Below are 121,896 nucleotides of genomic sequence, written 5' to 3'. Positions count from 1 at the left end.
ATGACTACTGAGGCCTGGTTTAGATGTGGCAGACTGCACCATTTTCCCATATGCTTAACTGGGTTAGATCTTTTTCTTCTTCTTTCCGCCTTTGATGTTCTTCTTTCTTTTGTCAGTTATGCAGATTTCCATAAAAGAAGCGCAAACAATAAGGTTTTTTCCTTCTGTGCTTTTTTTTTTCTTTTCTTTTTTGGTCACTATATTCTTGTTTCCAGGTTATTGTAAGGCTTTTGTGCTAAAAAAGAAAATAAAAGAGGGAACCCCCACCCTCACAAAAGAAAACACAGTTTACTCAGGAGGAGTGGGTCACACGGTGGGAGGGGGGAATTTGGAGTAAGGGGAGATATGGCAGTTACAGGTGGGGAATTGGCAATACTTATATATGGTAGGGCTGAGGTGACATTTAACAAACGTGGGACTGCAAGGTTTGTGCGTGGGGAGATTGGTAGGCTGATGCGGTTTCCTGGAAATACCCCAACATGCAAACGCTCTTGTAAAACCGTTCTGACAAGCAGGCAAGAAGTGTTTCACTTGAGGTTTCTCATGAGTGTGGTGCAGCAGACCTTTCTATTCATACGCAGTATGAATAAATATAGTGAAGCAAATTTAGTTGCAGATTACAAATAGCCTATTTTTATTGCCAGACTTCATTGAATAGCTTATCCTGACAGAGAGATGACTTAGGCAAAAAGTATATTAACAAGTTTGCAATTAGGAAAATGTATGCAAGTGCATACACAAATACATAAATTAATCAAATGTTACATACCAGACCCAGTAAATTCTTAAAATTCTTATTTAGATAAGGACTAACACATGACTAAATGCTATACAGCTCCAGTCTGCTAGGCTTGATTAACCTGTCAAGTTGGCCTTGTTAGGTGAGGCTGTGTGCAGTCAGGAATAGGACCCAAGGTGCAGACTCCGGAGACAGACGTGAACTCAAAAAGGCTTTAATGCTGAACGCAACATGACATAACTAGAAAGACTCAAAATAAACTTACACCGGTGGCCAGGCAAAACACACAGCAAAATAAACATTAGATCACGACACAGACACAAAGAAACACTGGGCTTAAATACACAGAGGGAGCAATCAGGGAATGGGTAACAGAAGGGAAACACAGCTGGGGCAAATCAGGCCTAACGAGACAAGAGGAAGCAAAACCAGACACATTAACATCAGACATGGACTTTCAAAGTAAAACAGGAAACACATAACACAGACTGAACAAAGACACAGACTCATATGCAGGCACTACAAAGGGAACAGAGACGTGGGAACAAGGCAGACACAAACACTGACTGAACACGGGGATATAGGAACTTAGGATACACAGACGCGAACTAGACAAGGGGATGCAGGTGATAGGGGAGACATAAGCCATAAGACGGAACTCAAAGAAACCAAAAACTAGAAAGTATAAATAATAACATAAACTCAAACACCCTGGGTCAACGACCCAGGCATCCTAACAGGCCTGGGGCAAAAATGTGCTGTTGTGTACCTTTTAATGCTGCAGCAACAACATCGTCTTCAGTTTAATTAAATTCAGTTTTATTTAAGGCATTACATTTATTAATTTAGGGCTGCATGGTGGTTAGCAGTGTTGCTTCATAGCAAGAACGTCCTGAGTTTGACTCCACCATTTGGCCGAGGCCCTGCTGTGTCAGTCTGGCGACTTGTCCAGGGTGGACCCTGCCTCTCGCCCTAAGGTAGCTGGGACCAGTAAGACGAGCAGACCAGGGATATGGCTCTTCAGAACCAGAGGCATCTCCACTCAGTGGTCAGCAGACTGCAAACACAATCTCCGAGAGCCCTTCTCATAATATCAGGGGACTTCAATCATGCCTCTTTGGACTCCACACTGCCCACCTTCACCCAGTATGTGACCTGCTCAACCAGAGACAATAAAACACTGGACTTACTGTATGCCAATGCTGAAGAGGCATACAGTTCATCACCTCTCCCTCCACTGGGCAAATCTGACCACAACCTGGTGCACCTTGTCCCTGTGTATGAGCCCTTAGTGCGCAGGGTGCCACCAGCCACCCGCACAGTGCAGAGATGGTCAGAGGAGAGCGAGGAGGCTCTTAAGGACTGTTTTGAGTCGACTGTGTGGGAGGTGATCTGTGACGACCATGGAGAGGACATCGACAGCCTTACTACATGCATTACTGACTATATTAATTTCTGTGTGGATAACACCGTACCTACCAGGACTGTACGGTGTTTCTCCAACAACAAACCTTGGATTACCCCAGAAATTAAAGCTGTCCTCAAGCAGAAGAGGAGGGCCTTCAAATCCAAAGACAAAGAGGAGTTGAAAAGGGTGCAGAGAGAGTTGAGGGGACTGATAAGGAATGGGAAGGACAGCTACAGGCAGAAGATGGAGAACCAGCTTCAGCAAAACAACGTTGGTGAAGTCTGGAGAGGCCTCAGAACCATCTCAGGCCACAAACAGCAGAACTCTCTGCCTGGGAGGGATGTGAGGTGGGCAAATGAACTGAATCATTTCTTCAACAGATTTGATTCAACCATGAGACAGTCTACAACATCGGCTGCAGACTCACCCACCCCCACTGCTGCTGTTCCACCTCTGACACCTCAGACACTTCACACCTCCTCTATTCACCCTGCTCACTCCCCCCCACCCCCAACAACAGCATCCAATACACACTCAACACAAGGCTCCAGCCTGTCTCTCTCAACCACCCAGGTTAGGAGGGAACTGAGGAGGATTAATGGCAAGAAGGCAGCGGGCCCAGATGGCATCAGCTCGAGGGTCGTCAGGTCCTGCGCGGACCAACTGTGTGGGGTGATGGAGCACCTCTTCAACCTGAGCCTGAGGTTGGGAAGAGTCCCACAGCTCTGGAAAACCTCCTGTGTTGTACCAGTGCCAAAGACTTCACGCCCCAAGGACCTCAACAGCTACAGGCCGGTGGCTCTGACATCCCACCTGATGAAGACCCTGGAGCGGTTGGTCCTGGCTCAGCTTCGGCGCCTAACAAGCTCATCACTGGACCCACTTCAGTTTGCCTACCAGCCTGGCATTGGAGCAGATGATGCCGTCATTCACCTCCTACATCGTTCCCTCGCTCACCTGGAGACCGCTGGAAGCACTGTGAGAATCATGTTCTTTGATTTCTCCAGTGCCTTCAACACTATTCTTCCCTCGGTTCTGAAGGACAAGCTGGAGAACTCTGGAGTGGACCATCACCTCACTACCTGGATTTTGGACTACCTCACCGACCGACCACAGTATGTGAGGACTCAGGGCTGTGTGTCGGACAGGGTCGTCTGCAGTACGGGGGCCCCACAGGGAACGGTTCTGGCTCCGTTCCTCTTCACCATCTACACTGCAGACTTCTCCCACAATTCCACCCAGTGCTTCCTGCAGAAGTTCTCTGATGACTCTGCAATAGTCGGCCTCATCACTGATGGGGACGACAAGGAGTACAGAGGACTGACTCAAGACTTTGTGGACTGGTGCCAGCTGAACTACCTCCAGATCAACGCCAGTAAAACCAAGGAGCTGGTGGTAGACTTCCGCAGGCACAAGCATTCTCCACTGCAATCACTGAACATCCAGGGTATGGACATTGAGGCTGTGGACAGCTACAGGTACCTTGGTGTTCATCTGAACAACAGACTGGACTGGACTCATAACTCAGACGCCCTCTACAGGAAAGGGCAGAGCAGGCTGTACCTGCTGCGGAGACTCAGGTCGTTTGGGGTGGAGGGCCCACTCCTGAAGACCTTCTATGACTCTGTGGTGGCTTCTGCTATCTTTTATGGTGTGGTCTGCTGGGGCGGCAGCATCTCTGCTGGGGACAGGAAGAGACTGAACAGGGTGATCCGAAGGGCCAGCTCTGTTCTAGGATGCCCTCTGGACCCAGTGGAGGTGGTGAGTGACAGGAGAATGGCGGCTAAGCTGTCATCCCTGTTGGACAACATCTCCCACCCCATGCAGCAGACTGTGACAGCACTGAGCAGCTCCTTCAGTGGGAGACTGCGGCACCCACGGTGTGGGACGGAGAGATTTCGCAGGTCTTTCCTCCCCACTGCTGTCAGACTCCATAATAAAGACTTTAACTGAACAAACACACACATCCACACATGTGCAATAACACTAAGTGCAATAATCTTTTCTGGCATCGTTGTATTTTTACTCAGTTGTATATAGCATTCGTATTCTATTTTTATCTTATTGTATATTTTTATTCTATTTTATTCTACTGTATATAGTATATTATTTTATTCTATTCTGTACAGCTGTGTACTGTATTTATTCTTATTGTATTCTAATTTTTGCGTCATAACTTTTGCACTGTCCACTTCCTGCTGTGACAAAACAAATTTCCCACGTGTGGGACTAATAAAGGTTATCTTATCTTATCTTATCTTATCTTAAAGAGGTGTGAATTTATGTCATTCCGAATAACTGGTCACTGGTTATGTGTCTAAAACCCGCAGTGCTAAAATAGACAAGCATTCAAATTTGTACTTTTTTAATCTATCCACCAGTGGATAGATTAATCTATAAGAAAGCACCACTTTTTTATAAGGTAATCATACCTGTAGAACGAAATGATCCTAATCAGCCAAGTAACTTGTAACTACAACTATCCAATATAGATAGTGGAACGAAATGGTTACAGTAGCACTCTGTGCAGTAGTGAAAAAGGTGAGTCATTACCAGAACTTCCTTAAAAAGGCAGTGAAAGAGGAGCTTTGGTGCACTTGGAAGTTTGGTGACCTTCTAGTTGTAGCCTCTTTATCAAGCCGTTACAAACTCTGAAATATGTAACTACAAGGATTATACAAGAAAAGTTTTCATCTTGACGTTTGTGGTATTTCGCAAGACTGCAAAACGCCCTGATTTACACAGGAAAAAAACAGCTGCCCAAACTCTGTGTTTAAGCTGTCATCAATAAAATAAGAATGAAAATGTCAAACCAAGATCGCTGCACAATGTCTGTTCATGAATGAATCTGACTCACTGCCTCTTCTTTTGAAAAGTGACATGTCGCAAAACTCAAAAGTACAGCTGAAGCTCATTCGACAGGAAGTTATCTGCTGTTGTGCAATAGGAAGAGGGTGTATCCATGGTTACCTTTGTCTGACCCTTTTGTAACAGCAGCAAACAAAACACGCCCATTCACCCTAACAGTATCACATAAACACCCACCAACTGAGGTTTTTTTTTTTTTGGCCCATTTAAAACTCTCAAGTACTGTAACATTCCTGGAAACTGAGGCGGGATTCAGATTCGGGTTATAGAGTGAGGTGAAATACTCAGAACACAGTTTGTTTGACTGATTATCAATGCCATTCTCAGGCTCTTCACATAAACCATTAAAATTATTATTTAAGTAGTATATAAAGTACAATTTGTACATGCCACATGAAGTATGATCTAACCCTGTTTATTTGGCATTCATAAGCTGAAAAAAAAAGCCACAGATAAGGGAACACTTAAAGTGTTTGCTCATTCACTTGTTAACTATGTATGGTATTTAACCCTGGAGAACCCATGGGGTCAAATTTGACCCCATGGTTTCCCTAGTAAACCAATGGGGTCGGATCTGACCCCATGGGTTCTCCAGGGTTAAAAGTAAATTAATAAGTTACCAATAAAATATCACAGGTGTAAAATTCACAGTATATACAGAGAGGTGTCAGTATCAGAATTGTCCTTCATATAAATGTGCTTTGTCCTAACCAGCCTGATTAATGGTAGCTTAAAATAAATGTTTCTAACTGAAAGCTAGATTTGCTCATTCAGATTTCCTCTGTGCTTTCAGCCACATCTCATGACTGTCATTCGTGAACAGACTTAAACATGTTACTGTAAATATTCAAGTAAGTTTTGATTACCAGTAAAAATATAAAACAAACACATACATGTGCTGTATTTACATTTCCTGTTATTAAAATGCTTAATGTGATATAGCTGTGTTACATTTCACCCCCAATTACCTCATACGTGACAAATGCAGTAAAGGATATCTAAAAATGATCTCATTTTGGTTTACAGCTATATTAGAGTCCTTCATAAGCTACTTATTTTCATATAGGAAGTAAAAGTGTTACAGATGTACATCTGTGAAATTTCCACAGTTTCATAACCCAAAGTCCTGTGTTATAAAAGTAATTCTGAGTAATCCAACAGGCGGTCTCACAGTTATTAATCTTTCTAATCTAGGATCTCTAATCCTATCATTGTGTGTAAGTATGTGTATGCTTGTAGGAGTGCTCAACAGTGCGTCACTGGACTGTCTAGATGCCAATGATAAAAGAAGTGAAACCGATGGGCTACAGATCACAGCAAAACACCATGCAGCAGGTCATTAACCTTGCCGTTTCAGGTCTCTTAACTTTCCCTAAGGTGATTTTAGCTGAACAAAATAAACTGCATTTAACTATTTTGGTTGTTTATATTTTCATCTACATCATAGTCTCCACTGCAGCAGTAATTTCCCCCACAGAGATGATTAAACGTTTTATTTTATGACATCTAACAAGGGAGTTGTCTTAACATCACAACATATACTTAGTCACGTTTATATTTCTTTCTAAAAGAGCAATAAGGGATTTTTGCACTGATAGACAGCTCTAAAATGTTTGCATAACTGAGGCAGTTGTCGTTCAGGAGACAGAGTCGGTCGTCTGTCAACTGGAATATCATATGTGTAAACTGGTTTGAGTCTCAGCCTCCAGTCTACATATTCAGTATCCTGGGCAAGATAGTGAACCCTAAGTTACCCCTAGTGCATCCACTAAATTGCGAGTGTGCCAATGTTGTGTTAAAAGTCCTTAGGTGTAGAAAAAAAGGAACTTATATGAATATGTGTGTGAATGAGGCTTCTAGTAAGAAAGTGCTATAAAGATACCAAACCATTTAAAACAAAACTCCCTATAATTACTGAGAAAATACATGAATGGACAATAAGAAATAAAGGTATACTACTTTAAAATATGGAGTATTTGGTGTTTATAAATACCAAGGAAGGTAGTTTAACATTAAGTGTTGCCTACTGGCGTCGATTAAAACATTTCTGTAATCTCACAACTGGGTTTAGGGAATTAAAAAAACAAAAAACAAAAAACGTTTCGTCTTTAAGCGCTCGCATTTGTATCATGACTACAAAAAACAACTACAATTCCCATCAGCTACGTGTGTTTACGGAAGCCTGACCCGTAAGCTAATGGTTGCCTCGTTTTGTTTTTAGGGTACAAGCTGATGTGATTTCTCGCAGGGGCGGTGACGTAAAATCTAAAATTCACTACTTAAAGGGAACTGTTCTCGGGCGATACTGGTTAATGAACTAAGCACAGCTCCATTGGGATTTGACGACCGTTACGTCGTGCTCGATGTGATGGTTGTTGCTTTGATTGTTGTACGTAGCCTAGCATGTTTCCTTAGTTAACAGTGCGATTTAACGACGATTAAACATCCATGAAACCGACAGACTCGGATGAAGATGAAGCAGAGCACCCAAGCTCCATGCAGAAGGAGCTGAGGCGTATGTTAATGTTTTGTCGTGCTACGTTTGCTAACCTGTTTGAATGGGCAGCTCAAGAGAGCGTCGTTGGATGGTTAGTTAGCACATAGTAAGATGAAACCGACTTGGTGTATTAAATTTATGCCGCCAGAGCCCAATAGAGCATTATCTCTATAGGTATGTTACCGAAAAGAACTATTATTGGTGGAAAAGTACAGGTGACAGGCACATGACTGCCACCTGTTGCTGCTGGGGCAGCAGATGAGGACACTTCACAGAACATAAGTGTCAATGCAATCTTAAACCAAAAGAAAACACAAGCTGACAATAAAATGAAGCTTCAGATTCTGAATCCAGGCGCTCAAAGTGCAGCTAAAAAGGAGACATGATCTCATGTGAACCGGACCAGGGAAACTGCCCTTTCTGCCAGTGTACAGAAGTTTAACTACATATTTAATCCCCGAGATTTGTTAGCATGACTCTTTGGGCTGAAAGTCAAAGAACTAAATGTGTAAAATTGCAGAAATCTAAATTTTAATTACTTTGGTGTAGTATGAATGACCATGGAGGAGGTCTTTATCAGTATGAAAACTTGTGAAAATACAATTAAAAGTCCAAGATTTCTGTTCTCCTTCTCCTTTCCAAAGCCATTTAGTGGGCCAGTTTGAAGCCTTTGCTGGGCCGATTCTGGACCCCGGGCCTTATGATTGGCACCACTGCTCTAAAGCTTTCATTTTAGGATGCATTGCCTGCCCTAAGCAAAATAAAAGCTTTGCATTATTTGGCTTCTGATTGGCTAAAATAAATAGGTGAAATTGAGATTGTACAGCTTAGTTTTTGTGCAAGTGCCACCTGCTTACCTTCGTGAACACAACACTGGTGGTGTATTTGTTTGCTGTATAGACATGACTTCTTTGGTTGTCTGTGCATTTCATCAAATAAATGATATACTATGTTACACTGGCATCTATGTGTATGCTGAATTCAGAGCGGGCCAACCAAAGCATCCAGCATCTGAGCAGTGCTCCGCTGCAGCTGGACCCTGATGGAGATGAGGTGGAGGAGGTCAGAGGTGGTGATGAAGACCATTATACAACCATGGCCGAAGAGGACAAGGCTGCATGGAACCAAAAGTCACAGAGTGAAGCAGGTGACTGATTGAATACATAGAAAGTTGATTCTGTTCACTTGTAAACTGACCTTACACCAACCAAGTAACTTTTTCTGCAGACTGCAGGCTTTCTCAACCTTATAAACAGTATAGTTGCATAATGACAGAAATTGGCGCAACTGACTAACAATGTGCAATGAGCTCAGTCCCGTGATTGTTAATATGCCAACTGTCATGACCACTGATCAGTGAGGAGTGGCTAAAGCATTGCAAGATTGTGAAAGATGTACTCTTAGGCCTCCTCCAGTGTTAAAAAATGGTCACCTCTCTTTTTACTTCCTACCAGCCTGGGATGCAAACTTCCTCAACATTGAAAGATTGGGCAGTACCCTGTAGGTATAATTACATGCAGTCTTGGCTTGACAAACTGAATATTCTGTGTTGTCCCGTCTGCCAGTGGTTGTTTGGGTTCTCTGATAATGTATAATTTACTGCAGTCGTCTTGGCAGCTGCATGTACTGTATTACTGTGTCTGTTCTGGGGCACCCGATCATTGAGGTGGACCACTTTTTGATGGATCATCTTTTGGTGTTTCAAACCACAGAAACATGGTGTTTTGAAAAAAGAAAAATGCATCTCAGCTGTTCTGATACTCCCGAAACATAAGAGATCAGATTGTTTCCTTAGGCAGCAGTTGTCCTTCTTCTCTCCTGGATCGCTCATAGCATTCTTCCCATCTTTGACTAACCAACCTGTGATAACCACATTTTAATAAGGAGCTCTTTGATATGACGTTCTTTTGCTTCCCTAGCTGCTGTGTATGTGGGGATGGTGTTTGCTCTAAAAAGAACCACAATGGTGCTAAATTATGCACTTGTACTGCTTATAAGGCTGGGAAACGTGCAGTCAGCTGAGACCGAAGAAGTTACTTGGATGAGTGATGAAATGTTTCTGATTAGTTGTAAGTCAGTTATGTGATAAAACTCAGCCCTTACAGTGGGGTATCGTGAGATTTCCCCTCTCAGTCTTTTTACACAAAGTTTAAATAAAGTGTTTATGTGTTTGTGTACATACTTATTTCTTATGTCTTTTGTAGTTAATCAGCTGAAGAGCCTTCTGCTGAAGCAGGGCAGAGAAATTCCCACACCTGTCTCCCCTTCCAAGAAACAGTCTCCATCCAAGGTAGAATGAGCAGTTGTGCATGGTTTAACATTTAAATGCGTTAGATCTGACGAAGGCCTGTTACAGAACTGATACTCAGATTAGGAGCAATTCTCCATACTTGAATGTACCATGGTTTTATAGTTCACTAAAATGAAAGAAAAAACTAAAAGTAGGTGTGAAAACTAAGTGAAATAAACTAAAAATAAACAGGAAAGGCCCTCAGTTTTAGTTTTTGTCATTCTAGCAAGCATCAGGAAGCCTTGTAAATTTGTTAAAATTTGTCACAGACTCACTTTCTAATAATAAAAAAGTAAAATTAAAAAAAATGTGCTAAAAGTGAAATGTGCAAAGCCGCTTTGAAAACAAATGAAAGCTAAACTGAAATAAAATGGAATTAAAACTGACTTCACTTGCGGCTCTTCTGTGCTTTGGCTTTTATTTTTTACTCTTCTTTCCCTTTTGCATGGCAGGAGGGGATGTCCAGTTTACCTGCCTTTCAGGATTTGGTTCCTGTATTTCACAAGTCAGAATACATCCAACATCTGGAAGCTGAGGTTAAATTCTGTAAGGTCTGTGTGCACAAATGTACGTGTGTGGGCGCGTCCTTCATTCCCAGTGTGCTAATGTGAACGGATGTTAATCGGCTTCTCTGTTTGTGTGACTTCAGGAGGAGCTGCAGGGAATGAAACAGCGGATCAGAGTAGTGGTGGTGGAAAATGAGAAGTTACGTTCAGAACTGAAAGCCGAAGCTGTGGATGAATCCCTAAAAGATTACACGATCCGAAACTCCACGGTAATTTGTGCGTGTGTGAAAATCATTGGTTTGATTTTTGTGTGTGTGAAAATGGTAATGCATGTAACAATGAAGGCACCTATAGTACAAACATAATAATGAGAGGAATAAAAAAGACTGAGGTTACCTTATGGCTCAGTCACACTTAAATAAAAATAGGACGGTCATTTCTTTGCAGCTTTGACACTCCAGCTTTGACAACAGCGACTGAGGCTTGCATTAATCGTAGTCATGCTATGGTCTCCAAACGCTGTTTTCTTATTATATTGTGACTGTTGCATTAGTCATTTTTCTCTGGACACTTTCAGTAGAGAGACACTAGAATATAAAGTTAACGTAGCAAAGTTTTTATAGTTCAACAGGCTGAATTTAAGCATCATAAAAGCATCTTTCAAATTAAAGATTTGGTCACCCGTTCCAATTTTTTTCCTCAGATGAATGAAGTCATCGACAACAGCCACCTAGCCTCCATTCGAGACCACAGTGTGCTACAGAAAGAAGAACACAACACATGGAAAAATGAGCTGGTAGGAAAGATGAGTCTCTACTGGTTGCCGTTCGGTTCTCTTTTACCTCAGTGTTCATCAGATTTTATGCGTCACAATAATGCACAATGGTCCCAGATTGTATTTTAAGATTGGTCTTTTTGCTAATTTCCTCCAATAAAACTTTAACAGTAGAAACATGAATTCTGTTTTTTAGTACATTTATATAGGAAGCTGTTGCAATAAATTTAATTTCATCCAGTTAGATTCAGATGTTTGTGCTCATCAGGAAAAACTGAAGGTGATCTACCAGGCCCAGATGGAAAGCTTGGAGGCCCAGGTCATCTCTCTCAGGTTAGTTCTTTGCGGCATCAAACGAGCAGAAACTCATCTGGGTCATTCCTTGAAGAAAAGGTCAGTTCCTCCCACTGACGCCCTCAGAGTCTGCAGATTGTTTTTTGTTTAGTCACTTTAGTATTTTAATGATACCCTGGAAAAAATGTTTATTTTGTACTAAATATTTTCCAAGTTAAAAGTGCAGAGGAGTTGGTTAAAAACAAAATGCTCATTTTTTCAAGTTATTGTCTTCTTGTTTTTTTTTGAGCTCAACATAAAATGTTCAGGGCTGAGAAAGACATTTATGCTCTATTTAAAACTGCAACCAGATCAAGTGGACACCCACTCAGTGTCACAGTGCAAAACACAAAACGTTTTTGTTCAGCATGAGTTTTTCAATAACCAACTTTGAGCATCAACATATAGTTTCAATAACCAAACTATTATTTGCTGTCAATGACGCGGTGTCACAGAAACATTCTGACCTGAATTTTTTTTTATCTGTCTTCTGGTAATTCACTGGAGAAAAATGTAAAAAGTCCATTTCTTGTAGGCTGGTCAAAATAAGTCATAGCTTACCTACATTTTTATACCAAGCCCATCTCTGATCCCCTCCGTTTCAAAACCTTAGTCATTTTTAACCCTAGCAAATGTACCTTATGTCTGTAAAAATCAGTTATCTTTAATTCTTTTTAGAACACTTTTCCTTCTCTGATATTTTCAGAAAGGATCTGTCAGTCAGTCAGAAGGAGTGTGAGGAGGTGAAGCTTCGCCTGAGACACAGGGAGAAGCAGGCCGCAGATGCACTGAAGGCTGATGGAGCTCCTCGTGTGGCAGGATTGTGCCTGAAGTGTGCACAGCACGAAGCTGTGTTGGCTGGGACTCACACAAACCTGCATGTCCAGGCTATTGACAGGCTCACAAAGTCAGTGGTAACAAATGCTTCCTGCAGAATCAATCAGACGTTAGCAGCAGCATACTGACTGCGTAAACCATAGCATTAGTTTAGACTTAGTTAAGTGTACCATCCAGATTCTGCTTTTAATTCCTTTTTGTCTGATTTTTCTCAGAGAGCGTGATGAGTTACTGGTGGCTCTGCGTGCTGTGAGGACCAGTCAGCAAGAGACACAACAGAGGGAGTGGTCAGCCTGTCTCCAGGTCAAACAGGCTGTGGAGATGGCGGAGGAAGCAAACCTGCAGAAAGCTAGGGTCAGAGAAACATCCTCACACACAACTTTCCAGCTGACCGCCATCTTTGCTTAATACAGTTAATATTTAGAATGCATTGCATTTGTTAATGCTCAGATTTACCTATTTATAAGCTACACACACTGTATACATATACAGTACAAGCTTATGGGAATACCACTATCATATACATCCACTAGAGGGTGCTCAAACATTGCCTTGAAATTAAGGACATATTCAGCTTTCATATGTTCTTCAACCTCGGTGTTGACTCACAACATCATTTTTTGTTTTCTTTACAGCTGGTTATTACTCTGTTAACCCTTCTGTTTTTGTACACATGCAGGTGGAGGTGCAGTGCGAGCAGTTGTCCAGGGAGCTGGCTCGACAGAGAGAACAGCTCGACCGAGACGCACACGGTTTGCAGCAGAGACTGGCTGAGGCCAGAGAGGAGGGCCGAGCAGAGGCCCGCAAACAAAAAGAGGAGCTGACGAATATAGTTAGTCTTACTTTTCATGTACATGATTATTAGTCGCAGAATTGGGAAATTCACAGAAGAAGTGGATTACAGAAGAATGAGTCTGTTCATTTGCCTGTAAAATACTGTAAATAACTATATTAACAGACAAATTTAAAAAAATGCTCTTTTAATGAAACATTAAGTAGCTATTGTATATTTCTTGTACTTAGAGTTTATGTCTGGTATGTTTTGTACGGTAATGATACCCTAAAAAAAATGTTTGTATTTGCAGGACATTTTACTTGAATTCTGAGTGACGCTGCAGTGAAATGGCCACTGAAATGGTGTACTGTGTTTGTCTGTCAGGTGTCTGGCCTTTCCCAGCGTGTCGCTGAGTTGGAAGGACAGCTAGACAGAGCTCTCAGAGACAAGAGTTCACTGACCAGTCAGCTGGAGGACACTCTCCGCACACTTACCAGCCAGGAACAAGAAAACACAAAGGTATCGGATGCTGTTTGCGCAAGAAAACTTTGTGTCAGTATGTCTTCTATTGATGGCATGATGAGCATTTCAAATAAGCATGAGCCAGCGTTTGTCTTTAGAAGTGTGGGATTGAAAAAGCAAAAAGCTCTTTTGTTGTTGTTTAAAAAAGTAGAACTATTAATTTTAAGGACCCACATGCTTCACTATCTGCTTGCATTTAATTTCTAAATCCACTGGATGGCAGCAAAAGATAATCTATTCCAACTTTATATTCAGTTTTTGAACACGTAAATGCAAGAGCATATTTTTCTTTCATTAATATTTGTATTTATTTTGAACAATTCAAGAACACAAACAAAAACAAAAATAAACCAAGTGAATCGAAAGAAAAAGCGAACAGCAATCTGCTCCTCTCAATCGACACATGGCAACCCACAGGCTGAAAAAGACTTCAGAAAAAGACAAACAAAGTGTGTGGGTTCACACAAAATTCAACCCTCATATCATTTTACAAATCTTAAAAAAATAAAACTTAGTTTACAACAAACAGCCAGATTCAAATCTTTCTAATAATTCAAAGAGATTCTCAAAACTTTTCAAATGCGTCTTATTTGTGTTTGTTTCTTAATCCTTCTAGGGGAGGATTGGAGATTAAACATCACAGTGCTTTTATATTTTTGGTGAAAGACTGAATTAGTAGGTGCTTTTAGGGATGATGAAATGTGAAACTAGTCAAATACACGAGTGTAAAAACATTGAGCCTGGGAACGAGACAGTCTGATGATTTAGATGGGTGATTTTCAAAGTAAGGACATGATAGGATAATAAAAAGAAAATCAATAAATGATGAAGGATTGAATGTGACATACTTGTTAATTAAAAGACCGCCTTTGTTTAATGAGGACTGTTCATCTATAGGTATGTGTGGATCTGAGATATCAGCTCAGCCAGGCCGCGCTGAAGAAACAGGAGGCTGAACGAGAGCTCAGAGAGCTCAACGCCAAGACCAGCAGACGGATGGAAAAGGCAGCACAGGTATGTGCCGATGTATTGATTAGTTAGGATTTATTTGATATTTGTTTAAGTCGGCTACAGACCCAGTATTTTGTAGAGTTGATTGTTTCATAAATAGTCTTTATTTTTCTTTTTTTGAGGGTCTGCAATGAAGCATAGCAAGCAAAATGAGTATTAAAACTCAAATTTTCCAAATTATTCTCAAGTTATTTGCACAAGCATCAATTATCCAAACTGTTAAAGGAACAGTTCACACCAAAATCAAATTTGCATACTTTTCCTTCAGCCTTTAGTGATATTAAGTGATAGAGATTGTTTTGGTGTGAACCTTTCCACTGTAGAAATGACAGCCTTCTTTTGAATATAATACAGCTAAATGACATTTTCCTTGTGGTGCTGAAAGCCCCACGGCATTGGCATTAACTTCTCTTTACAGAAGTCATGACCTGGCTACTAAAAGAAAGCTGACAGATGCACCACTCTACATGAGGAAATATTGGTAGTAGTTTGGGATAACTCTGTCATGATTTCTAGAAATATATTTTATGTCTTTTAAGTGTATTTCGTGTGCTTTGAGCACCACAAGGCAAATGCCATAAAGAAGTCAGACATTGCTACACACCTCAAAAACTGGACAAGACGCACCAAAACAATCTATATGACTAAATGGCATTAAAGGTTCTGATTGATTTTGGGGTGAACTGTCCCTTTAAATTTAAATAATGAATGCAGGATATTCTGTGTTTCCATTTTGAGGTTCAGAAGATCAAACCTGACGTCCTTTTTTTGTCCTGCTCAGTTTTTACATGTTATTGTAACCAGGCTTTAATGTTTTGTTCATCTGAGGGCACAGGGTGGGTTGTTGTGAAAGATTTCCTCACCTCCTCTCTTCTTCCATCTCTGCGGGACAGGAAGTGGAAAGGCTGAGCTCAGAGCTGGTTGGCTGTCGGCAGCATCTGGAGGCGGTCCAAAAGGATGGGAGCCAATGGCAGGCCGAAGCCCTGAGCCTAGCAGAACAGCTGGCAAATGCCCAGCGCCAACTGCACCTCACCAGGTAGTACCTAATCCTATTATACATGCCACCACACTCACACACACACAGTGCTCCCCTCTGTCCAGCTCCTGCCCAGCTCAGCCCAGTCCAGTCCAGTTCAGATCAGCACACCAACTGTACCGCACCAGGTAACAGCTAATCCTATTATACAAACCACACACACATAAACACACATGCGCGCCGCTGTGCCATGGTCCCGATACCAACTGGACCTCACTAGGTCACCTCTAATCCTGTTAAGCATGCCACAACATAATGCAACACAACACACACACACACACACTGCCCACTCTGTGCCACCAGGCCAGTGCCCAACCCAGCAACAGCTCCAACAGAGCCAAAATGGCGCCTGAGCCTTTCTTCTGTCCCTGGCGCACACACACACACACACACACACACAACAGTGCGGCTGATGGTCACTGGACAGCCTGGCCTCAGTGCCACCTGCCAGTGCCCTGCACCCGTCCTCACAACGGGCACTACCGGCACCCCTCCATTATCTTTCTATCTATTTTTGCACCATTCTGTCCTGCTTTTTCCAGCATCTCTATATCAAGACCTCTGATATTCTTTATGATTTCATCCCACCTATTTGGGCATAGATTCATATTTACTGCCACCTGCTCTTTTGTCCTTATCTGGCCTTTCTGTCTCCTCTTTAATTGAAACTAATCTCCCCTGTAACGTTATCCTATCGCCGTCCTCCCTTTGACGTTATTCTTTCTTTCCTTTCTTACTACGATCTTGTCTTTTTCTTCCCTCTGTCCCTCCTGTCATCCTCTGGCTGCTTTTTCCTTCCACACCATTCACCGCCAAGGCCACGCCAGCCAATGCCAGCCGCTCAGGGCACTCTCTCACCCCCGCTGCCCAAAGCCGAGGTGTTTGAGATGGGCACAGATGTGGTGGCGGTGTCCCGTGGTGCTGGAGGCTGCGGGATGCAAGTTTGTGCAATCTAAGTGTGTATATGTGTGTCTGGTTTAAGTGTGTGTGTCCACTGCTGCTTCTGGCTCTGATCTGTGTTTAAGTGTGTTTGTCTGTCAGCTGGCCAGCATTTACACACTGGTTTCATGACTGGCTGCTGTGTGTTTTTTGTTTTTTTTAAAAAGATGATGTAATGAGCGTGTGTGCGTGCGTGCACACGTGTGTGCATTTTGCAGCCAGCTGTGGAGAATGACATGCATATTAATGTGGCTACATGATGACTTTGACCTGTACTAGAGGAGCTACTGGACGAAACCATTTTACTGCCATGTGTGCGCCTGTATGTGCATGAGAGAGTTTATAGTTTTATCTGTCCTCAGTTGCATACTAGATGTTTGACAGCTGTTGACTTGGCTAAGCATGTAGCTATTCAGATTCAATTTTGGTCATTAGCAGTGAAAACCACTTCTGATAGAGATTTAATATGGCTGCTTCTTTTTTTTAAACAGTTTTAGATGAGAAGAAGTCTTAAGTCTTTGCACACAGTAACACCTTTAGTCACATTTAAAGGCAAAAGAGTATAAGAGTATAAAAATGATTAATACCCATAACCGCCCCTGGTTTTAAGCTTGGATGGTTCCATAATAGTGCGGTGGTTTGCACATTTTTCTGACAGCTGAAAGATTCCTGGTTTGACGCTGAAAGGAGACACAATGAAACCTGTGGAGCTACCTGCTATGACGACTCTCCCGTGAATAAGGCAGCAGCTGAAAGTTGCTTTTTATAGCAGTTGGCTGACAGTTGATTTCCACTTCTGCTGTAAATCTTTGTTGATTCTACAATGTAACCAATGCAAGTGGCCTTCTGCAATGTGTTTATTATCTTGTGGTTGTGGCTCAGTGTTTTAAATGCAGTGCTACCCAAAAATCCTGGGAGATTTTCCCCCTTTTTTGTACATTCCCACTCCCAATAGTTTGGCAGTCTCCCCTCAAGAATTTGACCACATCTGTAAGTACTAATATTAAGGCTATGATTGTAATTTCTCATGTTTAGATGATAATTCTTATTCTTTCTCTGATTCATTCAGAAACTGCAGTGAAAAATAGCACACACACACAGGAGGAACACACCTAATAGGCCAATCACAATAGCTGCAGGCTGGGTCGATGTGACGTCTAGTTATAGTTCCATGGAGGTGCATGTCAGGTTAAGGCGTAGTTTAAATGGTAGTTTTTCAGATGTTTCTGCAGTTACAGTTTCCTAACACAGAGGTATCAATCCACCACGAGTTGTTGTGCTGTTACAGTAAATGTTGAACACCGTTTGACTGTACAGACTAAAGGTTTGTCCGTCTGAGATGCACTTTAAAGCAGTTTCAACTCATTACTTTTGATATTTGGTTAATCATTACTCTGAGCTCTGAAGGAAAAAGTCTGCCGAGGACACAGAAAGCTGTCCAGCAGGCCTGTTTCCAAAAAGCAGTTTTCTTAGAAGTGTGCAAAGTCTTAACATCCATACATGGATATGGGATCTCTGTTGATTTAACTGCTTTAGAGAATGGTATATTTCACTCACATCTTAAAGATTCATCAAATTTGTGATGGTAAAAACCAAGTCTTAGCGGTGCAATGGCTCTGCACAAAAATGTATCCATGCAAAGATGGTAGCATACATGCATCGTACACACCTGTTGAAGTTTGGTCAAAGCCTTTGTCCCTCCTCAGCACTGCATTATGTTTGTTTTTTTCTCTCCCCCCCCCCCCCCCCTTTACTTGTCATGTCCTCATCGCTTTTTTCTTTTGCCATTTCGAAATGAAACAAATAAACCTCAAGCGATTGTGTCTCTCTGCTCTTTCACTAGCTCTGTGTCATTCTCTTTCTGTCCATCTGTGGGCCTTCAGGGGTTATGCAGAGCTACATGTATTTCATTCATAGTCATGCCCTCTGCTGTTGTTCGCTACAGAGCCATCCAAGAGTCTTTGTAGCTTTACTGGGCTGTATTTTTGTTGGTGTGTGTGTGTGTGTGTGTGTGTTGTTGGAGAGTAAGAGGAGAGGGTGAGATTCACGGTAGCAAGGCTGGAAGGCATTTATATGGCCAGCCTTCGAAGGCAGCTCTTTGATTTTTCTCTTTGCAACTTGCTCGCTCCTCTCTTTCATTCGGTCCACCTCTCGTGGCGCAAATGATCACAGCTCGCCTTCAAACAGGGGGGACATGAAGCGCAGACAGCTTCTGTTTGATTTCTGATAGCCCTACCTTCCTTCCTGATAAACACATACATATAATATGGACACACACACTCACACACATATTTGTTTGTACAACGGCATCTTTGCAAACGTGCACGCCGATATTCACATCAGTCTAACCCACATGCCTGTACACAAAGACGCAAACACACGCGCTCACACACAGATGCAAGCACGCATCCGGGGGTCCCATGGCGGCTGGTGCGCTGCGCTGTGCTCCAGGATTGGATCATCAGCCAGCTGTGAGTTGGACAGCCCAGGATCTGTCCTAATCCCCGCCACTCTGTTCACATCGCCTCACATGCGCACACACACTCTCCAGTCCCGGCCCCAACCCAGCAGAGGGCTTTACTAAGTTTGTTTTGTTTGTTTGCTCCCGCCTTTCTTCACTTTCTTTCTTTTCTTCTTTCCATGTCTCCATCCGGCCTCATCTCTCCCCGTGTTGTGATCACACATCCCAAAGGCCATAGTGAAAACTGCCCAGCATAACTTCTCTTTCAACACATGCCAGATAGGACTGAGATGTGTGTTTGCATGCGTTAGTGTATCCATGGTTAGTTGAGACCTGTGGGCCTGCATTGTGTTTGAGCCGAGATGAATGTCTGAGGCTCCAGATCTTCCACCGGTTTTGTTATCCCCATGAAATCAAGCATCCATGTTCATTAGGGTGCTTGCTTAGAGATGTAGATGGACCTGGAGCTTCAAACTGCTTCTGTGAATAAGTTTACTTGCGCTCAGTTTTTCCACCTAAAACTTCTGTGTGGAGTCTTCAGCCAGGAAATATCTGAACATGCTGGTCCATATAATCTGTGCCTGTATGTGACAAACACCTGAAGAACGAGTCTTCAGTTGAAATTGTCCTGGCAGCAAATTTGCCGAGGAGGCTGAATAAACCTCTTATGAGAAAATCTGCAGTGATGATTATCTGTGAATATCTGGTTAAAAATCCTATCAGCAAATGTTCATCTTTATGCATTTGGGGTCACAGTTTCCAAAGGTTGATACTGGATAATGCAGAGCGGGCTGTGAGATGGGGAAGGTCTTTTGGGTTTGGATCAGCGTGTCCTGATCTGTTCTTTGGCAGTTGTGCTAAGTGCACCCACTGCAGCAGTATTGCATGCTAACAGTCCTATTTGAAAGAGTCAAATGTTTATGACCCAGGAGGCCACAGTTTGCCTTCCATTAGGACCTTTGTGCTTGGCGCTATGTCTTGTCTTCTCTTCAGTGTGTGAATGTCTGTGTGAATGGGTGGATGACTGGATATGTAAAGCGCTTTGGGGTCTTTAGGGACTAGTAAAGCGCTATATAAATACAGGCCATTTACCATTTTTACCATTCTCTTAAACTTGCTCCTTCATTTGCTTGTGAGGTTTAGGCCCTTAAAAAGTATTAGATTAGGATTAGCTAGAAATATTGGTTTGGGTTAAAACATCCCTCTTCAAAATGATGATAAAATGACGCTTATCCCACAAGTCAAGGGATAAGCATGCAGGTGGAATTGAGAGCTAAGTTTTGTACAGTTAGGTCCATATATATTGGGACACAGTTTAGTTTGGTTTTATTTGTTTGATAAAACATATTACAATTATAGTTATATAATGTACATGGATATAATGTGTAGACTCTAAGCTTTCATTTGAGGGTGTCCACATTCAAATTGGATGGAGGGTTTAGGAGTTTCAGCCTCTTAACCTGTGCCACCTTCGTTTTAAAGAGAACAAAAGTAATAGGACAATTGACTCTGTTGTTTCATGGGCACGTGTGGGCAATTCGTTGATTATGTCATTTTAAATTGAGCAGATAAAAAGCCTGGAGTTGATTTCAAGTGTGGTGCTTGCATGTGGAAGAGTTTGCTGTGAACAGACAACGTGCGGTCAAAGAAGCTTCCCATGCAGGTGAACAAGCCATTCTTAAACTGGGAAAACAGGAAAAAAAACACATCAGAGAAATTCCTACAATATTAGGAGTGGCAGAATCTACAGTTTGGTACAGCGGTCCCCAACCCACGGGCCTTGGACCGGTACCAGTCCGTGAGTCGTTTGGTACCGGGCCGCGAGAGTTGAGGCGAAGGTGTGAAATGTATGGTTTTCAGGGTTTTTATCGGTTTTCAGTGTTATTTTGTTATCGTTTTTATCATTAACTCGGTGTCCCTGTCCCGTGGCGCAAAAAAGGTTGGGGACCGCTGGTTTAGTACATCCTGAGAAAGAAAGAAAGCACTGGTGAAAACAAAAAGACCTGGGCGTCCATGGATGACAACAGTGGTGGATGATCGCAGAATCATTTCTATGGTGAAGAGAACAACCAAGAACAACCAGCCAAGTGAACAACACTCTCCAGGAAGTAGGCGTATTAAAGTCTACCATAAAGAGAAGACTGCATGAAAGTAAATACAGAGGATTCACTGCAAGGTGCAAGCCACTCATAAGTCTTCGTAATAAAAAAGCTAGATTGGAAAAACATCTAATATAACTGAACACAGTTTTCAGATCAACCTCTACCAGAATAATGACAAGAAAAAACTATGGAGAAGGTGTGGAACAGCTCATGATCGAAAGCATACCACATCATCTGTAACACACGGCGGAGGCAGTGCAATGGGTTTGGTGTGCATGGCTGCCAGTGGCACTGGGACACTAGTGTTTATTGATGCTGTGACACAGCACAGAAGCAGCTGAGTGAATTCGGAGGTGTTCAGAGACATACTGTCTGCTCAAATCCAGGTAAATGCAGTCAAATTGGTTGGATGACGTTTCATAATACAGATGGATGATGACCCAAAACATACAGCCAAAGCAATCCAGGAGTTTATTAAGGCAAGTAAGTGGATTATTCTTGAATGGCCAAGTCAGTCACCTGGGGCCTGTTCTTCGTACCGCGCTAAGTGAGTTAGCTGGATTAGATTGTTGACGATTTCGCGTGATCCTGGATCGTTCGGTTCCCCGAAGCCCATCCGGGACTTGCTGTCATAGCAACAGAGCCGTAAGCGTAAACCTGCTGGGGAGCAGGTTTACTTTATGTAAACAGGATTAGATCGCGGCCACGCAGGTATGTTCGCGTCATTCATACGAAAGCAACAGCGATATTCCACCACTGTTTCACCATAAATAAATAACATCAATGTAACTAAAGATAATGCAGCACTTGATCCTTTTATTGATGTCACACAGATACATACAGGTCATTCCCTAAAAAAGGGAAATGTACTATTAACATTCTATTACATGTATGTGATTATTACAGATGTAATTCATATTTCAGAGTAGTAATTGTAAATTACTTCGTGTAATCAAGATGAGAGACCACGGCTATAAAAGCGAAGGTGGATTTGGGAAGTCTGTCGCAGTCATATCCTGTCCGTTTACGCGAGCAACCCATTGCGGAAGGTGCAAGATTGATAAGGAGAGTCCTCAGAATTCAGCGTATATTGCGGGACAGACAGGATCCTTTAGCTCAGCGCGACAGTGTGCTCATAGAGAGATATCGATTTTCCCGTGAGGGTATTATTCACTTAACCAACTTGTTGACGAGGGGGTGCAGGACCACCACCTGTCTTTTTTTTTGCTCTGCCCTTTTCTTGGTTGCTGTTATGAACAAACAAACAGATTATTCCAGGGTCTCTTTCCAAGAGACGACAAGCAATATAAGTGATAAATATTACCATTCTGTAGAATATTCTTATATTTCACTTTTACTTGTTCCCATGTTCTAGTGGGTCCTGTTGTGGCTCTAATGTGAAAGGGGATATAATATAACATATTATAATATAATATAATGTAATATAATATTGGATAATATGGTGTGATATGATAAATCTACCCTACCGCCTACTGGTGTTGGCCAGAGGGGCCGATGGCGCAATATGGCAGCCTGGCTTCTGTCAGTCTGCCCCAGGGCAGCTGTGGCTACAACCGTAGCTGCCTCCACCAGTGTGTGAATGTGAGAGTGAATGAATAGTGGCATTGTAAAGCGCTTTGGGTGCCTTGAAAAGCGCTATATAAATCCACTCCATTATTATTGTTATTATTGAATTACTTACGAGTTTGATTTGTCAGCAACTTTCTGCCAGCCCTCTCTCCTTGCTTTTGCAGCCTTTGCAGTGTTCCCTTGCGTTTTAATTAAACTCTGAAACTCCTGAAATCCCTCACTCAAGAGTTCTTGCTCTGCTGCCGAAAAATACCGAGCGCGCTCCTTCGACATTTTCGCCGACCAATCAAAGGGTTGCCGATCAATGTTTCTACTATCGATGCGTAGCCCCTGTTGGGCCACCCAGTGATCTCACATTACTTCATCCAGCTATAGTAATCGTCAACAACAGGTGTGTTCGGGGAACCGGAATAGCGAGCTCAGAGTTAGCGCGATGATTTGGTCTTGGATGTTTCATTTGATCTTGGATGTAGTAAGCGACGTACGAAGCACAGGGCCCTGGTCTTAACCCAACTGAGCATGCATTTCATTTGCTGAAGACTAAACTTAGGCCCACAAACAAACAGCAACTGAAAGCTGCTGCAGTAAAGGTCTTTGTGTTCAACCCACTGAATCAAAGCTGAAAGTCAACTGCATCTGAGTTGTTTCATTTAAAAAAATTTGTGGTAATGTACAGAACCAAAATTAGGAAAAAGGTTGTCTCTGTTCTGATTAGAGATGGACCGATCCGATATTACGTATCGGTATCGGTCCGATACTGACCTAAATTACTGGATTGGATATCGGAGAGAAATAAAAAATTTAATCCGATCCATTAAATATCACAAAAGCAGCTCACAAAACTTGCGAAATGGCATAACTCGGCTCTTAACTGTAGCACGTCGGAGCAGTATGCGTCACACGATAGAGCGGCTGTGGCGTGTGTTGTGGAAGTTTTCCATTAAATAAAGCCTGCAGACGAGCGGTGAGCGGTAGCTAACATTCTTTAATCCAAACACACAAAGAACAGAAAACCAAGTTGGTGGAGAGCCTGCATGACCACGGGGAGACAGTCAGCAGAGTCTCCCTGAGCCTAGCATGGCTCTCAGTTAAATATCAAAAGGCAGTGCACAGCTGTTTCACACATTAAGGTTCACACTCCCTTGCTACCTCCCAGAGTTCTGGAAGAGACAAAAGACTCTTCTTGTGGAGTGGTCTGCTTCCCCCAACTTCCTTACTACCCCTCCACCATTTGTCTTAATGAATGAGTGTGGAACATGTTTAAATCCAGTGGCACCAAGGCATTGTACAATAAAATAATGTGATTAATACATAAATAAAACAAATTCCTATAACATTGCAAGACCTGTCAGCTGTCTGGTTGAGCATTTGGAGCCTTGCTACCAAACCGGCATTTTATCTCCGAGGAAGTTATCCCAGAGAGAAGTAAAGCAAGTGTGTAAGTTCATCTCTGAATGTTTGTAAAGCATTCCAGCTTTATGCTTAACACCCGATATATGGAGCGACTGCCTCTTCTCTCCCCCTCCCTCTCCTGCTGCTACTTAAATCATGAAACTGATTAATGATCAGCTGATCGGCTTTTCTGTCGCGAGTCCATCTCTCTTGTTTGTTTATCGCCCACTTCGCGCCAGAAAGAGGAAACCAGCGGCTGAACAACAGCTTGATAATCTGTTGTTAGAATTTATTTAATATTACTTTCTACACCAGAATCCTTTTCTACGCAGCTGACGGCTGGTAACTGTGCAGGGGCGGATCTAGCAAAGTTTAGCCAGGGGGGCCATAGGGCATGAACAGGGAAAAGGGGGCACAAAGACATACTTTTCTTTCTTATTCTCATTTAAAATATCTAGCTTTTAATAAACAATTATCTGCATCTTACACCCAAAGTTTTAATCCGATGTAAAATGCATAGAAGTTCATTACTGTATATAGTAACTATTAAGTCTAATACACCCTAGTAAGCTAGTTTTGCTGGGAGTTTGCAACCCTATTAGTTAGGTTGCTTACTCTTTAAAATACCAGAATAGGGAGGATGGAGTAGGTTTACGTTTATTAGATTGATCAGTATTGCTGAACTATGAAATATTTTGGGTGCACTGTATTTTTTTGCATACAAGTATAACAGAATAGCTTTAGTGTTAGTTTGTTTTTAAACTTGAGTATGAACTTATACAAAATGCAGCAAGATATTACAAAAACAGTTTTATTGATTAAAAAACACACTATATCAGATTCATATCGGTATCGGCCGATATCCAAATTTATGATATCGGTATCGGACATAAAAAAAGTGGTATCGTGCCATCTCTAGTCCAGATATTTATGAACCTAACTATGTAAGCCATGAGGCTGAAGCTTCTGTTGGCACTTTACACAAAGCCTTAGGTTTGGAAATAATCTTATTAAGAGGCCTTGGAAAAACACTTCCATTAGTGGGGGCTATACAGAGGTGCATATTCACTGATGTATTCAGAGCATATCCAACAGCGAGGTGAAGACACCATTGTTGATCTGCCATGTATTCTTGCTTTAACCAACAAATAGTTGCAGTAAATAGAAAAGATTTGGTAGACTTTGTACTGCATGAACTAACATCTTTCCTGCCTTTTGGCATCACTTTATATTTTCACAAATAGAAAGAAAAGTGAAAGGGCTGATTAATATTTTCTGATTGTGTAGTTGTTTATTGAAGTCTTTCTTGTGTTTCTTGTAGCTATGTTATGCATGCCATCACTGCATTGCTTTCTGCAGAAAACTTATATATATTTGGTACTAGACCAGGTCTGGTTAGGGCATAAGAGATGATGTATTAGAGATGCAAAAATGTGAGACATTTAAGGCACTTGTGAAATGATGGAATGCACCAAATTGGTAGTGTGGGAAATACAAAAGCAACCATATAGGCCAGGCAAGGAGAGAAGCATACATTGTGTATTTTAAGGCCACAGTCTCCTTTCTGTGACCCTGAAATCAGAAGATGGGTGCAAAGAGACACAGAGCGAGAGGGTTAGGCAGACAAAACTCTGGACCAACCGCTGTGACTCTTATACATGAAGTTCCCCAAACTCTATTAAACATGTCACGCTGCTGCGTTCCCTCTGTACCTCTACGTCGTTCTATTTTTTTCTCCCCTCTGTTGTACATCGTGATAGCAAGGTCTGGAAAGGCGGTGAACAGAACTGTGTGTGTGTGTGTGCGAGGGCGGAGAAGTGTAAATGAGGAAGGTGAGGCAGCAGATGCCGCGTCCCGCCAGAGGCTCGCTTTGAGCAGCGAGTGAAATCTGGGCGCGACAAAACTGCTGCAAACCAACTCGGCGGGAGGCCCTTGTCCAATCACGGCCCGGAATAAAAGGGCCGGGGCGCCACGCGGGCTGCAGTTGCTCAGGAGAGGCGGGGGCCATAATGAACCTTCAAGCGCTGCCAGCGAGCACACACACACACACACACACACACACACACACACACACACACACACACCACTTGAGCACAGCATCACTCTTTCTACCTGGCATTAAGAGTGTCTAACCACTGTCACCACGAACATGAATGCACTCTGCCTCTAAGGCAACTGTGTGCATGTATTCTTGTGTGTGCGCACATGCTTGGAGTATTCTTGTTTCGTGAACTGTATTGACTTGTTTGCGAGCGTGCAATTAGACGAGCGTGCGTGCACGTCTGTGTGTGAATGTTATGTGTTGATACCTTTGGGCTACACCTGTGTCTGTGAAGTTTGATGTGTGTGTCTCTGTGTGACAGCAGCAGTGCAGTGCCAGGTATGAGACTCGCTGTGTGTTTCTGTGTGTGTGTGTTTGTGTGTGTGTGTGTGCTTGTCTGGTCGGCGGCCATGTTGTTGGGTAGCAGATGGCACCATGGTTGGCAGGGGAGGGGCTGCTTAGCACAACTAATCAGACAGTTACGGATAGGGCAGCTGGGAGGGCCGTCGGCCAGCCGTGTGTGCGTGTGTGTGTTTGTGTGTGTACCACAGAGTGCCATGATGTTGACAGTGGTGGGCCCGTTGGCCCGGTGACGAGACCTTGCCGTGTTCTTCTCTCCTCGCTGTCGGAGTGCCCTCTCTGCCATCGTGCCTCCTCGCCTCTCTCTCTTGCACTCTTCCTGCCTCTCTCGCTCAATCTGTTGAGACCTACTTGTTTGTGTCTTCGTTTTAGCTTTTTTAACTGTCTCCTTTGATCTTCCTGTCACTGCTGTATTTCTTTGGTTAACTGTTCAAAGGTTATGTTAATTTGCCATGAAACAGTTATTAAAATACTAGCAAATTTATACTGAAACCATTTTTGTACAGTTTTAATGGAATTGGCACTATACGTATAAAAATGTGACCCCTTGAGCAGGAACATGTCTGTTATGTTGATGTTTATTGACTTCGTGAAGTAGGTCAGTGTCTGAATGCCTTTTGAAATCATGCATAAAGTCACTAACATATTTCGTTTTCACCCGTGATCTTAATAAATGTATCTTCCTTCTATATTGGTGGTTCTTATGCTCTGCTTATGAGTCTTTTCCCTTTATTCTACCTGAGTGTGGATAACATTAAAGGAAATTTACCAGACTTGAGGCATCTGACTATCAGGTAATAGATCTAAGATGGTTCTTAGAACAGCATTACTACTGCATTAGTACATATGACTTTATGGCTTTGGCCTTACCAGGTACTCCCTGATCTCTTAAACATGTGTTTCATGTGCTGCGATTGTATTCTGCAGTGATTTTATACGATTAAATACTATTATTTTCATCATGCATGTAGGTTTAAAACAGTTTTCCAGTTAGGTGCAAGTGTGGATAGTTTATGTGGGGAAACACAGTAGTTTGAGCATTACAGAATTGCAATACAGAGAGAACTCATTCTTGTTAGGTTCTCAGCCAGTGCACACATTTCTCACTAGTATTCACAACCTAAGTATTATATATAAACATGTTATATGTTATGGCTGATAACTGATAATGTGCAGCCATGGTATACTGTCCTTCTCACTCTTAACTCAGGAGCTTATTTATGTCTTTCGCAGTTAAAATGTAGATGCTATAAATTCACCAGAGAATATTCACACTCATTACTGTAAGTATGAAGATTGTTAAGCAGGACTGTAATCTATCCATCCGGCGAGGCTGAGAATGGATAGAAAAGACAGATCGCTGACTGTGAGACCTCAGGCAAGATGGAGGCAAATCTGTCGGCTACAACTGTTGCCACCCCAGCCAAGTGTGCCCTGGGACACTGGCCTACATACACACACTACTGCTAGAGGACAAAACGAAAGGGAGTACCAGCCCCCTGCCATCCATCCACCATCCACCCTTCACCTCATTCTGTACTCATCTTTTGCATATCTTTCTAAATAGGTATGGTGAGAAGGGTTTACCAGTAGCTCTATACGTTTTAGAGGATTGTGCTGAAGATCCAGTGCAGGTCGATTTTGAAATCTGTGTTTAAAAGTGTGTGTTGTTTTCGTGTGACCGTGTCATCTGTTCAACTTTTGTGCCTTTGCACACCCCTGCTGTGAGGGTGGCAGGATCAGTGGCGCTACCCAGTGCCCACTACCCAGTAGGCCCAGCTTTCATCCAACATGACAGAACCTCTCTCTGCCCCCCCCCCCCCCCCCCCCCCCCATTTCTCTTTTACCTCTCTCATTCTCTTTTACCTGATTGATCTATCCTTTTGTCGTTTCATCCTCTTTTTTTCCTGCATAGCTGCTTTTTGTTCAGTTTTTTTCCCCTTCTTTTGCCTTCGTTCCATCAGCTTCTCTCTGTTACCCTGGGTGGACACAGCAGTGCCAACCGGTGCCACATAGGTAGTGGGCCAGTGCTGCCCTCAGCAGATTGTACTGGGAGTTGATCACAAAGAGCAGTAAGGAACAGAAGGATGAAAGATAAGATTGGAGCAAGGTAGCAGCTAAGTGGAGATGGAAGATACAGCAGGACAAATACTGAAAGGGGAGAGTGTCAAAGAGTTCAGACGGCATAGGAAAGTAATAATAATTATATACTGGGAGAAGACAGAAGGATCTACTCCTGCAAGCTAGATCTGAGAGATCAAATCAGGCAAAGCTGATAAAACCCCAAAACAAAATAAGAAATGTGATCAGTGTGGCTATAAGCACTAATAGGAGAAGCCCATGAAGGAGTGCTGTCCACTTTGGTGTCTATACATGACACCAGCAGCAGAACTAGCAGAAAAAACATGAAGAAGGACGATTTCTCCCCTTCCTGAGGTAATATAAAAAATTGCATTATTTGACCACTTTGGCCATTTTAATGAGTGAAAAAGCTTTTTGCTATTGGTACTTACAGCCATACTTTTAACATGATCCAATCAACTCTCCATGGTGACAACTCTGTAACTGCTAGGCCTCTTCATTGGCACTTGCAGCTACATTTCAAGTGAATTAATATAATTTCCCTGCAGTGTATGTTGATGTGCTGCTCGTTCCAAACAAAGTGCCGTGCGAGCCAGGTTAAAGACGCCTTGACCTGATCCTGACAAACAAAGTGATCTAGTTGAGACCATAGACTGTGACATCACGCATAGTTTTCTGATTTCTGTATTCTGAAGCCTCAAGATTTGCTGTCTTTGGCAGCACATTATTTATTTAATTAGTTTTATTTTATTTTATTTTTTATTTTTTTTACCATAAAACCATATCTGGACAAGTTGGAAGCTTGTTTTGCAAGCTGTATTAATAAACTGAACAGGTGCAATGTACCGACAAACATCTGCTAATTAGTACTAAGTACGTAATGACTAATGATAAGGTACTAATAATTTTCACTCACCAAAGCACAACTTCTTGGATAGTCTGTACACAGCAAGCTGTATTATTTGTCAGATAATTGCATTAAGGATTGCATCAGCAGCAATCAGTGATACCAGTTAGCAGAGGTGAAGCCTAGCAAATCCTGCCCGGCTACAGCTCCCTGTGGCGGGACAGTTAATCAATGCAACCACTCCAGATGCAAAATGTATGAAAATTTAAACTTGTAAAGTCGTTCTGAATAATTCAAAAAGGAAAAAAAAAAAATAACTGTAAAGTATTTTAAGAAGAGGGGGCTCTGGGAATTTGTTCGACTTTCTTAGGCAGCCTCAAGTGGCCACCAGGGGAACTGCAGTTTCTGGCAACTCTAGTGGTTGCTACTTGGTAAAGACACATCTGATTATAAAGCCCAGGGGAGAGGAGAGACGTTGTCAGAGACACGAGGTATGAAAGTAAGGAGATGATTGAATTCACTGACGATGATTTGGGTGCATAAGGAGAGAAAGGTGGTGCATAGTCCTTTGAGCCTGTTACCTCCAAGCACACGACCCACTGTGAAGGCTGGTGGGTGTTTTAAATAACATCATGCATGTCTCCAGTAAGAAGTGAATTCCGTCACAGGTAGACGGTGCTCACGCCAGCAGAGATAAATTTGCTGTAGTACACAAGATTTGGACTTATAGTATAAGTACCTTTCTCACTCTTTCCTCTCTCTTTCCTCTCTCTCTTTTTTTTGTTGCATTGCATGTAAGTTAAGCATTTAACAGTAAGACAGTTGTAATCACAGATTTCTTTCTGTTTATTTGGGTAATTAACCAGAACCTTTTCTTATTATATTTGTCCCATAAAATTCACACAACAGGTATTAGACATACACTTTAAAAGATGCCTAATGAGAGGTAGCCTGGTTGAAATAATTAATTTTAAGCAGTCGTTTACCTTTTCTGCTAAAATAGATTTGACCTCGAGCACTGCCACATATGCTACCCACAACTATTTCTGCGGGGCACAGATTTGACACTGACGTTAGGTCTTTGGTTTCTGGATTGGGTCAATATGAGAGCATATTGTACGTATGCTGTGTGTTTATTTTTAAAAATCACAGATGCCTGCGCTGCCAGGCCGCTTTTCTTGTGTTAAGACCATCAGTCATCTGTGCCAATTAAGATTTTTAAACTTCTCTCGCTCTGTTTTGTGAGCAGATAGATGATGACAGAGGCCAATCAGCCACTAATTGCTTCAATCTAGAGCTGGGTTTTTTCTCTGAGGGAATGTGTGCTGTAACAGCAAATGTTTGTTTCTGCAGGGTCGTGTCTATTTGTAGCCGTCTGTGTGTATATGCATACATTTATTCATATGCATGGGAGATTAAACAGCTTTTCAGATGAGCGAAATTGCACACTTTTTTTTGTGCATACTTTTGCATATGTGTGTTACGGTTTGGGAGGCGAGGGGGTATATAAATTTTTTATTTATTTTTTTTTGCGCTACTTTTAACAGTTGCAGCTTTCTGCTTTTCGGGCACGATTTGCTAACCACTGACCTTGGTGTCGGCGGGGGGGCTTTAGTGTTCCTTGAAGAAGAAAAGAGGCTTGGGCCGCCCGCTGTAAACAAAGTTGACTTGCCGACAGATGGATTGAATGACAGAGAGGCTAACTGAGCCAGGAATGGGCCTGGCAGCATCGCACCGAGCGGAGAGAGAGGGAGTGAGGGAGAGAGAAAGAGAAAAAGAGAGAGATAAAGGGGGGGGAGGGGGGAGAGAGAGGGGAGAAGAGAGAAGAGGTGGCCAACAGGAGAGGAGGTGTGAACAGGTGCAGGGCCGCTGAAGGAAGAACCAGCAGATGGAGAGAGACACAGCCAGTTTAGTTACAGGAAAAAAAGGGTGGGAGGGAAAAGAGGAAGGAGGAGGGAGAGATGGGAACGGGAGAAAAAAAAGGATCGGAGCAGAGATGAGAATGCTCTGGACAGATAGATGGACGGATATCTATATATATGTACGTGTATGTACATGTATGTGTATGTACGTGTATGTACATGTATGTGTATGTACATGTATGTACATGTATGTGTATATATATATATATAAATAAATAAGGCTGGGTGCAGAGTAAAGAAGCAGTGAGGCTGCATCAGGCCGCCTCTGTGTTGGATGTGCTTGCTTCACGGAGTCGGACAGCAAGATGAAGGGAGGGGTGCCGCAAGGAAAAATGTGGGAGCAGAGTGATTGACTTGCATCACCCAGAGGTTTAATAAAAATGTGCTAAAACACATTGAGGTGCGTGTGACAGGAAATCGTGTGACAGGAAATCGTGTGACACTCTGCGTGGTCTGCCACACGGAACAATTCAGATGTTTATTGTGTGCGACATCACCGATACGCAGCGCTGCAAATGTTCAATATGTCACATTATTTTCTCTGTATCGCGCTCATCGATTGTTGGCAGTTACCAGTTAGACGGGCCTACACGAGGCCGCTCGCTCACCGTCTCTCTGTCGCACACATAAACATCGCACTCGCACATAAGCAGAAATCATCTTTGTAGTCTTGCGTATCAAACTGTTGAATATTAATATAGTCTGATTGATGCAGTCTATCATAAATAACCGTGTATCTACTGGAATTCCTCCACCAGAGTGAATCATCACGAGTGTCACCGTTTTGAGCAGTTGGAGAGCAAATAATTAACAGTTGTCATTTTATAGTATACTATGAGTTTATTTCAGTAAAATCTTACTGACTCGATAAATGGGGTGGAAATTAACTGTGGGTTTTTTATAGCTATGTTCATATAAGAGGCAAAATAAAGGGAAAAACCTGACCTAGATCTGGTATGCTGTGTTTTGCTAGGGTGATTTGACTTCATTTGTGGCCTTAAAATGAAAGAAACTATCTCCTAAATGTAACATTTCTATTCTGGTGAGGGAGGTCTCTTCAAAGATGGCAGTGCTCCCTATCCAAGGGTCACTGTACAGGCTGTAAATTAGAAAAAAAGGTGTTAGGACCACCTCAGTTAAGCCTTTTGAGGACCTGTGAGAGATTGCATCATAAAGAGATGATAATTGGAGGGACCCAGAAGAGTTAAAGAGACTCGATGAATCAGTGGCAGGGTGTGCCAACATTTTCCTTTAATTAATGTTATAGGTGCTTAAAAATCCAATTCAGAAATCAGTGTGTTTTATTGTTTATTCTATAATGACATCCTAGTTACATGTGAATTACGTAAATCTGTAATTCTTCAATTAAAATGTTACATTGAACCGCTAATTCCATAATTGATAGCATCTTCTGGTTCTGGGCTCTCGTAGGTATTTTACCTGCGCAGTAGAAATGCTATTATTTGTCTTTGTCTTGATTCTTCAACTCTTTGCAGAGATCATCAGTACCTGCAACATTCAGTCCTTTTTGTTGCAAACAAAGCCTGCGTCTTCACATGTTTTTTGCTATAGGCTCAGTTCGCAGTCTGTTCACCTGTATGTTAATTTCACACCTGTTATTTTGCACCACATAACTATTGCAGAGCATAAATCTGAATATTCATTCATTTGAGGAATTGTTCTTTTTAGCTTATCGCTTGTTTTTATGTAGATAATTAATATACGATACACGTCAATATTTTACACTTTCTTTACGTCGCAGTGCGTTGAATAAGTTGCTCCAGTTTTTCCTTCATCAATCTTGTGACTGCTTTTTAAGGATTTGAAATTACAGCAAAATATAAACTAAATGATTGTTTTCCCCATTATCTCCGTGTGTGTGTGTGTTCGTATTTTTATGCTTTAAATATGCATGTATATGTATGTGAGTTATATAGTGGAGAGTTGATTCTGTTTTTACTTTAGTCAGAACAGCGGTCAGTTGTGTCTGGCGTTGGCGAATGTCTCCAATTCCTCCAAGTCCACCGTCTGACTCCAATTTGTGCTCGTTCTGTGATAAACCACGGCATTTGGTGGTTCTGGCGTGGGATGCCGGCTGCACCATGGGGTGCTGCAAACTCCGCGCTTGGTCAGGCCCTGGCACCCCACATCTAATGGGCAACAGCTTGAATAGTGCCCACTTAAGCAGGCAGTGTGGACTGGGCTCCCTCTTCTTCCTCACCACTCCAGCCAGCTAGTCAGCCAGCCACCGCCTCTGCCACCTCCCACTTACCCAGCAGCCACTGTACCTGGACGCAGCCCCAGAGCCATTCCAGCCTACCTTAGGCCCCTGGCCCATGCAGCTCTCGCCATACTTATCAAGCTGTCCTACTGTGCATCAGGCCAGGCATATACAAACAGGCCCAGCTATCTGCTAACTGAACAGTCAGTCTATTGCCTCCTAGGCCCAAACAAGAGTTCCTGCCACAGGCAGCATCCCAGAGCCCATTCACCAATTAACTGGAAGGCAGATTAATGCCCAAGGAGAATTCTACAGCTCCAGCCCCACATATTCAGCCTCTGCTCTACCCGTCACTCCTTATGCTTGCTCCAGGGCTTGGCTTTTCGCTGATACCTCGCCTTCGCTTTCTCTTTTTTATGCTTTAATTTGATAGTGCTCAACAGCAGCCATTTTGTGACAGCATTTTGCAAGTAAACATGTTGCACTGGATTAGAGGTACAAAATGGCGCAGGGGAGAAACAACCGCAAAAGTTTGATCTGGCAGCTCCAGTTTGATCTTTGGTGAGGCATTCAGGCTCTTGTCACAGAGATACAAGTGCTCGCACCCAACTTATCGAACCGAAACCTAAACTCAGCACACTTCTTTGGGGTTTCTTCACCCAGGAATGAAAGCTTCCAGTCCGTTTGTTCAATTCTCTGTCCTTAACTAGGTCGTACTTCTGAGGTTTGGTTCTGTAATTCAGCACGACCAAGCAGATGCCAAATGTGAAGCTCTCTGTCTTTTGATTTCCTCTCCTCAGTTTTTATCACCCTCCTCTTCCTCACCACCACTCTATTGCTGACTGCTGGAACTTTCTGGCGATCTGTCTGATGCTAATTGGTGGGTAAACAGGTCTGGTGTGAGCCCCCTCCACCACCACCCCCCATCCCAATCGCACACAAACGCACACTCATAGAAATACACAAATACACACGGCCCCCTGGAACCTCTTGCAGGACCAAATGGCTGGCAACGCCTGCCCGCCATCTCCCGCTGAGCCCTGGTGTGCGCTTTGGTGGCTCAGGCTGCTGTTCAAGCCCAGCGGGGGTTCATTCACTCACACACACACTCATACGCGTACAGACACACACAGTCTCCTTGTGTCCCCTGCACACCCGCCACCCGCTTTCACACCCCAGACAGCAGGACAGCAGGAGAACACACACACACACGAAGGAACAGACAGACGCGGTCACTTTAGAGATGCAGGCCAAGCGCTGTAGGGGAGAAAAGTTTTCACTTAAACTGGAGAATTCTCTCTTCATTAGCGCCTTTGGACTTCAGGAAGAGTTCTGTTTATTTGTTCGTTTTTTTCCGCTCTTTGTAGTTTTTCTTTTCTTTCCTTCTTTGTCTGTCTCTCTGTTGTTTGGGTACGTTTGGACTTAGTTGAGATAGAAAGTTTGGTTCAGACAGGAACAAAATGTGCCGCTGTTCAAAGCCAGAAGTACCTCAGCTTGAATCGTACCTGTTCTATTCTATTCTGATACTGACACAAATCTGAATGCAGTTTAAAGTTATTTGACTCCTTCACGTACTTACAGAGATGACAGATCAGCTGACTCACTGTTGTGTGTCCTCAGCATTAGTGTAGCATATATCACAGTGATTTACCTTGTATCAAAATGCGCGGGATGGCAGTTTATTCGAGTGTTGTGTGAATGAGACAGCTGCTGTATCACTCAGGGGTCTCTAAGCTGACAGTGGCCTGACACATTTACCCTTCGACCCCCTCCAAGTCTTTTCTGTCATCGTCCTTTCTGCCCTTCCTTTCTTTCTCATGTTGTACAGTATGTGCTCTCCTTCTGCTCCCTCTCTCACCTTGGTTTTAGCAAAAAGCCTGTCTGACATCATTCACACACACACACAGACGCATAACGTTTTCTTTTTATAGAAACGGCTGCAGATACGACCTGGTGGATTCTTGTCAGGTTGCTGGGATTCACTTGATAAATGACCCCGATTACATCGTAAGCCTTTGTGCATTTGTTACTGGACGCGTGGGAAGTCTGAAACATCAACAGTAATGAAGATGATCTGACATTTAACTTAACGCCTAGTTTCCACGTCTCAGTTTGAGTGCAGTTATTTAACGTACTCCTTCCAGAGCAGATTGCACGCAAGAAATTTGTTTCTCGGTGTGTCAACAAACTAATCTCCTTAGTAACCAGAAGCCACTTAAATGCACTGATTGACATGTCTGTTAATGCACAGACTTGAACTTGATCTAAGTGTACAAATTGTCGTCTGCATTATGTTGCAGGAGTAAAACATTAGACCCATTATTTCTGCAGTTTTTAGCCACAAAACACAAATTCCTACCTAAAAACAAAGATTGTGCTTGAAATGCTTCAGAGTGAAACCTTTTTCATGCACCATCACCCGCAGAGTGTGATGAGTAAGATGCCACAGAATGTCAGCGAGTGGCTGTGGAGACTTTTCACATTATTTTCCTTTTCACATGCGATGCTGTGCATGTGTACACAGCAGCTATGGAGGAATCAGAACACTGTCATCTAGTCTTTAGGGTTCTACCAATGGGCCGCTGTGCGTGTATTTTTTGCAGTGCACTTTTATATGATGTGCCAGAAACTAGAAAGTGTGTAGAAATAGTGAAAACACATTTTCTTTCACTGATTCTTCTTCTTTTTCTTTAACTTCTTGTTTTTTCTCCTCAGACAGGACAGAGAGGGTGCAGATCGGGCTCACGAAGAGGAAATGGCCTCGGTGACTCTTTCAGCTCGGGAAAGGGAGCGAGAGCTAACTGTGATGCTGCAGCAAGCAGAAGCCGAACACCTGCAGAGAGGTCAGTGCTTCAATCCACAGCAGTGACAACGGGTTTGTCTTCGTGCTTTTGACTTGTGGCGTAGGTCACAATGTCCTCTTTTCACCTCTCTGACTTAGTCAGCCATTTTGGCTCACATCAGGACAGGTCAGTTCTTCAAAAGAAAAAGCCCCTCCTTTCTTCCCCATCGGCATTTTAGTCACCACAGAACCTGTCGTTCAGAGTCATGCTGTCGTAATACTTACAGACTGCACCACAGCTCGATGCCGCAGTTTAAATGCTTTCTGGAAAACTTGGACGAGCAAAGCATGATAAAGCTTCTTAAAGCAATTTATATTGTAACGTAAAAACCATTGAACATTATAAAGCTTACAACAAACTGTTTTACAACAGTTTTTTTAATGCAATTTGTATTTATAATTTTTAAAACATTTAAAAAAAATATTAGCAGAAGGAATCTTGTAATGTTTCTTATTCTGTTTTATGCTTCAGAGTAGGGAGACCGAAAAGAAAAGACAGTGTCAGGATCTAATGAATCTTTAAATGTTATATGTACAACATGTGAATAAAGAAATCCGAGTTTGTGGATGCTGATAGAGCAGGTTCATCGTTTAAAAAGTTTTCAGCGAAGGCCTGCACACACTTGTTAAAACTGTACATGGCTACGCAGCCGTCTGTTCTCCGATTTGGTCGCAGCTAGGTTTACTGCAGTACCCCGCAGTACACAGGCACGTCAGTTCTAACACAGAGGAGAGGTCGGTGTACGGTCGAGACAAACAAGACTACAGAACGCAGCAGGACTGAATGGGACAGAGCAATTAGAGTCAAATATCCAGAACAACAAGAGGCAAAACGGCAGAGATGACCAGGGTCAGCTACACATTCACATCCATTGAGCTGGATGATTTTCACTCTCCTCCTCAAGGGCGATTCAGCATGGCGGATCTTTGTTCAAACAAGGTCTTGAACTTGCATCATCCAGTTGAAGGGTGTCTTTCTTCTTTCTGTGCCCCCTCGTCCCCGCCATGACGGCACAGACAGGAGAGCAATTCATCTGAACTGTACAAAACATGGCTGAAGTGACCTCAGAAGTGCAGAAGAGAGCAGAAAGAGCCAAACAGAAGCCTTAAGAGGAGAATAGAGAGAAGAGGGGCAGAGCAGAGGGAAGGTGATGGGAGCAGAGCAGGGAGACCCAGCTCAGAGCTCCCTGTCTGTCTGCACAGCAGAGCTGCTGCTGCTAGCACATCTGTTGCACCATCTGGATATTCCCCCCCCCCCATAACCCACCACCCGCCCTCAGCCACTCTCCCTCCCCTCCCTCCCTTCCCCTATCTTTTTATTTACCTGTGGTTCCCTTCAACAACCCGGGAGCCTGCTGGTACGCAGAACAAAGATGGAGGGTATAGAGAGAGGGAGGGGTGGTGGCGGTGTAGGTGGGGGGGTAAACAAAGAGTTTTTTTGCTGGCGCGTGTCGACAGCACACATGTTGTCTAAAGAGAGCTGACATCAGAGCACAGCAGGAAACTGTGGATGGGGAGGGGATAGAGGGGTGGACGTCCTTTAGTAGCTCGCATCACTTCCTCTCCCCGTGCAACTCAACAGACGAGCTGGATAATTAGCTTTCTTGCTCTCCAAATCCCGCCTCTCTGTCCATCCGTTTGTCCTTCCATCCATCCGTTCCCCCCCTCTCTCACTTCTTCTCCGCTCCCTCCCACCTTTTTTTCTTTTTTCTGAATTTTTTTTTCATGTTTCTTTTTTGAGTAAATGTGTACAGAGCAGCCTCTAGATGATATCAGATATTTGTTTCTCTCTGTCCCTCCCTCCCTGCCACGCTTCTTCCCTCCATCCCTCCCTCCCTCATTTTTCCTCTGTTTGTTTCCAGTGCCAGTTCTGCTGTGTTTCTGTGTCCCAGGGTTCTTTTTGGCCTACGCATGGCCAGACGCATTCAAAGCCTGTTCAGCTAATTAGCATTCTTCATACAACTTTTCCAGCACTGACCAAACTTTGTAGAGTGTATGTGTGTGTGCACGGCTGTGAGTTTGTGTAGTTTAGTTTAATAGTTTAATGCTCAGTAGCATCCAATTTCTGCTCGACTTACATTGTCTGTGGTAGTGATTTGAAGAAGGCGGCTGTGGACAGTGGAATAAAATAGGTTAGAGGTTCCTTTGGAGTCACGGTCAATGGATGAGGTGCTCATCATCCTAAGCATTACCCTTTAAATTTCTCCCAATCAAGACTTGTATAACTTTCCGTTTTAATAGCTAATCTGTAGCTCGGAGAGAGCGAAGATGTCTAAAGGGGAGAGTCCAGTTTCTGTCTGCAGAGATCTTTATTTTCTCCACAATATTTGCTGTATGAAAAGGAAAAAAGTCTGAGTTACTTTTCAAAGACTGCGAGTCCTTGGTGTTTTTTGGTTTTTGGTCGACTGTAACAGAATGCCGGAGCAGGTGGATCATTCCCTCAATCCAACCGGCAGCCATTGTTATTTTAAAAGAGCAGACATATGCTGGAGAGCTGAACGTGGACCATTTCAAAGGAACGATGAAAGCCCAGTGTTGGATTGTTCAGAAAGAGGCCCCCATGAGCGGATGAGGAGGTGGCAGGAAGGGTGGAAAGGAGAAAGAAAGCGCTTTCAAACAACTATCCGCTCTTTTTCTCCACCTTGTTTTACCCTTCTCACTTTATATTTAAATTCTCTCTTCTGTGCATGGCTGCTTTTTTTTCCTGTACATTTATTTGTGTCGATTGAACAGTTTTTATTTTAATAGGATTGTTGACTAAAGCATTTTTTGCAGATTCAAAGAGACATATGTACCTATATGTGACTTTAGTTTCATTGTTCTGTGCTGTCCATAAGGTAGACGTTATCCTCTGACGTGAGGCCACTTGGGGTTTTTTATGTGCCCACAGAAGTTGGGAAATGTCTTTTAACTAACTTTTCATAACAACATATGTTTCGTTTATTGTATTTTATTTAGTCAGTCGCGGTGTAATTTTTATTCTGCACAGGAACCAAGTAGCACATATAGACACACCATTTAAACATTGATTTTTCTTTCTAAAACATGATGAGATCTCACATGATGACTCCAGTTTACAAGTCACAGTGACCATCCTCTAGTGCAGAGTCCTTTAGTACAGCTCACTTCGAATCTTTTTTTGTTGATATTATTGGCCCTGACTAGGGCTGTGCGATATGAACAAAATCTCATATCCCGATATAAGAATTCTATCGTCCGATAACGATATAAATCACAAAAATGTAACATTAATTCTGTGAATCTCGGGCAGCTCAACTTGCGGGAAGTGTTTCCAGCTGCGCGTCATGTACCTGAAGTCGAGTGTTTTAACCGATGCATGAAACTATACATTTTTAGACATAAGTTGTAAAGGCCGCCGTTTTCTTTGTATTTATTACGCGGCGTGCTGCGGGGAAAAGCCTGTTCCAACGTTTGAGTCTAAGGGAGTCTAAGGTTTATTTTTTAGCACCTGTCGGCTCTTTTTTAATTCTCATCCGTAAATAATCTGCTCTTTCACGTGATTCAGTTTATTTTGAAAAGTCTCAACAGGATCTTGAGCTTTATTGTGAAAGGTTTACGTGAAACATAAACAAGCGGACACGGGATTGTGTTACCATCGTTGTTGCTAATGACAACGCATAAAACAGGCGCTTGTCCGTCCGTAGAGAAAGAAGATATAGCCATTAATTAATATAGCCACTACAGTGACCATCAAAAGGATGAAAAAATATTGCTGTAAACAGTTTATTTTGCGACACCACGAAACAAACGATAGCATAAAATGAAACGATAGACGTTTTTATATCGTCATCCGATATATATCGTTATATCGAACAGCCCTGGCCCTGACCCACTTTTTTTTTTACTTATTTAATTATAATTTTAATCTTCTTTATGTTTTCCTTTGTACTTTTAATGACATGAGCATGCAAAACTGCTAATTAGAATAAAAGGGGCATCTCAGGGTTTTCCAAAATATGGAGGCCTTTTATAGGGTTCTGTAAATGTCTTTCAATAATTTCTCCAGATTGGGAATCAGATCTCTGTCTGTTAATTATATCAATAATATTGAGGCGGGCATGCAGGTGTACTTGAATTTATTCCACTGAAGGATGGATGCTTTACTCTCCTCATGTTCTCCTCATGCTCAGTTTTATGAGCTGTGGCATTATAGTAAAAACATACTTGGATGATAGCTTAATGATTACGACATTAAGATATCGTCCTCACCTGTGAAAACTAGTCGCCCAAATCTTTTTTTTGACCTTTAGTATTTTATGTTCTCAGAGGTGAAACTGACAGATACAATCTTCAAATTAAGCCCCTCGCTGTTCCTTGTGTTTAAAACCTGCATACGCATAAAACATTTATTATGCTGTCAATTTTTTTGATTTGGCTCCACAGCTTAAAAATGTAACCATCATGTCCTTGTTACTGAGATTGTCCTTTTTACATATAGCAGCAGTTAATTAAAGGGAGTGTAACCGCTGTTAGGTAAACAACAGCTGCTACACTGTCAGAGCAACTTATTCAGTTGTGTTTAAGTATTAGATTGGAAATGGTCTAGTTAGGCTCAGTTTTGTTTTGGTCAGATTGGAGATTTATTTTGAAAGGACCTGAATACACATCTGTATCTCTATAACCTATGTGTAATTTATCATTCAGAAAAAGGTGTCTAATTCTTCTCTGTGTTTAGCTGGCACGTGTTGATATCATCATTAAAGCCAGTCAGCTACAGAATCACTGATGGCATTAAACTATGTTTGCATCCAAAATAAATAACATTTAATTTTTCAAGAGAAAGGTAGGTAGGTGAGGACTTTCACCTGTTCTGGAGGAACGTCACCTGTGGTGGTTAAACCTAAAGTGACTGCCAGCTTTCCCATCATTGATTACAGTTGGAGAGTTGGATGGTCTCCTGAGTTCCCAGAATTCCCTCATTGGGAGGCTGAAGGAGGAGTGCTGCAACCTGGGGACCAAACTGGAAGAGCTGGCTGAAAAAAGCAGGTGAGTGTTTCCTCTGTGTTTGAACATTTATTCGCTCAGTTATGCCTCGATTTTTTTTAAATTTGCCGTTTGCTTCCTAGCTCAGTGGCTTTTTTCTCTCTACATGAAACAGTTGTTTGCTCTGCCACTCTGTTGTTTATTCCCTCTATCTGCTGGACATCCATGTCATCATTTCACAAAGCATCATCTATCCAGGCTGTTTGAACAGAGCACATCAACATACTACATACTGCTTTCCAGTCTGACCTGTTTTCTTGTTAACCTGATGCTACAGTAGTCACAGCAGGCCTGCCCAGCTCTCCATCTGGGCTGAATGCGTGTGTGTCTGTGTGTGATTGTCTTCTGGGTGTGTGTGTATGACAGTGACCCTGGGCTCAGTGTCCTGTCAGCTGTTGGAGCTGTGCTGCACATTAGTCACATGACAGCCTCCAATCTGGCCCTGCCAGACCGCACTGGCCTCACCAACCACAGGACACATGCACACAACACACACACCAAAGTACACTGTGTATTTTGTTTGTTTGGAAGGACGTGAGTACCAGGTACACGTATAGAGTTTTTGTAGGTACAGAGTCATGCAGACACACTGGCCTGAAGGCTCATTGTGTACATCTTCTGGATGTGTGCGTTATGTAGTTTAGCAGCAGCGTGGTGGTGTGTTTGGTGCCTCGGGCTGTTTGAGTTCCTGGAGTCTAAGCCCAACGTAGCGGTTAAAGTCCTGCTGGACTGCCTCACTCGGGCGAAGTGAGGTTACAGTGAGACAGTTGCAGGAAGATGGAAAAGAAAAATGATCATCTGTTTTTGGTAGTCCTGCTGACTCTGCACCTTTTATCGAGTGTGCTGCTGCAGATTGGCCAATGTAATGTTGTGAAAGTGACACTCACTACGTCTGGACATGCAGCCCGTTACCTCTATTTTTATCCCTGCATTTCCTGCTGTTACCTCTACTGTTGATGTTAGGTAGGCAGAGTGGAAAATGGTGATCTTAAAACAGGCATGTTTGCCAAATTAGCCGAAGAGTAAATGAAGTCACTATTTATTTGTTGTTTTGCCTTTTGAGACTTCTATTTCCTGGATCAACATAGGCATCATGAACCTAGCCTGTTTTTGGACACCAGAGAAAAGTACTCAGGTGCGTGAGCTCTGTTGTGAGGCAACAATGCTAACCACTGAGCTACCTCGCTGCCATTTATTTGATGACACATACGTTCTCGTAAGATGTGCGCACACACTGACAAAGACTCTGCTGCTATCTCTGCTGTTTCATTCTCTGGGACTACGCAGATATACTTTACTAAAAAGTCATATATTAAAGAAAAAAAAGTGGATGATGAATTCAGTTTGTTGGTTGTATAATGCTTCGTACGTTGGTAGTGTGAATATAGCAGCTGTGTATGTGTGTGTGTATGCAGAAGTGAGCTGGAACAGCTGGCATTGGAGAAACAACACTTGGAGGAAACGGTGAAGAATCTGAGAGCTCGCTGCTCGGATATGGAAGAACAGTGTGTCCAGCACGGTCGCATGCACCAGCGCATGAAGGACAGGTGGGCGCATAACACACATAACTACACAGCTACACATACTGTCCGTGCAGCAGAGGGCAAAACATCTTCTGACATCTTTTTGGGGTTGTTTAATTTGTTCATTGGTCTTGTAAACTCCCCGTCAAGAATTTTATCTGATTGAAAGAGTCCCGTAAACATCAGTGACATTACATAGAAATCACTAGTGTTTAAATCACGAGTGTTTAAATGTTCATTTCTTTACATTTCTGCAGCGATGGAAGCGAGCCTTTTAAAAAAGGAAGCACAGTTTTCTTCACATTCTGTCCCCTCACCAGTGAATCTTCTGCACATCTGATGTTTATTTTTATATAAGAATTGTTTTAATTTTTTGTTGACATAGTGTTTTTTGTGTCAGCGCTTTATTCTCCTGCTGTCTGTACTGAGGCTGCACACACCAAGAGTTTCTGATCAGAAACTTTTCTCTTACATAACAGACAGGAGGAAAGTAAAGTAGTTATAGCGGTATAACTACGCGGTTGCGACTGTTCGCCCCGTTCACACGCAAGTCTCTCACAGCTCAACAAAGATAATGGACACATGTTAAAGGGAAAAAAGTCTTAAAACGAGGACGTTAGGTACTCGTTTATCAAATTGCTCGTTTACAGCTGTGCTTCTTCACACCTCTGTGGCTCAGATGAGTTATGAAGTTAACAAGTGGGTAATTCGTGAGAAGTTGTGCGTCTCGGCAGTGACTAAAACCTATAATAAGCAGCGGTAAGTTGATCTCTTGTCAGCGGGAGCTGACACACGATGCTCCCGTGCGCTTGTCACACTCTAATAGACTCTTAATTACACTGCAGTGAACAGTAAAGTGAGATTTGGAGGAATTTAGAAACCATAAATAGTCTTCAAGTCAAAAAAAAACATGGCAGTGTGCATTTTAAGAAAAGAACGAAGCTGATCAGAGTGAGCTGATGAACTGAGGAGTCAGTTAAGAGAAAATAAATCTGATAGTGTAATAGTTGAGTATTTGTATTTGTATGAAGATTTGTTGGGTTTCTTTACTTATGAAAGCTGCAGCTAAAAGTGCCTCCATCTTTGGCTTATGCTACAGTATCTGTACATGTGTATGCATGATGCGGGGGTCTCTTCCTCCTTAAGTGCGGAGCCCAGTTGGCGTGCGTCTCCACGGGGCGCCTGGCATACAGCTTGGCTCTGCCAATGTGGGAGAGGGTGTGTGGGTGTTGTTGCCCCACTCTGCAGGATCTCTACCCCAGTGCCCCCCACTTTTCCTCTTAACACACACACACTTGCAATCACGCTCACCCTTTTCTCCTGCTCCATCCATGACACTACATATTGTCTACCTCCCACCGGTGTTAACCTGTCGATAGTCACACGCTGCCAAAAAAAACAAAGTTTACCAAGTCACAGCTGTCTCCTGGTTCTGTGTGACTCTTTGTGTGGTTTAGAGAAAGAAAAGCTATTTAAGTTGACAAGGAGTGTGAAGTATGAATATTCTGTACGTTTCTGTGCATATGTTGCTGCGGTATTTTGTGTATGTGTGTGTGCGTGTGTGTGTTGGTTGCTATTGCATGTTCTCAGGAGGTTTAGCAGAGCAGGAATGTGGCTGCCAAAAGTGGATTGGCTGGGAAGTTGGCACCTAACTTCTCTCTTCTCCCAACTGAACCACGATAATCACTCTTGGCATTTACTGAGTTTTATTTTCTGCTTTGACACTTAGTTTGTTGATGAATCCTCCTGATATTTAAAAATCTCTCAAGTTCAGTCCTACAAGAGGTCACTTCAGGAGCAACTGTTAAGCCGGCTGACCGCATTTTTATTTTTCAGCCGGTAGAAGGTGTGTTTGTTTGAGAGTGTGTTTATACTGGTTTGACGAGTAGGTTTGGCATTTAGCTGCCTTTTTTTTTTTTTTTTTTTAAAAAGGTGCAACATAGAGATGAGGTAGAGAGGTGTGATTAACATTTATGATACACAATGCTGATACAACTTGTTTTTTTTATCTCTATATGTGCTTCTTTTTGAGGTAAACATTATAGAATGTATATCATAAGAGTATAAGAGAATAATATTTGTTGGAGTTTGGGAAGGGAAGTTTAGCGACAGGCGCGAACTTTGAGATGTGGCTTCCGAGTGTGTGTGCATGCAGTTTTGTTTGTGCGCGTTTAAGCCAGTACGTCATCAGTTCTTTTCTTGTACTTGTTGTCGTGATCTTCGGTGTGCTTGCACGTCTATATGTCGGGTATATGTTCGCTGGTCCCCACAGGCCCTGAGTGTTCGGTGGGCGCCCCGCCGTGCCGCTCGGGGGTTAAGGTGTACGTGTTAACAAGCTGGTGTAAGTGGGTTCAATATCCAGCGCCCCGCCCCTCCCCACAGCCTCTCCATCGGCCTGCAATCTGTGCTGCGAAGAGCGGCAACAGCGCACCACGCACAAAACATTTGGAAAATCAGCTTGATTTATTTTTACATGGGCAAGCTGATTGCCAAACTACACAGGGGTTTTAGCACACAATGTTTTGCTGCACCATTTAATTATTTATTTTACTATTTCTGTGTTGTTGCTTTTTTTTTCTTTCTTCTTTTTCCTTTTTTCTGCTTGGAAATGAAGGAATGGAGCGGAGGGTGGAGAGATGGAGCAGGACAGCAGCGAGTTAGAGAAGATGCATAGATGCAAATGTTGAATTTAAAGCCTCTGCGATTATTATCATTTTTACCAGCCTTTTTTAAAAACATTTTGATTTAGTTTAGTGTATAATGTAGTTTGGGATTTTAGGTTTAAATAGTTGGTTTTTTTTAGTTTTCAAGAATATTTTATTTAACATTTTTGGTATTTGATCATTTTCAGATGCTTTTGTGTCCGAAAAATACAAACAACAAATCAGCCTTTATTAACTCATGACAGCCGATCATTTGTCAGTGGGCAGGTGATGTTTGTGAGTTTGTATTATGTGAAAACAACTTAATACAAGCATAAACGGAAGAAAAAAGATTTTGCTATAACTGTGACAAAAGTGAACATTTTGCAGTGCAGATGAATTAGTTAATAGAAACATTAAACTCTCAGTGCAAATCATGCATTTCTTAGTTATTCCAAAATATTTAAAATCAATACATAAATAAAAACGAGCATTTCTTTTAAAGCAAAGATATTATTAAAATCTGAAAACGCTGCATGAGTACATGTACAGCTGGCCCTGAAACTTTAATCCACTTTAGTCCATTTTAGTTGGAAATTTCTCTTAATAATGCAGCTTTAACAAGAAAAAGGAAAACATATCTGTCGATCTCTCTATATATGAAATAACCTTTTTCTAACAGAGTAATGTTTGTTGGGAAATGTGACTTTAAACTGTAACTTCTTCAGTTTTCTATTCATATTAATTATTTTTTCAGCTGTGGCTCTTCTGCCCTCCGTCTCCTCTTACCTCCCCCTTCTCTTCTTCTTATCTCTTGTCACTTTACTTTCCTTTCCTGCTCCAACTTTTCTCCTCTCCTCTCTTCTCCTCCTCCCCTCTGCTTTCCGTACTAAACACCACGCAACCTTTTCTCACCCCACAGCTGTTGGCAGGCTGTTTTACCAATTATCACTACGCATGCACACACTTAGGTCACGCACATAGACTCTCGCGCACATGTACGACGGACCAGCACAACACCAACGCTTGCTTAACCACGCATCGTGACAGCGGAGTGTGTTTGTCAGGCCTCGGTGCGCGAGTGCTGTAGAGGTGTACGAGCGCAGCTCACTGTGCAGTCCTTTAAGAAGAGTAGCAACATATACGCAGATGTGTCTGTAGATCCACAGGCTTCACTGGGCCATATGGCCTCCACGGAGAAAGATGGTGCTTGCGTCTGGAGGAGAGCAGAAGAGGGAGGGAGGGATGGAGCGGAGGATGGAGGGCCATGTGTGGCATGAGCTGTGCAAGCAGTTGTTGAAGTATGTATGCCTGTGGATGTGTGTGTGAGTGCATGCGTGTGTATGAGCGTGTGCGTTTGCACCAGAGGCTCCAGGAGATTGGTTAATGGAACAAATGGTCGCGGCGGGCCAGGGAAGAGGGAACAGGCTTGCTGCTACCGCGGGCGGACAGCGAGCCTCAGGCGAGGGCTGCTTCATCTGGGCTCATGCCACACACATACACACACCCTCTGTCAAACCCTCGTCTCTCCTCATCCCCCCGCTCCCAAACACACAGTGTGCTGCCATGCCGCCCCAGAAGCAAAAGGATGCTCGTCGCAAAACTTTTCATTTGCAAATGAAGTTGGCAGAGGCTGGGCAGAAGAAAACAGGACAGCTTTCATTTGTCTCATCTGTGTCTTCACGCGTACACACACACACACACACACACACACACAGATATTTGTGTGTGCGTGCATCTGTGTGTGATGAGTTGCCACTATGTGTGTGATCTATGAGGTACAGAGAAACAGGGGGACGATAAAAAGAGTGAGATGTGGAGAAAGTGAGGATAAAGACAAAGAAGGCCCAGTGTGAGGTTCAGTGACGTTAACGCCTCGTATTCATCTTCCACAGAGCGCTAATATTAACATCACCTCCTTACATTTCACATGCGTTTCTTTTTTTTCTTTTTTTTTACTGATCACACATAGCTGTTTCTTCACAGATTTTTTTAAAAATGGATTTTTATTTTTCACATAACAGCAGCCCCTTGCCTTTCAGGTTTTTATCATAAAGCACTGATCACAGGTAGGTAGTTGGGTAGTCAGAATGTGGTTTGTTAGCAGCTACTTTCCAAACATTTCAAATATTTAATTTAAATTTTAAATATTTACAAAAGCAAACACGAGGAAGTATTAACCGTTTTAAGACACTACCTCCATTTCGTTCCTCACTCATACTTGCGTTCTTACCTCTGGGTGGCGCTGATCAGTCGTCTCCCTCCTCCTTCATCTTCCTCTTCTTCTTTTCTCATCGTTTCTGTCTCTGCATGGCCCAGCTGGCTCCCGCAGCCGGGAGCGACTGCAGGGCGGCCTGCTGAAAGAGCATTGTCAAACGGTGGCTTTACAGCTCTGTCACACACACACGCACACACAGACGCACAGATTTGCAGCTCAGATGTCAGGCTGTAGCCAGAGGCTTGCAAGCTGGAGCGTTAACTGTGCAAAGCGTCACATCTCAAGCCCCAGTCAGTGACTCTAACACTACTTCATAAAACTACAAGTAGAAAACTCGAGCAGAAGCACCTGCCCCTTCTTTAGAAAAAATGTTAAAAGTAACATCAGCAGAAACACTTTAATGCCAGCAAAGCAAAAGCTCAAACACACGGCCTAAAACAGTCAGGAGGCCTCACGGCAGCAAACAACTCTGACGTTAAATAGATGATTTCCCAGCCTGCAGCAGCACCGACACCTCTGTTAATGCAGAAATGAAAGCAGAGACGACTTCTGTGCCCGTTCAGAGCTGTTTACAGCTTCGTCAGATCGTGAATATATTTCTAACATCCCTTCCTAAACTCTTTCCAGATTTTATTTTTAATTATAAATACTGGCCAGGAGCCTTTCGTTTTACGCTGGTGAACTGCTGTCTGGGACGCTTTACGGGAATGAAAGAAAAAGCACCTGAAATGATCAAGGAAAATAATTGATATTAAAAATATGAAATTACATCATACGGAAGGTGATGGCACTGGGAGGTCTTAAGACGAAAAAAGACAGATTTGCCAAGTTTGTCTGTTACAGATGTTTTATTGGGTACAGCACAGCTGACGGCCTAATACTAGCCCCACTTTAGAATCTGCAATTAAGATTTTTTGCACAGCACTTTTCAAATTTTATTTTACTGATAATAACTTAATACTTATGTAAGCTGGATATTTATGGTTTTTGTTGCAATCAGCGCAAGAAGCAGACATGATGTTTAATTTCTTTTACTCTCAACTTTATGTTCACTTTAATGTAAAGCTAAAAACTGTAAAGTACCACAGCATGCAATGTAAATGTAGCAGTAATATCAAGTAATTGTATTTGAAAATTTTAAAAAAAACAAACCAGTAATAATATAAATGCTGTTTTAGTGTTTTTAAATCTCATATAAAGGTTTAAGCATGCATTTTTTCAAACAAAAATGTCAGTAAAAATCATTTTCTTGCACCTGTTAAATAAAGATTTCACAATAAAAGCATGATTAGTTAACATGACTTTGTAGTAACAAACACAAGAGAAGCCAAATTAAAAATTTCAATCAACAAAAAAGAAACATTTTTAAGAAAAGTATTATTTAATGTTGGTGATCACATGCTGAAAAGTATTTTTCACTTCATGCCGTGCTCTCAGAAGAAGCTGGCCTGACAGACTTTAGGTTATTATATTCACGCTGTTATTCAGCGTGCATGAATATAAATGTGTACACAGTGCAGTGCTCAAAGTAAAAGGAATTAAAACTGAACAGCTATAGGATCGCTGCCTCGTGTATGTTGTTCCTTTAATAAGTGCTGAATATTGGTTTTGCAGGACTGCGACAGATGAGTTGCAACTTTCATGTGACTGTTCATGGAACATCTGGCGGGCTAGTAACATCTAAGACACTTTTTTTTTTCTTCCCCTCCTGATCTTCACACTGTGCTCAGCACTGCAGGGGAACAGCTGTGAGCTGGAAACTAATGGGGGAAAAGAGCAGTTTTAACAGAGGCTGCTTCACAGATGATATTTTTTTTAGTTTGATGATTAGATGCCAATTCACCCGACATTTGTTTAATCGCCATTTCTGTCTTCACAATTTGACAGAAATGCGGTGCACCAAAGCCGCTCCAGTTAGAATGTACATATTTAAAGATTACTGGAACTTAGAGGATTTTGCAAATGATTTGATTGTTAGGATTTCTTCAATTCTAAATTACAGAAAAATATCAACTATATCCTGCTTTAGAAATTGCCCATAAACAATATACTTCTTTAATATCCAGTATATGTAATTTCTTTATCTGTTTATTCAGGGGATAGTGATCTTCTGTGTCGTGGATCTGGAAATGAAGACTGACTTAGCGTGTCTTTCAAGCGTGACGCTCACATGTGAAATCCGCTGTGCCTTTACAGAATAAAGTCTCTGGAAATTGCCAGGTGGCCGTAAACAAAAAGCAAAGAAAATCAAAAGACAGTGAGGGAATGCACGTCGGGCTCATCCCGATCAAAACCCCGCAGCGTCAGCGATGGCGTTCCCATGTCAAATGCACATGTTAGCGAGAGCAACAACTGGCGTGACAGGTTGGTGGAAGAGGACGAGGGGCATGGCCTTCAGGCACACGCACATATTCTCGAGTGCGGTTTTGTGCCAGCCAAGATTTAGCGGGAGCGCTGGGGTGTGAGGGTGGTGATGGTGGGCAAGCCTGGGGTTGGGCGAAATATGGTTTTGTGTTGTGCGTGTGTGTTTGTGTGTGTGTGGCAGCTGCAGCCTTCATGCCCCTGGCAGTGTTGTTGTAACCAGGCAAACCAAGGCCGTCTGCCTGCGTTCTTCACCCCCCTAGGCTCCCTGCCTGCTGCACACAGACACACACACACGCACACACGTAGGTTCAGAGATCTTTCATTGTCTTTAGATTTAATTTTTTGCAACATTGAGTCCAATTCTTTAGTTTTTTGTGATGTTTGAGCATGTGTTTTTTATCTCTCTGGTTTGCAGATTTTTGAAATGTACTCTTTAATTACAGCCCACGTTCGCCATCGCTGACAGATTTTCCTTTTTTTTACTCTTATTAAAAAAAAAAAAAAAAGTAAAATACCTGATCTCACAACCCAGTTTATGCAGGATAGCGTCAGTTTACTCTGTGGTTTGTTTTCGAGTAATTTTGATAATCTATGCACTGTGCGATAAATATTTTCTTAAAGTGGCACGCTCCACTGGCTGATTTGTTTAGTGATAGGAACACACACACACATTCATAAGGGGCTGCTGAGTGACAGACCTGAACGCCGCTTCCAGATCTTCTGTATCTATTACAGTGTCTCTGTTTTTCTAACGTGACGTTAGCACTTTCCCTTTGGACCATGCCTTTAGGACATATGCTCCCACCTGTAAATAAATATGCAAACACAGACAAACACGTACACACAGAACAGAGTTTAGACACTAGCTGTGGGCTACGACTGATGTATACCAGAGAGAGGTAGCTGTGTCTGTGTTTGTGTGTTGTAATTAATCTCCTTACTAGCAGCAGTCAATAGAGAGTGCTGTGGTTTGAGGTGCAGATTGTGAGCAGAGTTTGATTATTGGGCTGTCAGGGGAAATTACTGCAAACTGCCTCCCAGCAAAACTTGCTTCTGTCATGTCTGCTGGAGAGCAGAATACACACTTAGTACCAGGACTGCTCTGGAAGCTGTTTTCAGGTATTTTAGGGGAATTATTTCAGTGTAGATGTGTGCGTTGTGTGTGTGTGTCAGTGAAGCGCTGGATCCAGCAGGTGGTGTCCTTTTACCAGGTCAGCGGGGAAGCTTCTCCTTCTCTAACCCCGGTCACTGAGCTGCCAGCCCGGCCATCAGCAGGCAGCAGGGGATGGTGACGGCTGGAGCTTGGAGCCTCGGTTTCTCTTCACCCCCACCACCGCTCAGTCCGACACCTCACCTGACACCACAAACTGTCAGCCCTCGTTTTTCACCGGCTGCAGATCCCCTTCACCCAAACATCCGTTTATCTGTCCTCCCATCAGTCGGTCAGTGAATCCAAGCTTCCTTCTAACCAAACCCATTCCAAGCAGTGTGCAGAACTGAGCCAGCAAGCCAGCAGTGTGTGTGTGTGTGTGTTTGGGGGGGGGTGTTCAGTGTAGGGCAGTGCCTGAGCATTAAGCCGTTTTAAGCCCTAATTAATGAGTGTGCCAGTCGATAGAGACCAGTTATTGGATTTGCTGCTTTAGCTGCTGGAAGGAGCGCTACCTTAATCACACACACACGCATATACACACATCCCCCCTAGGAGGCGGGGTTTCAAGGTGAGGTGAAGTGGATTAGAGAAAGTGTGTTGTGTAAGGTCAGAGGTTGGCGTCTCTGAGGGCAGACAAACTGCGTCTGTGGTTGTTTATGTCTGTGCTGGGGTCAAATCCTTCACTTACTGCATTACATAAACCTTCAGCTTACAACCTATAGCCGGTTTAAACATCTCGAGCCACGACCTGGCCGACTGATTTACTGGCTGCCTGCTTAGCTCACTTACCGTCACGTCAGGGGGTTGTGTAGAAGCCTGCTGGCATTTTACATTTTGTACAGCTGTTGCCATGTTGTTCAGAATAATTGTGTTTTGGATATATTAACTCTAGAGTGACCCAGTTATGCTTTAGGAATGGGTGATCAGTGTGTTGACAAAAAACAGCTACAAAGTTACTTTTGTGGAAGTGTAAAATGTAATGTAACTATTTAAAGCCTGTTTTAAACTGAAAGTAATGAAAATGCAGCACGTAAAAGCTCATTTTGAATTCATGGGTAGCAACGCAATAAAAACATATATATGTTGACCGCTGTGTTGCATCACCTCTTCTTTCAGAAACACTGCATGTGTGTGGGAGTTGAGACGATTAGTTCCTGTAGTTAAAAGTTCAGCCGGGGTCAGTTCAGGACTACAGGGAGGTCATTTTCTTTTCACCTGGACTCTTTTACTGCAAAGCCGCTCTGCTGTAATACGTGTGGTTATCTTGCTAAAATAAGAAAGTTTTCCTGAACAAGATGTCAATATTCCAGAACTTTGTCTGTATTAATGGCGACTTCAAAAATGTGCTAATTGAGTGTGCCATCTGCTCTAATGCCTCACATTCAATCACCGATGCTGGTTTTTGATCTCTGTGCTGATATGTTGGATGATCCCTCTCGTCGAGATGGTTTTGTGAGGAAAATCCCAGCAGATTAGCTGTTTCTGAAATACAGACCAACAACCACGCCACGGTCAAAGTCACCTAAATCAACTTTATTCGCCATTCTGATGCTCGGGTTAAACTTCAGCAGTTGTCTTGACCACATCTACATGCCTAAATGCAATTAGTTGCTGCCATGTGATTGGCTGATGAGATACTTGCGTCAACAGGTAGGACTATTAAAGTGGCTGGTGAGTGTATGCTAATTTAGACTAGTTTTTAGAAGCGTCCCTGAGTCGATGCACGGATTTCCACTGCACGGCTGTCAAATGCAGTGCTATCTGGAGGCCTGATTTTTGGCCTCCTCCCTACTTCGTCCCATTCTGCTCCAGAATCTCTGACTCTTTTAGTAGTACACCCCCAATTTTTTTAATCGTTTTAGATAAACCTTACACCTTAAACATGGTGACTCCCCTCTCCATCCAGACTTTTTACATTCTTTTTATAAGATAGAGTCTCCAAGTGCATGTGTTTTGTAGGCCAGCCTTGCTACTAAACCTGTTTTCAATTAACCTAATTACTTTAAAGATATTCCAACAGGTGTTTTTCCCACTTTTTTTCCCAATTAAATAACGTTTCCAGTCTTTATCCAACACGTCACAGGGATCAAACTCAAAGAGAGCACACATTCTTTAAAAAAGAAAGACATTTTCTCAGTTTAAACATTTAGTATGTTGTCATTTCACAATGTTTATTTAAAGAGAGGATTTAAATGATTCAGACTCACATTTGAAAGAATATCCACATTTTGAAGAGGGATAGTTTTCAGATACAGATTTTAAAGAGTAGTGGTTTGTGCGTGGAAAAAAGAAATTTGATTAAGTTAAACTTCTGAATGCAAACAACAGAACTCTCTGTAGGACTAGAAATATTTTATTTTGGGTAATAAAGTTTAAGTTAAAGTTGGTATAAAATGGGATTTTTAAGATATGTCAGGTTTTGTTTTGTTTACCGTTGTAGGATGTCCTCTGTGAACAAGTTGTGGATCATTTCATAGAAATATCCTCCCAGCTTTAATCAATGAATGAATACATTTTCACTCCAGTGTCACATTTTTCTCCACTAGCAGACAAAGTGTAAAACCCCTGTTGGATTATAGAGTGGATTTCAAAGCGGGCCAAGTCATCGCCACAAAATCTCCCGTAAATTCTCTTTGATTTTCGGAGTGGTGCATCTACATGTATCGATATCAGAGGGCATGAATGGATAAGGACTGGCATTTTCCCAGCGTGACTCAGATTAGTTTAGTGGTGTGGAGCTAAAGGCCTTCAGTCGACACATTCCCAACACTTCCCTCATCAAACATTTACAGCTTCAGAACAACAGGCTCTGTTTCTGACCTTTAGGTGCTCCGCTGTGTGTGTGTATATGTGCGTGTGTGTGTGTGGCCGACATCCCCGCACTGGTTGTGTTTGTACCTTGTGTCTTCGCTCACCGCAGTGGGGCTGCTTCTGTGTGTGTGTTTGTTGTGTTGTTGGGTGACGTGGCGATGTCCTGCTGTGGTGCTGTGTGAAGGCGTAGGAGGTAGAGCAGAGTGGGAGGAGGGAGTGAGGGGGTGGTTGGTCAGGACAGCTTGGCAGCCGGCTGGAGGAACACCAGGCAGGGAGGGGAGTCATCGCCCTCAGCCTCCAGGACTGGACAGAGCCTCCGGGTCTGGGATAAACCACTCAGCGGGCCCTGAGACAGGATGGAGGAGAAGGAGGAGGCTCAAAGAGGGAAGGTAGGGATGATGAAGAAGGACAGGCAAAAAAAAAGGATTAAACCCTGCAGAGCAGAGTGAGGACCATGTGGGTGGGGAGAGCAGTGTGAAGTGTTGGGATGTTCGCCTCCCCCGTCTGTCTCACACAGCCAGCACTACCACTGCCAACATGACCAGCAGGGCAGGGGCATCTGTCTCCCTCCCAGCTACCCCCTCTCTGTCTCTCTCTGCCCCGAGCCACTGCCCTCTTCATCCTCCTCTTCTTCGCTCTTCCTTGTCTGTATCCCCCCACATCATTGCTTTCTAATGAACTTGTTGAAACAGCGACAATTTTAGCTTATAATTCATATCAGAGTAATTAAAATTCCTCACAGGGTGCTTATGAGCTCTGAGAAGCTCTGCAGAGACCGATGTTGGTTTTTTAAATTCAAAAAGTGTTATTTTATCTTTCCTCCTGTCTCCCTCTAAGTAAGTAGTAAATAAAGTTTTAATACCACAAGTCTTAAGTAATCTATGTGATGTTTTCAAGAGGAAGATGAGAAATCCCTCATCCAAAAATAAGGATGGAGGACACTGTCAGAGCAATCTGGAACACTCAGCAGTGCTTTAAGCTGATCGTCTCCATGCCACATACACTGAAGCAGTAAACTGTGGTAAAGAAGCTCCAAACAAGTGTACAGTTTTTGGAATTTGGACATTTTTGTATTTAAAATCTTTTATACTGGTCTTTAATAATATTTTAAGAATTTGAGATACTGGATTTATGATTATTCTTATTAGCTGCATATCAATATGTGAGCAGTATATAACTTCTAATGCTCCTTGAGGTGGTGCTAGTCTGTGGTTTGTAATCTAAAGGTCGGGTTCCTACACAGGAGAGAAACGAAAACAATAAATAAATCCTCCCACAAAAGTGTTTTATTCATTGAGAACTGGTTTAATCTTTAATATTTCATCATATTATAGAGGATTAACTAGTGGCTATTTTTATTTAATAGACATATCAGACTAAATGATACATTTCCTTTTGAAATCTAGCAGAAGTAAATTAAAAAAAAATGAAAATACATAAGTAAAGCATGAGTAATCTGAAGTTGTGGTACTCGAGTAATTGTACTTAATACTTTGAAGCATTGTTTTATGTGTGCAAAAGTCTCTAAATTATCCTAAAGTTCCTCATATAGAAGACAGAAATATGTATAATTTTATAGATGGCTGGTTAAATATGTAAATGTGCATTCCAGTGCTGTGACATCGCTCTCATTATCTGTGTGTGTGTGTGTGTGTGTGTGTGTGTGTGTAAATGAATGAGTTCACCACTGCATTTGAGGGGAGCATGGATGGATGAATGAGTGAAATAATGGGCTGCTGGTGGGAAATATCTCAACACACATTCATCCACCACCCCCAAACACACATTCGACACACACAATTTCTCACACATCCTTGAACTCCAGCTGGAACACACACACACACTCTGAGTTTAATCCTAGTGTGTAGTGAAAGAGTTCATTGTCTGTAGGAGCGGCTGTGTCAGAGGGAGGGACACACTAATTGGGATGTCGTAGTAAAGATCAAAACTTCAGAACGGCGCACACACACACACACACAACTTTCTCACCAGACTGACTGTTTTTGACAGCTACAGGATGACAGACTGATGATATAACCAAGAAAATCCGAGTAATTTTTAAAGAATAATTACTTTTGAATGATCTCGTTAGATAGATGTAATATCCAGAGATGCTAATGTACGCTGCAGTGATGAAAACAGTGACTAAAACAAATGAATGGTCAACATGTATTTTGATCACTTTGTCCCATGTTATCAAATCTTACTTTATTGCACTAACTCAATCTATAGTTATGGGTTAATTTTCTCATTATTATCATTTATGAGTGAAAAAGCATTAAATTTAAAAAAACAACTGTATGACAGTATGTTGCCCATAGTAATGATCTTGATATAGTGATATAGTGATATACTACAACACTCTCTATGTTGGAAGTCCTGAAAAGCAAGCAGTAGGAACGATGCATGTGTCTTATAGGTCTGAAAATCTAAAAATGAAGTCACAGCATTTTTCTTCTTCTCTCAGTGTCCCACAGGGGGCGACTTCTTGTACTAACGCACTTTGTTTAGAAGTGTAAAGGAAAGTTACCGTTGGCTCATTTGATCTTTGACCTGAGAAAACACAGTCCTGAGGAGTATATGAACTCCATCACTAGTTTGAAGTCTTATTGAACACCATGTGAAGCTTATTTTCTTATAAAGTCATTAAAGTCAGCAAAAATGATGAAGGATTGTATGAGTGACAAGCTGCTGCCCTGTGAGCACACGGTGTCCCTCGGTCTCTCATGCAGGGATTATACTCCGTTAATAACGAGCACTCATTCCTGCTATATCGCTCTGAAGACCGCAGGCAGAGCTGTTGACTTGTAATGTCTCTGCAAAGGAGTGTTTACAGTTGCAGACATCTGCAGTGCAGCATATCCACGAGGTGGAAAATGTGACACGCCTGTAAGGCCTGATGTAGACTTCTGCGTACTAAATTCACAGGAGGAATCAGCAGTACTGAACAGACCAATCAGAATAGTTGCGGGCTGTGTCGACTTGACGTGTGGTTGCACTTTTAGGGAGCTGTCTGTCAGGTTACGATGTTTGCTGTTAGATAAAAACGAAAGTTTGAGGCCTGCGGGCATCACGGCAACTTCATTAATTATTTCACTCTGATTCTGTTGATAAGAAACACCAGCTGAGTTATGAACTGGTACCTTTGGTTACTAGTCACTCATTTTATAAAAAATATTTGGTCGAGTGTGTCACTAATGTATCCCTGAATAAGTGTTTTAATAAGATTTCATCCAGTTTCACATAAGATGAGTGGTTTTTTGTTTGTTTTTTGTTGACTCTTCCTCATTAATTATCAATAGGTTGATAATGCGGCCTACTGGACTAAACTTCTTCTGTATATAAATTAGCTCTTAATGCACCAAGCTTATCGACTCGATGCCTCAAGTCAGCATTTTTTTTTTTAAACGTACTTTATAGTTTTCAAAAACTGTCTGGAAGAGGAATTTTTAATAGCCGTCATTATATAAACATCTAGCCAGCATCCAGTCCTTTGATACATTTCAGCTACTGCATCATCCCTATGTGCACTCACAGTGAAAAACTTAAACCGCACTCGTATCCCTGTAAACACTGTTGATTGCTTGATCAAAACAAAGTCCGGTGATATTAAAAGCTCTTTGTGGATCCAGCTCTCTTTCAATATTTACAACATTTGGTTTTATATTAGCCAGGAGGGTACGTTCTTCTCACACTCTTTCAGTCAATATTGTGTGTGTGTGTGTGTGCGTGTGCGTTGCAGGCTGCAGCAGTTGGACCGTCACTGTCAGAGCAGCGCCCAGCAGGTGTGTGAGCTGCTGGCCAAACAGAACCAGCTGATGCAGGAGAGAAACACACTGAGCGAGGAGATGCAGAGCCTACGCATCGAGGTACGAACACACAGAGGAGTGTGTGATTGTGTGTGACTCACTGTTCTGATACTAAATGAATTTGTAGTCGTGTCTTTTCTCTCTGGGAGCACGCTAAGAGTTGTCAGTTTACCAAGAATAAAAACCAGTAAGAAGACATTTGTCCCTTCGTGACTAATGATTCTGTCTGGTTCTGGATTTGCTGAAAAACATGTTGTCTGTATTCTGCTGTGATTCATTATCACAGGGTGTGTTTGTGCGCGCCTCTGTGTGTGTTCACATACACTTCTCACTATGTGTTGTGTGTTTGTCTTTCAAGCTGCCGAACACGAGACGAACTGAGACTCTGTCCACATGAGTCTGTCTCGCCGGTTTCCCTTCATCGCTCCGTGGATCACGATGTTCTGTTCGTTTGTCAACAGGAAAACAAACTGTTGTTTACTTAGAGGATATTTATGTCCTCTATTCGGTATTAATGTGGATTGTGTTCATGTAACTGGGTTTTTTGTGGCATTTTTTTGTCTCATGACTGAGTGTAATTATGATTGATAGGTCAAGTGAGTATTCAAAGTATGTTTTTTTTTTCCCTCCCATCCATTTTAATAAATAAAAGCTCAGTCCACTAATGAGCTTTCTGAAGTACAACTTCTTTATATAGAAATGCTAACATGATGCACAACTCAATGTCCAATAGGAAGTGTCCTGGATTAAAAACTGTAAAGATCCTAATCCAAACTTTACTTCCATTACAGGATTTTATTTGCTGGGAAACTTTGAGCATAAAGTGCCTCTGTAAACCTCTGCCATACTGGACATAGACTTGATTTGTATTAAAGCTTGTTATGATGTGTGCAAAGCGCACCCCCAACACTCATTTTGTGAGTTTTTAGTGAACATTGTTTTTTTGCTCTGTTTAGACTGAGCTGAAACTCCACAAAGCGAACAAAAAGTCGACACGATGGCAGCAGATTGACATAGTGCTTTATTGAAGCTGTCTGTAAGAAGGAAAATAATGTGCATCCCTATCATATACATTTTATGTGTAAAAATACTAAGGATGTACAGAGTAAAAAAACCAGCTTCATGTTGATGGTAATTTGTTGTTTTCACATCGTGGCGGGCTCACTGGCCAGCAGCTCTGCATCTGCACGGAGCACAGAAAAAGGCAGTTTGATCCGCTTTTCTGTGAAGCTCTCCAGAGTTTCCCCGATGCCGTGTCAGAGTCTATGCCATCTCTGTGCCTTCGACAAGAGCGGCGACGACCTCGGCCGCGCAGCGACTTGGGAAAACGCGGCCCACTCTGCCGAACAGCTGGAAGCTGTCCGCAAATGTCTCATGCAACTGTAAAGCTACAGTGGATGGACATGGCATCAAAACCCAGTTATACTGTGTAATATTTGTACATGTTTGCTGTTTTGTTTTTTTTTGTTTGCCGTTTATAAATAAATGCATCTCATGCTTGTTTATGTTAAATGTGATGATAGCGGTCTAGTACCAGAGAGAGGAGAGGGGAGGGGGAATCTGCCGCAGACACGAGGTCGAACACTTTCACCTTCCAAACACTCGAGCCGTTTACTGATCACCTGGCGGAGAGCGGTTTGCCATTTAGAGCTGATGGGTTCATTAACAATGGAAGAGGTCAGTTCTTGAAAGAATTTTACATATGTCTGAAACACGAGTGGGGTCTTATGTGTTGTGTGATAGGTGTACAAACAGCAGCAGCTTTAAGAGGGAACACCATCAGCGCAGCATCAAATCTCAAACTGCTGAGGCCACCAGTAAAGCTGTGAGGAACGATGAATTTCTGCATTCAGTTTAAGAACTGAGCCACGTGTCCACGACTGATTTGCTGTTCCACACTGAGTAAGTGTGTTACAAAGCGTTACCTTCCCCCCTATTAAAAGTCAGAGGAAACCCTTCCTTCTTTTTTTAGGATCTCTGACCCCACAGTCAGACTCTGATATCATTGCTGTCACTACATGGACCTGTATCCATCGAGGATGGAGTGTGGGAGAGTTGGCGGCTTACTGTTGAAAAAAACTTTGCGAATCAGAGCAGGAATCTGGGACATCAGTGCCGCGGCTGATCAGTGGATTTGTTTTTTTAAACAAACACTGACCAATTTACTAAAAATTCCAACTGAGCCCAGTTCACAGGCCGCTCTAACTCGTCTCAGCATGCGACACACTTCATCCAGTCTCGCCAACTCTCAACATCAGAGCAACATCAAAGCTAGTGGTTGTAGATGGAGGGGGAGATGTGTTTTGAAAAATCCTCATTTCCTTACAAACATAAAAAACAAGCTAAAAGTCTTCCTTTAAAGCAAAGCTGAACCAGACTCCTCTGAGTCATATAAAAAGTGATGGGTGTTGAAAGTGCTATGGCCGAAGCTACAAAGCGATATTTTATGAACTCTGGTTTCTAATGATTTTTGGCGTTAAGCGTGCACATGCAGCTAGAACTCCTCAGTCGCTCGCAGACCTGGGTCAAATCAAAGCTGAAATCCTTCCAAATACTTGGGGAGCGTTTGCTTGAGCCTGTCGAGGGTGCCAGCTGGGTGGGATTTGTACTCATTTCGCTTCAGCCGTGCCAGACAGGCTCAATCGATCACAGAGCAGTATTTTTCATAAGAGTTCTGAGTGCCACTTTGACTCAGGACTGGTGAAGCGGACAGAGGAGGACTACAGCTTGCAGGCCAGCGCCATCCTTTTATACTTTCTGCCATAAAGCGCCTAGTAGCGGTTTAATGGATGTGCAACAGTAAAGCATATGGACTTCAGAGCAGCGGAAAAACAGGTAATTTGTTGTATATCTGAAAATGGAAAAAAAAAAAAAAGGAGACATTTATTTCTAGCACAAAGTGTTGAAACACAGCTACATCCCCTTACTGCTAAACGCCAAAACAACATTAAATAAATTAAATAGAAAATAAATTCAAGTTATCCATCAATAAAGATAAAAAACATTCAAATAAATAAAGTGGAATACAGTTTTCCACGGCTAATAAGAGCACATCCCCTGGTACTCTTTTAATCCGTCATCCTGACACTGAAGGTGACATCTCCCCCACAAGATGAACATGTCGCTATTTTAAAATTTTAAAAATATATTACCTCACATCTGGCGATATATATATTTTTGTCTCAGAAATGCTGGGTGTCAACGTCTTTGACTTGTTCTGAGCTAAACCGTAAGGCTTACTGGCCATTTGAAGACAGTGACTTTGAGGGGACTTTCAAATCTTGTTGGTCAGACTGGAAGACATACGACAACGTGACGACTGGAAACAAAGAAAAGTCCACAAGGGAGAAATGACGGCGCGCGTTATAGACAGAAGAGTGCGGGGATGGTTTAGTGGTAAGGACCTGATCTTTAAATAAACTTGATCTTCTAAACATCCAAAGAACCGACAGGAACACGACGACTCGCCTTCAAACATACATTTCTTAACCGAGTGCTAACTCACCTCTCCTCAAAACACTTACAGCTAAAGCCTTGCATTCAGCCTTTTGTGCTGCACTTGTTATCCTTCTACTCAACTTCCACTTTGTCTTTCTCACCCGACTGTGCCTTAACCATCACCGACACACACCTGTAATAAGAATAAATATGAGCAACATCTACTAGTCTTCATATCTGACATCTCATTGAGATAATTATGCAGATTCCTAGATGTTTCTCCCAAACTTTCGTCGTCTGTCTTTAATATGTACTGTCACCTCTGGGCTGTCACATTTTGGTCACAAAACAACACGAAAACATTAAAACAAAAAAACAAATGGAGCAGGAAGGCTATCTGCTTTCCCTCCTACATTCTTCAGCCATTTTTGTTTCTTGAGGTGCTTTTTTTTCCCCTCTCAGCCCTAAGAAATAACAATATATTTCTTTCTAGAATAATGTAATAACAATAGAAAAAGTTAAATATAAAACTGATGAGTAGAACAATAAATAAAACATATATATATTATAACCATTGCTGTGATTCTTGTAAACCCATAACAGTTGACGTGTACCTCCTCACGAAACATATATACTTTTTATACCTGTTACCTCACGGCTCCTTATCACATTATAAATATTTCACATCTTTCCTGATTTTTTTTCTCATCGCTGCACTCACCCTGCCATCTCAGACTTTTTTTTTTTTTTTTTTTGCTCTGTGCTGAATCTGCTCCTTTCTTCAGGTTCCCTTTCCTGCACATAGACACAGAGGTACAGCCACATGGATCCAACAGCCGCTATAACGATGCGTCACAGTAAAGCTTTCCATCGTCGAAACAAAAGTACCGTTTTGCTTTTGTGTTCCCTTTCAGAGATTTAAACTCAGCGGGACTGAAAACTAAAAAAGAAAAAAAAATTGGGGGGAAACATTCAAACCAGCTGTTTTCACCTCTGCAGTAATATATGCATCGACCATCTTGCACTGCACTGTAGGTTATGTAGTAAAGCTCATGGGTTGAGAGTCACATCCTTCTGAACTGCTGTGCTTTGAGATGCGATCTTAAAACACAAACCCATAACTGGACCTTAAACACGCACACAGACACACACGACACGCGTTTGATCTACAGAGCTGATGTGTAAGAGCTGTGCATCAGGAGCAGCAGCTGTTCTGCAGCTGTATAAGCATAAGTGTGGTTCATGTTTTGCTGGCGCTTGTATAATGATCAGCAGCATTTAGCCAGTATTGTAGCACCGGGTTTTAGTAGTAGCAGTAATAGTATAAGAGCAGTAGGAACAGCGGTACCTGTAATAGTTGTTGTAGTAGTTGAAATAGCAGCAACGATGATAATGACTTGCACTGAGCAAAACCTGAGTCAAATCCTGCTCGACAACATGAGGTGTGTAGGATTCTGCTCACTGGTGACAACTGCTTCCTCGATGCCAGGCAGCCTCAATAAATCCCAGAATTATGTAACTGAGGATTTCAAATCTGACCTGTCTGCAAAAGCCTGAGATACAACTGGTAATGGCAGTTTGGGTTTTGAATGATTTGAGTGTTTCCGTCCCACGGATAAAGAAGCCACAAAAACGTCTCCTTAGAAATGCATCAGCTGTTGTCTAAGTGCATCAGAGATGTTCATTTTTAGAGTTTGGCAGGCCCGACACACGTCAAAGCACAGCAGGCCACCGGAGGTGCACCCATCATTAAAGGGTCATTACATAACAACTGATCACATCACAGTTCGGATCACCTGGGGTTGCAGTGCAGGATTAGACCGTAATTTCGCCTGAAGGTTTTTTCTAAGGAGGGATTGGAGAGAATTAAAAAAAAAAGAGAGAGAGAAAAGAAGCACACTGGAGAGGTGAAGAACAGATAACGAGGAAGAGGAAAAGGGCAAAAATCCTTCAAGTCATGGTTGTTCTGGGTTGGTCCAAAGCTGTGGGTCTCTTTGCGCCCACAGTGATGGCCTCAGAGACCAGCTGTGATGATGTCACTGTGATGGACAGTTCATTCCCGACCGCTGGCAGAGTACGAGAACTGCGGGAAGTGTGGTCGTCTCTCGTTGTCCAGACAGTCCATCCCATCCTCATCGACTAAGAAAAAAATATGAAAAGTATAGATTCAGAGGTCATTTTTAAAGCATTTACTATATAACACAGTTCATTTGTATTAATACATGACATCAATCAGGAAATATACAACTTCTCTCTCTCATCTGATCATCTTCTCTGTTACTGTCGAGTTAAACAATTAAAAAGTAAGTTTCTGATGTGCCAGTTTCATTCTACTAACATGTGACCTACAAACAAGTGGAACCTCACATCAGTTCATGTATAATACAGCGTTAAATGATTTTAAAAGCACGATCTGTATCCCAGAAGCCCAGAAGAGCTGCATGTGGCCGGAGGACTAACACAGAGACACTCGAATAAACAGACAAAGGTGTTTGTTCCACAGTGTGAAACAGTCATCTGTTTGAGTAAACGCTGTCATTTCACCACTAACATTTTACAGAAATCCTGACACATATTAAACACCCGACAACAGAGAATGCATGTTTGTTTATTTCACCATTATGTCCAAGGACAATATCTGCAGCTTTGTAAAAAAACAAAATTTGTGATTTAGTCAAATTATGTTCTTGACTTATTTGTTCATATGCGCGTGTGGAAAAGAAAGAGGCACGAGACACTCACATTTCTCTGGTGGGGTGATTGTGATGGTCTGAGCTGTGAACTCCTCATCAAAGTATCTGGTGTCTGTCTCCGACGTCACCTGAGGCTTGAACGGAGGAACGAGCTGGGACAGAGATGCGAAGAGATCACATCAGATTGTAAATAACAGCAGTGGGCGTTGTTGTTGTTCCAGACTGACAGACATAAAAATTCCTGTAACTAAAAGTCAGGAAAAAAAGGCCAGGAAGAAGAAGAAATAAATCCACCAAAATCCTCCTTTCACCACAGTTATTATTCATAGTTAACATCCGAGCCTCAGATCCAGAGTGTCTTGTCTTTACATCATTACCATAAAACCCTATAAATAGTAGTTAAACCAACTGAATAATTTCAAGGAGGTCTTTTATGCTTTTGAATCACTGGACTCTACTAAACTCTGCAACAGAACAAAACAACTTTTTAAAAAAAAGTCAAATGAGGAGGCTTGACACCTGTTTAGCTGCTTAAGTGATGCCACCTGACTCTCACTTGATGGTGTTATATGAGAAACACATGCACAGGATACAAAGTCACACATCTCTGTAACACTGTGCTCTTTACAGCTGCCTGTCTTAATAAGTTGAATACATTATTTTCTACAGTCCTATTATGTTTAATTAGACATGCAAACTATACCTTTTTATCGTAGACATCCTGCCAGTCAATACCAGAGAAAAAACTGTGTCTCATTATTTCTTTAGCATCATCTGGCCCTCCTCCGAGCCTAGGGCAGAGGACAGGTGAAGACAGGATTGTTAGAAGCAGAAGTGACAAACGCAGTAAGAAATGAACAGCACAGCGTGAACAGAATGTAAGAAAGATTTCTACAATTTTCTATATGGCGTGTCTTACTGCTGCTATATCGACAAATGGTGGCTAATCAGTGATCTACAGAATGAAAGGCTTTGCCCATTAAAACAGCAGTAAGAATCAGCACATCTCTATATTTGTATGATTAGTGGCTGTACACTAAAAGTAGTGGGTGTTTTTTGTTTATATAGCAAAATAACTAAAGTTAGTCTCCTCTGTGTGTCTGAAGGTAGTAACTGAAAAATAACTTTACACAAAGGGCACAAATATGAATCATCTTCCCAACTTTTCCCACTTTTGCCGGTGGTTGTCAATTCACCAGATCTGTTAATATCTTGTATTAAGTCAGTACCGGGCCATATTGGCGATACAAAGTAAAAATTTAAATTTCGCTGACATGGTGATACGAATAAAGAGATTTATTTGACATCAAAATAGTATTTCTAATAGAGGTCCTGCTTCACATTACTGAATAAATTTGATTTCATGTGAAAGTAAAAAAAAAAAAAAAAGCTTCGACACACACCGTTTGTTCGGATCTTTGAAGAGCAGGCCAGACAGCAGGGACTTTGCGTCAGCTGACAGAGTGCGGGGGAACTTGATGTCCTCCATGAGGATGAGCTCAAACAGCTTCTCGTGGTCTTGGTTGTAGAAAGGCAGGCGACCGCACATCATCTCGTACGTCACAACACCCAGACCCCACCAGTCCACCGCTCGACCGTAGTCATTGTCCTCCAGGACCTGAGGAGCAAACACAAAGATACGAAATTTCTGTCTTTTAAAATGGGACCATTAGTTTTATTGGGCATCTGCTTTTTCTAGTGAACGTCTGCATTTATTTTATTGGACAATATTGACTGCTTAAGGTATCCATTGAATAAACAGATGAGCGAGGAACGGCACCAAAGGACAGTCAATATGCCATTAGGCTCCAGGGATGAATAAAACCAAAAAGTTGTCTGAGATGAACAGAAGTTGCTGCACAGTTATCAAGGACTAAGGTGTAGACGACAGCCCCCACCTCTCTCAATACACAGCCACGTACAGAGGCAAATATTATGGGATGGCAGGTCTTCAGAGGCTCCTGTTACAGTAGGAAAGTCGGCGTGTTGGCGTGGCCTACCAGATGCCCCCCCGGTTGCTGCCAGCTCTCCCTGGCACACTAAGCTCTCCTGGCAGTGACAGACAAGAATGTCCCTGGATGGAAAAGGCAGGAACAGCCTCCAGTCCAAGTCAGGGCCACACCAACCTCCAAGCTGGGTGGCACAAGTACTGCATGGTAAACTGCTGTGTTTCATGTCTATTTGTGTGTGTTTTAAGGAAAATTGTACTGTTTAGTAAGTCACTTTTATATCTAAATCTCGCGTTTGGGCCGCCTTCCTACTCTTCATCCCTTCCTTCATCCTCTCCATCCTGTCTTATCCTGCCTTCTCCATCCTCTAATCATGCCTTCCCTCACTCGCTTTCCTCTCTTTCATCCCCTCATGTTCTGCTCTGCAAACCTCTGGAAGGGAGAAGGAGAAGAGAAGGAGGCAGAAACAAGAAGAGAGGTATTTCAGGTGCTGTTGAGGCCCTCATTAACATAATAAGCTTATTAACATGATGAGTACAAGTGTGTGCATGTGTTGCACGTGTGTGTGTATGTGCGTGTGACTGACAAACAGACAGGGCTGGAGAGCAGCCAGAACAGCATATGTTGTACATCTCGCCAATAATAACAACATCTCACTCACTGTTAATAATGGACCAGTCAGGGTGGACATGAGCACACGCTAACAGAGACTAAAACGTTCACAAAAGGCCTGTTTGTACTGCCACTATTTAAAATGACATGAAACAATTACACAGTGAATTTAATAATATCATAATATTTAAAAACATATACTCCACTCTGAACTAACACCAGACATTGTGTGGCAGATGCTGGGAGGACAGGTGTCATAAATACATAACTGGCTCATATTAAACAGAAAACAGGGTCACATATCAAAACTGTTAATAAACTTTAAAAAACAACAACAAAAAAACGTTGATGCATACTAATTGCAAATTGTGCTTTGATGTTCACATAGGCCTTATTAGCAGTGTCAAAAGGTGAAAACAGTGTCTAAAATCAAACCATACCACTCTAAATGTATCAGTTCAATGTTACAGATGTGATATAATCAACTGTATGAGGAAACTCGAGGAAGCAAAATCTAGTTTTATTTAGCATATTTCTGCATTTTAAATCCTAAACAGAGTTGCTGTCATTTAAAGTAACCACAGCCTAAAATGCCGTGAAGGCAGGCAGAAAATATGCAATATGCTTATTTTGAATACATTTTTACTTGGCAGTTTCTTTCCAGCTCTACAATTAGATAAGACGGCTGAATTCAAATGTCACAGTGCACCACGCAGGGAAGAAAAAAAAAAAGGAAGAATACGAAGAACACACCAAACAGCTGCCTGTGAGTTTCTACAGCAGTTCAATACCACGGAAAGCTGGTCATTAACTGACTGAGCTCATGCACTTGACACTAAACTGCTAATGATGCAGGCGGACTGCTTCAATGTGTGCAAGTCAACATGTACAGTACGTGGAAGTGAATAAGAGACTTATGAGTGCTATTTTATGTGTGAATGTGTGTTTGGGTGAGAATTAAGCTGGTCACCCAGTTGGCAGCTGCAGAGAAGAGCTGGGGGAATGAAACACACCGCCAGCTCCAGATATATTACTGACTGGTACGGCTGGAGGGATAACACTGGCTTAGACTGCTGGGAGACTGCAAGACACACACACGCACACACACACAGCAGATGGAATATTTATCCATCCTCATCAAATTCATAAAGTTTTGAGTGTGAGATGTTTGGTGTTGTTTCAGTTCCTGCAGCTCGAGGACACACACACACACACACACACACACACACACACACACACACACACACACACACACACACACACACACACACACACACACACACACACACACACACACACACACACACACACGGAACCGTTTATGAAATTCAGAGCAGCTTACGAGGTTGATTTTGCATCTTTGTACAAAAAAGGTACAGAAATGCAAACTAATCAGTGTGTCCAGTTAGGCATGTATACGTATGTGGTTGTCAGTGTCTGTAACAGTGTGTGTAATGGTGTGTCCGTGTGTCCTGGGACTAAAGAAAGTGGTGGCAGCTCGGTTGCAGGCAGGGAGCAGATTAATCCACACAGAGCCAGAATGATGCCCCACAGCCCGAGGCATGGAGGCACTGGAGTGTGTATGCGTGTGTGTGTGTGTTTATGGCATGTGTGGTTATGTGTATAATTTAAAAAGAGGCAGGGCAAATAAATAGGACAAGACAGGAAGAAACAAATGGGACAAATCGAGAGGAGAGGAGAGGAGAGGAAAGAAGAAGGAGAGGAGAGGAGGAAAGAAGGAGGTGAGGAAGAGGAGGAGAGGATGCGAAGAAGAGAAGGAGGAGAGGAGAGTGATTTAAAGCAGCAGTGATGGAGAAGGTCCTGTCCTGTCCTGGTCCCTATAGTGGCAGCCATGTGGCAGCTAGCTGCCGATCGCAGGATGAGGGCTTTGGCAGCCTGGACAGGGCTAGATGGGACGGGATGGGCACACACAGCCTGAGGCTGTACCAGCCCAGATACCCAGCAGGAAACACAAACACACATCCACATACACAGTTCATATACTGTGAACATACTATCCCATATTGTGGGTATCAGACAGAGGCCTTCCATCTCCAAAGTGTCATCACTTGAAAATGAATTTGTGCTGTCACTGTGCTAACATTTTGAAATACGCTGACTGTGCCGCTATGTTTGTGAAACATTTACAATAGAAAAGGAGTCGCAATAATACCCAACATATACAACATACAAACAAAATAAAAACAAACACATAAAAATAAATGGAAAAGGCCCAAATCCATTCCCTTTAACACTTTCAAATTTGCCACAAAGAAATGTGTCAAACGCACAAAAAAGAAAAGGAAAAAAAACACTCTCCATGTGTTTTCTCTGATCCCGTTCCATCCCTTTGCGAGGATCTTACACTGCTTATTCTTTATTAATCTTACATTAATCTTTTTTATAATTGTTGACTTCCCTTGAAACAAATGATAACACTTCAATCTAATTCTTTATGAGTTTGGATGAAGAATTATTCAGCGTTGCGTTGCTGCAGTATCTGTTTGTGTGTTCTTCAGGCACGCAGCAGACAGAAACCCTCTTTATTCACTTCTCATCTGCCCTTTTCACTGACGGCAAACACAGGAACTGTCTGAATTTCACTCCTGTAACCCTGAAATATTTTCTCTCCCTTCTCATCTTCCTCTGTCTTCAACCCCCATCCCCCCTTTTTCTTTTTTATCCCGGCTACTTTGCATCTCTGTAACTTGGCTCCGAGCAAACTGTGTTATTTTTACACGCGGGCGGGCGAGCAGAGCTTGCGGGCGGGCGAGTGGCGGCGGCGGTGGTGTAGATTTCCAGGTTTTTTCCGAGCACCTTCCTCCAACCTCGCCCATCTGCCGCCATCTGCCTCGCTTTAGCCTGCACTTTCTACTGCAATCACACACACACACACACAGCGCACACGCGCGCACACACACATATAAATACACACAGACGCACATCCTGTGAAAAATAACCAACAGCCTCCAATCAGCTTTTGGCACGCAAAGGAAGGGACTAAAAAAAAAAAAAAGCACAAAATGCTGCGCCAAATTGTCCTCCATACTTTTTTGAGTGGGATATATACTATGCCTCTCCCCTCCTGCCTTCATCTCCACATCACCATCGCTCTGCTTCCACCACCCACAGTCGTGCAACACTCTCTGCAGTTGATCTGCTGGCCTTCGAGTGAGGCAGAGCTGATGACTGGACAGCGGATGGTTGAAAAAAATGATTACAAGATCGTAGCGCTGTGTGTTTGTGTGTGTTTTTGTGTGTGTGTGTGAGAGGAACCGTGCTTTGCCCTTTTCCAATTCAACCAACACCCTGCTTCGCACGCAAAAACTGCATATTTACTGTTCACCCTGATATTATGGAAATTGTTTGCCTGTGAAATTTGCAAATGAAACTGTACATACATAAATTCCACTATAAGAAGACTCCTAACACCCTCATGAGTGTTATGGGTAACGGGTCGGGAGAGAGTCTCTGGATCATCACTTTGTGATTCAAGTGTACTGAGCGCATTAGCTCCGCCTCAACCAGACACATAAATGAAACAATAAGATAATTCATGATAACGAAACACAGAATGACCTCTCTTTCAGTGTGTTTCAATACTTAGAAATACATTTTGCTATTAACAATGGATTTTTGTAATGCAGTAAAGGATACTGTATGTGTGGCTCCTACAGGTTCTTCATGAACCTACCCTGCAGGCACCCATTTATCAAAGCTCAGTAATAATTCCGGTAGTTAAATTAATCAGCCAGGGCTGTTGTTAGATAAACAGAAACTGTGCAGTGGGCAACATGAGTCTCACAGTTCACAGGGGCCTTCCTGGTGGAACCCTGAGCACTGCAGAAAAGCTGCCTAATGGATAGGCCGCCTGTGGATGCCACAGATGCTTTTATGTACTACGAGGCCTAAGTCAATCTGCTCAGTTTACGGAACATAACATACAGTCACTGAGATTTCTCTTGTTGATCAATTATATAAATCAGTTTAAAAAGTGGACGCTCCTTCGTGGATCTGGTGGTTTGAATCCTTTGCTTTTTGGCCTTTGAACACCTAACATGTTCATGACTGAATCAATGTCGCATGTGGAAACAGGCTGAGCTCTATATCCTGCACCTCTAAAAATATCTTACACGTACACTGTCCTGACAGTGTATGGTTTTTACATGGTGCCCAGAACTACTATACAGTACAACTCTCAGGAATGTGCCCTGTGACATATTAGCAATTTCTTTAACTGCTTCTCATCTCTTCTTCTTCTTATCTATAAATAAAAACAGAATTTTAATGAAAACGTTAAGCAACAAATGCATCAAATTCTCTGACACCACACATCATGTTACACTTCAAATTTCACACGTGGGGTACACACGTGAGTGATCAATTAGTGAAGATCAAAGAAAAAAAGCTTCTCCTTTCCTGTACAAGATTACAGATGTGCATACATCCAAGTGAAAATACCAAGGATGTGTGCTTATTTACCGCATTGCAGTGCAGTGCAGGCACCTCACATTCACCCTCTGATGACAAAAACATAAATGTATATACACACATTTAAAAAAAAAAAAACATTACCTCAGGTGCAAGGTACTCTGGTGTACCACAGAAGGTCTTCATGGTAGCAGCATCAGTGATGCCCTCCTTGCAGAGCCCAAAATCTGTGATTTTGATATGGCCATCTTTATCCAGCATTAAGTTTTCCAACTGGAAGGAAATCAAAATCTCTTTGTCATTATGTGACACTTTATTAACTGGCTGAACACTTTTTGTGCACTGTGGAGTCAAACTTGTTATCACTTTGAAGAGGAAAGCAGTGAGGGACGAGTAAGCTGTATTGTATTACTCCACAGTGTGGCAGTACACACACTCAGACACACAAACACCAAGTTGAAAAGGGAAATAAACTTCAGGCATGTAGTGGAGCCACTCAACCTTTTAATTTTAATGGCTGAAGTGTTTTTCTCACTCTCTGTCTGCTTTTTCTCCTTTCTGTTTTCTTGGCTGCTGCGAGTGGGGCTGGGGCCAAGGCTGCCAGGCAGGCACTCAGACGGAGCAATCTACCTCTCTACCTCTGTGGCATCAGCACCTCTCTCCTTCCCTCTCTCCCTGCCTCCTGCAATTCTTTGCTGCTTTATGTCTGTGTGAGTTTGTCCCTGTCCGTCTCTTTAATTACTACACATCCTGAGCCACTTGTCTTCTCCTGGACGGGGAGGGACACCGAAACACAAGAGGTGGGCAAAAACAAAAGAAGTTTTCCCTAAAATATCTGATCACTCTCTTCCATGCCCCCAGCCTGCTTTTCCTCCCTGTTTCTGTTTACCTTGAGGTCCCGGTACACAATCTTGGCTGAATGCAGGTAGTCGAGAGCCGAAACAATCTCTGCGCCGTAGAAGCGCGTGCGCTCCTCTGAGAACACCCGTTCTCTGGACAAATGGAAAAACAGCTGCGGGAAAAGGAGGAAGGACGAGAAGGGAAGAGCGGGTGAGAGGGAGAGAACAGAGAGAGGGCGGGGGAGAGAGAAGGGGGAGAGACAGCAGGGACGGCACAGCAATAATTACTGATTTATTGGAGGAAATTAGCACAACACAAACTGGCTGCCCGCACCATATTGAGATGATAGATAGCGGAGGGGAGGGTGAGTGGGGTGTGTGTGCGCGTGTGTGTGTGTGAGGGGTGCATGTGTGTGGGGGGGGTCTCAGAGGACGGCGGGTGGAGGCGCTCGGCAGCTGGCGCCTCATCTAGTGGCCCCCCCCACACCCCCTTCTCACTACACATACACAGACACGCATACCTCTTCCACGTTACCCTCTGGGCTAGGTTGGCACGGTGCTGGCGTGGAGTTCGGCGATGGGGGCCAAATCAAGGGTTTAATCAATACACCAGTCTAGTTAAAGACAGGCCGACTGCCGCTGTCGCCAACAGCCCCCCGACTGCCTACGGTGCAGTACTCATTAGTGGCCTAACTGGCCTTGCCCCCTGAGCCTCCGTCTTCATTTGCTCCATTCTCATATCCACCGTTCTCTGTTTTTGGCACAAGGCTTATTTTCATACTTTAAAGAGTACAACCCCTCCTGTGGTTTGACCTCTCCTGTCTTCCTTTTAAATGGCTCACCTCACATTCCCTTCCTCACTTACTTTCTCCTTCGCTGTCAGTTGTCAAGTTCTCACTGTCACACAGCTACACATGTGGCACCAAACTGACATCAGCCTGCTGTGCCGCAACAGTCGAGTCGTACAAATTACCCATGAGGCCAAAGGGCAGATATCTCCCCATTAATTGTTCAGGGAGGTTTGCATAATGGCCACTGGAGTGATCCTCACAGACCACCTTGCTCAAATGGTGTCTGTTTGTGTGCAAGTGTGTGCATGTGTGTGAGTATGTGTTGAAGCTGTGGTGAGAGGGGGTAACACGACAGGTGGGCCTTCATCAGTGTACTGGCAGCTGTGACTGTGGCAGGTTTGTAATGGGTTCGGTGTGTGTGTGTGGTGTGTGTGTGAGGCATGTGTGGTCACAATTTGTCCGTTGAGGTAAAAATTTGGTGCGTGTGTTTGTATGTATGTGTGAGTTCTGCTCAGGCCTGGTGCTGGCTGAACTGCTTAACTAGCTGGGAGGGGAGCAGGTGACAGTTACACTAAGGGAATGAACCAAGATTGCAAAAACGGCCCGATTAAAAATCTGAGAAATGGAAAAGTGGGGGAATCCAAACTCATTTCATCTCAGACTGTCATTCTGGCTGTGTCCTCCCCATAGGTGTGTTCATGAATAGACACACGCAGGAGAAGGAGAGTACAGAAAAGAGAGGCGAGAAGGCAAGTGAGAGGCCAGTTGGTTGGAAAATTAACCGTGTTAGAAAGCAATCCAAAAGCGAAACTTTAGCCACTTCTTCAGTGTTTGCACGTTCAACCGATCATTCCCGGCACTGCTGCTGCAGCTTTGCACATACAATTACAACATATTCTGTATTCATCTGTGAGACATTTATGAACCCAAAAAACTGTTTAGGAAATTGTCTTTGAAATAATAATAATCACAAAAACAACTAATTTACAATTTAAATCCAGTCTCTTTTAGTTTGGCTGAACACTGGCATCTGGAGAGTGATTAAATATGATTTAAAACACTTGTAACAACCCTGATATATAAAAACTGAAATGAAAATTAAGATAACAGATCCAGGAATGTATCTGTTTACATACCATAAGACAGTTACTGTGAGAAAGTAACTCGCCGACAGTTATTGTGGTGGAAATGTGGTTTAACCGGCTCTTTAAAGTAGTAACACAAAGATGAGAAACCACACACAGCACATCCATCACAAATGTGTGTGTCTCTTACCTCTCCTCCATTCACATACTCCATGACGAAACAGAGGCGGTCTTTAGTCTGGAATGAGTATTTTAGAGACTGAAACAAAAACCACACACACAAACAATTTATATAAAAGAAATCATTCACCGAGGCACTGAAAGCATCAGCCTTGCATTAATTAAAATAAAATAATCTCAGGATATATATGTAATATAACATTTCAGGCCTAACTGGTTGTACAGGAGAGGTAATATGGAATGCTCCTTCTTCATTTGGCTTAAAAAACACAAACAATCTGCCTGTTTTCGTATGCACTCCCTGTACAGTGAACAGTGAAGTGGGTGAGTGAACGATTTCATACACAGCAGGAAGTCTTGCCGTTCTAGCTAGAACAGCAGGAGGAGCACAACGTGATCGGCCTAAGCTTTAAACTGTTTATGCCTCTATTTGTTTATTCAAAGCAAGTAGGTGTCTGTGTGTCTGTGTGTTCACTTTCTCTTTTGAGGGAGAAATCTGCTAAACAAAAGAACAGTTGGTTGAAGTCTCTTTGTGGCTGCAGGTGTGACGGGGCTAAACTCAGATGTGAAGTGTAATTGCTCTTTCGATAGTGTGTGTGTGTGTGTGTGTGTGTGTCTGTGTGTGAACATGCATATATGTGTGCAGCAGCTAATGTGTGAATGTGTACATCAAAGCTAACAGATGCAGCTGTTAAAGTACAACAATGTGGCTTCTAAATCATAACTCAGGTATGTGGAGGATGAATAAGCTGTGTGTGTACAGATGTCAGGACACGGTCCATATGTAAAGATCTATAAATTTAAACCAGTTGTGTTTAGTGTGTACGAGGTACTTACAGTTAGAAAGGGGTGCCTGGTGTTTTTTAGTACTCTGCTCTCTGTGAGTGTGTGAGCCACTTCATCCTGTTCAGACAACATGCAATGAAAACCATTATCAGTCCACTTAAACCACTAAGAAAGAGGACAGCTGAACAGTGCTGCAGCAGTACAATAAAAACAACCAATACTGACATCTGACATTACCCAGAATCAAAAGTACAGTAAAAGATAAAATATTCAAATTAATGGACGCAACTGAAAATACATACTTGATGTATTTTCCAGACTCACCTTGGCTATAATGACTTCTTTTTTAAGGATTTTCATGGCGTAGTATTTCCCGCTGGCCTTTTCCCGGACAAGAATCACTTTACCAAAGGTTCCCTTTCCCAGCAGCTTCAGGTAGTCGAAGTCGCTCATTGTCTATTAGAGGAAAAAAAGAGAAGGCCAATATCATGAGTTCCTCAGTTGAATAATTGATGCAGTATCTACTGGCATTTAGAAACATTAAAATCCCATTGGAAGTGTAGGGCTGTGAATATTTTGAAATAAGTATATTTTTCTCCTTTAAGCAATACAATGAGGATTCTCTGTGAAGCCGTTTTTCATGTAACAGAAAAGTGGCAATCTTCCTCAATGTAAATGATATCTAAATTCAAGCAGCCAAAAACAACATTTATTGACTGCTACTGGGCTAAATGCCATGAAATTCATGAGTGATGTTAATGGCACCCGTGAGATGACTCCCAGTCATCTTCATGACCATGCCGAGTGCGACTGTCAGGTCAAAACAAGCCCTTTAGTCTACGATAGACACTGAAAACAGATTTTTATTGAACCATAACATTATTACATAAAACCTTTACAGAGTGGGGTGTAATAAACAGCAGAGCCAGAGGAGGCAGCTAGTGGTAGATTGTTAAATTTATTTTTTTATGTATGTAGTAGGAAATGTGCCCAAGTATCACCTGTGCCTTCACAGAAGATATTTAGCAGGACTGATTTTACTCGCTGGAGTATTATAACATGAAAAAAATTATGAGCTGACATAAAACAGCATAACGGCTGGAATATTTTTTGTACCTTGGGTATAAAATACATGCACGTGCAAGTGTAGTTTTTACCTTTCTTTTGTGGTGTGTAGTGGAGATGTCCATCTCCTCCTCCACCATGTTGTCGATGTTGGAGGTGGGGCTGCACTGGATCCTTTCCTCCTCTTGTCTCTGCAGCTTGTCAGCCACCATCTGAATTGCCTCTGTCCACTCATCTCTGGAGTCAAAGCATGTAAAAAGGTAAAGTTAGCATTTGCAGCCTTACTAAGACCTTTCTTAATATACTGACTGTCCAAAAAGGTCCAGTTTACTATGCTTAAGCACACACCTGTAACTAGCACATGTATAAAAACATTAAATTGGTGTAATGCATTATACTGGTCCTAATATTAAAAAGAAATTTGAGTGCACTTATTTAACCAGGTTTTTAAAGGCATCAAAGTGTTTTCAATTAACATAAACACCTATTTGTTCAACAGAGTGGAAACACGGTCAACTAGAGAATCAACCAAATGAGCAATGATCATAGAGCAGAACTAATGCCTACCAGTCTGTGTGTGTGCATGTGCGAGAGGCGAGGGGGTGAATGAGTGTGTGCAAATACACACCAGTGCATTAGAGGGAACAATGCTTTGTTTTTTGCTAACATTGTTCCTCCCCATTGACTTTCCATTAGCAGTGATGTTCAACATCTGTTCAGAGAAGGTGTGTGTGTGCGTGTGTGTGTGTGTGATTATAATCTGTAGCAGCATGGATGGCCATGCATCAAGATGTTAAGGTGCATTAACTGTATTTAACAATGATGAATATAATGGTTAGGACAGAGGGTCTAGCTTCCCTCTACCCTGAGAAGAGAAGAGAAGAGAAGAGAAGAGAAGAGAAGAGAAGAGAAGAGAAGAGAAGAGAAGAGAAGAGAAGAGAAGAGAAGAGAAGAGAAGAGAAGAGAAGAGAAGAGAAGAGAAGATTCTGTGATTTTAGCAGTATCCAAAAAATTGTAAATTAGTTTAAGTTCACACAACTTGAAAGTTTTCCTCAAGAATGAAATGGTTCAAAATGACTTGTACTTTGAAGTTTTTTTTATGCCACTGATCTTCACTCAAACAGTGTTAATCCTGTGCCACATGCAGGGGTTACATGTTAGCAGAAAACACCAGAGAGCTTGAACTGAGGTGAAGTAAAAATGATACTCAAATATTCTGAAATCCCCTGGACTCGGGAGAAGCAAATCTGGATTTACGAGAATGCACTTTGAAAACACACTTACCCAGAGTAAGCTGTGAGGAGATCATAATAATGAAACCTGCTTGACTCATAAACATTCACCTCTGTCTGCTTTGTTTTGTTTTGAGTTAGACGCCCATATGTTTCCTTGAGGGATCTGGAGGAATATTCATCTGAACCTAAACAGAGCAGTGTGTTTTTAAGATCTGAATCTCTTTCTTCTGCAAAGACTTCTTAGCATACCCTACACACTCCAAAACAAGGGCAAACTCAAGTTACACTCTATCAACAACAGTGGAGCACTCAATTTGTGGCATCCATATTGTGCGAATGTGTGTGTGCTACGTGAAAAGCAACGGGAACTCTCTCAAGGTCAGACAGCAGATAAATGCTCTCTCATTTTGAGTATTTTTTTTTGTGTAATGAGGGGTTTTTTTTTGCTAATGAGAGATAATGGGCCTGCCTACAGTCGGGCACCACGCCAACACGTGCCACCCTCTCTGGGTTGGTGCTGTGGTAGCTGGAGCTCTGCCAGCACGGGTACAGTACAACAGATACAGTAACACACAACAGCACAGACTCCCACACGCAGACTTTTTTCCAACCCACTTCAATAACGCAAAAAATCTTGCGCGCACTTCTACAACAAAGCACAGGCACATCTGGAGCTCACAGTCATCTACTTCCTCTTCCTCCATCAATATAAAGTTATTAGTTTAATGTTATCTCTCAAATGCTTATTTGATTATCTAGAGACTAAACTACTATAAAAGCAACATATAACACCAAGTTAGACAGACAGCTGCAGCCCACACACATAGACCCCCAAAAAAATGAATAAATAAAAAGAAGAACACACACACACACACACACACACACACACACACACACACACACACACACACACACACACACACACACACACACACACACAAAAAAAAAAACTCAAAGGATGCACAGAAGCATCTGTGGTCTTCTGGGCAAAGCTGTTCATTTTCTGGAGATAAACACCTCAGCTCCTCAGAAAGGAACTGAGCAGCTGGAGAATTTATGCCAACGCAACTTGAAAGGTCTCCTTTCCACTCTGTCTCTCTCACCCTCTCCTTTCTCTCTCACACCACCAAAAGCAATACAGTACAGACCTCTTCATACATCCTGTATCCCTGCCATTGATAATTCGTTTACCCATGTACTTTCCATTTATTTTACTTCAACATGATTTGTACTCATTTGGCTATTTTTGCTTCCCTTAATGGAAAAAAAAAATGCTTCGTCAAGCAGTCGTGGATGTCAATTTGACTGGTGGTAGCCACAGGTTATTGAGAAAGAGGCACGATACTCAAGAAAAATTCAAGCACCGACTTGTGGCATGAAAAACACCGCAACAACAGCTGACCCTGAAAGCAACAAACTGTCTCTTCTGGGAAGAGAGTGTAAATCAATTCCAAATGGAATGTAATACAAAGAATACATTACTGTGCAAAAATCAGCCTGTCATTTCTTTATATTTTGCATGCAATGATCCAAACTCTCTTGCAATTTTAAATTTCTTTTTAAGTGCTCTTGAGCAATAGTTCTCTGGGTTTCTGAAGGGCTTTCAAAGTGGTTTTTTGGCTGGTTTTCATTCATTTTTAGTCCAGTATCTCCACCTGATCATTTTCAGTTTAATGTTTTTTGTTTGTTGAAACACTAACCTATGCATCCTACAAGGATAAAAAGGCAACTAACTCAAGAGATGAACCACTGTCGTGTCTACATATAACAGTCAGCTTATCAAGGAAGCAATTTTAAATAACTTTTTTTACAAGTGTATAATTTATTCTCATTTCTTTAGTTGAATCTAAGGAAAAGACAAACATAACACAGTTTGGTAAGCAAAAAATAATATTTTTGCACTAATGAGGTGATTGAAGAAGCTATTAGCCAAAAACTTGGAATATCTCAGCATGGTGCGCAGTATCATTAAAAATATAAGGAAACTGGAGGAGTGGAGAACACAAGTGGCAGTAGCATGCCCAAAAACATATCTATAGTGGATGAACAGGGTCTTAAAGTCATGCGTTCCAGCAAAGACCTGACACAGAACCTGAGCGATGCACCAGGACATTCATGATATGTGATCCATCTACTGTTAACTGAAGTGTCATCAAAAATGGTCTCAGTGCAAGCGTAGCTATCAAGAAGAAATTCTTAAGGAAGGGAAATGAACTGGATTGAAAATCTGTGGCATTCACATTTTTGATTCAAGTTGTTGTCAATATGTACAGAAGACAGATGTACAACAGTGAGAGTCATCAATAAAACATGGTGGAGGCTCTGTCATGGTTTGGGGTTTTCAGCCAGTGCTGGAGATTTTCTCAAAACTGGTGGAATTAACAGAGAATAGACATTTTTTGGTATTCTGACTAATAAGTCTTAACTAGATTACAAAATGTCCATTCAGCATGCTGCACTCATTTCTCAGAGAGATATAGATACTCACTGATCAAACCCTGATTGTTGAACACTTTAGGAATTGTTGCCTAAAGGAAAACTGACCTCTCATCTGGGGAGTCCACATGGAACGTCCTCTCGATGACCGTGGTCCACTGGAGGCAGCGTATGATGAAGGTGTTTGACTTCGGCCTCTCTGTCTTCATCAGCTGACATTCTAAAAATAAAGAAAGAAAGAAAGAAAAGAAAAGAAAAGAAAAGAAAAGAAAAGAAAGAAAATGGGCACCCAGAGGAAAGTGATTTCTTCACTGTACGATGACTGCAATCACTTTGCACTCCAGAAAAACAAATAAGCAGAAACAAACTCAGATGAGGTCAGAGCACTTCTAACTCTACCAGAAATAAATTAAGATGTAGTGACTTCAGGTCAAAGTTACTTATGACTTATGACAAGTTAAAAATATGCACGTATAGCATGTCGGCCATTGGATTTGCCAGGGTATTTTTTTTCTACACTTGTGCCTAGGCAGTTGTTATTAGCAACATCTGTATTTTTCCCTTAAAGCCCTCTGCTGTTAAAAAGGCCTAGTCCTTGCCACAGTGACACTAGAATTCATTTAGCTAGAAAAAGAAGCCATGTAACAAATTACCCTTAACATTATCATTAAGAAAACATGCACTTTGTATTTTAATTTGTTGATTTAAAAAAAACGGCAACTTCAGCAACCAATGACTGTGCCAAGGGATATTATGTGGTGCACCACATACGCATCTGGTGACTATCAGAACAGACGCATTTCTATGAAAATAGGCAATACAGCAGTCCATTACTGCGCAAAGCATACTACAGTACACAAAAGCAGAAACGTATACACACATAGCCAGATGGGGCTGTGAGCTTGCTGTGGGAAAGAATGCATCTTCATTGCCCCTTTGCAGTCTCTCTGGTTTTTGGAGACGAGAACTGATGTAAAAGAGCCTAATGAGTCACCTTTTGTCCTCTCGTCTCCCCCACTTGCTCTACATATGTGACCCTCCATCTCTCTCTCTCCTGTTTTCTCCTCCCCTCTGTCCTCTTTTTGTCTCCTGTCATTCTCCGCTCACCTTCTCTCCCTCGCTCATCTCTCCCTTCCCCTCCTTATAATGCTATCTGTTTAACTGTGGCACAGCACAGCATGTCATGGCTCTGCCTAAATATAGACAGGAAGGTTAATGACAAGACCACAGTGCTTCGATGTAAACACACACAAAACTACACACACAAAGAAGCTACAACCTGACTTGTGAATACAGCCTGCAGTGTTGCCTGAAAACAATGTTATGCTATGGTTGATGCCAAAAAACACTCACACCCACACACAGACAAACACACACATACACACACGTAAAAGTAAAGTTTGAATGAAATTGGGTTGTTTGCCACAGCAGGCAATTGTGAAAACTGTGTAGCAGTGTTAGTGTGTGTGTGCGCGCGCGCGCGAAAGGCTTGTATGTATGAGTCCCTCTGCAGGGAACAGGCCTGTACCATCTCTGTTCCATCTGACCACTTCTGTTGTTCACGCACGCAAACACACACGCACAACCACGCAAAAACAAACAAACACATACACGCACACAGTCACACACACACACACCACCTGGCCTCCCAGCTTTGGGCAACAGATGTGGCAATGCCAGTGCTGTGCCAAGCAGCCAGGGCCGGATGTATGGCCTGGCTTGTCCTCCTCACAAACTCTTTCCTCTCCCCTTTTTCCTCCTTCTCCAGTCCTGTCTTCGTCTCCTCCTCCCTGTCTGTTTGGTGCTGATGATCCTCCTCTCTCCCAGTCCCTCCGTCCTTCTCTTCCTCCACCCTAATCATCCTTCCATCTCTGCCCTTCCCTGTTCTTCCTCTCTCCTCTGCCACCTCTGATCAGCTACCATCGCTCATTCCCCGTACTTGTCCTCCCTTCTGGACTCCTATCTTTCTTTCTCCACCTCCATTGTTCGATGTACCATTTTTTATCATTTTCTCTGAGGTATCAGCTTGTATTCTATCATACATCATATTTTCTGTTTTGGCTCTCGTCTCACACATATTCTCTGCCTCTCTGCAGATATTTCACATGCCCTGCAGGTGCCATTTGATTTAAAAGAATAAACATATTCGCCTCATTTATGTTATTTTGAAATCTGAGATATTGTGCAGCAATACAGTGTTAATTGGAAATAGATGCTAATAATTTTGGTGGCATCTGCATCAGGCCTTGTGCCAAGAGGGCAAACACCATCATAGTAACAATCAGATTATGTATAAACATGAACTAGAGTAAACAACTAGATAATACATACTCATTTATTCATTAACAGACAGCTGCTGTGTGTTACACTATATTTTTTATAAAACAACAAAATAATCTGGTTCATTTTGCAAAATTAAACAAGGTTATCTGCTCCTTTATCTCATTTCAGCTTGAATGGTAGTCCTTGTGGTACCCCCCCCAAAAAAATCAGGTTTACTGCCTCCACATGTGCCCTCAGGCAGTTCAAGATCCCTGCCTAGTTGCACAACTTACTTCTTGAGGACTTTTATTACACGCATTCTTTAATACTGACAGAGATATAACTGTCTTCTCAACCCGCCTCCCTCACTTGTAGACTGATGTTCACTTGGACAGATGGTAATGATTTTGTTTTCTTCCATTTCAGTCTTTCATTTTATCTGCTATAAGGCACTTTCAAACTTTACTATGAGCTGACTGATATCTTTAATCAATGTTACATGAAAAAGTATTTTACTGCATTTCCACTAAGCCCAGCTAAGTCCACTTTTATTCTCATTTCCCAGACTTAATGTCTTTAATCTATGTGTAGTATAAAGTAACCTTAACTTGAGAAAATTTGATATTTTTAAAAACAGAAAGGTTAATAGAAACTCAGTTCTGTCCTATAAGCAGTTGGAGGCAATACTGATGGTTATTAAAAGTTCATCAAGTGCTGAGTTGTCCTAAAGCAAGACTGTGACTCAGTACCACCTGCAGAGATTCTTCATTGAACTGAAATGTTCCCTTCACAGATAAATTACAGGAGGTGTTACCATATCATTACTTAATTATGAGCCTCCAGAGAAGTATGCAGGGTACTTTGGTAATGTACGTAGAGGAAAGATGCAGGTTCCTGGCTACTAGTCTTCCCATATACCCTGCTTACAGTTTAACATTTCAATATCTTTAAGGTGCTGACATGATCGGTCAACTGAATGTTGAGTCAAACAAAAAGATGTAATCTGCAGCTGCATCCCTCTGACAGAAATCTGTGGATCATCATTTTCTCACTTGCCTTTAATGTTCCTGTCTGTATACAGTGTAAAAATTCATGTACACAAAATTTTAGAGCACAGTGTCAAGAGTCTATAATGGCATATGTTGTAGGTAACATACTTGCTACTGAGAAGTTATTTAAGGGGTAGGGCAGGTCGGCATCCTGAGGTTTCTCTTTGTAGCCGATGAAAGAGCCGTCTGTCTTCAGCAGGAAGTACCGCGGTCGCCAGTTCTTTATGTATTCACCTGAAAAGAAAGATGAACACAAAAAGAAAGAAAATGTAGGAGTTAAATATCTTCAATAAATACTTGGTGCACACACAGGTAAATTCAGATCAGATTCAGAGGAAAGAGTGATGCTGATGGAATAGTTCATTCAGGGGTTGTGATGATTACTATAATCATCATGATATATGGACAGTCGCATTAACTGCAACAATAATAATGCTAAGGATTTTAAATACAGATTTTATTCCCTGGACAGTTAGGAGCCTGTCTGCTCAACTCTCATCTGTCCAAAAGATGTCACACACACACACACACACACACACACACACACACACACACACACACACACACACTCTGCAGTGTTGCACAAACACACACTTACACACAGCATCTCTATGGCTCCCACAGCGCTTGCCAGATTCAGATCGGATTATCATGTAAAAAATGACAAAAACATGTTTACCAGCGCAGAACTCAAACTATCCATGCCAGAAACATCATCTGGCTGATACATGGGCAGGTGTTGAGGTGACGACCCCTCTACCAAATACTCACACGCGGACACACAACGCACACAAATCTACAAAAACCACTGGTCACTAGAAGACAAGAAAGAAGAGACAGATCAGATGAGACAAGATTACATCAGATAAGATTGCGTATCGAGAATAACCCTTCCTAGACTGCAGAGACAAATATAAACATCTGCTGAGCAGCTGGTGGCAGAGTTTTACCCAACTGGCTGGCACAGACTGACGCAAAGGTGGCACCACAGCTTTATCAGATGACCCGCTGCAGGATTACATGAGTGTCAAGCACTTCCACACCACAGAGGCGGATAACACTTACTGGAAAACAGCATGGATACACACATGGATTAAAGTGCACACGTGTGCAGATTCACACAAAGTTGGACGAGTAGAATGAGTGCACATACAGGGTGAGATGGAAGCTGTGTAAACGTCTCAGTTTGTCCTTTTAAGCAGCTGAAACCTCAGCCCCTTTAAATAAACTAGCCAATGTTTGACACGTGCATACTTCGCACACTTTTAACACACCTTTTCCACATAATATGTGCAGAAATGCTCACAGCTGACATACAAAGCTCAGTAACAGTTTTGATCACCTTGTTTCAGCTAATTCGCTGGGAGAAGAGAACACGGAGAGCTTATATATGTGTGTGTGTTCTATTTGCGACATCCATTTAAAGCGGAAATGACAGCAGGCCGTGCTCGTTAACACATCGCAGAAAAACACCTGCTCCACTGAAGGAACCATGCGACTGCGGGCCCTGCCGGTACCTCTGGGCGCTGATGGTGGTAGAGGTGCATGTGTGTATTTGTGTGTGTGCGTGTGTGTGGCGCAGAGGGGAGTGATTGCAACTGATCTGAACCACCACACACAGACAGACAGACACATAAAATGTTTGTGGGTGCCAGTGCGTCATCAGGGCTACCAAATCACACCTCTCCTCTCCTCTTCTCTCCTAGTCTCTATTTTTCTCTTTTTCACAAATCCACCCACTCTCTCCTCCTTTCCTATTTCCTTCTCCTGTTCTTTCAGAAACAAAGCATATTCTTTGGATCACTTGCTACTGATAAACAGAGTGCTGCAAGAGGGGCTGAATGGGAGGGGTGGAGAGAGGCATAAGGAAGATGAAAGAAAAAATATTAAAGAAAGCATTCCAAAAAATATGGGGGGAGAGGGGGGTAGATTATAAACAAGCAAAAAAAACCCCAGAATCTCTCATTATTCTGACCAAACAATAATAGATAATCGGGCATAAAAAAAGATAATAAATATTTAATGAGGTTCACAGTTAATCAATTCAGCATTTTGTTATACTGTGGGTTTTGGTTCCCTGAAGCAGGAATGAATGTTTCTTTCATTGCTACTTTGTGAATAAATGTAAGTGGAAAATCACTAGACTTTCTAAACAACGTGTGCTTTATAAAGTCCAGAAAAAATTATCTAAGGCAATAAAAGCCCTGTGATAAATACTGAAGGTTATAATGTTCAGTGCTTGTGGAGACCGTGTCTGGAAAACATTATGATGAGATATTCTCTTCTGTAGCTAAGATAAGCTCCTTTAGATTTGCATCAGAGAAAGTGTATTAATGCTCTATTTATTGAAAGTTTAATTGCGAGGTTAGATATCTTTATGATATTTTATGATTTAATCATTAGATATTAATCAGTAGACAGAAGTTAATGATTAATGATTGAAAAAAACTTAAAGTGAAACTAAGTAACTTAAAAGTGGATTAAGAAAGAGATGGATGGACTTTGAAAAGATGAAGATGAAGTAAAAATTAAACTAAATACAGATGTTCAGTGTTTTTAGAGATTGAAGATGTCATGATCCATCTTTATGGAAGCCAGAACGAGCCCACCCAAAGGTCCAATCCAATTGGATAGCTTTGCACAGTGTAAAAACTGAAGGAGGGTTTAGGATATCTATTTTTCAATGAAATGCACAGGAGCACCAATGCCAGAATTACTATACAGAAGAGAAAATGTCAGGAAAATTGTGTTTTTCATATAATGTATGTACAATATTTTGCAGGTGTCCTATTGGCCCGGCCATCCTGATAGTACTGCAGGCAGTGTAAAATCATCTGTGGTCCACAGCATAAAATGTTTGCAATAAAAACTAAACTCTACAGTACTACTGAAAATATTTAGTCCCTCTGTGCACATTTAGTATGTAATGTTGTTTTATTGCTGAAGCTAACCTAATGCAACCTTGTAGTAATGTTACTAAACTACTCAGCAAGCCTCCCAAGATTTCTGTATCAATAAAATATAATGCTCATATTTTAGATAAACCATTGTGTCAGTGATCTAAAAATACATTTTATTGGAGAGGTTTACGATTAAGTAAACAGGGTAATCATTTTTGGTTTTCATACCATGACATCTTAATATGGGTATCAAGAATCAAAATGACATTCCTACACATCACACAAACTGAGTTTGGCAGTGCACATGTAAATTATTATTGTGCAACTGTGTTCAGCTCTTATAGATATGCATCAGACATTAAAAATGAATGAATATAAGATCTATGGTGGAAAGTTGACAGAAATTAGCAGTTTTGGAGGTTTATCCGTTCCAGCTGTGAGCTCAGAAAGGAATGAAAATGGAAACTGATCATCTGGAAAAAAGAAACTCTGCTTAACTTCAAACTGGATTGAAAAAGAGATGGATTGACTGTCAAAAAGGATGAAGATAAAGAGAAAGTTAAACTGATAAAACTATTATAAACTGGCAGCGACGGCTGGCCTGCCGGTCCAAGTCCAGTCATTTCTATGAGTCAGTTTCTAGATGAGGTGTCCAACCAATGGAAGCCTGTGGTTGGCCACTTCATCCCTCAGCTGTCCAGTACAACTGAAAACATTTAAGCGATCCTTCTGGCCAGGCCTAGACAGCGTGTACGTGAGTGTGTGAGTCTGTGAGTGTGTTTTTCTGTGTGTACATGTCCACTGGGGGGCGGGGGAGGGGGCAGCCAGGGGTGGCACAGACGGAGAGAGAGGAGATGGACAGTTGTCCGCACACGCCGTTCCAAACAAACACAAGCACACGCGCATGCACATACACGCACACACAGACTAAAACAATTCTGCTCTGACCGATCCAATTCTCTGTATGATCCAATGCTGTTCTGTCAAGCTATCCCGTCTTGGCCCTGCCTGTAATGAGTCCAGCGAGCTCTCCCACTCTGGACAGCTTGTCTGGGGAGCCACATGTCTCTAGCTTGGACTGCTGGAGAAAACAGAACAGCCGGTCTCCTTCCCACACCATCTCTCTCGGACTCCTCACTTCAGTTTCATTTAGTTTTCTGCACAACTTTACTTTTCCCTTAAGGCCAATTAGTAAATACTACAGTACACAGTGCTTAAAACAACAGGAGTCTCTTGTTTCTTGTTAGAACGACAGGGTATCAGTAAAACAGGAGAACGTGGGAGATCTGAAGGATCGAAGGAACAGAAGATGTTTAGGAGAATAGGATACACCATTCTGAAGTGTATTCAAATTGCTTCAAAAAGACGACAAAATATAGACTTCAGCAGGAGATGTAAAGTGCTCTTTTCCATATAATTAGAAATGAGAGGTTGCATATTCATACATTCCTCTCTATTCCGTTTTCTGTAACTATTAGGAAAATATTAAATAAAAGTGTAACGCTGACTCACAAAGGTCAACATGACATAAAAATCAAGCTAGACTTTTTTAAAGTAATTTTTCCGACTTATAGGAGAAATAAATCTCGTTGGCACCTCCTCCAATTGCAGCTTGTGGATTTAGCAGAAAGAAGCAGAGATGAATCAGCTGTGACTGTGTCCGTTCCAAGCTTTCTGATTGGACAATTACAACAATGCGCTCGCTAACTGTCACTCAATTAGTGGACTGATTAACTATTCATTTCGGGGCGGAGGAAAAAAGAGGAGAGAATCAGTGAGGGAAATGCAGAGAGAATAAATGGGGAGACAGGTACAAATGACGAGGCTGAAATTCAGCCAGCAAAACAGGAATGAGACACACAAACTTGCACAAACTTCTTTAGTTTCTCCCCATCTCTTTGTTTCGCACTGACTCCTTAAGGACATCCGTATACCTCTGCTCTCCTGATTTAACCACATTTTAGCTGAGAACACGACAGACGAAAATCAGGAAAAGCTTTGATGACAATTAAATAAATAAGTCCATAACTATGTGAGCTCACCAGCCATTTGTTAATCAACCCAAACAGGGATTTAATTTAATGCTTTGGCCGAGGCTAGAGCTGATATGCAGATGGTGCAGAGACGGGGCTGTGTGACTGGCACTCTGGGAGCTGGAGAGGTGGTGGGTGGTGGTGTATAGAGGTAGGGAGAGGCGGGGATGAGGGTGGAGGGAAATTTCTGCCACGTTCCAGCACATACACAGCAGCTCACCAGCAGAAAGAAAAACGTCTGGCCACATAACACCACACACTCACTTCCATATAACAGGGTTTTCTTGCAATCAGATTTACTGCTGTTTTGTATTTCTTTAAATTCGTTTTTTCATGTATTTTATGCCTTGAATGTTTGCTTTCAATCCTAGTTAGTTTGTTAGTTTCCAGAGCAGATTTAGTTGAGCTTTTATTAGTCTTTTTATTTATTATTGTGACATTCCAGTTACTCAACATCTGCACCAGGACAATCTGCTGACAAAATGTGACCATAACAGCAAAGGCTAAAAATTAAAACTAAAGAATTTTCTCTGCATTTTTATTTTATTTTAGTTTTATCTATTATTTCTTTTAGTAAATCTTTTTTTTTCCACATTTTTTTTTAAAAAAAAATTTGATTTAGTGTTCAGTTCAGTTCAGTTCAGTTCATTTTTATTTCAAACATTTCAAACATTTGCCTTCACAATCATTACAAAATATCATTCCATTATTTGTTTGAAAAGGAGTAGGCTGAAGTATTTACTTATTTGTCCCTACCCCCTCAAGTTTTACCTCTCATTCATTTAATATTTTTTTTTTGTCTTAAAATAAACAAACAACATATGAAACATATGAAGTAAAACAAAACATAACATACATAAATCAAAAACAAGATTTAGTGTTTAATAACATTGGTTGTAACAAAAAAAACAAAAGCAAATATGGTAACTGCTTTCCAACTGTCTTGGCTATTTTTGGTCATTTTATTAATCAGACTTCATTTACTAAACATGGATGTGAAAGGACGTGCATTAAAGCAAAAAATTATCATGTTTAAAAAGCATTGAAAAACCAAAATATTATGCAGTTGAGCTATAGTAGGTGAGCAGGAATTACTGTTTTTTAGGGGTTTAACGAACCATTGTGAAACAAAAGCAGAACACAGTCAAACTGGTAGGTGGGCTTTTAGCTGACCTCTTTATTGACAAAAGTCAATATACATCACAAGACATTGTGTGAAGGAGTTTTAATTTGCAAATCTAAAGCAGGTACAAAAGGCATTAACAGATCGTGTGGAGGACGAAGAGGTACACCTAACTGGTTTCTGATGTTAGGAAAGGTAACAGTGTAGTGACTGCACAGAGAGCACGGAGAATACGGCGAACTGGGAGAACTGTGCTGAAAGATGCTTCAATATGACTATATCTTTCTGAGAGTTTGTCCAGTATATGCAGCTGCACAAGACATTTACTGTCAGTCTCACTGGTTCAAAAGAGTGCAAAATTTTAGCATTATCTGGAGAGTCTACTCCATCAGCCATGTGAGCATTTATTAGGAAATATCTCTATGCGTGACCTCAACCCCAGCAATTCTAACTCCAGTCTGCTCAGACTTCTTAAGGCGAGTCCAGACTCTTCAAAGCCAATCTACTTAGTGTGCATTAGTCTCATTACCACATTACCAGCGTGTGCATGACTGCTTTAAATACAGTGAGAGCATAAAACTTATGCTACGTGCTCCCTGTAAAACTGAGATGGCATTTTTCCTGCTTGTGCTGTGTTTAAGCATTTAGTGCTAGAGTAATTGTAGAAGCTTATAGCGCTGTCTGTGGGGCGTTACTACACGGAGCCACAACAGTGTAATGATGAAGAGGATGTCATGGTGAAGAGTGAGGGGAAAACACTGAGCAAGATACTGAGTGAGAGTGAGACAAGGCTCAGTGTGTGTGTGGTTGAAGCTATGACAGTGACAGAAAGCTGGGACAGGGCAGGGCAGCCACAGGGTGACCAGATTGAGTGTAAACCCATGGGAGTATGTCCATCCCTTGGGGGCCAAGGAGATTTTACCCAGCCAGCTGCACACAGCCAGAGCCTCCTGGTAAGCTGTGCTGGGTGCACTTAGACACACACTCACACATGCATGCAGCATGCACTGGTGCCCCTCTGCTCCCTCAGCTGGTACAGAAGGAGGTACACTCATGGACTCATGCACACACACATACACACTGGCAGCATACACATTCAATTGCAATACAAGGAATACAACATCTCTTTTGGGGAAACATTACTACAGAATTGAACCTTTTTTTTTTTTCCTCGATTTATTTCTTCTGCTTAAAAAAATACAATTCTTCTCTTTTTATGATATCCTCTCCTGCAGTACCACTACAGTCCAGTAGATGGTGGTGGCTCCCTGAAGCATGGTGGCCACTGCTGCTGTGCTGGAAAGTGACTGACAAACATGGTTCAGCCAAGATGCCGCTCATTCTAATCCCCCTAAGAGCACAGTTGTGAATGTGTGTGCTAGTGTGTGTGTGCTAGTGTGTGTGTGTGTGTGTGTGTGAACAGTATATATATAAGATGGCAGTTCCGTGTTTGTATGTCAATTGATGTCAGTTTGACCATTTCTCCAGTTCAGTCAGCTTCAATATGATATACATTTTAACGTCATAAGAAAAAAAGTGTCATATCATGATATCATTGCTATAGCAACAACATTTACATTCCCTAATGCACGAAACAATGAGACCAGTCCAGACATGTCCGACAGCCAGAGCCGCATGTCGCCCTCCAACGATAGTGGTAAAGGTGGAAACAACAAACTTGTTTTACCACAACCAAAACAAAATGCACACATCATACAATTCAACCAGGCTAGGAAGTAGGGCTGCCACAAACGATTATTTTGATAGTCGACTAGTCACCGATTATTTTGGCGATTAGTCGACTAATCAGATCATCATCCATTGGACGTAAAACGTACAGCTTATTGCACCAGCAGCATCTGCTCTTATATAACTATCATTAGCTTACAGCTTTAAGTGTTTAAGGTCTGTGCTAACTAAAAATAAAGACAGGATGATAGTTTATTAAAATTTAATGAAATTTGCAGATTGTTTCGGTGAAGTTTAATAAACTCCTTGCTATCTAAACTATAACAGCATCTCACACTTCTGATAATCAGCTGTCTGCTTGACGTTTATTCAGCTGTGTAAAAACTATAACTTTAATCTCAGCCAAACTGATTTACTCAGGAACAAATAAAATACTAAAAAAAAAAAAAAAAAGGCAAAACAATAACATTTTTAAGTTATCTAAGTGACTTATATATCACGTTTAACCTGAGGAGCGAAAGACGGCGGTGGGTTTGAAAACTATTTGCCGGGAGTCCGGGCTCTAGTTAGCCTAGCCCCCGGCTAGCTATCGAGCTAGTGGGTAACAGACGTCTCCGAAAACGTCGGAGCGCTTTTGAAAATATGTGGTGTCTTGATAAACTGAGCAGATATTTGAGGTTTACACAGCTACATTCTCGCCTGAAAATATGTTAAACGTTTATTTTGTGACCCAGAAAGAATAATAAGAGTAATATTAAAACTAACTAGCTGCCGCCATTGTTGGAAACTGAGCTGGGCCGCGCTATGAATTCTGGGACACAGCTTCTTCTTCTTCGGGGTTTAACGGCAGCTGGCATCCTTGTACATGCAGTGCTGCCATCTTCTGTTTCAGTCCGTTATTACACTCTTAAATCCTGCTACTTATTTCTGCGTCTTTTGGATCTTACAAAGCTTCAAACGACGCGTCGACTATTAAATCAGTCGTCGACGATTTTGATAGTCGACGTAATCGTGACTAGTCGACTAATCGTGGCAGCCCTACTAGGAAGGCACGCAAGGAGATAAGCAGCAGGTGATGTATGGCCCAAAAGTAAACAAATATTCAATGGCTAGAGCACATGCTAGTTAGACTCCATATAACAGGAAAACGGGAACAGCAAACAGTGGATGGAAATTACTGATGTGGTTAAATATTGTGCGGCCAAGTATATGGTGCCAACTCGTATGACAAAAAAGGAGTGCTTTAAGAGGCACCCAGGCTAAAACATCCCAAGCAGAAAATATTTTTGAATTTTAGTTTTATTATGTGACCGCATTGTGTAGGGTCTGTCACCCACCCCTACAGCAAATCTTTGCTTTGTAAAAGACAGAGAACAGATATGTAACGCACACAAAAATGCCCACAGAAGCTTATGAACTTTAGAATGTGTGAGGAGTTTTCTGACTTAATGGTGACATCCAAAGTGTTTTGCGATTCCCCATCTGTCCAGCTTTATGTTCTATGCTCTTCTGTTTTCAGAAATCAGTCCTGTGACGAGGTATTATTAGGGGCATGAGACACACCTGGGCCCAGAATGACCTCCTGTCCAGTAAATGAAGCCTGGTTCAGTACAAATTCTTCTCCTTACACATTACAGAGGCTTCTTTTTACAGTTTCAGCTACAAATAAAATACATCTCTACTTGAACCTGACTGGTGCTGACCTTTAGGGACTGGAGTACATAAAAAAATTAACTCATTTGACAGCAATTTACATTAACCTACCCATCAGATTTAATTGCTTATTAACTGAAGGTGCCAAAATACTGATCCAGGCAGTCCAAGCCCACTTTAACCCCTGCTCTCAAGATATTCTCGAGGCATTAAATTGATGTATGCCAATTACTGCAACTTGTGATAATGATATTTAAAGTTGATAACAGAAAAAACTCATGCTAAAATTTTTTTTAAGTAATTTAAATGCATTTTTCCGTCCTTAAAACTTTACGTGACTCAAAGGTAAGTTAAGTTTGAAATTTCTATCCATCCATCCATCCATTCGCTTCCGCTTATCCTTTTCAGGGTCGCGGGGGGCGCTGGAGCCTATCCCAGCTGTCATAGGGCGAGAGGCGGGGTACACCCTGAACAGGTCGCCAGTCTGTCGCAGTGTTGGTGTATTTCTATCCAAATACACCAATTTACTTTGAGGGGCTGTAAGTCAGAAAACTGTCATAGTTTGAAGGTACAAAACAAAAACAAACAAGTTAATACTAATATATCTGCAATAGGCCAACATCAGCCAAAAGCAGGAAATCAATACATAAGATGACCATTTTTTATTTATCAGAAAAATATACTATTTTTTGCAGACTTTCCCTAAAATTGTTACATTTTTTAAAATTCGTAGTTTGTTTGTCAATGTATAAGTAAGATTTAGATATGCAAGATATGCAAATATTGATGCTGATAGAATCATTAACCGGACAATCCAGGTTTAAATCTGTAAATTCTGTCAACAATATTCAAAACAGCTCAGTCAGATGGTCTGCCCCGCCAAAATACATTTTTATATATAACCATCCACCCCCACACGCACAACTACCCAGGCAGCATGTCACTGAAAACACGAAGACTGATGTGTTTGTATGTCTTCTCGCACATCAAGAAGGTAAAAATACAATCTGAGCTAACCAGAAAAAAAATCCTTTGCATTCAAACACCCGATAACATTAGGAATGACATGCTGCCTGTGTTCAGAAAGAGGTGGATCCAATGAGATTAGGAAAGGCACACACACAGCCAATAAGCAGGCTAATCATATTGTACTGATTGTTGGTATATTGCTCCTCTTTTTCTCTCCTTGAGGCATTGTGTGTTAGCACCCTGGATTTCTTTATTTTTGTATGACTGGCAATTACATTTAATGCAGTAATTAAATGCTGTATAGATATTTCTCATTTGCTTTTAATATAAATATAATTTAAATCTTTAGCAGGTCTAAATATATTTTTAAATTGTTTCAAAAAAGGCAATTTACTTCCCTCAACTATTACTTTCAGTTAGTTCATGCCTGAGAGGCCCTGTTTACAAATGAAAATCATCATAACAACACCAAAGTTATCAGTGGTTTCCTGATGACTAGTCTGGTTCTGCTGCAATACACTAATGTCCCTTCTTGACATTTCTCTGTTTATCTGGTTAAATGTTGAAAATGATGAAGCGGTTTAAGGTTTTAAAAAGCTAAGTTACAAAGATTTTACTTGTTAGTCTGGAGCAAAAGGAGGAACAAGCCAAGTCAACTTTACTTACAGAGCATTTTAAAAACAGCTAGCACTGACCAAAGTGCTGAACATAAAATATGAAAAAAATGTAAATATGAATACTAAAAATAAAAATACAATAATAGTAAACAAAAAAACAATACCAGTATGGGCTCACAATTTTACAACGGGTTGCATTCCCCCCATTCAGTATTTGCTATATTCATACTGTGCATTAACACTTAGAAGTGCATAGCTTTGAGGGTCCCCATTTAAATCTGACATTCATATTCAAATTATTATCCTGTTTCTTTGCCTCATTGGATATAAAACTATCCAATCAGGGGAACAAAGTAACACAACTGGACCAATCATTCAGTGAGAATAGCTTGCCATCAGAAATAGAAGGGGAGGGTCAGGAGATAGACACAGCTGTCTAACTATTGCCCACAACAGACTCAAGGGGGGTGTGGATGTGCGTGTGTGTGTGCGTGTGGTGGTGAAGCCCAACCCTGTCCAGTTAAGCAGTGGTGAACAGGTGCAAAGCTTTGTGCATGGATGTGTGTGTGTGTAAATCACCATTATTCCAGAGTGGCTGGCCCTGTATTATTAATTCAGAAATACTGGGCTGGGGCTAAGGGCGGCAGCTGGCATTATGTGTGCATGTGAGTGTTTGTGTGGCCAACATAAGACCCCCTCCCTGATCATTTGTGAAGCCCCTATACTCTTCTAGATCAACAGAGAAGCACTGTGCCGTTTGTCTCCTTGAATGCCTGTAAACTTTATACACACTACCACACATACACACTACTCTGCAACCACAAATACACACTCATGCACGCATACACACTAGAGCACAATAGCTCAGCCCCACAGGCAAGAGTAAACAATCAAGTACTATACCCCAAGTATTGTCAAGAGCACCGCCTCCCCTGCACCAGTACTGCCCCCAACACACACCAGCCCAGCCGCGCCTCATTCAAAGGGTCCATTCATGTGCTGCACTGAAGGGCCGACAGTAAGTGCTCTCCACCTCACTAACTGCTGCTCTCTGCTCTCCTCTCCGTCCTGCCTGTTTACCTGTCTGTCTCTCCACCTGCCTTAGTGTGTGCCCATCTGTCTATTACGGTGAATTCACTGTGGGCATATTTAGCACAGCTCATTCACACACTTTTTATTATTTTCTCACTAAACTTTGTTCTTGCAACTCAGAAATTGCGATGCCAACAAATAACCAGAGAAAAGAGACTTTATTTAGTTTTTTATGTGATGAAGTACATAAGTAATATAGTTGTTTACATCTGAATTCAAGGATAATGGATATAGAGGGATGTGACAGACTGCAGTTCATAAAGCTTTTAAAATGTAACACTTATTCAATTCCCCTCACAATTACTCACTCCTCGTCGTCTGAACGAAAATCATATTTGTTTTGGTTCACCTGCAACTAAAACTTCCCGATGTCTCATAAAGACACCACAACTCAGTTCAATAAAAGACTTGAGCGTAAGCCTTAAAAAAATATTTTCAGGGTCTTGTGGAAACAGTGGCGCCCCAGTTGTGCCCACAACAAGAGACTTGTGCTTTCACAGGTAAGGGTGAAAGCAAAGTAAAGCTGTCTATAATTCTGTTAGAGACAAAAAGCACAAGACCTCAGATACCAGAATGAGCTTCCATTGGTAGGGGCTCACCCTAAGTTCTGCTCATGACAATGGCAAGAATAAACTAGGCGTCTAGTTTCGGTTGGACATGGTTTGGGCATCTCCAACCAGATGTAGACCCCTAGGCAGGCCAAGGATGCTGAAGAAATTACTTCACCTCTGCATTCCCATCCTCGGGAGGTCTGGGCATCTCTCCTTAGACTGCTGCCCCCATGACTCAACCTGGTTGATCAATGAATGGATGCCTGGATGGATGGATTGCTTATTTAAAATTTGGCAGTGTAAATTCAGGAAGTATTACAGACTTTGGGGAAACGAATCACAGTGTGATTGCAATTAGTGACCGCTTGCCTGTCTGTAACACCTTGAGGTGGCAGACAGTATATCACTTTAACTACAGCAAACACTTTTCTCTCTGTCCCTGGGAGCTGGTGCTTGTCATTTTGTAACGCCTTTCTGTCTAAGAGGCTGTTTTTGACAACTTGTCCACCTCAGCTGGCCAGCATCAGGCACTTAGGCCTCTCACACAGTTAAAAAGAAACAAAGATGGCTATATGTGTGTCATCTATACTGTAATCAGTTTTAGCCAATTACTAATGAAAATTAATCCTTTAATTTTCATTTAACTCAAAACATTCATATTAAGTATTAAATCTGCTACTTGCACTTCCTGAAAATTACAAACAAGATTAAAAAATACATATGCCAGACTAAAATCAAACCAAAGTTTTCACACGCAGTTATGTTAAAATTCATTCACTACAATGGGGAAATGGGGAAAAGTTCCCAGTCAGTAACAGCTAACTACTGTAATTGCAAAAGAAAAAGCTTCCAAACAAGTGATCAATCAAAAAGTGAAGGCAACAAATCATTATATATGTCACTCTCCTAACAGTAAAGAGGAAATGATAGATGACTTAAGTATAGAAAAACTCCAATATACAGACAAAGAACACCAGCTAACAAGCAGTACGATTTATCTGACTTTAAAATATTTCTTGAGGTTTATAGTTGCACCAACTTGTTCAACTGTTTGCTCTCCGTGTCAAATGGCTCATCTGTTTCTCCACAGAGTATTTCACCAACAAAGACATACGCCCAGTGAAACAAAACGTTGGTGAAGGGAGATAAAATCGCATTTTTGGTTAAATACTTAAGAATATTTGTGAACTTGCCAGTCTAGTCCTGCAAACTACTTAATAAGCAGGCAATGTCCCAGGCCTATTCCAGCTCAAAATATTTTGTGGAAACACTCAAACCACGGAGCAATATCTGAATATGGCAGATGTTCGTCATCTTTTCTTCTCAGTTCTCCCCCTCCACCTCCTCTCATACAGCAGTCTGCTGTTGAACCTCATGTTCCAGCCGCTATGCTGTGAGACATCTGCACCTCACTCACTGTTTCTTTCCTTTCTGTCTCATCTTTCCTGTCTATGCAAACACACACACACACACACACACACACACACACACAGAATTCTTTGCTTGATGACAGATGGCAAGTCAACAATTGTACAGCGTCACTCTCTCAAAACACAGACACACACACCACATGTACACACAAACACAGAAACAAACACCACCTCCTTGTCCTCCTGTCCCTTTGTGTCCAATCCCTTGTCAAATGCCTTGATTTGTTTCTTACAGCTGAGAGTATGCATTAGTCTGTGTGTGTGTGTGTGTGTTTCTTTACCTTGGTATATTAAGCAGTAGTTTAATGAGAGCATGGTGAAGAGCGGGTCCCAGCCAGTGGACCATATGGGGGCCATTTAGCCCCCTCAGAACATTGAGCCAAGCCTTGCTGACATGATTACCACTGCTGTCCACTGCTCTACACTAGTGTCAGATTGGGAATGGGGAATTTTATCATGGACAGCTAATTAATGACTGGAGATTGGCAACCATAGATGGAGGAGTCTGAGGGAGGATGAAAAAATGTTGTCACTGTTTGGTGTCGTCTTCTTCTGTTTTTAGTCAGGCCAAATAACCAAGATTCTGTGAAACATGTGTATACCAATAAGAAAAATGCATGCAAACAAACATGTACACGTGCAGTAAAAAAAAAAAACATGGTCACATTTTATGCATTTTCTCTGGTCTGCATGCACTGTACACCTTTATACCTTTATTAATGCATGTATTTATTCATGTGTGACATTTTCAGCGTGTCTGTGTGGCACAGCAGGCTGAAGCTAGTGGCTCTGTTAATCCCGTCAGGGACAGATTACAGGTGGGAAGTTATAAATAGACTGACTGACCCTTTAACCATGATCACTGTAACATCAACATGCAGCTCAACTATTAAGTCACCAACCCAATAGCCATCAGTCAGATTCAGAAATGCTGAATAAAAATTTTAAAAAGGGGCTCCAATAACCACAAAAACCTCTTTCCTGGCTTCTGTAACAGACGATGCTCTGTGGAGCTCATGCTCGGACTTAAAAATGAGGCAACAAAGAGCTCTGTGCTACAAATTGAAGAGAAATGCATCAAGGATGCTGTCCAGTTGCTTTGAGCAAACAGATGTACACCACTGTCGACCATTTTGGTTCTGCTGAAAACACCTTTGTTGTGTTATACACCTGATTTATTCTTGCTGCACCCAAATCAACTGCAACATCCATTTTTCCCCAAACAGGGGATAAAGCATTTCTTAATTCATCCTTATCTTATTTGAAACTTCAGCATGTGAAAAAAAAAATCATACAAGAATAAAATCATCACAGAGAAAAAACTGGGCACCAAAAACAGTTTCTAGGGAAATTTTCAGCATGGACATACTAAATAATACACACACTGTTACTGGAGCAGTAATCATTTTGTCAGCTGTGGTAAGCAACAGCCTGGCTAGTGTCGTCCTGTTGTCAGTGTGAAAAGCAGTTCTAAGACATACGATCAGACTGTGCTGTTCTATTATTTAAAAAGGCACAAACAGACAGTATATCTGATTATCTGTAGTACTCGATACTGGAGAGAAAAACTAGTTTGAAATGGAGCTGTACAAGGTCTCATTACAGGGTTTTATTAAATACAGTAGACTATTATTTTTCAGAAGTTTTAATATCATATCAAGCTATGGATTAAAATTTTGTCAAAACTGGAAAAGAAAAAAAAAATGGCCACATAAAAAGCCAAAACAGTCTCACTCTGGGGTAATACTTCTGTCAGCTACTGTAACACTTACATTAGCTGCTAGCGACTAGGAACTAATCTGTTGGCCCAAATCAGCCAAACCAACCCCCACTGTAACCTGCCTTCTCTAATCAACCCAAAGCCTGCTCCCACCAGCTCTCAATAACCTCAAGATGTTAAACCACACACTACCCTATTAGTCTAATCTGTGTTAGCACATTTAAACATAGATTCTGGTTTCCACTTAAACTCAAATTGCTTTGTCAAGTGAGGACAGTGCAGCTGCTGTCAACAGATCTTATTAAACTAAAGACACATCTCCAGGCTCCCTTTGGAACAAGGGAAAATACTTGTGGAGGAACCTGAGGCGTGTAGGAAATCTAGGATACATAAAGGTTTTTTCCCTTAAAAAAACATTGTCTGGGCTAAATTTGAAAAACGAAGCAAGCATTGGCAACAATATTCAACAATAGCCTTACTGGTGCAAGTGGCATAAACCATGTTGTTAAAGAAATCCATCATATAACATCTGTTAGTTGTTGGATTTGTGTTGCGTGACCATGAAAATGTCTAACAAGCTTGAGTCACATTCTTATATATACACAGTAGCACCTTTATATAAATGAATTATTAATTTATATATGTATTAAATTCTAACATTGATAACAAACTGTATAATTTGTTTAATTATTAGCAGCAGATGACAGACAATATGTTTAGCTGAGGGTGCTTCTGATCACACTTATTACTAATCAAGTGAAAGGAGTGATAATGTATAGCATGTAAGCAGGGTGCATTAAGCAAAATTTGGATTCTGACAATGATTTTCAGAGTAGTGATAAATAATAACTAACAATAACCTTGTGAAGTGTACATGTGTGAATATATGTGCATCCACCCACAGTGTGATCAAATGTTTGAGGTCAGCATATTGATGATCCTGAGCTGCAAACTAATCCCATTATTCAACCTCTCCTCCTTTACTCCCCGCTCACTTCCTCTGTCCAAGCTGTTCATCTGCAGTGATCAGCACTCCATTCATTGATTCACTCATTCATTTATCCAAGACTGCCTAACTCTACATTAATTCATTCACACACCCATCCATTACTCCAGGAGTGTCCTTGTGCATGGCTTTTATAGGGATGCTTCAGCCGATCTTACTGAGCTGACAGTTATATTGCTTCAGGCCATTGAGCTCACAACTCGCAAAATTTATCCGTGGTTATGCTGAGGCAGTGTAACGCTAACACAGACATAATCCAAAAACCAAAAAACATATATTCCAGCTAAACACAAAGTTATCTGTGTATGTTATCCATCTACATTTTGTGTCCACACGTGCTAGCTGCAGGTCTTTTTAGTTCACAAGTTGGCTTCCTCTGTTCCATATTGGCTCTACCTGTCACAAACTGTCTCTCTGCTGTTCGTCTGTAGGCTCTGCAGACTAGTCTGTCTGCACTGTGCTGTCAGTCTGTCTGACTGCCTGGCTGTCTGCCATTCTCTGCAGTGTAGAGTGAGTCATTCTCAGGACAATGGAGACAGTTTGTAAAGCCACACTGGAGCGTACACTTCCTCCGGATGTGCAAGAGGATGCCATTCATAACAAAGCCTTCACTGTCTGTGTGTCTACTATTGGCCTGTAGAATAAGTTTGAGAAAAAGAGGGGATGAATAATGGTACATGGAAATGAGAGAGAAGAGAAGAGAAGAGAAGAGAAGAGAAGAGAAGAGAAGAGAAGAGAGAAAGGCGACACAGCAGACAGTAGCAGAGGCAGCGGCTGGTGATTGATATCAGAGATCTGGCACTGCCACCTGATCCAGCCAGCCTCCCTCCAGCATCACTGAACTCACTGAACTCACTGAGCCAAGATGGCTGCCTCACTGCACTGCACCCAATGAACCCCACAGCAGCCCAATGTATACAGTATAGCACGTACAGTTCCCAGAGGGATTAATTTTAAGAGACTGTACAAGAGGAAAGAGTGCAGAAAGGACAGGTGTGCTGTTCCTTATTGCAGCTCAGTGTCTCATAAGAGAGTGGTGAGATGCAGACAGGTTGCGTGAAAAGCCTAATGTGAAACTGCACAAGGACGAGTATGTACAACATCCCCTTGATTCTATCAACAAAGAATTATTGATCCTGACCACTTCATAGCACGTCTGTAACAAGACACACTCCACTTTGACATAGTTTAGAGATCAGTAGCTTTGAGGAAAGCCACTTCACTGGGGACAGATAAATGGATTTTCATAAAGAGACACATTGAATATCTAATGCAGCTACTTCCTGGGTTCCGTATTATGTCATTTCCAAACAAACGATGGAAAGATACAGGCAACGTGAGCAGCATGAGCAGAGCTAAAGATACAAATGAAGTTATGAAGAACAAACATTTTTGTGAATGTGTAGGATGCTGCAATGTAATTTAATTGCTGCAATGTAATTCAATTCCTTTTATAATATAATATCATAACCAATACACAATCGAGACCATATGTCCGAGCCTGTAGCCTCGTTTGACCTCTTGATTTTTCCCTCCATTATGCAGTCAAAGAAATCAATAATTTCCACTACAAAATTATTGAACTCAGAGAGGAAGAACAAAGAGAAGTGTTCCTTCCTGTGGTGATGATTCATATATTATTAAGATGACTGCATTCGAGAAAACATGGATTTGTATCTGTAGTATAATTTCTAGTTTCTTACAGCTTATGGGAATAGAAGTGATATGCAAAGAGGTATTTGAACTGAACTAGCCTGATGCCCTTTTTATATTTTTAATTCCTAGCAGAAATACAAGATTTATACTTTTAAATGAAGCTGAGTGAAATTTAAAGAAGGAAACATATTGTTTGCAAAAATTGCAGCATATATTTGCAGTATATTGTGTTTCCCTTCTGACTTCAACAGTAAGTTTTCATAGCATTTTCTTTAAACATTTTTTTCTAAATGCATCTATATTCTTTAAGTTTCATGTAAAAATAAATCTAAGTTGTTTGAAAAAAAAACCTGTATCGCTCCTCTATCTCTTGGGAGATAAATAATGATCAAACAAGTCTGCAAGAAGCCTAACTCTACTTTGATATAGTTTTGAGATTATTAGCTTTACGGAAGAGCACTTCACATGGGACAAAGTGTCAAAGAAAAGACAATGCTTTTCACCCTGTCCTCCCTCCTCCAGTGTTTCTCCTCCCTCCTAGCCATCTGTTGTGCTGACTGCTGTGTGGGTTGATGCTGATGGAGGTAACATTATCCACAACTACTGTGTGACCTCTGTGGCCTCATATAGGTTGTCAGAAAGTAAAGTCCCAGCTTTGGCAGAAAAGAAGACAGGTATACTTCAAGATTTAGATATTAAAGCTAAACTAAAACAGCTCTGTTAGGCATTTAAATATTGATTGTTACCCACAGATAATCAACACAATACAGTGTCCTTCCAAGGTTACACTTGCACCTATTTTCAGAAATTAATAATTTATTTAAATATTTTTAAAATTTATAGTTGTTTTAATTCCATAATGATTTTGGTTTACTTCTCCATCTGTTCCTTTTATGACGCATTGTGTGGCAGCTTACGGGATTAATCCACTGTTTTTTTTACTTCCATTGATAAAGACATAATGCAGCCAAATGCACTCCCCACTCTGATTCAGTGAAAGGAGGAAGGAAATCATCATTGTGGTAGTGAGCGAGTAAGCATTCGAAGGCTCGGTCATCTAAGGACATGGTGCACTCTGTTTTTGTAGAGGTAAAGCTCTTGATGCTTATCTCTGGGTTGCAAGATTACAAAGATAATTCATCTTAACTTTGCGTAACTTTATGCTTTTATTACATTTACATTTCATTACGCTTTATTTTATGCGATCTCTTGTGCATTTCTTTCATGTCTTATGGATCTTTTACTCAGTGTTTATGAAACACTTTGTATTTCAAATTGGTCTCATTGTTTGAAGTAGAAAGGCAATACGGAAAGTAAGGATGCATCCTGAAGCTCTGATATAGTTACAGTACAGGTTAAAAAGGTTGACTGAGGTTGGTGCAGTTGGGCATACATATACAGATATAAGCTACAGAAATAAGTGTATACAGACACCAACTTGTCAAATAAACTCACAGGTACACATAGTCCCTTCGAAGTCCATGAGCAAGAAGTCATGACCGTCACTGATATTTTGAAGGGTAAATGCTTTCTCCTAATCAATCATTTCTAATTTATAAGCAGAGGAAAGAGTAGCATAAAACAACAAATAAAAATCAGACATTTCTTATCATAGTTGTCTTTTAGCTAATCTGGTTAAATTAAAAGAAGACAAAACTGTCCGTTTTATTTATCCAATGGACATACATATCTACAACTTTAGAACAGTTATATCATCAGCAAACGTACAAACAACAGTCTTTATAAAGCTCTTTTATATCTGAACCAAGCCTGAGCTATCAGCAATCAGACCAAATAAAACAACAACCAAAATATTCAACCAACCTGCTTATTATTAAAAGAAAATTTCTGTACGCAAGCAGAGTTTTTCCAACTAATTAACATCAAGTTGTTTTTGATAGCAAGATTTTACCATATTGGAACTACATACTTAACAGCTGCTGTAGACCTGAACTGAGAGAATAAAATTAAACTAAAATGATCAATTACAAGATTACCAAAAATACAACCTGAATTATGGAATACACAAACAAGACTGAATTAGTAACAGGAAGACAAACACATCAGTACTCATCTAAGCAGAAACTATACACAAACCCAGCAGTTATTTAGGTATTGCTCTCATACTGACTAGAACAAAAACAGGAAAACTGTTTTTACAATTTTTTTAACTAGAGGTTTTCAAAGGCACTTAAGAGCCTCATTCCTTTATACAGAGAGATTCTAAAACTCCAGAGGTTCAGTGTTTTAGTCTCTGTGTCTATTGTCACTGTCACTCAGTTCAAAACAAAAAGACGTTAGAAGAGTTAGAAAGTACAGGCTCTTCCAGACAGTGAGAGCACAACTGAATGCAATCATATTAGCAAGTTTTGTGTATGTGGAAGTTTAACTTTCTGCATTGGCCTATCTTGCCATTTTATTTCAGCATAAAGCTGTTTAATGACTAAGACTGCAGTGTCTGCTGTATCACGACCTGGACAGTGAGTCAGCACCCTGACCTTGCTTCACTCCACACACAAACACAGAGAAAGATTTAGCATATGATGCAGACAAACATTCATATTCCTGACACAAACAAACACCCCTTCTTTCCTCCCTAACCTCTATCTCTCTCTCCCTCTCACTGCAAGCACTAGTATTGCTGCGTCGTGACTGGGGGCGATGTGTTCCTCTTAATATGCACAGACGACTGTCTGAGAATCATACTGGCATGTTGGCGTATATTGACAACAATTTGCCCCTCTTTTTTACTACCGTAATACAGATTGTTTTTGAGTGTCTGACACAGTGAGAGAGCGATAATCCAGTCCATGTAGTAGGAGCAGCATATACTCCTGCTGTGCTGTAGGCTGAGCCTACAATACCCAGAAACCTGCTGTCTGTTATGTACCCATGTCACTTCCTGTTCAAAAGTTTCTGTTACACATTCCTAAAACAGCATCACAGTCAAGAGGATGCTGCTCATTGGCCTAAAAGACTGGAAATCCCCTTGTTCTACCCCTGAAGCACTCCTTCTAAAAGACATTCACATACACTTAGTCGTATCCCTCAGGCAGACACACGACCCCATGAAATTGTGGTTTAGGAGAAAAACAAAAAAAAAGTCCTGAAGTGTCTACCAGTCAGTGATGCATTCATCACAGAGCTACTCTATAGCACTTTCTTGGCCAATTCTGCCCAGTCTGGCCTTGCTACAAATGCCTTCTTTTGTGTTGTGACTACCACTGAGTGAGCATAAGCTGTGAATGTTTGAGGACAGGGAAGTACTATTTTTTGCCACATGTTCTTCAGCTATTGCAAAATTTTCCCATTTCTCATTCATTTTGCTATAAACAGGATGTGCTGTCAGTGAACCCCCCCACCACACACACACACACACCCTGACTCCACCCCAACTATCCCCTCAACCCCACATCATATGACTCCCAATGACACCACGCTATGAACTTAAAACTTCTGTTTTCAATAACACCGCAGAGAGACAGAACTAACTGGATTTCAGACAAGCAGAGACACTGGCATAAAAAAAAACAACAAAAATAACAAAACAGAAAAAGAACACTACACACTAGCCCAGTAGATGTTGTTAAGTGCACACATATATACACTTGTGCATACAAATTTAAGCACATACCCATGCACAGTCCTTTCAGTCACAACTTGAGAGGGGCATATAGTGGCTTAGCAAACACAGCCAGGCAAGCTTATAATATACAAAGACACACACACTCATGTACAGTCTCATACTACATAATCAGACATCCATGTTATCACTCATACACAGACACACACACAATCGCAACACTCACATCCTCCCACCAGCACATGTGGAAAGGCACAGCCAGGCCCTCAGTCTAGAAAAGAGGCAGAGGAAAAGAAGAAGAGAGGAGGCAGAAGCACAGGGGAGGGGTGTAGAAGAAGAAGAGAGGTACTGGATGTACTTACCCCGTTTCTGGAGCCATCCCTCTCTAACGATGGTGACATCGCTCATGGTTCCTTCACGCCGAGTCTGATGCCGCTGCACGCCTGCTCCACTGAGAGAGAGAGAGGGAGGAGGGGAGGAGAGGAGAGGAGGAGAGAAAGAGAGGGAGAGGAGGAGGAGAGGAGAGGAGGGGGGCCGGCTCTCCCAGCCTCCGCGTCACTCTCCCTCCCTTCCTTTCCCGTTCACCCTCTCGTTCGCGCAGCCTCTCTCTTAGACACACACACACAAACACGCGGTGTGTATGTATATTGTACGTGTGTGTCGACTTGCTTCCTGTTGTGGCTTATCTCCTCAGCTCCCTCCCTACTTCTTCTCCTTCTTCTTCTTCTCCCCCTCCTCCTCCACCTCCTCCTCTCTCGTTCCCTCTCCAGACCTTCCTCCTCACCAGCAGTGACTCAGCCTGTAAGGAAGTGAAAGGAGAGAAAAATAATAATACAGAAAAAAGTAGAGATGGGTTTATTTTTCTTCCTCCCTTGCTGGTCCCCTCTTCCTCTCATAAGTCCTTTTCTGACAAGACAAACAACTAGTTATTGGGAGGGCTGCTTCCTCTCCTTCTCTCTCCACCCAATCATACACCCAGTTCCTCTTTTTATCCACGCAACACTCTCTCTGATAAACAAGATGAATTATTACAGAACTGTCAATGAAGCCAAAAAAAAAAAAAACCTGACACTGACTGCCAAACCAAAATCCCAGAGCTAAAGAACTCATTCATTCACAGATATGTCTGTCCTGGTTAGCAGGTTGTGCACCATACATAAGCCAATCTAGCGCTCTGCCTTCAATGTATTTCTGTATATCAAATAATTTTTTTCAATGTGTGTGTGTGTGTGGGTATGTGTGGGCTGATTTGAACGTATGTGGGAGGTGAGAGAGCTTCTCAGGACTGTGGAGTAGGGCTTGGTTATAAATAGCAACAACGGCAGTTAGGGATGCTCTCACGCTCCCTTTCTCTCTGCAAATCTCTGCACCTCTCTGTCGTCTCACTCCTGCTCTCCCTCCCCTCTCTTTGTCTCTCTGCATAGCTGCTGCGTTCACCTCAGATGCACCCTACTACACTGTATTACAAAACCCCGCAACGACACTACGCTGCTCAGCTTGAATGAAGATCAGCACCACGGGAGCTAGGCTAGTAGTCAATGCTATCTAGCTGGAAATCAGTATTCAGATCAGCTACTGTCTGCAATGCTGCAGACACTTGTGGGGTCTGCAGCGTCAGAGCGAATGCTGGAATAGACCCACAGATGCGCACACACCCTAGTAGGTGACACAGGGATTTTTCTTTTCTTTCTTTTTTTTAATACATTTTGAAGCAGCAGAGTCGTGACTAGTCAGCGAGCAAATGAACAAATGCAGACTAGTTCATCACATTTAGGTTTGTTGGTAATCAAAGCTCAGATTCATTTAATCAACAGGAGGATATCTACTTTCACATTTCAAACATGTCATATGTCTCAAATGTCAAAATGATAACTTTTTGTTCAACACTTTGGATTTAAGAAATTATAGCACCTGTTTTATGCCGTTATTTTGTTTAATTATTGAAAACAATCAATAATGTACATTTTTGCACCTTTGATAATACCTGAAAATGACCTTGGATTTGAGGATGTTTAATATTTTACCATCCAAATACAATGTAATTAGGTATGTGAGCAACTAATCAATCAACTAATCAACTATACAATTAAACTGGAGTTTCTAGTCAGCATATTCACATTTTATACAGGTACATCACCAGCCAACTGTTGGTTTTAAGATTTTAGGCAGCCACCTACGATGGCTACTGTCCTGCCCTGAAGTTGTAAATATCACATCATGGTTCTGCACTACTTTGATCTAAATCAGTAAGAGGCTGTGCCAGAGCAAAATGGCAAAGACCACTCAACCGTGTTCTGCAAAGGTGCACGGATGCTAACCTGTAAGAAAGTAGGGTGCTTACGCTAACACAGTAAACATCGGCCACTTTAGTGTCGAATTGCCACATATTTCAGCAAACTTAGAAATAAGATTTGATTATCTGATTATAAAGAAATACATTTTTGTTTTCAAACAACTTAAATGCACATAAAGTGTGTGTGCTCTCTTATTTTTAGACTAGTTAAATAGTCAATTTTTTACCCCAGCACATCTAACCTATTAATTTTGTTGGCAAATATATTAACCCTATGGGAACATCTCTTGCTGTAGTTTTAATGTTTGGAATTTATTCATCATACTTTTTTCTAATTCTTAAATGTCTATTTCTGAAATGTCTAAAAATTAAAATCAATCAAATTCACACCATAAGATAAGGTGCTTGTGTTACAGAAGACAAAAATCAAACATTTAATTTACAATATTACTTATTCAGATGGTTCCTTTTGTGTCCTTTTGTTCAACAGAAAGAGACCTCGTTCTTGAAATCCAGTTGATATTTGTGAAACTGAGGCATAAAGACTATCATAATGGCACTACTTTAGAAGAGAAAAATAAATGACTTTCAGCCCTAGTAATTACATCCAAGGGGATAACATTCTTTTTATAGACACTATACAATTTTGGATTAAGCTTGTTATTCAATAAAGCTTTGGTTAGCTTCAACCTTAATCTGTGAAGCATAGCCTGGACTGAGTTGAGTTGAGGAGAGTTGAAGTGAGGAGAGGAGAGGAATGTCCAGACAGTGGCAACCCCTTGTCACTAGGGTGGCTGTTGCTATGGTGACATGTACTGCAATGATGAACCAACCATGCCAGGGGAAGCACCTGCCAGACAACATTTATTTCATGCCCTTTCATTTCAGAGGCAACAACAAAGACAAAAAAAATACAAATAAGGAAAAGAAACTTTAAGAAAAGAGAAAAAGACTCAGTGGAGGCAGACACATAGCGAGTGGCAGCATTCAACGAATATGTGTTACATAACAGCAGAACCCTGTTTTTATTATTTACTTTGTTTTGCAGAAGTGATGTTCTCACTATAATTTTGAGATAGTGTATCCAAGAGCATCAGTTGCCACACCTATAGAAAACAATGTGCGTTCAAAATAATAAACAAACTTACTACTTAGTAAAAAAATTTAATATATAAATTTAAAATATTTTTTCAGTATATGAGCAATCTCAATATGAAGGGAATATTATAGTTTGCAAGCACAAGACACTACATTGGCATGTATACTCCACAATGCAATGTAGTGATATTGATGGACGAGTAAACTGGGATTTAAAGCAAATATACAATTTTTCCATTTTTAATTTGTCTATCCATAATTTAAGTAGTGTTACCATGGAAATGCATTTCTGAAAGAGTGACTTAACTAAGACAAGCTTAGAAGTGCATCCAAAAGGATAAAAACAACTGAGATTCACTCTTAAGTTTGTTGAACCATGATATTGAGTACATAGAGCACAGTATGGGATTTTGAACTCAATGTAACTAGAAGAACTATACTTACAAGGTGTTGTAACTATACAACACCTCTCAGCACATATTTGGGCAATTGATATAAAGCATTATCTGAATTAAGTTTATTGTCAGTTCATTTACGGGGACATATAAATTGCATCTCTATAATCACCAGTAAGTTCCACCCCAGAATAAAGCTTTAAATTGCTTTTTGTCCCCAGAATTATACTTCTTCCAGGGACATTGAGGGTTGCTTGAGAGCTCTGTGTTTCTCTTTTAACAGTCTTTGCTACAACTGAGAACTACAGAATACTTGATGAATTCCCCCATAATTTACTCTGAAATTGTGATGAAAGTGGAATAATTTCAACACTTTATAAGCTCCATCTGCTTTAACTTTGAACTGGAACACTTTCAGCTTGACGAAGACTAATACAAGCAATGCCAGTTCTTACACAAGTTAAGCTATCTACACTGCTCAAATCCCCACTCATGTCTCTTAATATTGCAAAGGTAAGAAACAGACCCAAATCCAAATCCACAGGTCTGCCTTAAACAATTTAATCTTTGTTGTATTTTATTTAAAAAAAACAAAAAAACAGATCACATTTCAGACACCAGCATTTTCCAACCACTGTTCAAGGAAAGAAAGCTAAATATCTTTCTTGTAACATACTAACAAGCATACCTGCAAACAGGTTTTTTCCCCAGGTTCTCTAATATTTCAAGACTCTCCTGGCAAACTTCTGTATTTGGCATGACCCGCAAACTTTCTACTAAAAAAAAAATCAGCAAGTTTTGTGTTCCTCTTATGTTGCCCAAGTTGCCAGACTGTCTATGAAACACAGTCTTCATACACACAACCACACACTACATAGAACTTCAACCATCTGGCAGCAAAACCTGGCAACACACATCCCAATTCATGGGTCTGTGCAGCTAGTCTCTGCACAGGCAAATTCGTTCATTGCTGAATTACTAGCTGGCATCCGAGCTGTTGTTTCACCACTTATCTCTTCTGATTGTGAAAATACTGTAAAGACTAAGACCAAAATAAATAATTGTGAGTTGAGGTATACATACTACTCTTCAAGTGTGTGTAATAAGGACTGGTTTACTTCAGTATAGTTGGAAAGAAAGTTCACCGATCCATAACTCATAACAAAAACATAAAAACATAAAAATTCATATAAGCTAGCCAAACAGCACTGGTCTCTCTGTTCAGCTGACTGGAAGATGATATCAAATGAGACTGTGTAAGTCAAGCATGTTGAACTGATTCCCAGTCTCTTACCCACAGTAAGGAATATAGTTTATTAATTTAACTCTGGTGTTAATCTGTACTCAATATCAACAGATACCTAAGGTATTAAGACAGAAAAAGTTATATCACTAATTGATATAAATTTAAACAGTAATAAGGAAGAATGTCTGCAAGTAGATTTTTTTGCACTACTACGATAGAAACTGAAGCCTAAGTGGAAGAGAGTCTACTGTACTCTAAGCAAAGCACCAGTACACGATATACAAATATATAAGACTAAAATATGCACCATTACTGGTGTAGCTCTACAGAACAAGTCATCTACAAAAGGAGATATACACTGACGTCGCAAGCTATCACTATTCTTTAGCTAATTCTATATGTAATCAGCTCTAAAAGGTAGAACATTCCCATCAAACTCAGGTCAGGACAGTACACCTCACCTCAATTCACCTTTCATCACCCTTCCTCACCCACAACACTGGCCTCATGAAAACTCTGGCTGACATCCACAGCAGCAAATCCACAATCTAAATTCCTAAATGAAAGCCAGCCTTTGGCAGGACCTCAAGTGTTACACTCTGTTAACACAGAAAGTGCTTTAGGTGTTGTTGTCCCCCCCCCCCCTTAGATGGTCTGTTTAATCCGGATCTGATATGAGAAATTCGCTTCTATTTTAATCAATGAAGCTGCCTTCACAGGCTACTTAGGGTTGAAGTCTATTTTCTTCTCTTCATAAGCATTTAATGATGCGAGGGTACATTCGATGGCGAACACTGCCAATACACAGGTAAGCACACTACACTGATGCTTCTGTATGAAGTGCTGCTTTCATTAGAAGAGACGGAAAATAAAATTAAAAATAAAATGATTAGTCAATTGTTGTACAAGTGCTTAATCTTTTGCATCAAGCAAACATGCTGAGGATGGTTATCAGAGTTTCTGAAATGTAAGTTCTTCCTTTGTATGAAAAGCCTGAGATGTGGAATGTAATGTAACTGTTATTTATTTGTTATTATTAAATGAAAGTGAATTTAACTAGAAAGTGAACACATGAGATTAAATGTTTGTGTCTAGATCTGTGCTTTATTTTCTATACAAATCCTATCAAGCTGAGTGTTCACAGTGCTAAAAGTCCTAGACCCAAAACTGGCCTTGGTACACAAGTGTTTTTTGATTTTTGTTGCGTTCTTTGTTCAAAACAGTTCAGGTTTAGGAACTTGTCAAGGTCACTTCTCTCTTCTTTCACTAACCAACTGAAATCAGAAGGAATGGGACTTAAAATATCAGCTCTGCAAATAACAGCAAAGGAGAAAAACTTGAGAAGCCTTGTGTAGCCTAGCAACAAAAGGTGCTGGACAGATGCATTTGATGCACTAAAACTTTCTCTATATATGTACTTATGACTCTCTCGTTTACTCCTCACTTCAGCAACTGGTGAGAAAACTTAAAACTGAAACTAGGTTTCTACTTTAGAATCAACAATAAGACTTGTTCAGTTCAATTTAACTCAATTTTATTTTTATAGCACCAAATAATAAAAACAGTCACCTTGAGGCACTTTAAATTGTACGGTAAAAACCCTACAATAATACAAAGAAAACAATCAAACGACCCCCTGTGAGCAAGCAGTTGGCAACACTGGGAAAGAAAAATGCCCTTTTAACAGGAAGAAACCTCCAGCAGAAGCCGGCTCAGGGAGGGGCAGCCATCTGCTACAACTGGTTATGGGTGATGAGAGGAAGACAGGACAAAAGACATGCAGAGATAATACTAACGAATGATTAAATGCAGAGTGGTATAAAAAGACATAGTGAGTGATGTTAGTGCATCCTGGGAAGGCCCCAGCAGCCTTGGCCTATTTTATCGTAACTAAAGGTGGATTCAGTGTCACCCAGTCCAGCCCCCGCTCTATGCTTTGTTATAATGGAAAGGTTTGAGGGTGGGTGGGCGTTGCAATGTGCAAGACTTGTTGCTTGAAATTTTATGTCATTACTGGATTATGGTATTGGTATGTTATTTATATGCATGCATAACCTCAATGTTCACATATGCTGGATTCTGCCTATTATAGAAATGTATAGACTTAATTTTTCCATTAATGAAATATTATTATTATTTTTTACTATTATTGATACATCCCTCGTTTGAACCTCTGGTCAGATGGTGTCTTTCTGTACTGAGATCGCATGTTCGTCCTCCCAAAGTCTAAAGATATGTTTGTTAGGTTAATTGCTGGATCCAAATTGGCTGGAGGTGGGGATGTAAGTTAGATAAAGTGCTTAAGTAGATAGAACAAAGTGCTTGTAGTGTAAAGCACTTCAACTGGTCATTGAAGTGCTTTACACTACAAACACTTTGTTCTATCTACACTACAAGCAAGAGCAGAAAAGTGCTCTATAAATAAATTTTTCCTTTTCATTAGAATTCATGTACTAACCATTTTTCAGACTTTATGTAAAGAAACTATTAAATCAAACAATTAAAAAAATATATACTACAGTTAAAAAGTGGGTCAATATTTAATGTTGAGTGTTGCAATACACATACTAAACAGAGGCTATTATGTTCAAAACCAAAGTAATGAATATGCCGCGGTGGTTACCTTATCGCCACTCAGTATCTCTGTGCATTTGATCAGATATGCGTTTTGTTTTGCTCTAAGTTTCTTGAGAGTTTGCATTTAAAAAAAAACCATTGCAGGGGAGCCTTTAAGGTTGTAAACTGACATTTTGGTGAAAAGGAAAAGTATATTCCCTATTTACATTAAGGAGAAGTATATGGAAAGAAACAAACCAAAGGATTACATTAAATTGAACAATTATAATCAGTTTGGGCCTAATTAATTGACCTAAGTTGTTTAAATTAAGCATTTGTATTAGACATGCGCCAACTGACCGGCCAGGCACCAAATCGGTCAATTGCCAGTCTTCTCAGCTCAAAACCAGTGATCGGATGGTCAGCCTCCCATATGACCTATTGCAAGCTCAGAGCCAGCAGAATCAGTATGAGCAAAGAATCAAAGCACTTTTGAAGAAAATTATAAAAATGAGTAATAAAAGAGAAAAGGGTGAAGTTACAAACATTAGGTAAATAATACAAGTGCCTACCCTTTGTCATGTTACATAAATCTGGGGCACCTACTTTTCTTTCATAGGGTAAGTTAAAGGTGGGTAAAAGCAACTCATTTTCAGTTTATTATCTGTACATCTTTCCAGTAGCAAAGCATTTTTTTTATTTTTTTTATTTTTTGAGAGAGAGAGAAGATTCTGTAGCCTTATTGCAGTTTGGGGATTTTTGTAATGATCTCTTTGACATGAAGATAATATTTTGTTCTGATACAATTCTTAAAAAGAAAATAAGAATCAATAAAAATTGGTAAGCAGGTTTCCTCTAATTTCTATTCTGCTTGGGCTCCTAAATCGATTATAATCCAAATATCAGGCTCCAAAAGTAAAAATTTGCAACACATATTGTTTACTAATTCAACCAGCACTATTCCCATTATTATCAACTGGATTATCTACGAGTGTGGCACACCCTCTTAATTACTTGCCGTAACTTGTGTAGGCAAATCGAGCCAGGCCTAGTCTGCCGTTTCTCTGCATACCGCGTACATGCAAATCATCCCGATATACTGCTGCCTCAAACTGCAGTGATGTATCCAGCAGGTAGGATGAATATGATTGATTAAGACACACAGGTACCACCACTGCAATACCTGCGTCACGGGGATTTGAAACAACTGACGCATATCACACGCAGGCAGAAAACTGCACGCACGATAAACGTTTAAAAACACTACTTTTTATCCCCCGCCTCAGTTTTCCCTTGTGAGCGGTCAAACACACCTCGCTAATGTTATCACGAGGCATTATATTACTAGCTTTAGCGTTGCTCGTGCCGTGTTTACTGTTACAACAGTGTGGCTAGCTAACAGTATTACCTGTAGCCGCAGGTGCGGTAGAGGTGGTGGTGTGTGGTATCCCTCTTGCACCTGCTGTTGACAGGACGGCTCGGGTTATTAATTATTTTTTTCCACGCTTCTTAAGTGAGGAACACTAAGCTATCCTGGGACTGCAAGCTAAGTAAGCTAAGAAACCGTCGTCGGTTCACGTTACGAGCCGATGCAGAAATAATCGTTTGCAGACACATCAAACGGATTTCCGCGGAGCTTTCGTTTACCGCAGCCAACGGTTGTTTTGACTCTGGTGAGGAAAACCGGTGACGTCACTCAGGGAAACGGCAACCCCATTTCTGTTATGTCCCCATCCCCCCACCCACATTCTCACACACACGCACGCGCGCGCACTCCCTACCGTCTCGTCTCGTTCTCCCGTTTTCGATTTTAACGGTTTCAGTTCTGTGTCTTGTTTTCCTTCCCTGTGGAGCTCTCTCATCATCTCATCCCAACACCCCGTGTGTCTGTGCCGGCTAATAAGCCAAGTATCGCGAGAATTAAGTGCTTAGGTGGTTTATCTGCGAGATAACTGAATCACAAACCCAAACATATCATCAGAAATAAGATGTGAGACAGACTTTATCGATCCCAGAAGTTTGGTGATTGTTGTGTCACAGTAGTCAAGACATTACACAGCCTATGACAATAGCTTAAATAAAGAAGAACAGTATGACAAGGGCAGAAAAATTGGAGCACAATTTTTAAAATAGAGCAATACCATGATGTTGTCTAAGTAGTTTTTATTTTTATTTAATTTTTTCCCTTTTTTAAAATTCAAGTTAGTATTATTTGGTTTTCTCGGCTGGAAATAACACGAGTTCTTATTCTCTGAGATTTTTAAATTTCATTTTAGTTTTTATTTCTTTTAGTGTTTTTGTTAGTCTCTTAGGTAACACCTTATAATAAGCCTATCATTAAGGGCTCAAGTCCCCTGTAATAAAACTTCATTTCCACTTTTTTATTTGAAATTACAATGTAATTATATTTACCTGCAAATACTTTAAGGTAAGTACACTAGAATAAGGGAGCACCAAGTCAGGTTTTTATGGGAAACAAAGAATTAATTACATTGTAAGTAATTTTAAGTATAGGGCAAGTGAATTTCAGTACAGCATAAGTCATCTTCAGTACACCATAGGTAAGTTTAAGTACAGCGTAATTTTATTGTGTTTTTTTAAACAACATTTCCCCATCTTAAATCTTACATACTGTACTGTACTTCTCGCGCAGGCCATATAATGAAGTGCTTTAATCTCGCTTTCTTACGTGCTTATTTAATATTCATTATGTTAATGTGCATGATGGATGTTCTATTATACAACTGTGCTTTTATCATAATAATCTGTGATAATGTGATATTTAAATGTGATCATGACTATTCTTTTTGTAACTTATACAAAAACAAATACCATTAAAATTTAAAATATCAAACTTCACAATCACCTCACAATAACTGTTCAACTATAACTTTAAGAATAAAATGTTCTAAATCCCTACTGCATGCCTACTAAAAGGGGAAATGAAAGAACAGGCAATTTGCACATCTACATAATAAATATTTAATAAAGATCTAAAACAAATAAAGATGAGAAAAGATTAAGTCACTTCATAATACGACCTGCACCCCCAAACATACTTATATTAAGTATACATTAAGTATTTTAATAATAAACCAGATTTTTTTGTTTTTCCTCAATATGTAACATGATATTACACACAACTTTACTTATGCTATACTTAAAATTCACAGTATTAATTCTTTATTTCCTGTAAAAATCTGATTTCTTACCAAATTCTTCTAAGTATTTGAATGCAAATATAATTACATTATAATTTAAAATAAAATACATTGAAATTCCTTTTAATTACAGGGGAATTACGCCCTTAGTTATGGGCTATATTACAAGTTGTTATCGTTCGTCATTAATGTCCTTACAGTATTGAGCAGACACAGATTTTGGTAAATCATTAATTTTTTGAAAACTGTTGGCTCACACACTTGCAGTCATCCAAAATCTCAGTAAACATCTCAAAAAACATGTCCAATAATTAATTTTATTGGGCTTAGCAAAGGTGCAGCCACTCATCATCCGTTCATCAGAGCTGTACTTACTTGAATAACCATAGGGGTGTCAAACATAAGGTGCACCAAAGGATCAAATTTGGCCTACTGGGTCACTTTGCAAAGTGTGAAATCATTTACTTTTTTTTTTACGTTAGTTTTGAAGCAAAGACTGTTAAACTAAGGTGAGGTTTTTACTTTTTAAGTAAAAGTAGATTTGATTTTATTGATTAGCATTCAAATATCTCAGTGAACAAAGATCTACCACAAAGCAAGAAAGCATGAGACAAGGCTAATCAAAAGGTATTGGCTGAAGTATTTGCTTATTACGCCAACCTTTTTAACAAAAGAACTTTTTGCATGCAGCTCCTGTACACAGGGCTCGAAGCAAATAATAAAACAAAGCAAAAACAAAACAAACAAACAAACAAGGAAAAAAAAAAACTTTCCACCTTAGATAAGTAACTACATCAAAGAAAAAGAATCAAGAGGGTTTTTTTTTTTTTTTGGGGGGGGGGGGGGGGGGGGTTGTTTTTTTTGCTCTTTTCATTCTTAATTTATATATTTTTCTAATACTCTATTTTTAAACATATTTTTAAACAAGGAAAATGAACTACACCTTTTTAAATCACTGTCATAACTATTCCACAGGTTAACTCCTCTAATAGAAACACATCTCTGCTTTATATTTTTTCTTATCTTGTTTTTTTTTAAAGAAATCTGTTCCCCTTAAGTCATATTGACTCTCTCTGACTTTGGACAGCTTCTGAGTACTGGGGCAAAGCAAGTTATTTTGTGCTTTATACATTATCTGTGCCATTTTATATTCAACTAAATCATAAAAATTTCAGGGTATTCAGATTAATAAACAAAATGTTAGTTGCTTCTATATAGTTTGATTGATTTATAATTCTTATAGCTCTTTTTTGTAACTTGAAAATAGGAAGAGTGCCTTGTTATATATGCATTACCCCATATCTCCAGACAGTATGTCATATATGGAAGCAGCAGAGAACAATACAGTGTGTAGAGTAGAAGTCGTGTGATAACTTTAAGTGATTATTCTTAAATAAAAGTGCATTACCACATGTATTATTATTTTATATTACATCTGCAAGCGCTTTGTGACTAGCAGCCTGCTGCTGCCTGTTTGAAAGGCATAAAATTAAATTTTTCCACCAACAAGAGATTTTGAAAGAACTATTAGCTGAAAACCTGGCATATTTTGACATGGTGTGTAGTGTCTCCTTAAAAAACTAAGCGAACTAAACAAGTGGAAGACACAAAAAGAAGTGGCGGGCCTGAAAAACAACCTACAGCAGATGAAGAGTATGTGAAAGTCATGTCCTTAAGAGAAATAAAATCCAGCAAGAACCTGAGAGATACATCTGGCCCTCCAGCTAATCCAAGAACTAATTCTTAAGGAAGGGGAACAGGGAGAAAATGCTGAGGTATTCCAAATTACACAGTGATTGGATGAAAATCAGTGGAAACAGGTCTCTCTGTTTTGTATCCCTTGTCCCTTGCGAAACTGGACACATCTCACAAGAAACTTGTGGCTCAAAAGAATCAGAATCAGAATACTTTATTGATCCCTGGGGGAAATTATTTTTTGTTACAGTGCTCCATTTTAAACCAACATTAAGACAAGACAGACAATACGCTAACTAAGAATAGTACAATATATACATATATATACATACATACATACATAAGTCACTTATAAATAAATATTTGGAAAAGAAACATGTGTAGTTGTAGCAGCAAACAGTGTGTTAAGTGGATGCATTGTACAGGGAGATGGCCACAGGCAGGAATGATTTCCTGTGTCGTTCAGTGGTGCTTTTCGGTAATCTCAGTCTCTCACTGAACGAGCTCCTGTGACTGACCAACATGTCATGGAGTGGGTGGGAGGTGTTATCCAACATTGTCTTTATCTTGGACAGCATCCGCCTCTCCGACACCACCTTGAGGGAGTCCAGCTCCATCCCCACAACATTGCTGGCCTTACGGATCAGTTTATTAAGTCTGTTGGCATCTGCGACCCTCAGCCTGCTCCCCCAGCATGCAACAGCATAGAGGATCGCACTGGCCACAACAGACTCATAGAAAATCCTCAGCATTTTCTGGCAGATGTTGAAGGACCTCAGTCGCCTCAAAAAATAGAGACGACTCTGGCCCTTCCTGTAAAGTGCTGTGGTGTTTTTAGCCCAGTCCAGTTTATTGTCAATGTGTACTCCAAGGTATTTATAGTCCTCCACAATGTCAACACTGACCCCCTGGATTGAAACAGGGGTCAAAGGCCTGATCTGTGAATGGATCCTTGGCGAAACCCAAAGATGATTACCAAACAGAAAGGAAACTGAAATAACAGTTACAAATTTCAACAGGTATTGCAACAGAAAAAGGGAATTCACTAATGTACAAATGTTATCAGTTAGACCAGAAAAACAACATCTAACCTCCATTTAGGTGCATAAGAAGGTATGAATTAAAGTTAAAAAACAAACAAACAAAAAAAAAACACCCAACATTATATTTATTCATCACAAGACTGATACAAACCAGTTTATTTATCTTTTACTGAAGTATATCACAGTTTCATATTGACTCTCACATATTAACCCACACAAAACTAACCATCCATCCATCTTCATCCGCTTTATCCGAGGCTGGGTCGCGGGGGCAGCAGCCTAAGCTAACCCTTCAGCCCAAATGTCACCCTAATGTTACAATTTGATGTCTTATTACAAAAAAAAAAACCCATTAGATGTTATTACCACTGACTGAAAATGTACTTTTGTCAGTTGTATTTATACTTATGATCATTAACGCCATGTACCAAAAATACCTTCCTGGCTGTTCTTTATTTTTCAATTAATTTCAGCTACATCCAAAAAATATGACTCATATTAATAATAATGCCCCGTTCTGTAACTGCTGTCTGTGTGAATAAGCAACCAATTACTAACAATACTGCCAAAATGTTAGCTTCACCAAATGTCCACAAATGATCCATCCACTTTCTTTACCTTATCCAGTTCAGGGTCACATTTGGACTGGAGTCTAGCCCAGCTGTTACAGGGTGACCCATTCTAAAATCAGTGGAGCTAAGTGTTACTGATATGGAAACCATTACTGATTTATTATTTACAGTTATGATCTTACTGTATTTGGAGAAGAGATTTTCCTACACCTGCATGTGTTCTCTCCTCCCACTCCTCCCACACTTCAAGGACATGCATGTCTGGTTTATTTGTGGGTAAGTAAAACATTGTTTATATAGCACCTTTCCAGACAAAGATAACAGTGTTTCACAAAAAAATTCCAGTGTATTAAAAAATGAGAAAAAAGGGAGTTAACCAAAAGCAAGTCTGAAAAGATAAGTTTTTAGTTGCTTCTTGAAAGAGACCACTGAGTTTTCAGACTGGTGTGGTGCACAACAAATACGCCATGATCACAAGATCCTCAGGCACCCGTTGGGGACATTTGCCGATGTCCATGAAGAGGTCTAAAAGTCAGAACACAGAAACCCAGAATTTGCTTAGAAAAATGAACAATGAATCACATCAATGCTGTGATCAATGTGACCCTAAATAGGTCGTAAGTGTGAATATATGCGTGACTAGTTGTTTATCTCTATTAGACCTGCAATAAACTTGCAACATGGCCCCCAAGGTGGATGGATGGATAAATGATATTCCTACTGTTGCTTGAAGAAAGCCTACAACATCTTTAAATCTTGAAAAGTTAGAAAACCCTTGATCTGTTGTTATAAAAAGAGAGATACCAGTTTAAGACACTGGGCTGTTGTATGCAAACAGATAAATCTTGGAAACCACTTACTCCTACAAGGCAATCTGGATTTCAGTTAAACTTTTTTTCATCTTTAAGATCAGTCTTGGAATAAACAAACAAAAGCCAGGAGAATTCACTGGGTGGTTGTGTTACATTGAAATGTTGTATCATTAGAAATGTTTTAATAGATTTTTCTTTGTTTTTTTTATTACTATTTCTATTTCAAAGACACAGTGTCTGAACAATGACCAACCTGTGAGGTCAACAATCCATGCATCCTCTTCACACTGCCATTTTCCGAATGCTGTTTACAGCCCGGAAGGATCAGACAGCTGCACAGCATATGACTGAAATCTCTACACAACAGCTGATCAGTCTAGTGTAAACCAGAATGTTCAGTGCACATATAAGGCTCAGATTGTTTATGCAACACATTTTTTGAATTCCTGTGCAGTTTGTTTCAAGCCAACAGGGTCAGCTGTCCTATTATGGTTCTTTAATTTTGTTACAGCCAATATTGAATTAGGGCATCCTAGCGTCAGTTTGGTTATTCAAGAGTTGATACAGACAAATGATTCTTATGCTTTTGATAACATCTCAGAAAGACATGTCCTTATATTAAAACTAGAATTTTCATTTGTTGGCTTTTTGGCCTCCATTATCATCATCTGTGTGGAGCATGGAGCTTCAGCAGCAGAGGGTTTAGGTATGGGACCATGGCTGGGCACAGAGTGCAGACACAGGTGGACCTAGCGTGTCAGATAATATATGTGTTTACTGTTCTGGCCTCCCTTAACACACATACACGTATTGCCATCAGCTGGCCTTTTGCTCACAGCCCTGTGTGCACGAGGGGGAGTATGGGTAGCAACCAGCAGCAAAAGGAAGGTGTGTATGTGTGTGTGTTTGTTGTGTGTGTGTGTGTGTGTGTGTGTGTGTGTGTGTGTGTGTGTGTGTGGTGTGGAGGTTGAATAACTGAGGTGGGGGTAAAGAGACAGCTTGAAAAGGAAAAAGGCAACACAGGGGAGCCCTTCTGTTACTGTTGCTGTGGCCAGACGTGCCCCTGTGACACACACACACACACACACACACACACACACACACACACACACACACACACACACACACACACACAAACCTACAGATAACTTAGAGTCAGTAAGCAACTTCGAAAATATTAGCCCTCTAATAATACAACAACATAAAGAAGTAAAAGAAGTAAAAGAAACAAACAAAAGAAACACTACATATATTTGAAATAAGCAGAACAAACTCAAAGTAAATATTCATATATATATATATATATATATATATATATATATATATATATATATACTGGCTGAAGAAGCTGACTGCACTCCACGAGCGTCTGGCAGCACAAATGAACCAGCTGCTAGTTAACGAAAGACACCCGGAATGGCTAACTGAAGGCCGGACGGTCCTGATCCCCAAGGACCCCAAGAAGGGACCGGTCCCCTCCAACTACCGACCAATAACCTGCCTCAGTACTACATGGAAGCTCCTGTCAGGTATCATATCGGCTAAGATGAACAGGCACATGGGTCAATACATGAGCGGGACACAGAAAGGAATTGGCAAGAATACCAGAGGTGCAAAACACCAGCTACTGGTAGACAGAACAATCAGCCGAGACTGCAAGACCAGACTGACCAACCTGTGCACTGCCTGGATTGATTACAAGAAGGCCTATGACTCAATGCCCCACAGCTGGATACTGGAATGCCTAGAATTGTACAAGATCAATGGGACCCTAAGAGCCTTCATCAGGAACTCAATGGGGATGTGGCGTACAACACTAGAGGCCAACTCCAAGCCCATAGCACAAGTTACCATCAAGTGCGGGATCTACCAAGGAGATGCTCTGTCCCCACTGCTGTTCTGCATAGGCCTGAACCCCCTCAGTGAGATCATTAACAAGACTGGCTACGGATACCGACTACGGAACGGAGCAGTTGTCAGCCACCTCCTGTACATGGATGACATCAAGCTGTATGCCAAGAGTGAACGAGACATCGATTCACTGATCCACACTACCAGGCTATACAGCAATGACATTGGAATGTCGTTCGGACTGGAGAAGTGTAGTCGGATGGTAACAAAGAGAGGGAAGGTAGTCAGAACTGAGGGGATTGAACTACCAGAAGGCAACATTGCAGACATAGAGGACAGTTACAAGTACCTGGGGATCCCGCAGGCAAATGGGAACCATGAAGA

The 121,896-nt window shown here is 41.3% G+C and overlaps 2 protein-coding genes across 9 annotated transcripts; one reads left to right on the top strand and one right to left on the bottom strand.

Moving 5' to 3' along the window:
• The first annotated feature begins 7,244 nt into the window (after positions 1 to 7,244).
• sdccag8 (SHH signaling and ciliogenesis regulator sdccag8) lies at positions 7,245 to 59,429 on the top strand. Its single transcript, XM_082557586.1, has 18 exons — positions 7,245 to 7,530; positions 8,498 to 8,659; positions 9,717 to 9,802; positions 10,255 to 10,353; positions 10,452 to 10,577; positions 11,012 to 11,104; positions 11,352 to 11,416; positions 12,123 to 12,323; positions 12,469 to 12,607; positions 12,933 to 13,085; positions 13,413 to 13,547; positions 14,448 to 14,564; positions 15,455 to 15,597; positions 36,270 to 36,397; positions 41,295 to 41,403; positions 42,816 to 42,947; positions 57,851 to 57,977; positions 58,276 to 59,429. Exons 1-18 carry the CDS (start codon positions 7,464 to 7,466, stop codon positions 58,312 to 58,314), a joined length of 2,121 nt encoding a protein of 706 aa, XP_082413712.1. The 5' UTR covers positions 7,245 to 7,463; the 3' UTR covers positions 58,315 to 59,429.
• Positions 58,921 to 114,278, bottom strand: LOC309720559 (RAC-gamma serine/threonine-protein kinase). Of its 8 annotated transcripts, none has more exons than XR_014280514.1 (15): positions 113,787 to 114,139; positions 105,153 to 105,589; positions 82,877 to 83,002; positions 79,566 to 79,677; positions 75,879 to 76,023; positions 75,046 to 75,177; positions 74,773 to 74,838; positions 73,946 to 74,014; positions 71,930 to 72,052; positions 71,185 to 71,313; positions 65,452 to 65,666; positions 64,752 to 64,839; positions 64,098 to 64,200; positions 61,442 to 63,494; positions 58,921 to 60,768 (listed from the first exon to the last, which is right to left on the bottom strand). XR_014280514.1 is itself a non-coding variant. In XM_082557589.1 (15 exons), exons 3-15 carry the CDS (start codon positions 105,196 to 105,198, stop codon positions 63,409 to 63,411), a joined length of 1,440 nt encoding a protein of 479 aa, XP_082413715.1. In that variant the 5' UTR covers positions 105,199 to 105,589; positions 113,787 to 113,840; positions 114,160 to 114,278; the 3' UTR covers positions 58,921 to 63,408. The 8 variants fall into 8 exon arrangements, 4 of the variants coding, with proteins under 4 accessions (XP_082413715.1, XP_082413716.1, XP_082413714.1 ...); XR_014280515.1 differs by having other exon boundaries at positions 58,921 to 61,548; positions 62,077 to 63,494; XR_014280516.1 differs by having other exon boundaries at positions 58,921 to 62,295; positions 63,152 to 63,494.
• Between the last annotated feature and the right edge of the window lie 7,618 nt (positions 114,279 to 121,896).

The sequence above is a fragment of the Aulonocara stuartgranti genome, assembly GCF_965226115.1.
Source record: "Aulonocara stuartgranti genome assembly, chromosome: 13".
Classification (NCBI taxonomy): domain Eukaryota; kingdom Metazoa; phylum Chordata; class Actinopteri; order Cichliformes; family Cichlidae; genus Aulonocara; species Aulonocara stuartgranti.
The sequence above is the reverse complement of the archived record's forward strand: the minus strand, read 5'-3'. Positions and strand labels throughout refer to the sequence as shown.

What these genes read in the sequence shown, in the direction of transcription:
- sdccag8 (XM_082557586.1), top strand. Translation starts at nt 7,464, where the DNA reads ATGAAACCGACAGACTCGGATGAAGATGAAGCAGAGCACCCAAGCTCC. An exon ending in AGAAACAGTCTCCATCCAAG is followed by an intron (nt 9,803 to 10,254) that starts GTAGAATGAGCA and finishes TTTGCATGGCAG; the next exon opens with GAGGGGATGTCCAGTTTACC. An exon ending in CTGAGGTTAAATTCTGTAAG is followed by an intron (nt 10,354 to 10,451) that starts GTCTGTGTGCAC and finishes GTGTGACTTCAG; the next exon opens with GAGGAGCTGCAGGGAATGAA.
- LOC309720559 (XM_082557589.1), bottom strand. Translation starts at nt 105,198, where the DNA reads ATGAGCGATGTCACCATCGTTAGAGAGGGATGGCTCCAGAAACGGG. An exon ending in GGGATGGCTCCAGAAACGGG is followed by an intron (nt 83,003 to 105,152) that starts GTAAGTACATCC and finishes CTTTCTTTTCAG; the next exon opens with GTGAATACATAAAGAACTGG. An exon ending in AGTATGTGAATGGAGGAGAG is followed by an intron (nt 72,053 to 73,945) that starts GTAAGAGACACA and finishes CTTTTCCCGCAG; the next exon opens with CTGTTTTTCCATTTGTCCAG.